This window comes from Anolis carolinensis, chromosome 4 (assembly GCF_035594765.1).
Source record: "Anolis carolinensis isolate JA03-04 chromosome 4, rAnoCar3.1.pri, whole genome shotgun sequence".
Lineage (NCBI taxonomy): Eukaryota > Metazoa > Chordata > Lepidosauria > Squamata > Dactyloidae > Anolis > Anolis carolinensis.
Genome location: NC_085844.1, coordinates 228,983,762 through 229,127,940, shown reverse-complemented (window position 1 = coordinate 229,127,940; position 144,179 = coordinate 228,983,762). Strand labels below are relative to the sequence as shown.

The 144,179-nt window shown below is 40.1% G+C and overlaps 1 protein-coding gene across 1 annotated transcript; it reads left to right on the top strand.

Moving 5' to 3' along the window:
- Positions 1 to 24,483: 24,483 nt before the first annotated feature.
- Positions 24,484 to 104,570, top strand: b4galt5 (beta-1,4-galactosyltransferase 5). Its single transcript, XM_003220649.3, has 9 exons — positions 24,484 to 24,835; positions 77,616 to 77,750; positions 88,749 to 88,862; positions 90,501 to 90,625; positions 91,561 to 91,677; positions 93,993 to 94,180; positions 94,372 to 94,494; positions 96,353 to 96,454; positions 101,511 to 104,570. The coding sequence occupies exons 1-9, from the start codon at positions 24,712 to 24,714 to the stop codon at positions 101,656 to 101,658; spliced, it is 1,176 nt and encodes a 391-aa protein (XP_003220697.1). The 5' UTR covers positions 24,484 to 24,711; the 3' UTR covers positions 101,659 to 104,570.
- The last annotated feature ends 39,609 nt before the right edge of the window (positions 104,571 to 144,179 follow it).

Genomic DNA, 144,179 nt, shown 5'->3' with positions numbered 1-144,179 from the left:
TTGCATAAAATGAACTTACAGTAACAACATTGTTGGAAGTTAAATGCGTAAAAAGTTCAGTCCTTGCTGCTTAGAGAAACAGTTGTGGATCCGGGCGGGAGGCAGACTGCGTTGGATAATCCAGAATGTTGGATAAGCAAAGGTTGGAGGAGCAAGACTCTACTGTATGTCTATAGAACCAACTTGATTTTACTATTGTTGCTCATGTTAAAAACTTAAAGAATCAGTCTGTTCATAAAACAAAGCTGTGTCTGTTCTTTTTCCTTCCCCTTCCACTCCATCCTTCTGGCCAGCTGTTGAGTATCATGGATGCATAAAATTTTGAAAAAAACGTTACATGAATAAGTAAACATTCTATCATATTACCAAACAATGTGAAATTGAATCATGGAGAGAAGGAAAGAGACCTTAATGCTCAAAACATCTGATTAACTGCACCATTCTTTTAATCCTGCTCAAACCAGATGAAGGAAATGAAACCAAAATGTGTAGAAGGAAAAGTGAATATGTAGAGCTGCCTCCTCCTCCCTCTCCAAGACTTCCCTATTCAGACAGACACTTTCCAGATCCAGCACACTAGTGTTCAAAGGTGGTAATTTTTACAGAAGGACTCATCTGCAAAACTTTCATTTGTGGTTGTCTGCTGTGTGGTTAATAAGCATCGGCTAGTAAATGTTTGCTTGACTCTTTCCTTTAATACACTCTGGTGTTTTCATTGTTGCTTAAAACTCCCCCTCCCCTTTGTGATGTGGCAGTAAATGTCTCTGTCTTTAGTCATAAGTGGTGAATGTTCTAGAGTAACCTAAAAACCTTTACATACCCTCCCACTGTTCTGAGTTGGCAAAGAGAAGCCTAATTAATCCTCCGTTGTTCCTTTTTTTTTTTTTTTTTTTTGGTTGCCTACAATATGTCCCAGTTTCTCTCTTTTCCTTCACTTTCCCCCTTTATGCTCGGTTTACTTCAGCTTCTGCAAACTGCGTTGCAAAAACAGTCTTGATTCAATTTGTGGCAAGAGGCCCATTGCCCTTCCCAGTAGTCTCAGGAAAAAGCAAAGTGCCCCTGTCTCCATTAGCCTGTCTGTTCTTGTTCATTAATAACTTGTCTATTTTGGCATTGCTTGGCCACAGATGTCCCCATTTACACCTGTGAAAAGATGAAGAGTATTTCTTTCTGCTTCATGACATATCTTTCTGAATGAATAGTGTGGTAGAATGCTCTAACAGTGAAAACTATGTAACACTGTAAGTCTATAACATGCTGTAGAGTTTATATCTTCAATCATCTAGCCTAGGCTTATCTGACCTGCAGCCCATGGACTGCATACAGTCCAGGGCGCCAATGAATGTGGCCCAATACAAAATCATAAATTTACTTAAAACAGTATGAGGCAGTTTTTTCTTCAATTGTGTGGTTCTCAAGTGTGAACCTTGTAGATGTCAACAGAATGGAATAGAATAATCATAGTACTGTATGTTATGTCTACATATATTGGAGTATTATTGGTAATTCACATTATAACTGTTCAGCAAGAAGACCTAATCAAAGATTTTAAAGGACTCTCTGAATGGGGCGGTGCATAATTAGGATTATTATGCAAGGACTGTTTTTGTTTGTAGTGATGAATATTACAAAAATTATGCAATTACCTTTTTTTTCTCCATCAAGTCATCATTGATGTAAGCTTGTTTAATGTGTGACCCAAGACAATTCTTCTTCCAATGTGGTCCAGGAAAGCCAAAAGGTTGGACATCCCTGAACTAGCCAAAGAGATGGTATTTAATTGGAAGTCAGCAAGGATACAAAACCACTGACACATGAGATTACAGTCAGCCTTCCACATTCATTAGGGTCAGTGGCATAGGGACCCCTGTGAAATGAAAAAATGAAAACAGAAAATTGCTATTTTTTCCATCCTGAGCTGTGTTCAGTTAATTCTGTTGGCAGTAAAGTCTTTAGTCACTGGGAGGAAATCAAAGTGGTGAAGTGGCTGTGTGCATATTCCCCCATACACTCAGTTGCTAAGGCGTGAAATGGCACAAGGAGGGAGGATGCATGTGTACATTCCCTTGCACATGCACTCATGCAGTTGGGAGAAAATATTATCTAACCTAAATTCTCTACAAGAAATGTTAAAGGTTTATCACTGGATCAGTGAGGCAAATGATCAGAGGGAAGCATTGGCCATCCTACCCTGGGAATCATATCTCTTAGGTGAGATTGTCATCCAGGAAGTAGACTAGCCTGCTGATGAAACTACTTTATAGCATACTTTAAGATTATGAACATAAGAGCATCTGAAAAGACTGTAAAGACAGTAGGCACCCTGTAAGAAACCATGAAAAAAAGAGAAGGGCAAATTGGATGTGCACGAGGGCTCTAATTTTAATGGGGTCAGCCCTCATTTAGATCCAAACAAAGTAAATTTAGCTTCACTAAGACACAGAACAGAGACCTCCTATCTTTCATCTGATTCACATACTGGGTGACTAAGAAGCAAAACAGAGAAGAAAGGACCAATTGATCTGAAAATACTGTCCTGGATGGCTTGGTGAATTAGTAGACGGGAGATTGATCAAATATCTACAACAGATTTACCTGTATATAATCTTCAACTATAAGAATCATGGATGGAGGATGTTTCAAGCCTGCATTTTTAGGGCTTTAGAATTCTTGCCTCTACTGTGGTGACTTAATAGTCATTGTCTCTGTGGAATTGGAGGGTGACTGTCGAATTCTGGATTCTCAGTCCCACAAAAGTATTTTAGTATTGCAGATAAAGTTTAATCGCCACACCACTTAGTCTGCATTAAAGGGTCTGCTTGATGCCCAGGTGATCTACTTCTAGTTGATAATATGGGGTAAACTGTGGTTAGACTTAATATTAGGCAGTTCCTGGTGTTTCTCCAATCTACCACAGTATATTTTAACTGCTTTATTCAAGGTACTGAAGCCAGGAACTGGCATGCAAGAAAAGACAATCTAACTTGGTGGTTCTTTACATTCCTTACACTGCACAAGTGTAGTTTTTCCTAATCTACACTATACATTTGCTATAATCTATAAAGCATAGGCTGATTTTAATTTGTAGATTTTTTTTGTTACAGCCCATTATCCAATCTGTGTATGTAATATGAATCCTACTTCCTCTTCCTTTCCTGAACACATCTTGGACATCTGGCTTTTCTCACTCCATATATAGTAAAAGTCTTTGTTGTAGAATTTTGAGCATGCCTTTGCTCCCATAGGAAATTAATACAGTCCCTGGTGTTCAAGCCCATAGTAGTGATGGTGGTAGTGGTGGGGGGGGGGGGGGGGTTCAAACCAACCCTGAAATTTTCCAGATTTTAAAAAACCTGGTTAACTCATGAATTTTAACAGGTTAACTAAGTCTATGAGAAGCAAATATTAAGAACAGCAAACACTATCTCAACCAAACTTCAACAATTTGTTCACACTGTCATTACCTATCATTCCAGCAATTTAGATTGCAATAGCAGCAATAGCTGATATAGTGGAAGCAACCAAGTTGGCCCACCTGCAACTGACAAGGAAAGCCTAAGGGGCGGGGGGGGGGGGGGAGATTTGAAGGCCCTCATGAATGAGACTAGACTTGGTGGGGCCAGTTGACAGGGGTGGAGCTGCAGGTTTTTAAAGGCCCTTCTGTGCTCTTTGCTTCAGCTTGAGGTAGGAGGCAGGTTCCTAATGGGCAATTTGGACTTTCCCTCCTTGTCTCCTTCCCTCTCCTTTTCCAGAGGATAATAGAGTTCCCATTGCTATGCCTTTGCCCCAGAGATTCACCTTACAATTTGACCAGTTTCTGCCCTTGGCATTTATTGGCATTGCATAAGGACTGAAGGTTTGGGTGGCTGCTCAAAGCAGAGTTCCCCTCCTCATCTGGCAGCATCCATTTGGTATCAAACTTCATGCCAGGCTCTACTGCCACATAATCCAGATTGTCAAATCAGATAATCCACTTTATTTATTTATTTATTTATTTATTTGCAGTATTTATATTCCGCCCTTCTCACCCCGAAGGGGACTCAGGGCGGATCACATTGCACATATAAGGCAAACATTTAATGCCATAACATAGACAGAGACAGAGACAGACGCAGGCACGGGCTGGCCTCGAACTCATGACCTCTTGGTCAGAGTGATTTGTTGCAGCTGGCTGCTAACCAGCCTGCGCCAGTTCATATTTGAACTAGATTATATGAGTCTAGACTGTTGCAGTGCCCCCTTTCTTTGGGATTTGAATGCATATATTGAGTGTTTCCAATCTGTGGGCCACTATTTTGTTTTCTCTATTTACTGAAAGATTTTAGCTAGAATTAGAGGAGGTTCTGTTTCTGTTGTTTGGAGCAGCTCTATTAGTATGCCATCTGTTCCCCACTATTTAATGCAGGCTCCACTTCACTTTCTATCTTTTAACATATAACTGATTTTGCTTTTAAAGTTGTGATAGAAAACCTTTGCATTCACTTCATAGGGTTACTTATGTTCCTTGTGCTTATTTAAACAAATTGCAGTATTTCAAGTATTACTTTACCACTGCTTTTTATGGTAATCAGAGTGTTTCCTGCTTCAGCTGGTTGGTGTTATTTTAATACAATGCATTCTGTGTTTTATCTCTGTGTGAAGTGATATCTGGAAGTACCCACACTTTGAAAGTTCCAGGGGCCCTGGAAAAAAGCATTACAAATAACTGAGATGTGTGTTTTAAAGCAGAAAATTATGCAACTTGGCATCAGATCTGGTGCTCAATCCTTTTGTATTTTAAACTGCACCCCTGGGTGCTTGTTTCCTCTTATTCCCAATGCAACTGCATATTTGAAATGCAAAAGAATCCTATGCAAAAACTCCCAAGTGTGATTGCCTATGCAAATGAACATGTGACTACATGTTGGAAAGATAAAAGCAGCCACGACTAGATTGAACATGCCTTGTGTATTCACTCAGTTACTTCAAATGGCACTCATTAACGTTTATTCAGGACTAAAAATGCCATATCTGTAGTGACTGCTCAGGCCAATTCAATTTTAAAGCAGCATGAGATAAGCTATTACACGTTGCATTTTGAAGATGCAAACATGCCATAGCCAACAACAAGCAGCATGGCCTCTAACAGAATGTTTACTCCAAACAACCATCATTTTTAAAAGAGAAAAAGCAGCCCAAAGTACAAACATAACTGCAGGGCAAGGTGCAGAGGTTTGGGGCAAGGTGAAGAAGCTCTGCTGATAAATTGTTCACTCGGTTTTGATAATGAGAAAAGAACCAATTACGAACTTTCTTCAAGCCCTTCTCTTTACCTATGCCTACTAGAATCCGTTTTTATGCAGTCACTCTGATGTCTGTGGACTGACATTTTCATGTGTTTTTAGTTGTTTTTTTTATTTGTGATCATTTTTGTATTTTCCTATGGGTAGGAATCTAAAATGTTGATGGTCATTATAAGCAAGAGATCATGTTGATGACTTTTGTTAAAGTGAGCTGTCAGAGTGATGTGGTGGTTTAAATGCTGAACTGTAGACACAAAAACTCATTGAGTGACCTTGGGCAAGGTACACTTCAGAGAAAGGCAAATTTTACCAAGAAAACCTTGTGATGATAGGGTTTCCATAAGTTAAAAATGACCTGAAGGCAGACAGCAGCAGCAATGAAAAGCAACCCACAATTTGGTTGCCCTTGGCAGGCCTGCCTACCTGGCACTAGAAGGAACCCGGAAAAAGGAAAAGAATTCTAAATAGCAGTATCTTTTTCCTCTCAATTCAAAAGTTCACTCACCTTTCTCCAAAGATGAGGTGGAAATTATTTCCCTTTGTGGGGCAAATTGTTAGTTAATGAGTTTGTGAGGGTTGATTGATGTTTCATTAATGAGAGCAGAGGGTTGAAAGGTAGTTGAGGGTGTGTGTGAGTGACTGAGTTCAACAAGAGCTGACAGTTCTAAAGAAAAAATGCACAGCCTGTGAGAGCGCTGAAAGCAGAAGGACCTTGAGCATGCTGGATTTCCTTCAGCAGATCTGATCTGAGATACTGGACGTGCCATTTTCTCACCGCTTGTGCTTGACCTCCAGTAACAGTTATAAACAACCCGCGATGCCTCAGTGCCCTCTTATCCAAAGAAAAACTAAAGCCCTGGCCTTGAACAGGCTCACTGCCTTAGAGCAGGGTTGGGGAATCTTTGGCCTACTAAATGTTTTAACCTACAACTGCCCCACCCAGCATGGCTACTGGTAAGTGACTGTAGTCCACAATATTTGAAAGATCAAAGATTCCCATCTGTAGCATAGAATTGTATTGCACAAATATGCTATTTCACAGCACCAATAGCAGATATATACCAGCATGAAAACCTTCCTTACTGCATCTCCCTCCAAATGTAGAATAGCGTCACTTTACTGATCCATGATCTTTGGCATACCTCCATAACCCTGCCTTCTCACACTTCTGCTGTTCTGTAGGATGATGATGATGCAGTTACACAGTTACAGCAATGGTTAATTATTTCAAGCAATCCAAATTGGATAGTGAGGGTGTGGGAGGACAGTGGGAGAGAAGGAGAATACTATGATGTCAGCATTGGTATGCTGGCATACAAGTGGAATGGGCCTATCACACCAAGTAGGTGACAAAACATGGCAGGATTATCAGCAATAGGGACTGTCACCAAACAAAGGTGATGGTCCTGCTTCAATACCAGTTTGCCTCCCTTAGAGAAAAGGGTTATCCCAGTATATTTAGTTGCTCAGGGTGAATGTCAAAACAGCAGTTACCCACCCACCCTCATTCAGAACCGCTACACAACATATGCACCTTTCCCATGTAACTGCTGCTTTGTTGGTTCTTGTTCAAGACTCCTGACATGTTCACCAGCACTAGATGGGCAAATATCATACAATTTCCTTCTCGTTAACTAGGTACATGACTCAGGTTATAACACTTCCATACAAGAACTGCTTTACATAATCTAGGATAGGAAGTGGTGATGAGAGGGGTGACAAGCCAGTTAGCCAAACTACTGTTAATCTTGTTACAGGTTTTCTTTAAAGTTTTGTGAGTAGAGCTGTTTGACAAATTTGAAGGTATGCTATATCAGTGAAATTTAAGAGAATATATAGCAGTTTGATACCATTTTTCATTGTTATGTCTTGAGCTTACACAATCTATGTGAGGCAGACACTTGAAGGTACCTTATGGAAACTATAGTTTGTGGGAATGGAGTAGATTCCTCTTTGTTGCAATGTGCCTTGAAGTCACCCCCAAGTTAAGATAATCCTATTTTATGGTTTTATCAGACGATTTATTCAGAGATCGTTTGCGTTTAAGGCTGAGAGAGTGTGATTTACCAAAGTACCCCTCCCAAGTGGGTTTCCATAGCCAAGTAGTCATTTGAACTGTGCTCCACCAGTGGTTTAGTACAGCACTAGTGTACCACACTGACTCTCCAGCACACTAAAACATATTAATCCCAGCCCCTCACTTCTCAGGGATCTTTCTGTAGGTCTCTTCTGCGGACTTCACTAAGCCACACATCTCAGGATCCCTAATAGTGGCACCATGTCAATTAAAGTGGAATTAAACTGTTATAACTGTGTAGTGCTAATAGACTTAGAGATAAAATCATAGGACTGGGCTAGAACAGCTCAAAGTATAGCATGCCCCAAACATAAATGTGACATAATGATAACTTTATGACCACTAGATCAGAGATCTATATCTCGGCCTGACATGACTGTTTGTCTTCATGCCTAGTTACCATTATGGTTGATAGATGGGAGGGAATTAGAAGAAATACACTATTTTTAGCTAAGGGGAATGGAATTTGGAGGGTGTTTTCATTTTTATATGTAAACCACTTATGTGGACAATTTTGGAATTTTAAATAAGAGATACTCAGCCTGTACTTCCTTGTATCTGCCCTGGAATCAACCACTGCAAACTTGATATACTTTCCATAAAATCTGGACATGGTTTCCAATGAAGGCGGAAGAATATTTATCCACATAATTGTTTTCTTTGCACAGCTGTATATTTTCATATATGCAGATCTAGACTATGATGTTTTATTGTTGGCTGATTTGTTTATTGTTTTTGTTTGATTTTGTGCTGTTGTGTCCGGGCTTGGCCCCATGTAAGCCACCCCAAGTCCCTTCGGGGAGATGGGGCGGGGTATAAGAATAAAGTTATTATAATATTATTATCTGTGGGACTCTGCAGTTAAAGGCCAAAGTGCCATTTTTTACTGTATCCTTGAGAAGCTGACAGTTTAGAATAGATTATGGACTTGCAGGACAAGTTTCCAGTGTATTTCCATGACTGCATATTGCAAGGCAAAGCTATTTGGTTGTTTCAAGGTAATGTACTTCATGGCCCTCAGCCTTCAAAGTAGCTCACAGCTATCTGGAAGTGCAAATTGGCCTTACGTAAGAACATAAAACTACAGTACAATGCTGCAAGCTGTGATTCCTTGTGTGGTGACATCTTATTCATAAGTCATGAACTATTTGCCCTTGAGGAAGGAGTTGGCTCTGAAATTCTTGAGAATTAATTTTACGCTTTTAACTTCAAGCAGTGATGTTGGACTTGGAGTCATGATTCCAATTTCAGAAATCACATGCATGAGCATGCCTGTATGTTTATGTGAGATGCCACTACATACCAATACACTCACAAGTTTTAAGGGGAGGGGGCCTTGTATCACAGCCACAGGACTATTGCACGAGCCAACTGTTCCACTGTGAAGTCATGCTGTCATTGATAGAAGATACATGCTGGATTGGGCACCTTCAAAATCATACCTTTCTTAATATGTGCTATTATTCTAATTCAACAAGTTGTGGTCTCACCATCATACTTCTGCTTACTCTCATAAATCCAACTTCCTGTACTTTAATTTTATATCAATTTTGCAATTTCAACAAAAAGGGGCAAGTATGACTGTAAAATATAAAATAAATGGAAAACAGACAACTTGGGAATAGCAAGGGGAAAAGGAGGAGGATCCCCCACCCAGCATCACTTTATAGAAAAAATAGAAGGGACTCGTTGCACCAAAGAAAGCAATGAGAACTTTGCAAGATTGCAAGCTAATTTGATGAGATTTGCCCATTGGCAGTCACGTACAGAAGAATCATGGGGACAAGGCAGACTGGCAGTGGGATGGACACAGCATTACACAATATGGATTGTCACCAAAAGTGACTGTCCAACTTCAATGCCAGTTTGCTTGCCTCATGTTATAAAGTTCACATGTTATGGTGAAAATCAGAACTTGAAAAATATTCAGGTTGTGGAAAACAATAGTTTTAATCCCTTATTCAACGCAATATTGACTACTGGATTACGAATATCGGACATCCACAAACTTCGATCTTACAAGCTCTGGGGAAAATTACCAAAATTATCTGAGTGACCATTTCACGGGAATATCTAGCTCACTTATCCTTCAGGGAACTAAAGTTGGCATAAATAATCCTCCTCTCCAGTTCTGTCCTCACACAAATCCTCTAAGGTCGTGGTACTGATACACAACATGTAGCCCTCTAGGCATTTGGGACTCCCAACTCCCAGAAGCCCTAGCCAGTTTGTCCAATGGTCAGGAGTTCTGGGAGCTAAAGTCCAAAACACCTGGGGGGGCACAGGTAGTGCACCACTGCTCTAAAGTCTTTGAAGCAAAAAGATAGCAAATGGCCCAAAGTCCTTCAGTAAGCTTAATCGCTGGCTATAATTTAAATCAAGGATTACATTTTAATGTGAATTCCAACTACAGTAAACCTACTGAGTCAATGGGAATCTGGTAATTCCATTTATACAATGGGTTTACTATATTTGGATTGGATTTATACCAGATTCTCCACTGTCCTAGTTCAACACCCTAAGCAGTAGAGCATGAAGAATTTCATCCTATCATGGATTACTTGTTCAGCGAATCAGCATGAGAAAGACAGTACAAGGAGCCACATTTTCAAGACTTCTGGTCAGTTGTAACCTAAATAATAGCAGTACCCCAAAATCAAAGGCACGCCACACTTGCTTTCCATAGAGAAGTAAAAACCATAAATACCAAGTGATGCAGCAAACATTGCTGTAGCTAGAGGGTGGGTTTCATCAGCTGAGCTTTTTTGATTTCATTGCATCTCAAGCTGTGCAATTTCTACATATTACTTTTTGGAAGCTTAATGAGAAGCCAGAGGCTTCACCAGAACAGTATTAATTTGCGTAAGTGTGTAGATCTTTGGCAAGAGAATAGCTTGTTTTATTGTCTCAAAAATGTATGCAAATAACTTTTCGAAAAAGTCATTGTCATTATCATCCACACTGGAAGCAATTAACTTTCTTCACAGTTAACATGTCCCTCCCTGCAAAGAGAGTTAAGCAACCTCTTGCCAAAATCCAGAGTGCAGCCAAAATAAATCATTTGGAGCAGGAGCTGCAACTCTTGAACTGTTCTTTTCTGGCTGAGGAATAAATCACTGGCAGCCAAAGCTGCAGCCACAAACAGCTGTGTTCAGAGACACGCAAAACTCTTGCTAACTTAATCATGGTTAGACAACTGCACTAGGTGTGGGACACCTTTAAGCCCCAAGATGTTAAAGAGGGGAGAGCTTCACAGACCAACAAAAATAAAATCAAACATCTGAAGCAGCTGCCTGTTCACTTCTGGTTCTTAAAAAAATTGTAATTTTGGGTTCATCTACATTGCAGAATTAATTAAATTTGCCATCACTTTACGTGTCATCGTTCAATGTTATGGAATCACAGGAGTTGCAGTTTGGTGACACATCAGCATTATTTGGCAGAGAAGGCTGAAGATCTTGTAAAACTAAAACTCCCAGGATTCCAAAGGATATAGCCCTGAAAGTTAACATTTTAAGTGATTTCAACTCCACTAAATCATGGGTTTGAAAGCCAGGAGTTCCTCAGCTACTCCAGAAGGCCAAATCAGGAAACTGATAGAAGGCAAAAGCAGAGGTCTTTAATTCTCAATGGCCATTAAGGATATCAACACAGCTAGTGCTCAAAATCCTGACATAAAGCATTGGAAAATACTAAACATATTGATTCCTTTTGACAACTATTCAGAATACCTGTGTCAGCCTCTGATTGGCTAAAAACTGTTACAGCTAGGGTCCGGTCTCCTGCTGGCTGGGGATTCTCTGATGTCTTTTAAAAAGAAAAAATCATATACAGTAGAGTCTCACTTATCCAAGCTAAACGGGCCGGCAGAAGCTTGGATAAGCGAATATCTTGGATAATAAGGAGATATTAAGAAAAAGCCTATTAAACATCAAATTAGGTTATGATTTTACAAATTAAACACCAAAACTTCATGTTATACAACAAATTTGACAGAAAAAGCAGTTCAATATGCAGTAATGCTACGTAGTAATTTCTGTATTTACGAATTTAGCACCAAAATATCACGATATATTGAAAACATTGACTACAAAAATGGCTTGGATTATCCAGAGGCTTGGATAAGCGAGGCTTGGATTAGTGAGACTCTACTGTATTTATTTCTGAGCCCTTGATGATTGGGTTGGGGGTGGTTACTGTGGCTCGATAACAATCCCAGAGAGAGGTGCAGTCCCTTGGAATGTATTGATATCAAATACAAATAAATTCATGATTGACTTAATGTCTAGTTCAGGTAAACACAAAGGGGTAATTTGGAAAACAAAAGGATGATTGGGGTCATTTAATGGTATAAAGGGCTGGTCTTGCATGCAGCAGGTACACTGATCAGTATCGAATGATATTCCCGATCTCATCATTGGAAGCCACGAAGTTTTCCAATGTATGTAAGAGGATTTATCAATGGGAAAGAGATTTGTCAATGGAAAGGAGCTTTGGTTCACAGAATTACAATAGATATCCCATCAATTAGACTCAGGCACTTTCAGGCTAGCATACATTAACTGGCAGGCATGTGGGGGGGGGGGCATGAGGGGCTTCACTACCACCACCCCCCGAAATGCTCAGGGTGGTCTGCGAGAAGGCCTTACTGTTACGTGGCACAGTGGTGTCCTTGTCCATGCCCGGGCCCTCAGCGCACTCTCTTTCCCTTTTTGGTGCCCCTGGTTTCAGCCTTTGGTGCCGGGAGAGGAAGGGGAGTGCGCCGACAGCCCAGGCGCCAAAGAGGATGCCACCGCACCACAGACCATTTGGAGGCCGCAATAGGCCTTTGCACTCAGCAGGCCTTCGCACCTGTGCATTGAAGTCTCACCACACTCGTGGCTGGGAGTGGAGTGCATCAAGCCTTCTGGGACACTCTGGATCCAGGTAAACAACAACTTCCATTTGAAAAAGGGCAATCATTCCCCAATCCCTGCCTCTATGCACAGTTGGGCACATTGGCTCTATGTGCCAAGTTTAGTCCAGATCCAGCGTTGGCTTGGTTCAATGCCCTCTGAATAAGGGCACACTGCAACTCCCAGAGTTGCGGTGTTCATACCATGTGTCAATTCATGCATACAGAACATTACTGAAAGGTTCATGTCAAATGAAGGCATTTTAACCAGTTTCCAGATTCTCCTGCCTGGGTTTTCAGGTCTAGACAAAGTTCGCCATATGGAACAACTGTCAGAATACTTTGAAAATGACGCAGCCCTAAATGGTTTGGGACCCACCTACCTTAGAGACCGCATCTCCCCCTACGAACCCGCACGTTCTCTTCGCTCGTCGGGGGAGGCCCTTCTCTCGCTCCTACCACCCTCGCAGTCGCGGTTGGTGGGGACGAGAGAGAGGGCCTTCTCTGTCGTGGCCCCCCGGCTTTTGAACTCTCTTCCTAGAGGGATCAGGCAGGCCCCTACCCTCCTCTCCTTCCGTAGGAGCTTAAAAACCTGGCTCTTTCAAAAGGCCTTTGATACTTAATCTGGTGTCGGACTGATCGATCTGCCCATTTTATAATAGCCCCATTCTTGAGGTGTTGACAATGCTATATTGCACTTTGTCCATTTTAACTGTGAAATTACCTTCCCCATTTCGGCCCATTTCGGCACATGTTGCATGTTGCCTGGGTTCTATGAATTAGTCTCCAGTGTTAATATTGTATGTTTTATGTTGATTTTAACGATTGTTTTTACTGTAATTGATGTTTTTATTGGATAACTGTTTTATTGCTGTGTTTTGATATTTGATTGTTTTATCGGGCAAGGCCCCATGTAAGCCGCCCCGAGTCCCTTCGGGGAGATGGGGCGGGGTATAAAAATAAAGTTATTATTATTATTATTATTATTATTATTATTATTATTATTATTATTACTTGCTTCCGTCAAGGCTGAGTACATAATGTGGTGTAATATTACACCATCAATTAAGAAAGATACTGAGGTACTTAAAGTGTTGGAACTGTGTGACAAAACCTACTATCGGTCAATAAATTTCCATTTGACTGTGTTAGCTACTCTACCAGTAACGACATGCAGTGTGGAAAGATCGTTTTCAACCATGAAGAGAGTGAAAAGTGTATCTAAAAGTTTAATGACAGACCAGAGACTCAGTGGACTAGCAATGATTTCCATCCACCGGGACATCATTATCAAACCAGAAAAGGTAATTGACAAAATGGCCGGGGAGAAGAAAAGAAGACTGTTGCTGTAAAGTAAAAAATAAGTCAAAAAGTATTCTAAACATTTTGTTAATGGAAGTAAATAAATAACATTTATTATTTAAACTGTTATGTTTATTCATATCATAATCTGATCACCATGCTTAGTATATCCCATATGCATGGGGGTATTGGGATAACAATGCAAAAGGTTTGCTAGAATAGATCCTCTCTCACTCAGACTCATCCCCCCCAAATCAAAATCCTGGCTACAGGCATGTTAGCTGGCTTTTGGTTTTAGTAACACTTTCAAAGTTGACTTCATAAACCAGGGAAGACATAGCTGGCTTGACTTTTTCAGAGTTGCAGAGAAGCAATCTTTCAACATTGAGAGAGGGGTCAATCTCTCAAAAACAAAAGTAGTGTCAATTTGCATTAATTGTATCGTGTAGATGCACCCTTTGTAATGTTAAAGAGTGCATCCTATTGAAAAGCTAAACTGTTAGTACCTAGAATGTTCCAAAAGCAGAATCTCTCTCTCCCTCCCTCCCTCTCTGCCATAGTGTTGAGGACCCCAAAAATATCCTCCAGAAACATCCACATGCAGAAACAGAGGCACACTTTACCCACGTATAGGCTAGAGTTATCTTTTGATCACTTCCCATTTAGTGCTCATTCATAATTCTTTACTCTGTACTATTAGAGCAAAAGATCAAGAGAAAGAGAAGCAAATCCAATAATTATGAAACATAAACAACAAAAATACCACAAACACCTCTTCCTGGCAATAAAAATACTATCAGAACTAGATAACTTACAAACCACCACATCATGAAATCTGGGATTGTTTTCAACTGTAGAATTGGAGGGGGGGGGTTAGCCTCAAAAGTCTCAAAAATCCCTCCTTACGAGAATCCTGAAAAACAAGCATATTCAAATTTACATATGTGGAAGAAACTCTACGGTAGTTCTTTGTGCTGCATCATGGAATCGTCTCACTGCTGAGAAAGCTGGAATGCCAATAAAAATCAATTACAAAGGAAGTTGGATGTCAGAATTAAGGGATTCGCATTGAAAAGTAAATATCTTATCACAGATAAATATTTTATTGATTTTGCTTCATCCTCCACCTCCAGCATCTGCCAAGGAAGATGTTTGAGGTTGAAAGATGGGGTGAGGGCCTAAGCCGTAAATAAACGTAAAGTATGAGAAACTACAGAAGTTGTTCTGACTGGCCACATTTTCTCTTTGTTTATGATTTAGCAGAAAAGGAATGGCAAAATCATACTTTCACCAGAACTTAGAAATGTAGAAGCCCTTGAGACTGCAGTGGCATATTTAAGTACAAAAAAGAAATGAACCAATAGAAAGGAACAAATAAAGTAGTGACGGAGAGTAGCCAGGCCTGTTGCAGGTGAGAAGTGAAGGATTAGAGAGCAAATAGAAGGATTTGCAGACATAAAACTGGTTAATTCATCTGACAAAGTGTGTCAAAAAGTAGAATGCAGACATTTGAAAAACTGATCATAGAAGTGGTTCAGAAACCACAAGACCAGAATGAATCATAGTGTTTGAAAAAGTAACAAAATCATTAAAAGAGAGTAAAAGGGGAAACGGTGATGGCATTAGAAGGGAATTAAAAGTAGAAAAAAATATGCTGCAGGTACCACATATTAGTATGACTCAATGATATATAATACTGCTGTTGGGTTGAATAAATAGCGCAAGAGGATGAAAGGTTGAATTTGTCATGAGTGTAGTCTTCCCACTCCCTAATCTTCCTCTATGGGGGATGCAACTGAATAAGTTGCAAAAATAGAGATACTGAAAAAAGGTGGTAATCCAGAACTGAGGTTTTACAGGGGGATCACCTTTATGTGCAATAAGATATATGTAATAAAAAATGTGAGGAGCTTGGTGGTGGTAGTGCTTCTGTGCCTTCAAGGCAACTAATGGTGTTTTATTCACAGGAAGTGTACCATTGCCTTTTTCTAAATGAGAAAGAGCAATTTGTATGATTATTTTACCAGTTTTGCTGAGAGATAAAATAATCCTGCTCCTTTCTCATGGATTAGAGAACAAATGTGTGACTAGGAAACTCCTTCCTTCCTTCCTGGACTTATCTTCAATATTCCCTTTTATCGGTTTCAATTCCTTGGTTTAAAACCCTGTGTGTATCACATATGCAAACTAGACCGGCTGTGGTTATCTGTCATTTGGTAAGGAGCCTTGTATTTGCTATCATATAATATGTGGAATGGATCTAGATCCAACAATTTATATAAACCAGATATGATCGGAGCTTAACTTGTGAAAACCACTGGAATAACTCAGCTCTAAACAAATGAAACAATACAAAAGTATCTCTGAACATGTGTAAAATGACTTTGCCATATTATACCCACAGACTATTCATATATATCTTGTACTTGTGAGAAAGATGTGAAAGGCTAAAGATGTGATTTTCATTTATTGAGCATCACTATTAGGTAATGTGAAATGATTACCTCCAGCAAGATATTAATGTGTTGTGAAATGGCAATAAGTAACAATTTAATTTAATTAATATTATATGTGCACTTCAGGGAAAGGGAAGAGCTGGCTAACATTTTCTGCCTTGGGTGCCAAACCCATTTGACTGGCTCAAGCACTATGCTCCTTGACTTCAGAAGCATCTGATGCTCTGCCATATGTTTGGACATACACAAGATTCCTATGATATAGAAAGAGTGGTATTTCTTGCATTTTATGCTTTATTTCTGGATTTTATAAAGCTCTGTTTTTGCACTATAACTCCCAGAATCCCCAGACTGACCATGCTGTTCATGGAACTTTGGTAACGATAGGGATAGATACAAAATTTGATCGAGCTGCTGTATGTTCAGTTGTGTTCTCTGTATGCTGTGTCAGTGGAAAAATTGCTCGAAACCTAGATAACAATGTTCCTCTGAATCTCTCTTTGACACAAGGGGCTCTTTTCTTTTATCAGGCTCAACAGCATCCTATTTAATTGTCTTATTTTACTATTTGGCCTATCCTTCAAGGGAGTGAATATAGCAATGCCACAGTGTAATAATAGCCAAGTAAAAATATTGAATGCACTCTGTTGCCTGGTTAAATAGACAGCTTTAACGGAAATCATTTATCAAGCAGGTGCCCAGCCTAAATCCTAAAACTGACAGACATAACTGATCAGTTGGGAGTTGACCACATTCACAGAACAGTAAGCAATGGTAAATGGTAATGGTAAATATAACTGCGTAAACAGAACTATGTTGTTGAAATTGGACATTCTTGAGTCATAGGTAAAGTTAAAGGTTTTCCCCTGACATTAGGTTCAATTGTGTCTGACTCTGGGGGTTGGTGCTCATCTCCATTTCTAAGCCAAAGAGCTGGCGTTGTCTGTAGACACCTCCAAGGTCATATGGCCAGCATGACTGCACGGAGCACTGTTACCTTATATATCTTGTGTCTTATGTAATAGGAAACAATGCAAAAGGAAAAAAAGGAATAATCCCCACCTTTCTCAAATTAAGGATTACTGTTATTTTCCTGTGTATACCTACCAGTATGTATTGACAGCTATTTTAAAAAGCACTGATTATTTAAAACTGACCAAAAACAAATATTACATAACAAAAATAAAATGTTCATGGCTTTAAGCACTAATAAATGAAGATAATTAGAAAACAATAAAATAGAAGCTGCAATCTGGGACGGAAATCCTATTTTTACTCCTTCAAGGCAAACCCATTATATCAATAGAATCTATATTGTGTTGACATACCAACTTTCCATTGGATCCTGGCCAGTATTATAACTTCAAAAGAAATGCTGTACATTTTATATCATAACACTGCCAAGGTGAGTTGTACACCTGCTTAGTCTGCTGCCCAGCTTTCAACTGATCCAGACTGACTTCGACACCTTCACTCTCCCTTCTGCATGTTTTAACCTGCTCATCAGTACAAAGAAAAGGGGACAGAATGTGCTTGTGATACCATCATTGCCACTCCCTGCTAGCCACTGAGCTCCATGTGAGCTCATGATCATTGCAGGCGTCCTGTGCTGACATCAGCAGAGAGGTCCACACAAATAGGAAGAAGTCATGCTCTCTGGCCACACTGATGCCAATATGGGGCTCCCCTGACAGCCAGGAGCTCACATTGAGCTCTGTGGCCGGCTGCAGGCAGCAAACAGCCAGATGGAGAAGTTGATGGTCCAGTGGGACAATGTCGACCACACTGCTTTCTGGAGAGTGTTTGGCCACCCTTTGGACCAGTCTGAAGCATTTCTGCTCTAAGCTGGACCCAAATGTACTAGCCAGTGTAGACATGGCCTCTGATTTATTATTTTAGGTAGGCCTTTGTCTGGTTTTTAATCATATGGCTGCATAACATCGAAACTGATGTACTGTGTATGTTTAAATTGTGATTTCAATATAATTTAAACTACTTTTAAACTATTTTAATAGTACTGTAACATAATTTTAATGTTTTCCAATGTAACATTTTAGCTAATTTTTATTTGAAATTATTGCAAGCAACCATGGGTCCCATGGTAAAAGAATGGTGGGGTATAAATCCAATTACTAAATAAATAAATACATTTCAAGGAATAGCAGCAGCCCTCAGTTCCACCCTGGATTTGGCTAAATAACTCTGGAAGTAATAGAATGGGAGAACTGAGGAGGAAACATTGATTGTTCACAAAATGCCTTAACAATGATGAGGATCCCCTTGTTCATCTCTTCCATTGAGCTTCTTGTAAACCATTTTCTCATCATTGCTCCACTTTCTTATGTCATGCTATTCAATCACTATGTTACGCTGATGGCGTAAAGCAAAAGATAAAGAATTATATTTTTTAGTAAACAGAAATTGCATTATTATTAATGATCACATAAAACTTAGACTTTAATAGGTTTGGTTGGCTGATCCTTTGAAAGATAATGCTGGACAGGCATAGCATGAATGCCATTTTTTAAAAAATACATGCATAGCCTCATAAAACTGATGTCTGTGCACAAAATTAGTGTTGTCTTTTCTTTGTGAGATATATGCATAGAAAGTATTTATTCCCAAACACAACAATTCATCCCATGCTACTTACTAATTTTATATTAATATTAAACAGTATCATTTCCCAGTGTTGTACATATTTGGAAAATGCACAAGGCAGAAATTCTCCATGGGACTTCCACCAAGAAAGAACCCTACAAAAAAAATGCAACTTGCAAGTTATTTTTTAAAGTTACCTTATTTAATGTACAAAAACGCAACAAGTTGGTATTTACACTTCTGCTAGTTCCCCATTCAAATGCTGTCTTGGCTTCTTTATAGTTTAACATGTGATAACTGCTAAACCTCAGCAAATGAGGTTTCTTCACTGTCAAACTGACATTGACAAAAGGCCAAAAAAAAAAAAAGGTCTTTGTTTCAAGGTTGGTTGGGTTGATCAATAATGCATGTCACTTTTCTTTTATCTTTTACTGTGGGGGTTCTCGTGACTTCCTCCTCAGGGAAATTTCAGGAAAGCCAAAGTTCTTGCCATCTGGTGCTTTCTGCAGTAACAATCAGTGAGTTCCTCTTCCTGAGGGTCGCATTTTCCGTCAGTCCATGAGATGCCATCATATAGGAAATGAACAGAACTGAAAGAGAGTGACTTCCGTAGAAGCTGAGGGAAGACCTGAAGTGCCTGTAATGTCATTTACCTTACCTTAGCAATTTAATTTACCTTTTAGCCGAAGTTGACTTCTAATGAGGAAATAAAGAAACTCTTTAAAAGCATTTTAATTTGAGACTCCAATTTGCTGGATTGACTGATTCAGAAAAGCCATTTTCAGAAAACGTTAAGTGCACCATTTTCAATTTATGAAATCAAGATGGTTTAAGACTGTAAACATGTATATGTGTGCACGTGCACCTTCAAGATGGCTATGGCAACCTCATGAATTACATAGGGTTTTCTTAGGCAAGAGTACTCAGAAGTGGTTTTGCCAATTCCTGCCTATGAAATATAGTCTACAGCACCTCATAATCCTTTGCAGTCTCTTATCTAACCAGAACTGATCTTGTTTAGATTCCAAAATTAGATGGGGTCTGGTACTTATTTCGATTGTAATCTTTTTAAAAACAGTTTCACTAGAAGATGATGGTGATTTCTACAATATTGTCACAGAATCTGACAATGTGTTGTATCAATGAAATGTACTTGTCTTCATTCCAGTTTGCATTAAGATACTTAAAATCCCCTAAAAGTTATTAAATCCTGTCTGATCTTAGAAGCCAAACAGTCCTGATTAGCACTTGGATGGGAGACTGCCAACAAATACCAGATGCTGTAAGCCATATTTCAGAGAAAGGATGTGGCAAAACCACTTCTGGATGTTCCTTGTCTCAGAAAACCTTATGAAATTCATGTGGTCATTAATTTCAACAGCATCTTGAAAGCACATACGTTCTGTGTTAAGGGACAGGCTGAGTGTAGAGTCATCTCTAGGTGTACTCCTGTTCTTCAAATCTGTGAATATAATTTGCATATTATTGCATAGGATTGTATAAACTGAGTACAAAAATTGTTACAATGTTCTTCTCCTGTGTTTCTATAGTAATTAAATACAGTGGAAGCTGTGAGACGATCCAAAATGTTTGAAACAAGCTCTTCGTAATGTAATTTATCTTTTCGTCCAAGATATGACTTTTAAGAGAGGTTCGAATAATCTCTCTAAAAACATTTTGAGACCTACATTTGAGGGACTGATTGGTTCAGAAAAGCCACTTTTTAGAAAACATTTAATGCACTGTAACTACAGGGACAGAATACAGTGCAGCCTTGATAATTTGCCTTGGTTAAAACCTAAAAATCCAGACTTGGTCACAGCATACTCGCTCAAACCTTTACTTCTCAAAAATAAGTCTCAGAACATCTCAGGTCAGGCAGCCCATTGGTTGATTCTGTGCTGTACTGTTTTTCTGAGCTTCTAAGTAATATAAACTCAAAGACATGAACAAAGCAACATTCATTTAAAATAATTATTATTTTTAACACTGGAATGACTAGGTATGTTGGGGGAGATGCACAAGGGCAGCTGGTATTATACTCATCCTGATACTGTATTTCTTTGTCTGTTGCAAGTGGAAAGTTTCCAAGAGTTTCAAGAGCACTGGCAAATACCAGCCTGTAGGAAGAGGAAATCATGCATCATACTAGTAATACATTATGTGTGGGTCCTATAACATAGGGCACAGTCAGGGCAGCACTTAAAATTTTCATGCAGTCACATGGTTGCTCTTCCATTGGACAGCCTTCTCCCATTCTGCATATACTGTATTGACTCACTTTTGTGGGTTTGGCTGTTTTAATCTGGATTCAACTGTGTAGAGAAAAATAATAATAACAGGAAATAAAATCACGGTGCACACATAGCAAGGGCTGCTTTGTGGCTTGAGGTCAGTGACATCATCAGAATTGGTGTCAGTCAACAGAGAAATTCATGCCATCATTCCAATTAACCTCTTCCCATTCCTGAGCATACCATAATATTGTAGCTAAAATTCCAAAACATTTGACAAAATCAGTAACTATAAAAAAACTGTGTGTACAAATGAAATTACATTATTTGATGTATTATGATTATTTGGCAATAATGACAGCTTTGATCAGAAGTATTAGAAGCTTCAAAAAGTACATTAACATAGTTTTAGCCTCAGTCTAAACTGTGTTTACAAAATGATTTTGTAGCCTAACTACAGGGATTTAAAAAATAAAACATAATACATTTTGTGCTGAAACTTGTGCACAAGATGTTTATAGACATCCCTTCTGATGGTGGTATCACTCAATGCAGTTTGGATCCCCACACCTTCTAGAGATGGTACTGCTTGACTTGCAGGGTCATCTCAACTTCTTTCAGGGGGCAAAACTGATACTCATAATGAATTTTGAGATCACCTGTTCTATGATCTATCACTAAGGTAAAGTGTTGATAGTCATACCTGCCTATCCCTCCACCAGTTTACCAGTAGAGGCATTTACAGCTATTAATTATCTGTATCAAATACAAATGTTGGTTCCTGCTGAATAACTGCAAACAAAGGTTTGAGATGAGGAACTGGGAGAGAAGGTAGGAACATATCTGGAAAGCAGGTGTTGTCTTGTATAATTGATGCAAGCCTGTTAATTCATTTATTTTCCCTAGTGGCTTAAAATATTTATATACCCTCTTCCCCAGATTTGGTTCTAGGGCAGTTTTTGAAATTTAAATAGAATACATATCAATAATAAAACCAAACAGATGTAATATGTTAGTTATATCAGATATCACATTGGTGTAAAGTGTCCTCCCACCATCCTTCATTTTGTGTTACAGTATTCAGATGAGGAGTTTGTGTCTGCTTCATCTCCCACTATTTTCCTGTATAAATCACCCCATCAAAGACAGACAGACATGCACACAAAGATAGAGCTTCTTTCCCCAAAAAAGGTACAAGGAAGTTTAGAAGAATCCTCTGGATAAGTGGGTTATACCTTTGTCTTATTTTAGCTTTCCAGCTTTGTCACATTTTACAGTAACTTTGCAGAGGGCATAAGAGACAGAACTGGCAGAAACAGGGCTTTGTTTTCCCTGTTTAAACTTCCTCCAACATGTATTCAGTACAACACTTTGGCGATTACCACACTACACTGTGAAAGAGTTGCTGTCCTATTTTAAGTGAGGCCCAGAACCTCTTTGGCTGAGAATTGTAAAGGTCCCTCCATAAACTGCAAATCCCAGGATTCCACAGGGGCAGCCATACGATTTAAAGCGGGATATCAACTCTTTAACATGGTAGTCCAGTAATCTCCTTCGTTGCAACAAATGAACCTTCTAAAACAGGCCTGCACATCTTGACAGATGTAAAGGGACAGGATTAAGATAGGCTAATAAACCAATTCAGCAGCTGCTCCTCCCTCCTCTGTACTCAGTCTTGACTGGCTGCAATCCTCAGTTCTCTCCCTTCCTCCTCCCACCTTTCACAGAATAAGGTCTGATCTTCATTATAGAACGAATGTTGGTTAACCCCATTTGACTGCCCTGACATAATATTATGGCATTTTGAGAGCTTTAGTTTTGCAAAGAGTAGTGGTTTCTAACCAAACTACAGCTCCCATGACTCCACAATATTGAGCCAGGACAATTAAAGTGATGTCAAACTGCATTAATTCGACTATGTTTATGCACCTTGGGAAAATTGACACTTTCACAAAGTTGTTTTTCCTTTTTAAAAAAGCAACTTGTTGCAAAATCTCACAGGATGCATGTACAAATAATGCAGTTTGACATCCCTTTAACTGATGTGACTCAATCCTATTATGCCTTTAAAACTTTGAGTGGCAAAAGGCAAAGGCCTAGGGCCCTTCCACACAGTCATATAACCCAGAATATCAAGGCAGAAAATCCCACAATATCTGCTTTGAACTGGATCTCCTTCCACACAGCTGTATAAAATCCCACATTTTCTGCTTTGAACTGGAATATATGGCAGTGTGCACCCAGATAACCCAGTTCAAAGAAGATATTGTGGGATCATCTCCCTTAGTATTCTAGGTTGCATGGCTGTGTGGAAGGCTCCTGGGTAACTGAGTCCACACTGCCACATATTCCAGTTCAAAGCAGATGTGGGATTTTTTTCAGATGTTTTGAATGGGCCCGGCCCCCCTTTATTATTTTCACTGTGGCACCACTTCTGGTCTTTTTGAAAGCCTGGGCAACAAAATGGCAGTGACAGCAGGCAGGGGTGCTTGGCCTCTCTGCAGAATGACCCTTGACTTATCCACAGGTCATTTAAAAATCCATAATTTGGGCACCAGAACCTGACCTCGACTTTTAGATCAGATTGATTTATACAGTGGAACTCTGCATTGGAGTGTGGTAGAAGTTCTTTCTTTGGAGGCTTTCAAACAGAGGCTGGATGCCCATCTGTCAGGGGTGCTTTGATTGTGCTTTTCTTGCATGGCAGGGGATTGGACTGGATGGCCCACGTGGTCTCTTCCAACTCTATGATTCTATGTTAGCTATGCTTGGTTTCATTGATTTCAGTGGGCCTACTGTAAGGATTGGTGATCCACTCCAATATATTTTCTAGAAGTCTGACTCCACACTGCCTTATACCCCAGTTCAAAGCAGAAATTGTGGCCCCTTCCACACAGCTGAATAATAACCCACAACATCTGTTTTGAGCTGGAATACCTGAGTCCACACTGCCATATACCCCTGTTCAAAGCAGATAATGTGGGATTTCATTCAGCTGTGTGGAAGGGGCCTGGGTTATCTGAGTCCACACTGCCATGTATCCCAGTTCAAAACAGATATTGTGGGATTGCCTGCCTTGGGATTCTGGGTTATATGGCTGTGTGGAAGGGCCCTGGACTATCTGAGTCCACACTGCCTTATATCCCAGTTCAAACCAGAAAATGTGGCCCCTTCCACACAGCTGAATAAAATCCCATAAGGCAGTGTGAACTCAAGATAACCCAGTTCAAAGCAGATATTGTGGGATTTGCTGCCTTGTTATTCTGGGTTATAGGGCTGTGTGGAAGGGCCCTTTATTTATGATAGCTTTGGCTTCCCTGAGGGCCTTTCCACACAGCCCTATATCCCAGAATATCAAGGCAGAAAATTCCACAATATCTGCTTTGAACTGGGTTATTTGAGTCCACACTCAGATAAAGTGGGATTTTCTGCCTTGATATTCTGGGATATAGGGATTTCTGGAAGGGCCCTGTGTTGCAAGAGTCTCTTCCCTTTGCATGCTGCCAGAGGGGAGGGGAGGGAGTTTGCGGAGGATCCCTAAACCGGGCTGCCAGGCGGGCGCAGAGTCCAGCGCGAGGGGGGGAGTTTGCAGAGAGTCCCTAAATCCTCCCTCCTTGAGGCCCCGCCCAGTCCTCTCAGGAGGGGAAGGAGGAGGGGGAGGGCGAGGGCGGCTCTCATTCGCTTCGCTCCTCTGCTCTTCTCCGGCAGCGCAGCGGCGTCCCCGCATTCATGCAGCCGAGGCGCCGGACGCGGGGCGGCGGGGGCACGCAAGAGAGGCCGGAGCGGAGGGCGTGAGGAGCGGGGCAGCCAGAGCTGAGGCAGGCAGGCAGGCCCGGAGTGGGTGGAAGCGCCGCCTGGACGGACCATGCGGTGGAAGCGGAGCCCCCGGAGGCCCTGGCGGCTTCCCCGGCGCTCGCTGGTGGCCGCCCTTTTCTTCTTCTCGCTCTCTTCGTCCTTCCTCTACTTCGTCTATGTGGCGCCCGGCATCGGTGAGGAGAAAGCGGGGAAGGGAAGGAGGGAGGGAGGGCTATTGGGTCGCCTCAGCAACACTGACTGGCGCAGCCTCCCTTCGAGGGAGAGAAGGAGGAACGCGATGCGGGAGCGAGCCAGCGAACGAAGGAAGGAAGGAAGGCTGAGCGGGAAATGCCTGCGCTTCACCTTCCCTCACGGCCTTCGAAGCGAGGGGGGAGGGGGGCGGAGTGGAAGAGAAGAGGGGGGGGGCTCGCGCCCTCTCTCTCGCGCGCCGCTCTGGATTCTGCGCCTGCGCGTGTTGATTATTTTGGGGAGGGGGAAGAGGGGGGGGGGTTCCCCCTAACGGTCGATTTGAGCGGGAGGGGGGAGGGAGGGATGTCTCTCCTCTCTCTCCCTGGATTTGTGATATCCTCTTCCACACAGAATATCAAGGCAGGTTAACCCACAAGGTCTGCTTTGAACTGGGTTATCTGGGTCCCCTTCGACACAGCCGAATAGAATCCCACATTATCTGCTTTGAAATGAGGGCCCTTCCACACAGCCCTGTAACCCAGAATATCAAGGCAAACAATCCACAGTATCTGTTTCGAACTGGGTTATCTGAGGGGCCTTCCACATAGCCGTATATCCCAGAATATCAAGGCAGAAAATCCCACATTATCTGAGTGTGGACTCTGATAACCCAGTTCAAAGCAGATATTATGGGATTTTCTGCCTTGATATTGTGGGATTTTCTGCCTTGATATTCTGGGATAATAGGGGCTGTGTGGAAGGGCCTTCAGATAACCCAGTTCAAAGCAGTTATTGTGGATTATCTGTCTTGAAATTTTGGGTTATATGGCTGTGTGGAAGAGGCCCTCAGGCCCCTTCCACACAGCTGAATGAAATTCCACATTATTTGCTTTGAACTGGAATATATGGCAGTGTGGACTTTTCTGCTTTGATAATCTCGGTGATATGGCTGTGTGGAAGGGCCCTGGGTCCACACCGTTATATATCCAAGTTCAGAGCAGATAATGTGGGATTTTATTCAGCTGTGTGGAAGGGACCAGGGATATATGGCGGTGTGGACTCAGGGCTCTTCCACACAACCATATCACCCAGAACATCAAGGCAGTAAATCCCACAATATCTGATTTGAGCTGGAATATCTGAGTCCACACTGCCATATATTCCAGTTCAAAGTAGAACATGTGGGGTTTTATTCAGCTGTGTGGAAGCGGCCACAGATAACCCAATTCAAAGCAGATATTGTGTGATTTTCTCCCTTGATATTCTGAGTTATATGGCTGTGTGGAAGGACCCTGGGTCCACACTGCCATATAACCCAGGGCCCTTCCACACAGCTGTATAACTCGAATATCAAGGCAGAAAAGCCCCCAATATCTGCTTTGAACTTGGTTATCTGAGTCCACATTGTCATATATTCCAGTTGAAAGCAGATAATGTGGCATTTTATACAGCTGTGTTTAAGGGGCCATAGAGAGCAGGGCTGGTTTTGGAAAGAAGCAGGCAAGCTTCCCTCCCTCCCTCCCTTTTCTTCCTTCTCCCCTCCCCCTCTCTCTTTCTCCCTCTTTCCCTCCCTCCCTTTTCTTCCCTCTCTGTCCCTCTCTCTCCCTCTCTCTATTCTTCTCTACCTCCTTCCCTTCCTTTCACTATCCCTCTCTCTCTCACTCGCTGGGCCCTTCCACACAGCTATATAACCCAGAACAACAAGGCAGAAAATCCCACAATATCTGCTTTGAACTGGGATATCAGAGTCCACACTGCCATATAACCCAGTTCAAAGCAGATAATGTGGGATTTTATTCAGCTGTGTGGAAGGGGCCTCTCTTTCCCTTCCTCTCTCTCTCTCTGTCTATTCTCTCTCTCCCTCTCCCTCCCTCAGTTGCCGCAGCCTTGGGCGGGCTTAGCACCTCTTTTCTCACACAGACTACACAACACAGCACCCTCCCCCACACAGCCTTTATGGTGGAAAAAAATTGCCACCAAGTCAAAAGGGGACTTGGGATGATGTTTTGCTACCATTCTTTTAATATAATAAATAATAATAATAATAATAATTTTTTCCAGCCTCTTTTCTCACACAGATGTACACAACACAGCTCCCTTTCTCACCAAAACACACACATAGCATTTAGATGGGAAAAAGAATCACCACCAAGCCGAAAGGGGACTTGGGATGTGTTTTGCCACCATGCCTCTAATATAATAATAATTTACTACCACCCTCTTCTCACACAGGCACAACCTATCTCTACCCCACAAAATCACGACTAAGCTGAAGATGAGGTGGTAGTTTGCTATCATGTCTTTGATGATGATGGCGATAATAATTTATTGCCTTCCTCTCCTTGTGTCCTTGTCTTTCTCGACCCACACCCCAGATTATTTATTTGCCAAGGTGCAGACTTCTAGAGAGAGAGAGAGTGAGTTCCCACCGAGGCACTGTCCCTCTTCCTTTTCCCGCCTTCTATGCTCTTCTCAGATCCATTCTAAGAACCTGAGCTGTTCCCCCCCCATTGGCTTCTCCTCCTTACTCCCAGCAAAGAAACAGCAGGCATTTAAATAATTATGTAGTAGTAGTAGTAGTAGTAATTATTACGTAATATGGTGTTTATGTTTGGCATCTCTATGTTGGCATACTTACAGCATTCCTCTTGAGAATGTAATAACTGCATATTTATAAATTTGAGCCCTTGGTAATATAATTTACTTTTCATCCCAATGTAACTTTTATGGGGATAAAAAAACCTCTTCTAAGCATTTCAATTTGAGGTCTTGGTTTGCTGAATTGACTGATTCAGATAAAGCTACTTTTCAGAAAACATAGTCTGACCTTGTGCCTTCAGGTCATGAAAGTGGTGTGACATCAAGATGATTTAAAACTACAATTTCTCTGCTTGTTAGGCAGGCATGTTGGATTTTGCATACATGCCTGTTTCTGTAGAAATAGATGCGATCTCTTCTTCAATCTTCTCATTTCTTTCTACCCCCTTCTTGCATCCCTAAATTTGACTCATTCACTCAAAATGTGCTCTCTAGTTCTGCCTACAGCACAGAGGAGGGAGGAGATTTAGGTTCATACATGACAGGTTGTGATGAATGCATTAAAGTGTTTACATTCCCACAGCCACTGCCTTTTAGTTGTCTCTGCATGCCCTATGGATTGAGTTGTTCTGCTTGGGGCAATCCTTTTAGCCCATACTGGTTGACAAATAAAATATAAAATCTATTCCAAGCAATTCTCAAATAAACATTTAAAAACACCCACCAAAACAGGTGCCTGTAGATTGATTTTGCACTAAAATGTTTCCATGTGGAGCAGAATGTATTCAGTGTTAAAATAATGGACTGTATCAGGTCAGTAATAGGCATTGCTACTTAAGCAGATGAATGTTCTAGTGAAAACAATTGTAGGATAAAAATGGCCTTATTCTGTTCGTATTCCAGTTTTTCTAAATGCTCCAAAGGCCTCATTCTAAGGCAGATCGCCAAGGAGCATGAGGCGTGCAGTAGACTATATTCACAGGGAGGCAATAAGAAACCACCTCTGAGCATTTGTTGCCTTAAAAAACTTGAGTCGAAAGATAACTTGAGGGCACATACTTTACTTTTGTTGATATGAGTCCCATAGGGCGTAGTTACATTGTTCCTTTTTGCTGTTCTGATACAGTAAGGCATATTTTTACTGATCAATAGTTTCTAACTCAAGATAATATGCCTTTTTTATGTTTCTTTTATATTTTGTAGAAATATAGAGGTATACGTTCCACTTAAAATGAATGCAAACTTGTATATGGAATTATTCCATGAAAAGTAATGTTTGATATTGTTACTAAATCCTACAATATTTCAGTACATTGCTTAGAGCAGTGGCTCCCAACTTTTGGTCCTCCAGGTGTTTTGGACTTTAGCTCCCACAATTCCAGACAGCTGGTAAGATGCTGGGATTTCTGGGAGTTGAAGTCCAAAAAACCCTTGAGAACCAAAGGTTGGGAACCTCTGTTTTAGAGCATGAAACCTATCTGCAACATGTAACATTTAACTCCTGTTGGTATGTTGCACAATAAGGCACCAGACCCATAAATAATCTATTAAATCTAGCTGTTTAACTTCAAAGTTTTTCATACTGTATCCTTATAGGTTAATGCCATACAAGATAGCCTAAACTTCAGTTAATATTAATAATTATTGTTTTATTCATTGGCTACTTTTAGCAACCATGTAGCATTACTGCAATTATAAAAACATAATTATGAATTTATTGCTCATTAAGAAGATACAGCAGGACTCCTGCACTTTGTACTTTGCAAGATATTTTAATCAAACCTTGTGGTAAGCAATGCAACTGAACATCCTCGAGGTGTTTGTTTTCCACTGTATAACATGCAACCTTGTAAATGTGTGACTTGTTATTAGCTTGCAACTATGAAGATTTTTAATCTGTTGATCACTGAAGTAACTATAAAATCTTAAAACAGATAAAAATGAAAACAAAAAATAATAAACAGTGCTTAATAATTGACAGATGAAAATCAGAGTGATCCTCCATACAGTTTGTAGGATCTGTTTGTATAGCTGGATTGAACTTCCAGTCAAAAGCTGTGTTTCAGAAGTGGGCAGTCATGACAAACACCAATTTTGCAGTTGATTAATAAGGATGTCCAAAATTAGTGGATCCATGGATATGCAACTATCTCAAAAGTTAATTCCTTTAATGCAGTGGTTCTCAACCTATGAGTCCCCAGGTGTTTTAGCCTGCAACTACCAGAAATCTCAGCCAGTTTACCAGCTGTTAGGATTTCTGGGAGTTGAAGGCCAAAACATCTGGGGACTCAGGTTGAGAATCACTACTTTAATGGATGATAATCCTTTGTATTCAGAGAAAAAAACCACTTTAACTGTGAAGAAAGTCTCATTTCTCTCACAAATGCTTCAGTGTTGAGAGAGATCCATTGTGTACTGTTTTGTTCATTTTACACTGAATCTTGCTTTCCCAAACTGCAGTCAATGGATGCTATAAAGCATACTGTAACAGCAGTATCTTTGGGAACATAAAAAGTAACTTAATTATGCAGGCGGGAACATGTGAGGAAAAAAACAGATAATGGTCCATAAATAAGGAGTTAGAGTTGTTAGAAGCCATGTGGATTACATCTCAGTTTATAACAGATTATCAGATTGCTCATCTCAATTTCACGAGCAGCTGGTAGATTAAAATCTTAGATAGCGTTGCTGTGTGTTGAAGTCATGTCAGATTTATGGTAACCCTAAGACAAGTCGGTCACAGGGTTTTCTTGGCAAAATTTGTTCAGAGGAGGTTTACCATTGCCTTCCTCTGAGTCCAAGAGAGTGTTGCTTTCTCAATAGCACCTGTGGGTTTATGTGGAAGATATTTGAATTCTGGTCTCCAGAGTAAGAGCCCAACACTCAAATCACTGTATTTCTGTGGACACAAACAAAATGTGATGATTTTCACTTAGAAGCTTGCTCTGATAAGTATAGAAAGCTGCAGTATTACAAAGTAAAGCTGAAGAGCCATGTCCCTTCTGTTCATCTTTCTGTTCCAAAGGATGAAATGTTGTAGTTAATGGAATGCAAATATTTTCTCTATCCATGATCTCGGTATATTGTATAACAGATAACGAAAAAATATGAAATGAACACAATAATATGTAAAACCATTTACATAGATTTGCAGTGATAATGTAGTGAAAATGAAAATATATTGAAAAAATACACGTATGACATGTCCTAGCTAAAGTAGTGTTGTGATGCCTCAAAGAGATAAAAGCTATAGTTGTGCCATTGTAAACATTTGGATTCTGAATTGGATAGACAGACTCAGCAGCACAGTTTAGCAGTGTCAGAAGCTCACACCGTATATCACAAAAGATGGTATTACCTCTGGAATAGGAGTTGAGAGGATTTACCTTGATTTGATATTTTATGTGTGTATGTAAAGCAGGGCTGAACAGTTTGTGACTATCAAGTAAATGCTTTCCAAACCCTTGTGTTGTGTTTTGATCTTCTCAGCAACCCTGTTGTTTCTGTAATCTCTCATAGTGAGGAAATAAGGGAGGTTTATGGTAGTTTTGATGGACACATTTTGGCTTTGTGGCCAAAAGCAGCCAAAAAGACCCTTGTCTTTGTTCTATGTTAAAAGGCATTGAATGTTTGCCTATATGTGTAGTGTGATCCGCCCTGAGTCCCCTTTGGGGTGAGAAGGGCGGAATATAAATGCTGTAATAAATAAATAAGGCTGGAATTACACTAAACATGTTATTATTTTGACTTACATACACATTCAACTACAGAAGTGGATTGTTGTGCAATTTCCAGGCTGTACGACCATGTTCCAGAAGCATTCTCTCCTGATGTTTCTCCCACATCTATGGCAGGCATCCGCAGAGGTTGTGAGGTATATTGGAAGGATAAGCAAGGGAGGTCTATATATCTGTAGAAGATCCAGGGTGGGAGAAAAAACTCTTGTCTGTTGGAGACCAGTGTGAATGTTGTAATTAATCACCTTGATTAGCATTAATGGCCTTGCCAGCTTCATGGCCTGGCTTCTTCCTCGTTGGGGGAATCCTTTGTTCGGAGGTGTTAGCTGTCCCTGATTGATTCATGTCTGGAATTCCTCAGATTGTTGTTCTTTATTTACTGTCCTGATTTTAGAGTTTTTTTTAATACTGGTAGCCAGATTTTGTTCACTTTCATGGTTTCTTCCTTTCTGTTGAAATTGTCCACATGCTTGTGGATTTCAGTGGCTTCTGTGTAGTCTGACATAATAGTTGTTAGAGTGGTCCAGCATTTCTGTGTTCTCAAGTAATATACTGTGTTCAGGTTGGTTCATCAAGTGCTTTGCTATGGCTGACTTCTCTGGTTGAGTTAGTCTGTAGTGCCTTTCATGTTCCTTGATTCATGTTTGGGCAATGCTGTGTTTGGTGGTCCCTATGTAGACTTGTCCACAGCTGCATGGTATCCGGTAGACTCCTGCAGAGGTGAGAGGATCCCTCCCACAAGAGGGATTCCGGCCATGAAAGCCTTTGACAATACATCAAATCTACAGAACTTAACATGTTCATAACTTGGGAACTGCCTGTATCTGAAAAGTGGCCTTATGTGCCATTTAAGCAGTGAAATTTCAGTTAAAGAATATCTTCTCCAGAGAGGATTAATACAGGTTCTTCTCAGCTTCTCAAAAGATCTTATTTCCACAGTGCAGATGAATGCTGTGGTTTCTTCAGTCTGTTTTTTTAAATGTTATGTTTCATTCTGTAGTTTTTGTGTGTGTCTGTGTTGTTTTCTATTCTATATTTAGTAATATTTTACTGTTACATCTGTTTTTAGGATGCATTACACTGCTCATTTTATGTTTTTAATGACTTGTAATTAAAGTTTTCCTAAAAACATTTTGCTACAAAACAGACAGGAAAGAATGAAATATATGCTTTCCATGTACCTTTCTATTCACCTGTTGCCAGACTGTGGCACATTGAGTTCTGGATATTTTAGCTTGATTGATATGAGGTAGATAGTCCTGATTCATAGCTGGTGTGTGACCTCTGTAGCTCCCTCCTTTCTCATTGATATACTTTTATATCACGTGTGTTTTATTTCATATTCATAACCTATCTTGATCTATGAAATGAAAGTGAACGCAGCATGCAAAGCAGTTTCTGTTGGTTAATCTTCTCTCTCTCTCTCTCTCTCTCTCTCTCTCTCTCTATATATATATATATATATATATATAAAGAGTGATGGCATCAGGGCAGCGGACAAAACAACAAAACTACAGGCCCCCCAACCTCGAAATTTGACAACACAACCCATCATCCACGGCTCTAGGTTGATACAACAAAAAATAAAAAAATAAGAAAAATAAAGTTTTAATTAGAGGGAGAGGAATAATTGTTTTTATCCAATTGCTGCCAGTTACAAGGCCAAGTTCCGCCCACTTGGTCTCCTAGCAACCTACTCAGCCCAGGGGACAGGCACAGTTAAGCCTCACTTAGGCCTCTTCCACAGATTATCTAATTTGCAATGGATTATATGGCAGTGTAGACTCAAGGCCCTTCCACACAGCTATATAACCCATTTATAATATATTATCTGCTTGGCACTGGATTATCTTGACTCCACACTGCCATATAATCCACTTCAGTGTGCATTTTATACAGCTGTGAAGAAGGGGCCTCATATAATCCAGTTCTAAGCAGATAATATAAGATTATAAATGTACAGTAGAGTCTCACTTATCCAACATAAACAGGCAGGCAGAACGTTGGATAAGTGAATATGTTGGATAACAAGGGATTCAGAAAAAGCCTATTAAATATCAAATTAGGTAATGATTATACAAATTAAGCACCAAACATCATGTTATACAACAAATTGGACAGAAAAAGTAGTTCCATGCGCAATAATGCTATGTATACTGTATTTACAAATTTTGCACCAAAATATCACAATGAATTTAAAACATTGACAACAAAAACATTGACTACTAAAAGGCAGACTGTGTTGGATAATCCAGAACACTGGATAAGCGAATGTTGGATAAGTGAGACTCTACTGTAATATGAAATAATTACTGTGGTAATCTAGTCCAACCCAATTCTGCCATGGAGGACACAATCCAAGCATGCCCAACAGATGGCCACCCAGCCTCTCAATAATAATAATATAATAATAATATCATACAATCATAAGGTTAGGAGACACCCCCAAGGATCATCCAGTTCAACTTCCTTCTACCATACAGGATGACACAAATCAAGCACTCCTGACAGATGGCCATCCAAGATCTGCACAATAATAATACAAATCAAATCATAGAATCAGACAGTTAGGTGAGACCCCTAAAGGCCGTCCAGTCCAACCCAACTTTGCCATTGGACGATACAATCCAAGCACTCCCAACAGATGGCCAGCCAGCCTCTCAATAATAATAATAATAATAATATCATATAATCCTAAGGTTAGCAGATACCCCTAAGGATCATCCAGTTCAACTTCCTTATATCATGCAGGAGGACACAATCCAATCACTCCTCACACATGGCCATCCAATATCTGCACAATAATAATACACATCGAATCATAGCATCAGACAGTTAGGAGACACCCCTAAAGGCCATCCAGTCCAACCCAATTCTGCCATGCAGGACACAAGCCAAGTACTCCCAACAGATGGCCACCCATCCTCTCAATACTAATACTAATAATAATATCATCATACAATCCTAAGGTTTGGAGTGACCCCTGAGGATCATCCAGATCAACTTCCTTCTACCATGCAGGAGGACACAATCCAAGCACTCCTAACAGATGGCCATCCAGCCTCTACATAATAATGATGATGAAGAAGATGATAATAATAATAGAAGCATAGAATCCAAGAGTTTGGAGAGACCCCTAAAGGCCATCCAGCTCAACCCTTTCTACTATGCAGCAGGACACAATCCAAGCATTCACAACACATGGACAGCGTATAAATACTATACAATACTACACAGGGACATACACCCCCTCTACCCTCACCACTTTCACAGTACACAAACAACCAAATGCAATACTAAACATAAAGACAACCATACAACAGACATTCAATACCACCGCTATCTCAACAATTTCTCACCAACACCACCAGACAACGCCACTGCAACGCGTGGCCGGGCACAGCTAGTGCTGTATATACGTGTTTGGGCACAAATTATTTTCCTAGTTTGTTATCAGGCATTGTATTTGTATTTGAAATAAGTATGAGAGATGGAATATGTGAACTCTGTATTCTATCACTTGCCCCATCACCCTCTGCATATAGAGAAGGGCAGTTGAAAATAAAAGCCTCCATTATCTATGGCTAGAGTTTTTCCATTGATCCCTGTCCCATTTTGTAAGTATTAAGCCAGGTTCGAAGATATATTACATATATGGATCCCATGATGATTGTTTATTTGATTTCAGAACTTTTTATTACTTTGTTTTGACCACCCTGAGAAGTATCACTGTGGGAGTAGATATGTAGTCATTTACCATCTTTCTTTTATAATAATTATAAAACTTTATTTGTATACTACCCTATTTCCCCAAGGGGACTCAGGGCAGTTTCCAACATATAAGGCAAAACATTTAATTACCTCAAAGGAAAACTGCAATATTCGTATGTGGCAATTGTATAACTGGGTTGTTGTATGTATTCTGGGCTGTATGGCCATGTTCCAGAAGTATTCTCTCCTGACTTTTTGCCCACATCTATGGCAGGCATCCTCAGAGGTTGTGAAGCCTTCGACAACAAATTGCATAACTATTTACCTGGACATAACTTGCATTAATTATCTCCAGGACTTACTTTTGAGTAAGCACATATAGAATGACACTGTTAAATATATATGTTAAATAGATTTTCCACTCCATTTTGGAGTATTTTCTGCAGCTGTAGAGGTTAAAATAGAAAGTTTTAAAGAAAAAAACAGAGGGAGTAGTCACAGGTTTCCAAGAAAAGTTGAGCAGCCAGCATAACACAAATTGACAACACATATTACTGGTATTCTACAGGTAAGAATAATTTTCCCCAGTCCCTGTATTTTTCTGGATATGAAAGCCAACAACTAATCCATATGCTTATTTTACATGTTTTCTTTAAAATTGCTTTGGTAGCTTAAGCATATTCAGAATATTTGGTAGGATCATAATTTATTGTAAAATTCCAAAACAATACAGTAGAGACAGACAAATGTAGAAGATAAAAGCTATCCATCACATAAAACAAATGACTGCCTAAGTGAAGTGCTATCAAATGAGTTTTTTCCATCTTAAACTGTCAGGTAGAGAATCTCACAGTTTTGGGTGCAACGATTCAGAAGGCCTCTTGTTCTTTGAAAGTATTGTTAATCTTGTCCCTCCACTGAAGTTGGTATGTGAGATGGATATCTCCAGCAGATTTGATATACAGGTGATCTTGGAAATGTCAGATGTTCTAGCTTAACATATTTCATAATATGAGGGAATTCTACATCTCTTTCTCCTGTATTTTTCATGCTGTTTTTATTTTCTGACAAGCAAGCTAATGTGACAATTCACCTCTAAACAGCTGGCTTTTCTCTGGAGTCTAGCAGTCTTTTAGGGTGTATATAGAATGTTTCAAATGATTCAGCCCTTTGAATGGTCTAGTCTGAAATTCATTATGAGATCTAAATGACTTTGATCCCCACTATAAAGGCTAATGTACATTTAAAAATACAGTAGAGATATATGTACTTGCAAAATGCAACAATAAACACAGTTGCAAACATGTCCTAATGTTGCATTTATGCAAATTGCACTTGTAGTTCACTAGAGATTCCAGTATACATCACTGTGGCTATAAATGCTGAAATGATTTATAAATTTGACATCTGTTGCAGTTATGCAGGCTTCTCCTTCACACAAAATTTCTGGACTGCTTTTCATTCCCATGATGAGAGTATGGCATTAAGTAAAAAATTCTTAAGCAGGGTTTCTACTTTTGGGTAAAAGTAAGATTAAAACAGGTATGTGAGACCATTGGGCCAGGCTTTACCGTACTTTATGATGTGTGTATAGAGATATGGAGGATTCTGGAAAACATTGATTGTATTTTTGGTAAATGTATAGACTATGGAGAAGAAGATGACTATTTTATCACTATTTTAAGATAGCTTAAAAGGAAGAGGTAATATGAAGATTATCCACTAGGCTCTATCTTTTAGGGAAACCTTTCATCCTACTTGGTGTGTTCTGACTGTAGATTGAAGTTATATTTTCAGTGGTAAGCTGAAATGAGTTACAATAGTGATTTCAAAATCACAGAAATACAGCTGTCTAATTTTTATGGCTACTTCATGTAGGTTGCAAAATTCAAAACCCATAATACAGACAGCTCAATTATCTTTAATATTAAATATAGTTGCTTTTAGAGTAAAACTTATGATCCTTAATCATGTTAAGGATGGCTTGGTTTTCTCCATCCTAGGGTATCCCACCACAATGTCTTTTCATAGTATTTTAGAATGCCATTCTCCTTTAAATGTCTCTCATTCCAAAAGCATTCTTTGAAATTTCAAGTATAGTATATGCAGAAACATTTGATTGGCCATATTTGATTAAGAGGAAATAATATTTCAAAGTTGCTCAGTTTTCTGTTCCTATGCTTCAAATGTGTGAGAGTGGTCTTGCCCGTATATTATTGCTGACATGATCTACCTTGTTCAGCTGTTGAATAATGCAAATCATAGTGCTATCCTTAAACATAATATTAGTTTATTCTGTAACTCCTCATTTTAATGGGTTTATAACACAACAGAGCAATGATAACAAGCAATTCTGATCAGCTTTTCCTTCCAAACTAATCTCTAAACAAAAGGAGTAGTTCACTGACATTCATGAAACAATAGAAGTAGCTTGTTTGGTGTGAGGCCAAGCTTTTATAGAAAATCATTTAATCTTGTAGCTTGCTTTCATTACAGTAACATTTAACAAGCAATATACTATAAAGGCATCCCTTTCTAAATATGAGCCTGTGTTAATGCGATTGGAACATTTTGTGCATGACAAGCACAGTTGTACTTTTAATAAAAAAGAAGTTGGCGAGCTCTTTAAAAAAATCAATGGGTGCTATTTGCTTGTCTTGTATGTTTCAGAGAGGTCTCTCTTTCACTTATCCTGTTTTTTCTTGAGATCCTTGTTAAAATATCTACATGCTTTTGAACTGGTTAACATTTCATTCAGTTAAATTAAAGAAATCCAAAGTTTGCTTTTTCACGTTTTTCTCTGTATGACTTACGGTAAATATTCTCTCCCACTATTTACTGTTACCTCATAATGATAGTTCCTTATGGTTACTTTAATTGTGGTCTTAATAGGCCCTTTCACACTACTGCCATAATAGCATTTAAAGTGGAATAATAGCACTATAATTCTGTTGTGTGAAGGGATGCTCTTAAGATTTTAAGAAATTTTAGTAATTCATTTATTTTCTTGGGGGAGAAATTCCCACAGCTTTCTGTCCAACATTTTGTCTGGTGTAGTGAGAAGGCAAGAATAATGTACTGTGCTAGGTGGAATTGTGTAAATGTTGGATTTGGTATGATTAACAGTTTTATCCTGATTCAGGATTCCAGTTGAATTTCAAGGAACTGGGACCTACATTTTGTACATGGCAAAATGCTATATGATTATACAATCACAGTGAAGTAGTTCATGATCTGTTACATTGGTATGTGGTAGACTAAATAGCCTTAGAACATGCAAAATAAATTCATGTCATATTACTGAAAGACAAAATAATTTTTTCATCTTTACACACATAAGACACCAGTGCTATGATATTTCCCTCATGTTAATGCTACATTGTGTGCATGTGCCTCCATTTTGCCTGTCGAGTTATGGCAGCCCCATCCATCTCATAGGATTTTCTTAGGCAAGGAATACTCAGAGGTGGTTTTCTTATTTCTTCTAAGGCCCCTTCTACACTGCCATATAAAATCCAGATTATCTGCTTTGAACTGGATATATGGCAGTGTAGACACAGATAATCCAGTACAAAGTAGATAGATAATGTGGATTATCTGATTTGATAATCTGGATTATATGGCAATGTAGAATGGGCCCAAGATGTCCAGTAGCACTATTCACTGACAATCTCCCATCTGAATACTAACCAAAGATGACCCTGCTTAACTTAAAAGATCAGAAGGGATCTGGTACATTTAAGGCACTGAGTAAAGTTACTGGTAGTTTACTTTGAAATATGAAGTATGATTACAAAAAGATTTCATTGCAATATTAGCAGTGCTAATGGGTAAAGCAGGAAGGAGTTCAACAGAAGAATAAAGGCAATTGAAGCATTGAAAGGAGTATATTACCCTGAGGAGAACACATACTTGTTTAGATATGATTGATAAATATTATATCAACAAGTTTGTGTATAAAAGTGATTCCCAAAATCCACACAACAGAGACAACTTTGTAAATGAAACATGTGGTATATCATGTAGATACTAAGTGGTATTTTTTCTTGTAAATATTTGGAAATAATTGTGTTAATTTAAACTGATTGGAATTTCATTAAAGCTTTTGGGATTTACAGGCTAAAACACAAGTGATTATTGTAGGAAGTTGCTTTAAAAAGAAGAAGAGGTACTGTCAAGCCTACCTACCCTCTGGTTCTACATCCACTGATTCAACCATCCACAGCTTGAAAATATTTTTAAAATTCCCCAAAAACAAACCTTGATTTTGCTATTTTAGATAAAGGGCACCATTTTATTATGCCATTATGTCTAATAAGACTTGGGCATCTACACATTTTGCCACCCACAGTAGATCCTGGAACCAAATCCTAGTGGATACCAAGGGCTTACTATAGTTACAGGAAAGTGCATAATTTAGTCAAATGTCTGAAAACAAATAGGTAAAGGTTTCTTTCCCCTGACATTAAGTCCAGTTGTGTCCGATTCTGGGGGTTGATGCTCATCTCCATTTCTAAGCCGAAGAGCCGGTGTTGTCCGTAGACACCTCCAAGGTCATGTGGCCGGCATGACTGCATGGAACGCCGTTACCTTCCCGCTGGAGCGTTACCTATTAATCTACTCACATTTGCAGATTTTCAAACATGTGCTCACTCTGCTTCCCGGATTTGAACCTGGGACCTTTCGGTCTGCATGTTCAGCAGCTCAGTGCTTTAACACACTGAGCCACCAGAGGCTCCAAATAGATGTCCTTAAAAAGTAATATATAGTGTAATCAAATTGTCTCAGCTCTATGTTCCTTACTTCAACTTCGTCTGTTTATCTTGATTATTAGCTTCCACCTACAAAGTAAATTGTAATGCAATCATCAGCTTAAGTAGACTGCCTTAGGCCAACTAATATGTTGTCTGTAGTCCTGACCCTCTCCATAGGTATGAGTGGATACATGGAAGGCTGTGAACAAAACTACGGGTGGCTGCATTCATACACAGCATTCTGCCCTTATAGCCCTTTCACATGTGATATAGGACAGCTGCAAGTGAATGCAAAGACAGCTACACTCACAGGAGTTCTCAGCACAGTTTGTGCGTCATTGAATTAGTTAGGCTACTCCCAAAGGCAAACACTTGTTTGAGCCTTATTTTCCATTGATAAATGAATTTTAAAAATCTATACAGTAAAGACTTTTTTTATTTGGATTTTGCTTTATATTGGATATGCTTATATCAGATATTTCCATGTGACTCTATGGAATTTATGCTATACAGTAACTTACAAAGCTTTCTTTATATTCCAGACATGATTACAGAACTGTTGCTAGATTCAATGAGACAGTTTAACATGGTTTGTGCCATTTTCTGATGTTTTTTCCATATGTTTTAATTAGTATTTGTTTTGTATGTACTTACTCAGTTGTGAATAATTAGGTTTTTACTCACATTGACACTAATGGGTCCATACATATATCCAGGCCATTCAAAATATAGCATTTGCAAGCCTTGCTTCAGTTCCTTGGCTTAGGGACTGATGCAGTGACATTAGATCTTTTGTGGATTTGGGGTTTTGTTTCATTTCGGCTAACATGACTACCCCTGAATAAAGTGCCTAGATTTAAGGAAACTGAAATTGGTCACAGTAGAAGAATTCTATACAAAAAGAAGCGAAGGCTAGGACTTCACACTTTGAGGTTCCTATCTTTTTTCAACAAAGAAAAATGTTCTTCTTTTGGACTGTAATTGGCTGACTTGTATCTATACAGCACCTAAACCTTTCTCCAAATATAACAGTATAATAGCTTCATGAGAAATTCAGTGTTCTTGGCCTAAGAAAGGGGCTTATGGCTTCACAAAGTGCAGACTCCCTGTATCCTAAGATGAGTTACTTTATTGTAGCTGATGTTCCTGCTTCCTCATGGTTGCCAATAAAATAGTGGATCACAATAAAATTTGAAATCTTTGCAGAAGGTTCAATTCTGAACTTCATTATGATAGTGCATTTTCCATTTCCCCTTTTTAGATTCTTTACCCTCTTAATATTTTGAACAGCTAAAGTAGTAATTTTCTCTATTGTACAGAATAAATATTGCATAAAATTACTATAAATATCTGACTTTTTATTGTGTGCCTTTGAGACATTTGTAATTTATGACAATCTGAAAATGAACCCATCATAGCATTTTCTTCACAAGAAACTGGTAAATATCACCTCTGATTATTCCTGGCAAACATCACCTCTGATTATTCTTTGTATACGAAAACCCTATAAAACACATGGGGTGTCTATTAATCAACAGGTAATGTGAAGATAACACACACAATTAACCAAGCCAAAAATAATGTAGACCCTTGAAAATATGTGCAGTAAGGTTTTGTGGAAATAATTAGGGCTGAGAACATTTTCTTGATTTATCTTCCCCCCTTAAAGCAAGGTGGAAACAGGATGTAGAAATATGGCATGCACTGCAACTGTATTTAGAGCACTGCAATTCATTTTTGTCAAAGTTTTTTGTCTCAAAGGAACATAAAATTAGGCTGCTGAATGAATACTTACCCTGTCAGATGTCTCTTAATCCTAAATATATTCTAAAGACAATAGTGTTAAATTATCTTACAGTACAATGCACCTAGGTAGTGTAGTTAGACAGTATGTCAGTAAACAAATCCTCAAAAGCAGTCATATGTGTACTATTGATTTTTTATGTCTGTGTTAATCTGATTAAAGTCCACCTTTGTTTCTCGCCTTGATAATGATAAATGTAGTTTAAACTACCTCTCAGTAACTGTCTGCCAGGAACTTTAGTGCTAAGAGAGAAATAGTAAGACTAGGTTATGTGACAGTAACAGGTGATATACCATATTTTATTGATTGTTCAACATATTGATTGTAAAGCCCAATTTTTGAGGTCCAATGTTGGGGAAAAATGTATTTTCAGTTTTAGGAGGTACCCCTTTTATTTCAGCCTCTGTTTTTGTTTTAAAAGATAGTTCTTACTCCAACTTGGTTGTCTCATTGCCTAGCTGCCCGGCAACACCCTTGAAAGCCTCCCCACCCATGCTACCACTGCCTCCCCGGCCTCCACATTTTTTGTGCTGCTGCAGCTTGGGTTGCCTCTTCTGTTTTTGTTTTTTTTTTTGGGGGGGGGGGAGGGAAAGAGAGAGAGAGATAGCCTGGAATTAAAATTTGGCTTTGCTATTTCTCTCTCTCTCTCAAAGCAGGAGACACAAGAAGCCCTTTTGCCAGGAACAATGGAGATCCACTGCCGCATGCTTCTGGTTTCCTCTTGCCCCCTTCCTGCTGCCGCCTCCAAAGAGAGAGAAACCACACAGTTCCCTCTCTTTCCACTGTCACTGCCCCCAATCCTCACCCTTTTTAAGACAAACACAGTAACATTAGAGAGACAGCAGTGATCAGGCCAACAGCAGCAGCAGTCAGGAGCAGAGAAGCCCTGGGGACTGGGAGGCAGTGGCAGCATAGGGCACATGTCAGGGAGTTTTTCCAGGGTTTGCCCAAGACAGCTGGTTTTCCTCCATCTCTTAGTCACTGCTCCTGATCCTCTTTAAAACAATAACAAAAAAGCACAGTGATTCTAGAACACCATTGATTCTAAGATGCACCTTTCTTTTAAGCTCAATTTTTTCAAAAAAGAGTTCATCTTAGAATTGGTGAAATATGGTGATTCCTTCATATCCTGCTACAATAACTTCAAAGTTGCTCTAAGAAAAGTTCAGGTATTTTCTCTCAATTGGTAAAAGGGGAATAATAGTAATGCAAATATATTACTGAGAAAGTGGGAGAAGCACTTAGCTTTTTAGAAGTTTGAGTTCTACTGATTTAAAAATTTAAACAACCCCAATTCCCAACCCCCTGAAAATATAAAGCACACACAGACCGGCCACTGGTCCACTTGAGGAATTACTCTCTGGCAAGAACAAAGGAGGTGGGGTAGAGTAGACACTATTAAATTTGTATGTTATCTTACCAGTATGATGGTCTAACAATGTGCTTGATATCTCACCTCATTTATTGCCTTCAGCAATCCTTTGGGACAAATTGCAGCAATATTCACTCTACAAACAGCATTGAATGACCTGGTCAGACTGCATTTGAATGAAAGTGACACGAGAAATATTTTTCTTTCCCCAGTTACTGGTTTGCTCCACATTACTACCATAGGTGCATAGGCAGGCAAGTAATTATATTCTGTTACTATGCTTTTTCATAGATTATCTGCAATTTACTGGATGGAACACTTCAAAATGAAGATGAAAATGAAGGCCTTGAATTTATATTTTTAGAGTTAGTTTTTGACCATAATGGCATGGTCTAGGCCTATATTTACTGATAAGACTAGGCAGAAGATGGACAGTATCATCTAGCCATTCATTAACTAATGAAAGGGTAGATGATACTATACACCTTCTCTTTGAGGTCATCTAAGTAGAATATATGAGCTATCCGGCTTGCTTAATATGCTTGGAAAAGTTCACTATTTTACATTGCCTCGTTGATGGTCTCATGTACGTGTATTGCAATCTGGAATTTAAAAGGATTTGGAATGGTTATCACTTGTTGTTTACAAGTTATTCAACACTATGAAGATACTTTGTGTGGCAAAAAACCAACAGTGCTCATTGACGTCAGGACCCCATCCCCAGATTGGCACATGATGGAAGCAAATAGTGAGGATTCCTTTCCCCAGTAAGGACATAGAAATTTCTTAGGATCAAGTACAGGGCAAATGGAGCCAAAGAAGAAAATGTTATACACTCTGGACACATAGTCAAGGTAACAGCGAAGTGGTTTTAAAAACAAGAATCTAATGTTTTAGACTAACTCAGTGTAGGTCCAAATCTCAGCTTAATTGAGATTTTGTGACAAGAAATGAAAATTGCTCTTCACCAGTGATCCTGATCCAATAGATCAGAACTGGAACAATTTTGCTAAGAAAAATGGACAAAAACAATTGCTGGCAAACGGATTTCCAGCAAGTACCACTCAGGTGGACTACTATATGTAACCAAAAATGCCAGGGCCATTTTAGTTTATGTTTTGTTCCACCTTAAAAACGCTTCCCATCTTCAGTGTTGAATTATCTTGGGGATATAAAATAGCTATGTTGTCCATCCCTTGGGCAAAATCCTAGTTGCTGGAGGAGTGATTCATACAAAATTAAACTGCATAATTTATCCATGCAGTAAATGAAGGCACAAGTCATGGTATTATATTCCCACCCAGCAGCATGAAGAACTCACAATAAGAAATAGAATGTACACATGCAAAGTCCTATATAAGTAGGTCTCAGCTGTTACTGAACATACGGAAGGGAAGGGTACTTGCTTCTGCATTCAACTACATGGATAATGTATGCTCTTGGATAAGTCTTTGACCCAGCCCAGAGAAAATAAACCATTTCAAGAGTCTATCCACAGCCGATGTAGATTAGAACAATTATGTAATACTACAACTGCGCACCTGTAAAGCTGTTAAAACCATTTTGTGTAACTGGCAGGCACTTAAGAGACAATATAAATACCAAATATAGATGTAGCTTATATCTTGTGCATTAATGTTGGAGTTGATTCTGGGCTTCAGCATGGTTTTTAAGCCTTTCTTCCAGTAGAAATATAAGATTTGTCAAGAGGGTGGAGAAGGGAGTGAGGGCCAGTAGAATGCAATTGATTAGGTAGACTATTGTGAAAGAAAATTGCTGTCGTCTTCACTCCCTTGCTACAGTTGAAGAGTCCATATCATAAAATGAAATGTGAAGATAATGTGTGCATGAAGAATAAAAGTCACACACACATTGTTTGACTCCCGCAGACAATGGATCCAGACAAAACCTGGTACACAGAGCCCCCATGTCCAAGAGAAAATACTGGAGAGGTGGGGAATTGACCCTGAATGATCAGAATTGCAGTTCACTGCACATCCAGGGAGAATTTCTAGAACGCACTGTGAACCCCACTGATGGTGGATCTGAACTAAACTTGGCAGACACACACACCATGACCTACTTTAAATACTTTGGAGTTTGGGGGGATTGACTTGGGATGATGGGACTTTCAGTTCACCCATATCTAGAGACCACTGCAGCCCCCACTGATGGTGGATCTGGACCAAATGGGCCACACATATCCCTCATGATCAACTTTAAGTACTGGTGGGGTTGGAGGGGGTGGACCTTCAACGACTGGATTTTCAGTTCACCCACATCCTGAGACCACAGTGACCCCCAGGAACGATGGTTCTGGGCCAAACATGGCACACATGCCCACCATGACCAACTTTCACTACTGGTGCAGTTTAGGGATAATGACAGATAATAATGGGAGTTGTAATTTACCCACACCTTATTCATTTTCAAATGAGACTATTCATAAAAACCAAAACCAAACAATGATTATTTCTAATATTATTACAAAATACCCAACCTGGGCATTGCCGGGTACCTAATCTAGTATTAAATATTAGTAAGTGAACCATGACTGATTGTGTGCTTCACCAGCTCAACTGTATGCTTGAGGAAAACTGGTTTCAGTCTGCAGAGTAAAAGTGCTGTTTATGTGCTGTTTGCAACACAGTGTGTAAAGCTGCAAAAACTGAGATCTTTCTCTACCTCATCTTACTACTTCACCTTTGGTCAGTGCTTTAGACTAAAATACCAAGTGAAGTCTTTATCCAAATGGGTAATGTGAGCATAAGAGTAAGAAATGCTTAACTAGGCAAAAGCAGGTCTATCTCTGTGTCCACAGTCCTGTTTTCCTCAGTGTTTTTCCAACTCAAGGCTCACTGCCAGAGTCCACATTAATAATGTATGTCTTTTTTATGGTGCTGACTTCCCGGCATCCCCTTCTGCTGCTGAGTCAGAGAAGATTGTTATAGTAACAACCTCCAGAGCAGCAGATAGCAGTGAAATCCCCCTGCCGTTCTACGGTGGTTATCTATTATGCATATTCGCTCTGCAGGAAAGTCTTCACTAGAGATACATTGGCTTGTAAAGCCAATAGAAGTAGTTTAACCAGCTAGTGATTAAATAAGTTTTCATATGCCTAAGGTCATTCCTTAATCTTTCCATCTATTGAACAGAGAAAAGGCTCAGCATATCTGCAAGCTATCTGGACAAACATGCATATTTTATTTTCAATGTCTGGTGTATTTAGGGTAATTGAGATTGCAGAAAGTGGCTAAATAGATCGAAATGTTTAAGGCAGATAAAATATGTCTGGTTGATAGCAGCTCTTGGTGGGTGTAATTGTGATGGGAAGCAGAAGAACCTCATAAATCTTAAATTTATTTCTTATACATGTTTCCTTTGAAGGAGCTAGCCTTTTACAATTAAAACAACAGAGTTTTTCACACTTAAAAAACTATTTTATTGGTTGGGGTTATATCTAAGCAACCAAAAATGGTTTTTGCTAGAATCTATCCTTCAATGGAAGCATGTGTGCTTAATGATGCTCCATGCTCCACTTCACTGGCATTTGGAGCATCTGAGGACAGGGGCAAGCTCATCTGTCTTCATACAGCTCCACTTTGGGAAAACGAGGTAAGGTACACTGCCTTTTTCTGCTGTTTGGTAGTGGTTAATGTTCTGATTATCAGGTACAGAAGCAAGTATGGAAGTTCAGAACAGACTAGGAAAAATTATTTAGTACCATTTAAAATCTGTATAAAACTGGCAAATTAATCAACTAATCCAGTCATGTTTTGGGCTTACCTTATTACTTCTGGTAGAAACTGTATTTTTCAAGCTGCGTATTTTCTGTCACTTTTATAGAGCAAACAGTGATATTCCTTTTTGTGCACTAGTAGTTGTTAACCAGGTTTCACTCTGCTATGCCTGTAAGAATTCTGTGGTGGAGATAATTTTTATTTTATTTTGGCTGACAGAAATGCATATCAAGATAGAAAATAAGCTTTTGTTTTACATGTTATGACTATTTGAAAGAGGGAGAAATCCTGAATTTGGCCTATCTAGTGAAGAAAGCTAGAATTGAGAGGGAACTGCTGAATGACAAATACATTTATGACACATTGACAAGTAATTTATAGAGAACAAATTATGAGTATGTTTATGCAGCAGATATTGTTGAATTTCATCTACATTACATTTGAATACTAACTAGTTTGGTTGAAGCTGTCAGAAATGTATGGTTGTGGATTCCTACCACTTGATAATATATTTCAGCCCAATATATATCTTCTTGTTGTATCTCTGTACATGACCTGCTCAGAATAGTTAGGTAGTCCTGTCCCAATCTAATGTTTCTTTCTATTTTGCTGGTGTTCATTGTAATGGTTCTGAGTAATAATAGTATAATTCTGGATTTTAACTCATTTTCCTTGCTCTCAGTAGCTGAAAGAATTAATGGCATCATTCCTGGGAACAGTTTTGGAGATGCTATGGTGCAGGCAGATTAAATCAAATGTTGGCTCTGCTCTAGTAGGACGAGTATTTGGAGTTAGCTGAACAGGTTTCAATAATTTAGAATAAGTAGTTTCAAGTGAACTTTTTTTCGGGATCTTTAAAAAAAATCCTAGCTACAAGTATGAGCTCAATCTTCTTTGAGCCCCTTTTAACTATGCACGTAGCTTTTGCAGTATAACTAAAAAAACATCTTGTATTTGGTATATTGTAAGTGAAATTTATTACATATTCTTGGCGCAACGTCTTGATTCAATGGTTACTTTCATTAAAGGAAGAAGACAGATTTTTTTTCTCTCTTCTGTAATACTTTGTGATCTTGTCTACACTGTTTTCGGGGCCTTTCAACCCTGTGGAACATATATTTATTGTGCACTAGAAAGAAGTGTGAATATGTAAAAGTAGCTCTCTTTCTCTTCTATTAGTACAGTGTAATGTAATGTAAACTTTTATTACGGTCAATGACCAGCTCATATCAAGGGCACCCAGTCCCGTACATCCATATGAAATCTGAGAGGTTATATACTTCAAAATTAATAAAACTCCTATAAAACTAAATCATTGACAAAATTTAAAATCTAGGCTAAAAACTTCAACATTAATAAAAACCATTATAAAATTGAATCATTGACAAAATTTAAAATCTAGGCTAAAAACTTCAACATTAATAAAAACCATTATAAAATTGAATCATTGACAAAATTTAAAATCTAGGCTGAAGATCATATACCAGTACCATTAAGACCAAACTCAACGCGCGGGATCATCTGGGGGGAGTCTAAAGGGAGGCAGTGGGGATGGCACCGGGGGGGGGGGGGGAGAGGAAATACCCATAACTGTAAATAACAACCTATTACTATAAATAGTGGTCTATATCTGCTTTCCCAACTCTATTCTATAGATGATACTTAGTTCTTTTGGCTCTCAATCATCATCTGCCAGATTTTAATAGCAGCCGTGCAAAACTTGGCAACATTATACATCACAGCTGAGATGGTATCTGAGAGCAATAAGGTTATGTAAAATTGTCCAGAACGTCCTGGGTATTTAGTTGTCCATGGCATGATGCGACGTGTTCGAATGTCTCTATAAAACAGGCACTGCAGAAGTACATGCTCCGTTGTTTCTCTCTGACCTGAGTCACATGGACATAGCCTCTCAGAGTATGGAATCTTCTGGTAACGACCTTCCAGTACTGCGGATGGGAGCACAATAAGTGAAAATCCACGAAGTAGGGACACTATATTTATTTTAATGTTTATACATTATGTTAGTAGTTATACACTATTTTAAGCCTTTATCAACCAATCGTGTGTTGATAAATCGCCTCCTTCTCTTCCTGTTGCCACTTGGCCTCCTTTTCTCTCCCTTTGGCTTCTCCTTCCTCCCTTCCTTAAGATGTAAATTGTATTTTTTATGATTTATAATAGTCTTTTAGAGTTTATTGAAAAACCACAAAACAGCGAATCCGCGAAAAGTGAACCGCGAAGTAGTAAGGGAACACTGTACAGAAATAGCTGGCTACTCTAAGTGAATGCATGTCTCCAGAATCAGATGAACTAGAGTCAAGGGTATTTAAAAAACTGGCAGAAGTAATCTCAGAAACACTGGTCATATTTTTTGATAATTCATGGAGAACCTGAGAAGCCCCTGCAAGACAAGAGGAGAAAAGGATGTTGCACCCATTTTCAAAAGGGTTATTGCCCAGTCAGCTTGATATCAATACCAAGAATGACTCTCAAGCAGATCACTAGGAAGCCAGTAAGTACTTAGTAAGGAATGCCATGATCACAAAAATCCATATAGGTTTCTCAAAAACAAGTTGTGCTAAACAAATCTCTCTCTCTCTCTCTCTCTCTCTCTCTCTCTCTCTCTCTCTCTCTCTCTCTCTCTCTCTCTCTCTCTCACACACACACACACACACACACACACACACACACACACACACACATACCCACACACACACACACAAAGTTACATCCACAGCACCCCCTTTATCTACCAATCTTGTAACATGCCTTGATTTCATTAAGGCCTTCAGTAAGGTCTCCCATAATATTATTTCAAACAAACTAGTAATATGTGGATTAGACAATGGTAATGTTAGGTAGATTAGTAATTGGTTAACTGGCTGAACCCAAAGGATGCTTACCAATGGCTTCTCATTCTGGAAATAATTCATGCAGTAGCACAGAATCCTGTCCTGGTGTCATAGATAAAGATTCACCGTCTTTATCACTTTGGATAATGGATTAGAGAGGCATGCTTATCAAATTTGCAGATGACACAGAACAAAGAAGGGTAGCCAATATCTCAGAGGACAGGATAAAAATGAAAAATGACCCTTAAAAAATCAGATGGGTGACAACGTAACAAAATGAATTTCCACAGAGAAATTTAAGATAACAATACAGTAGAGTTCCAGTTAACTGAGTTCTAGTTAACTGACACTCCGTATTATTCGAGGGGCCACCGGGGGCGCCCCCTGTCGTCCTCTTTCTCTCGAGTTCCTTCCAGCCCGAGGAAGGGAGCGAAGGGAGCTCGAGAGAGGGAGAGGGAGGAGGAAGCGCCCTGTGAGCATCGCTAGATAGCAGCGCTCGTGTGGTGCTTCCCAAGGGGCGAGGGCTCGCCGAGGGACAGGGCTTGTCCGTCGGCAAGCCCTCAGCCCAGGGAAGCACCCCGCGATCGCTGCTGCCTAGCAATGCTCGTGGGGTGCTTTCCAAGGGGCAAGGGCTCGCCGAGGGATGGAACTCGTTCCTTGGCAAGCCCTCGCCCCTTGGGAAGCACCCTGCGAGCGTTGATAGGCAGCAGCAATCATGGGGTGCTTCCCTAAACCAGATTTCCGAGAGGGATAATAGGGCCTCCCTATTATCCATGCAGTGCCGGTTATTCGACATTTGGCCCGCCCGTTTATGTCAAATAACCGGAACTCTACTAAGGCAGAAAAAAGAATGAAATGCACATAGGATGGATGGCACATAGTTGACAACATGTGCAGGGAGGATCAAGGGCAGATTTGGGGGCCACAGTTATGGCTTTTGATATGATCTATGGATAAGTCAAGAGTCCTTGGGGGTGGAAAGTGACAGTTCAGTCTGGAGGCCAGCTATCCCCAGCTGTGACAGCTATTTCCCTTCCCAGGCATTCAAAAGTGGCATCAAGGTGCAGAGAGTAGAGGGTTTGATACTTCTTACAGGTTTTCCCTGGGTAGACTAAATTCTTACCTTTTGCTACTTTAATCAGAGAAGGGGATGGTTTCTTTAAAAAAAAAAGGATTATGGTAATTACATTGAGTCATGGATAAATCAATTCAGCTTTGTGGGGGGTTGGTTTTTTGACTAAAAGTTTTAGATTTATACATGAGTACAGTATATAGGATAGATCTACCTCCTCATCTTATTTGTACTATGTTCAGAGTGTTGGGGACTTTGTCTTGGTTTGTCTTTGCTATGCTTCTTCTAAATACGTGTTTACCTATTACAAGCAGCAAGTTACACATCTTTGGTGGCAGATCCATTGTGTTGGTACACCTATTTACAGTTACAGGCTGCATGGGATAAACCATTGAATCAGCTACATTAATTTGTTTCCCATTGAACTATGTGTTTATTCGTTCAGTAGTTTCCGACTTTTCGTGACCTCATATGCCAGAGCTTCCTGTTGGCCATCTCCACCCCCAGCTCCTTCAAGTTCGAGTGAGTCACTTCAAGGATAATGTCCCTCCATCTTGCCCTTGGTCGGCCCCTCTTCCTTTTTCTTTCTGTTTTCCCCAGCATAATTATCTTCTCCGAGGTATCCTGTCTTCTCATTATATGGCCAAAGTACTTCGTCTTTGCCTTTAATTTCCTTCCCTCCAGTGAAAGTCAGGCTCTATTTTCTAGAGTATGGACTGGTTTGATCTTGTGGTCCAAGGCACTCTCAGAATTTTCCTCCAACACCAGAGTTAAAAAATACCTTATTTTCCTTTGCTCAGCCTTCCTTATGGTCCATCTCTCACATCCATAAGTTACTATAGGGAATACTACTGCATCAACTATGCGGACCTTCATTGCCAGTGCGATGTCTCTACTCTTAACTGCTTTATCGATATTGGTCATTGTTCTCCACCCAAGAAGAAAATGTCTTCTGATTTCCTGGCTGCAGTTCGTGTCTGCAGTAATCTTTGTGCCTAGAAATACCAAGTTGAACTATGGTGGACACTTTATGTCATTTGAAACAAATCTTGTTTCTCAGCACTTTCTCCATTATACTGTTAAAATATTCTCAGCTACAGTTTCAGCCATGGAAACTAACTAAGTGCAAGCTGGTATAGTTATACATCTATAGCTAGAAAGTAAAGGGCCTTAGCTTTCAGCTAACAAGATTTAAGTGGATTATGCTCTGTACTTAATCAAAGGATAAGCTCTCTGTCTTATTTGAAATGAACCAACCATTCTCTGTTCAAAAATAGCAGTTATCAAGTACTTATCATGTGATGATATGATTACATTGTAACTAAGAGGGAGGGGCGGAAGACATTGATTTGAGGAAATATGTCTTTTCAGACAAACATGTTAGAAGTGGGCCTATACTACGTGGCATCAGTGCTCATTTAGCTGCATAGAGATTAAGTGTCTTGTAACGATAAATGCATGAGAACATGTTCTGTGTCCTTTTTCCATTGTTTTTTGATAGGGGATTGTCTCTTCCCTACTACAGTGATTTGACCTAATTCAGGTTTCCTATTCTGTAGTCCAAATATTTCCCAATAATTCGCACACAATCTGACAGATTTCTTCTAACAATTGAAATGTACTAGTCTGTGACAAAGTCTTTTGATTGCCTAGGACGACCAACACATTTACAACTTTTCGGCTAGCTTCATCTTTTAGAATTAATATATATTGTATCACTATGACTATTGTGTTTCTGTATTTGACAATTATTTATCAGCATTCTCTGAATGATACAGATATTTTGGGAAGCAACAGCAAACATGGCAATGATGATCATAATTCATGTCTTTCTCCTATCCCAGTTTGCACTTGCAGCCTCCCTCCTATTTCTTCTTATTAATATTATGGGCTTAATTTATCTAAAGGCATATTAAGTTAATTATTATCTTTATTTTCTTGAGCTTTATTGCTGAACAGGTTTTCCTTGATTTTTTTGAAAAGATTATATAGGTTCAAATCAAATTATTTATTAAATGCTTTTAAACATTTCTATTAATATACTGTTAGCTATACTTTGTTTAAATTTATTGTAATCCACCTTGAATCCTATGTCAGGAAAACATGAATAAATTAAATAATTAAATGCCATTATTTACAGACAGCAATATTACTACTACTTGTTTTTCTCTCAACCATTTAACTCCTCCTTCAAGCTTTCTAATTTACAAATAGTATGTGCTGGGGTGCAAATTTATCAAAGCGGCTTTTTTTAAGCAAAATTGTATTTTTAAAAAGAATAAATTCAAGTTTTCTCAGCAAGGATTAGAATAGAATAAAATATTTAAGAAGCAGGTTTTAGTACATTCTCATTTAGTGCAGCAGTCCCTTCTATCTGGCTACTTGTTTGCTTGCAGTATATAGCAGGTTCTTACACAGGAATCACTTCTTCTACAGCACTCACTAGCTTAAACTAGTATTTGAATTGTAAAGCCAGAATCTAAAGACCTTTGGAGACATAGGAGACTTGTTTATTGAACAGCATCCTTCTCTTATGCCCTATTTTGAAACTAAGGTCATTCTTAGAAGTAGTTTGTGATACTGAAGGTATGTCACTCAAAGTAAGAACTTAAAAAACAACAATAGTTTGGGTGCATCTGAGCTTACTACCAATGCAGGCATTAAGTTGTATTTTATCCCTCTTTCCTGAAACATATTGCAATTGATACTAAGAACACTGATAAAAAGTTGATTGCTGATACTTTCTCATATTGGAATGGAACACTTTCTAAGGTTAGATACAGATATTTTGATAACAATATTTTATTAGGACTTTGGTTCCAGTTGGAACTTCTGGAAGACGCTTCTTGTTTGGTTCCTACACGATCTGTGCCATTTATAAGAGGCTTCCCCTGAATCAGATGCCAGTTTGGGGGTAGTATGGTCTGGTGCTCTGTCTGCTGGTATACTGTTCTTCTGGCAATCCAGTTGTGTTTGTTTTTAAACAAAGTTCTATGTTTTCTGGAATTGTGATGACTCTCATGTCTTTGACCTGTATTGGTCTGTCTTGGTTATTTCATTCTGGAGATATAAATAATTATTTATTTCATTACACCATCAAAGAATGAAGGATTACAAAAGTTTTATCCCACACTGAAATAATTTAGGATCATTTTTGTAATTTTAAAAATTCTTTTATGTATATTTAAAACTTCTTGCAAAATGATTGTGGGCATCAAAAACACTCTTTTCCATATAAAATGTTGCTTTGCATGGATTTAGCTTTTCCCCCAAACTATGCGTGCACACACATACTATAGACACACACACACATATATTAGCTATTTGGTCTATACTGTGTCTTGATAAAGCTGAGAACAATTGTAAATTTTCTTTTTTCTTCGTGTACTCTGTGAATGCACACTAATGGAGAGGCTGCGCCTGCGCAGGTCCCAACGGAAACTCTTCCCAAGCTGAAGTTTAAATTTTGGCGGTAGCCACGCCCCTCCGTTCCCGGAGGGCATATAAGGCAGCCCTCGGCGTCTCCTCCCCAGTTCCTTTTTTTCCGCCGCAAGGTTCACTTCGGATTCTCATGTCTACGACTCGCTTCAAGCGCTGCACTCAGTGTGCCGCTAAAATTCCTGATTCCGACGGCCACGCCAAGTGCCTCTACTGCCTCGGAGAGGCACATGTCGTCGGTACCTGCCGCTTCTGCCTGGCCCTAACGGCTCAGGCTAGAAAGAATAGAGCCGCGAGGCTTAGAGCGGCGCTCTACGAAAGATCGCTTGCCCCTGAACCCGCTCCGTCGACTTCGGGCACGAAGCCGCCGCTTAATCCGGGTTCGATGTCGGCTTCAACAGCTAAAGCCCCTTCGGTCTCGTCTAAGGCGTCCAGACCCTCCAGATCGTCTAAGGCCGCTAAACCACCGTGCACACTCACCACGGCTACGGTGTCAACGCGTTCTGGCCGGGTCGGCCCTTCCTCGACATCGAGCTCGGTGGCTTCCGTATCTTCGGCCCGATCCCATCTTGGGGCTCCTCCGTCGACCTCTGCGATGAAGATCGCCCTTAAAAGGGCTCACGAGGAAGCTCGTCGGACCCAATCCGACTCAGCAATGGTCCCTCCCACGCCGGGAAAATCCCTGAGGGTTCCATCAAAACAACCACTCGCTAAGAAGAGGGCAACCCAACGCTCTTCCTCTTCTGCTTCCTCCAAGATGGACGTCCTTTCTTCGGCGACTTCTTCTAGAAGGTCCTCTCCGATCGCTCCTGCTCAGCGACCTCGCCAAACTTCTCCTCAGCAACTTTCTGATGGCGAGTTGCAGGACTCACCCCACCACTCCACTCAGACAGTGGTCAGGGTGCCATCTCCTCGACCTGCTGTCTCCCATCGTCAGTCTCGCCAGCAGCTTTTTCCCCCGACCTCGACACCGGAACGGGGTAGACAGACCACTCGCCTGGCTCGAGCGGCCCAGGCCTCGGCCTCCAAGGATACTCGGCTACAGATGGCTTCTGCTCTTGAGGCTTTGCCGCCACCAGAAACTGTGTTGTCATCTCCCCCCCAGTCCCCTCAAGGGGCTGGGGACGATGAGATCGATATAGATCGCCCTGATTCCGCTCTCTCGGCCTCGGTAGTATCCTTAGGCCTTGATCTCTCTCCTCCTCATGACGCCTATGAGGTGGACCCTCCTTCGCCTACCGACAACATTCGGGCTTTCTCCGAACAAATGATTAGAATGGCCGACGCCCTGGGTCTAGAAATCAAACAGACTTCCAAGGCAGTTACTGATCCAGTCTTCAAACGGGTCCAAGCCCAGGCCCCTCCAGCCACGCTGTTGCCATTTTTGCCTTATCTCCTAGATGTCATCCAATCTTCGTGGAAGACTCCTTCCTCGATCCCTCCTACCTCGAAGAGAATCGAGTCTTGGTATCGTACAGATGACGACACTTTAGAATGGCTTAAACACCATCCCGACCCGAACTCCATGGTCGTTAAAGCTTCTCAGTCTTCTGGCCGTGAATCCACTACCCCTGCAGACAGAGAGGGCAAGAGGTTCGACGCGGTCGGTCGAAAGCTCTATTCCGGAGCTCTTCTACTCTGTAGAATGGCGAACTATGGGGCCTGTATGGGGGCATACCAGCAGATCCTTTGGGAGAAAGCTCAGCCCTTCTTCTCTAAATTGTCGGATGAAGACCGGTCCGTCATGTCCACCCTCCAGCAAGAGGCCGATTCGTTAGCGCATCATCAAATCCAGATGGCTAAGCATACGGGCGACACGGCCGGCAAGATGATTGCCCACGCCATTGCTATTCGTCGCCACGCCTGGCTGAGATCTTCCGGTCTGTCTTCCTCCTCGAGGCAGGTCATCGAAGACCTCCCCTTCGACGCCATGGGCCTCTTTAACTCTGGCACCGACGACAAGCTAAAAACCAACCACGATTTTAAAGTTCTGGCCACTAAATGCGGCGATCAACCCCAGGTTCACCGCACCAAGTGGTTTCCTCAACGCTTTCGACGCTTCCCGCCTCCTTCTTACCGCCATCAATCCTTCCGGCGTCCCTCGGTATCAAACAACCAAAATCGCCAGCAACCCCGTCGGGCCGCTCAGCCACAAAGACAACGCGGCCGAGCCACCCCCACTGCTGCTCAACCTCTCCGGCGTTCCTGACGCCATCTCTCTTTCCAAAGACTCTTTCTACGGTACCGATGCAGATCTCATGCCTCCACACCCCTCCCTCTCACCAAATCAACCTCATGGTCTCTTTCTAGACCGCCTGGCTCCCTTCTTTCACCGGTGGAAATCTATTACTTCAGATGCCTGGGTTCTCAAAATTGTCCAAGAAGGCTATGCCTTAGAATTCGAAGAACTCCCGCCCACGGGCCAAGTCCTTCTCTCCAACCCTTCTCAAGAAATTCTCGCAGAGGTCGACGCCCTTCTCGCCAAGGGGGCTATTCGGCCTTCTCCATCGGTACAGGACCCTCAAGGCTTCTTCTCCAGATACTTTACGGTCCCGAAGAGGGGTGGGGGCCTCCGCCCAATTCTGGACTTACGCATGCTCAATGTCTTCATACGTCCAACCAAGTTCAGGATGGTCTCCATCGCCTCCATCCTCCCGATGCTTCAGCGCGGAGACTACTTCGTGTCTATAGACCTTCGAGACGCCTATTTCCACGTGGCGATTCGAGAAAACCACAGGCGCTTCCTTTCTTTCAAAGTTCTCGACCAGACCTACCAGTTCACCGTTTTACCCTTTGGCCTCGCTACAGCCCCAAGGGTCTTTACCAAAGTCGTCGCTGTCGTGGCTGCCCACCTCCGGCTCCAAGGGATCACAGTCTTTCCATATCTAGACGATTGGCTTCTGGTCGAATCCGACCCTGCCCTTCTCCGACGTCACGTCGACTACACCCTCTGTCTTCTAGAATCTCTCGGTCTTCAATTAAACCACGACAAATCTCACCTCACCCCGTCGAACAAAATCTGCTTCATCGGTGCCCTGTTCGACTCAATTGCTCAAACTGTCTCCCTTCCGTTCGACAGGTTTCTAGCTCTTCGCCAACAAATCATTTTCTGCGAGACCCACCGGAGGGTTCGGGCTCGATCCATCCAGGTACTGCTCGGCCATATGGCCTCCACAGTCTTCACGACCCCGTTCGCCAGGCTTCATCTCCGGCCTCTCCAAAGGTGGTTCATAGACGCTTTCAAGCCATTCCGCCACCCCAACTCGAGGTTTCTCTCGGTCCCGCCTCACGCTCGTCGGTCGCTTCTCTGGTGGAAGTCCCTCTCCAACGTTTGCAGGGGTCTTCCGTTCCACCCAATTCCTCCCTCCACCACCATAACCACGGACTCATCCAACTTCAGCTGGGGAGCCCACATGAAGGGTCTCACTGTTCGGGGCCTTTGGTCTCCCTCCGAGAAGGCAAATCACATAAACTTTCTCGAACTCCTTGCTATCTTCAAGGCTCTGAGAGCCTTCTCACGCCTGATCTCCCGGACATCTGTACTCATTCAGTCAGACAACACGGTAGCAGTCTTTTACATCAACAAGCAGGGTGGCACGGGTTCAAGGAAGCTGATGCTCCTCTCCTCCCAGCTGTGGCATTGGTGCATAGCCCGCAACATCCAAATCTCGGCGATTCACCTTCCCGGGATCCAGAACAACTTGGCAGACGCCCTCAGCAGGATGACGACTTCCTCCCACGAGTGGATGCTCGACCCCGAGACTCTTCTCTCTCTTTTTCTCAAATGGGGCTTCCCCACTCTAGACCTTTTCGCTTCTCCCGAGAACGCTCAGCTGCCCCGATACGGGGCAAGACTCCCCCCGTCCTCCTCTCCAGGCTGCCTGGGAGACGCCTTTCTTCTGGACTGGTCGGCGGAACCGATCTATCTCTTTCCGCCCTTTCCTCTGATACCGAAGGTCCTGCAGAAACTCCGGTCGGTACCTACGTCGGCGATCCTGATAGCTCCAGCCTGGCCTCGTCAATCTTGGTTCCCGGCCCTTCTTCATCTCTCCAAGGCGACCTTCTTCACTCTACCTCTTCTGCCACACCTCTTATCCAGGGAGAACGGCCAGATCCTCCACCCGGATCTCCCCTCTCTACATCTCACTGCTTGGAGGATTCTCGCCTGACCTCCCTCCCGCAAAACCTACAGGAGGTCCTTCGCGCAGCTCACAAACCGGCTACAACCAGGGCCTACACTTATAAAGTCTCTCGCTTTCGCTCCTTTCTTCGCTCCCGAGGAATTACTGTTTTTCCAACCTCGGTACCGATTGTGCTGGACTTCCTTATGTCTCTGGCAGACCAAAAACTTTCTCTTGCTTCTATGAAATCTTACCTGGCCGCTCTATCCTGGTGTTTTCAACAACATGGTAGACCATCTCTATTCTCCGACCACCTTGTCAAGACCTTCTTGAAAGGATACAACAACATCTGCCCACCGACTCAACCTCCTACTCCAGGGTGGAACCTCGAGCTTGTACTTTCTCAGCTTACTGCCTCTCCCTTTGAACCGCTGGCTTCGACCGACCTACGTCTCCTTTCTTGGAAAGTTGCCTTCTTGGTGGCCATAACCTCAGCGCGCAGACCCTCGGAGCTGGCGGCCCTTCGGGTCGATGAACCCTACCTCCGCTTTCATCACGACCGCGCCGTTCTCCGTCCGGACATCACCTTCCTTCCCAAGGTGGTCTCTGCTTTTCACCTTAACCAGGACATTGTCCTTCCCGCTTTCTTCCCAGACCCCTCGTCTCCCCTTGAGCGGAGACTGCACCTCCTTGATGTGCGTAGAGCACTTCTGTTCTACCGGGACCGTACTAAGGACATTCGAAAGACCCCAAAACTTTTTGTGGCCCATGCCCCAGATAAACTGGGCAATCCTATTTCTTCTCAAAGACTCTCACACTGGATTGCTCAGGCCATTGAACTGGCCTATGAACTAGCCAAAAGACCTCCTCCCCCGTCGGTTTGCCCGCGTTCGACGAGAGGTCTCTCCACGTCGACTGCCTTCCTAAGGGGCATTTCCCTGGACTCCATCTGCAAGGCAGCGATCTGGTCTAACCCCCTTACATTTGTGTCTCACTACAGGTTAGACCAAAAAACTTTGAAAGATGCCGCCTTTGCTAGGGCGGTTTTATCCTCATGCTTGTCCTAACCTTCTGCATTTATGACTTCTATGTGGGTGCTTTTTTCTCATGCGACCCTCTTGTTGTTTTTTCCTGTTTGGTACATGTTTGCACTACTCTCCTGATGATCCGTGCCTTATTGCTACTGCCTTCCCCCTTAGGGGAATGATGTTTTCCTGTTTTTTTCACATGTGCTCTTAAAGGGTTATGTCATGCCTTACCGAACTGCTCTCGGTGTTTGGCGTGTGTTTGATGCAATACCTTAATGGGTCCTTGGACCAGGGTTTTTGATGTTTTCATGTTTAATAAACATATGTTTGGACAGTTTTCTCGTTGTCAGGGTTTGCTTAGCCCGCCTCCGAGACCTAAGCTTGCTAGTCTCCATTAGTGTGCATTCACAGAGTACACGAAGAAAAAGGACAGGTTGCTTACCTGTAACCATGTTTCTTCGAGTGTACTCTGTGAATTCACACAAGCCCGCCCTTCCTTCCCCTCTGGCAAACCCTCTTCCTTTCTCGTTGCCTTTGCGGCGTAGGAACTGGGGAGGAGACGCCGAGGGCTGCCTTATATGCCCTCCGGGAACGGAGGGGCGTGGCTACCGCCAAAATTTAAACTTCAGCTTGGGAAGAGTTTCCGTTGGGACCTGCGCAGGCGCAGCCTCTCCATTAGTGTGAATTCACAGAGTACACTCGAAGAAACATGGTTACAGGTAAGCAACCTGTCCTTACAATGGCTTTGTATAAATTCACCTAAAGCTCCTAGCATTGCATTCTATGTGATGTCACACACAAATACACCTGGCTGTTAGCAGGTGGCTGTACATAAATAACCATCCCTTGGGAAAGAAAAGAAGTAGCTAAAGTAGCCCCAAGTGAATAAAATTACACAGAGCCTTGCTAACAAATTTACTCAATTAAAACATGATCTTCATGAGGCCAACCCCCCCCCCCCCCCACACACACACACACACATACACAAATCAGCTGGACAGTGAAGGCAATTTTGGAAAGCAGAGCAGTCTGTTGAATGCATTCTAGAAGCCTCGTTTTTCCGGTGCCATCAGGTGCAACAGTAAATCTACGTACCTCCCCCCCCCCCCCCATATTATATTAAGGCTACATCAGATTTTGGTTCAGGCATCAATTAAACCTCATTTGCAGATTGGATCAGTATTCAGAGAAACACAGACACGCTAGTTTCAGAACCTTAATGCTGATTAGGTCCTTGTGTTCTTTCTTTAAAACCTTGCAAAATTGTCACATTGGGAATACCATATTAGAACACTTGTTGAGTTTACGTACACTTTTTAATTTAACATGTGCTCTTGTCTGGTACTAGTTTCTTTGGGATCATGGCAGTTCTCTAGAAAATAGGCCTTGTGCGATCAAGGAAAAATGTTGTGGGGGGAGCAAATAGTTTCTAAAGTGTTTCTAAAATACCATTAGGGGTTCGTATCGTAACTGTAAAGACATGACTACATTTTTGTTACTTTTTCATTAAGTAATTGCATAGGGGGAAGGCTTGCGGCGCTCCGTTCTCCCTCATTTTTAGAGCAATCAGGATGGAGCTTGCTACAGTGGTTTCACTCATCCACTCTTTTGGAATTTAAAAAAGTGTTAATTAACAACGTTTTTAAAAAAACAACAAAAGCTATCACCTTGATTTTATTTTCAATGATACAAAATAATGAGGGCATTCTTTTGCACATCTCCTGATTTTTAGGGAATTTTAACCGACATAAACTTAATAGTACTATTTCACTGGAAGAACCCAGGGCCATCCAATCCAGCCCCCATCTGCCAGGCAAGAAAAGCACAGGGAAACCACCCCCAACAGATGCCCATCCAGCTTTTAAAATAATTACAATAACAACAATAGGAAACCTACCAGGTAAACTTTGAAGTTACTACTTCTCAACATTGCCTACCTCACAGGGTTGATTCAACTCCCAAAAATTCTGTTTTATGTCAAAATCCCTTTAGAGAATGAACACGGGTTTCCCCACACCAAAATTTTCAGGCAGGAGGAGGCAGCACAATGCGGTAAGCAGAATTCTGGGAAATGTAGTTTGGAAAGGTAGAGAATTGAAAAGGCCCCACCCTAGACTACATTTCCCAGAATTCTGTTCACTTCCCACATTAATGCCTCAATAATAATAATAAAATTATATCAATGTGAGTGCTCTCTGGGTCGGCCATGTGCCGGAGGCGCTTCTTTGTCTGGCCATCCAGCCAGGCATCCATCCCACCATCTTGTCCACCCTGGATCCCCTTGACCACCTCCTTTGGGGAAAGAGCAGGCCTTCTCCTTCCACTGTGATCTCACCATCCTCCTCAGGGCCCTTTGGGGGAACCAAACCCAGCCTTTTGGGAGGGAGGGGAGCGGTGCCTGTGACAGAGATTTGGAGCCATTTACAAGACTTAAATAACTCTTCCGAAAGTCATAGGTCAGTGTTTTGAATCTTTTAAGTGTTTTGTGTGGTCACCTCTCCCATTTCTTAATATCACTTCATATGTATGAATCTTACGAATGATAGGACAAACGAATTACAAATGAAGTTTTGCACAGCCCTACTATAACCAGTCCCGAGTATGGTGTTTTTCATTCATTTGCTTCTACTGTTCACTTACCATAATTTTTTGACCATACTGTGTTTGTAGACTTGGGGGGAGGGGGGGAACAAGATCCTGCATCACAGTGTATTTGAAGTTGACATAGACAGCTTCCTCTGCCTGGCTACTTTCCATAGTGTGTATCAGTAGCCAGGGTGCTTCCAGGCACAGCTCAATTTCTCCAGCTGCTAAAGTCCTGCAAGCATGTACCTGGGTTATTCAGACTGCTTTTGAGCAATGAGAGGAAAACTACAATCTATAAAGCAGAGGCTGGTTTTCTTCTGAAATTCTTGATGCACCCAGTATCCAGCATATTTGCAATATGCATTCTTGATGCCTCTTCTTCTGAAGCCAGCTTGGACACTTGCAGTTTCTGGATCCATTTGTGGTAAACATCTTTGTTGTAGAATTTTCATTATTATTTTGCTTTCTCTGAGGCTTACTGCAGTAATCTTATGGTTAGCGCAATCCCTGGCATCCTCTTTTGTGGGAATTGGAATGTATATTGAACACAATTCATATCCTCCTTGACTGCAGCATCAAATCTTGCTGTTTTTTCCTCTTCTGCTTCTGTAGTTGAGAGTATAATATACCATATCTTTAAATGTGGTATAAAGAGGGATTATGGAGAGATGTCACAGTATCACAATCCTAACAAATTAAAATTATAAAAATACTAATGAATTTATGGGCTACGGTAGGTATACTCCTAGTTTAGAAATGCGAATCTGTTATAGGGTGTGCCTTCCTCATGGAAACTGTGGTGTATTTCATTCATTCTAGTTAATGACGACATATGCGAAAAGCATCTTTCATTCTTCCCCCTCCATAGTAACAGTTATCATTGTTTATAACTGGAATTTCTCACACAGCAATATTATTTGCCATAGTTTCAACAGTTAACTCCCAAATATTCACAAATGTACAGAATGCATTCAGAAGAAATTAAATAACTTTTATATGTAAAATGAAACCCAAAGATGTAGATACTTGATTTTCCCTAATCCTGCATTCAATATAAATTAAATAATTTTATGTAAAAACTATACCCAAAGATGTAGCCTAATCAGTGTTTTGTACATTTTAGGGGCTACATGCTTACTCCTTTTAATGTAAAAGCTGAGTTATTCAAGAATTATCAGAGATCATGTGTAGCATAAGAACTGCCCTAGGTTCCAATGCTTCCCATTTGATGTTATTAGTGACAAAATGAATTGTTGTGTCTTCTCAGAATGTTCATTAATATGTTGCAAGTAACCTGTTCCTGAGGTATCATAAAGTAATTTTATATTATCTAGGTCAATGATGGGCAAGCTTTTGCGCTTGGTGTGTCAAAATTCACCAAAAAACCTAGCATGACTTGGGTGGTATGTCACTTCAAGAGAAAAAAACCATAATTTTGCAATATGTATAGTTTAAATAACAAAAATGTATAATTGTTATATATAACATTTAATAAATCAAAAACTATTTACTACCCTTATTTCCATGTACAACGATCTATGTTACCTCTTGTAGTTTCCACGCTGATTTCTCTCTGTTCTACCGTGTTTCCCCGAAAATAAGACAGTGTCTTATATTAATTTTTACTCCCAAAGATGTGCTAGGTCTTATTTTCAGGGGATGTCTTATTTTTCTATGAAGAAGAATTCACATTTATTGTTGAACAAAAAATGAACATTTATTATATACTGTATTGTAGTTGTCATCACAAACCAACATAACCAGACAAACTGTGAATCCTATCAATAATTTCTTGTTACCACCATTATTTCCATGTACAACTGGTATGTACATTTACCGATCCTGCGTGCTCTGTTGTTTTGTTGGCAGGCGCTAGGCATGCTTCCAAACAAAAACTTTGCTAGGTCTTACCTTCAGGGGAGGCCTTATATTTAGCAATTCAGCAAAACTTCTACTAGGTCTTATTTTCTGGGGATGTCTTATTTTAGGGGAAACAGGGTAGTTTCAATGTAGTCATGAATAATGAATAATATAATAGTAATAATATGATAATATACTACAATAATAATAGAATAATAATAGAATGAATATATATAAGTAATGTGCATAATTCCCATTGAGTAAACAACAAAACCAATGGACCAAATCACACCAGATTTGGCCACAAAAGACATAGTCATCCAAACAATCTGCAGGCAGCAGTGTGTCAGCAAAAATGGCTAGGCGTGTCAGTGCTGACACGCGTGTCACAGGTTAGCCATCACTGATCTAGGTTAATCCTAACACAAACGTACACACACGATGTACTATTGTCCACATCCTATTTAGTACAAGTTTCACTTGGGCAGGTTGAGAGAAATAAAAGGATCAATTGCAATCTTTGGCATTTAAGGCTAGAAACAGAAACTTGTGTCATGTTCTTCAAGAGGTTTCTGGAATATATGTTGCAAAACTCTTTAAGTAGCTCCTAATCTGTATTTTGAGAAGTAGGGAAGTTGTGTTTTTTTAACCTTGAATACTAGCCACAATTAATATATTAACTATAGGCAGTCCTCAAATTACGACCTAGATAGGTTCTGTAGCTTTGTTTTTAAGTTAAATTTATTTGTAAGTCAGAATAGTTGCATTTTAAGTGTAATTCCAGCCAAATATAAATATAAGCTTTGGATAGCATAGGGAAGTGTTAACACCCTGTAGTGTTTGTTTTTCTGCCTGTGCCCCTGTTCAGAAGATTTCACCTCATTTTCGTCCCTGTGATAATTGCATTTTGAAAAATTTGGCTTGTTGTGCAAACAACAAAAAAGCTTCAGTTGAGACACCTTTTCCCCATGATAACTCTTTCAGAAGTGAATTTCCCTTCCTAGGGGTAGATTTCTCTCATTTTCTGTTGTCTTATTCTTAACTATAAGTGATTTGTAAGTCAGATGTTCGTAACTCGGAGACTATCTATATTGGATGGGTATCTCATGCTTTCCTGGCCTTTTACCAAACATAAAAAAGCCAAACTGCACTGCTTCTCGCATCTGTCATTTTCATGTGTGTGAAAAAGCCTTTTTGATCAATCATTTCTTTTTGATACTACACAAAGCAGGTGCATTTTTTGTCAACTCCCTCCACAGTTTTATTTTTTATGTTGACTCATGTGACCTTGAGACATTTGGAACCACCATATTTTTTCCTTGGGTCAGTATCAGGTGCTTACTCTTACTAATAGTGTAAGACTACTGCAACACACTCTACGTAGGGCTGCCTTTGAAGACTGTTCGGAAGCTTCAATAAGTCCAACGGGCGGCTGGCAGGTTAATAACTGGAGCGGCATACAGGGTGCATACCACTCCTCTGTTATGCCTATGGAACGCCCTCCCCATTGAAGTCAGGCAGGCTCCCTCCCTCCTATCTTTCCATAGGAAAGTCAACACTTGGTTGTGGGGCCAGACTTTCGAATAACAATTAGCAGCACTAATTATTATTATGTATGCTAGAACTCAATTGACAAGCCCAGTCTTTTAGACTCAGAACATGTCCATCTGTATTTTATAAGTGTTTTTATGAATGTCTGATGTAATTTAATAACTTTTTAATTGATTCACAATGTATTGTACAATTTTATAAATGTGTTTTATTGTAAGCCGCCCTGAGTCCCCTATTGGGTGAGTAGGGCAGGATATAAATATTGTAATAAATAAATACATAAATAAATAGTATGATCTGTCCCCCTCCTCCCAGTCTGTGTTCTTGTACCCAGGCAATAGCAACCTTGCACAACATTGGAAGCTAGATAAGGTCTTCCACTTTATAGTATCTATTTGAAGCTTCCTACTTTTTTGTCTAATGCCATTGGTGTACACTGCATTTATCTCTTCAAAGCTGCCCATAAATGAGATAAATTGTTTTATCTTATTGCTTGGTATGACTGTGAATTTCTATTAACTATCGTATATATTCGAGTATAGGCCGACCCTAATATAAGCCGAGGCACCTAATTTTACCACAAAAAATTGGGGAAACTTATTGACCCGAGTAAAAGCCGATGGTGGAAAATGCAGCAGCTACTGGTAAATTTCAAAATGAAAATAGATCCCAATGAAATGATATTGAGGCATCAGTAGGTTAAAGGTTTTTCAATATTTACCGTATTTCAAAGAAAAACGGTAAACTTGCTCTGTAAGTGGAAACGTAGGGTCAACCAAAACAATATGGTATTAACAATAACTTAACAACAACAACAACAACAACTTTCATTTGTACCCTGCCCTATCTCCCCATGGGGACTCGGACCAGTTTCCAACATAGTAACAGGCAAACATTCAATGCCTACATAAACAGTGTAGAGCTAGATATAGATCTATAGTTATATATATTAATTTCACATATGCATTTCCCCTGAAACATTTGCAAATCCTCTTTATATATGTGCATTTTCCTCCTGCAATATTTGCAAGCCCTATATACTTATGTTTATATCTATCTAGAAATCTCTGTGTCTGTGCATTTCCCCTGCAATATTTGCAAGTCCTATATTCATATCTATCTATCTAGACATCTCTCTCTATATAGATAATTAAATCTGTATAGGATTTGCAAAGACTTGCAAACATGTGAGGTGAAAATTCATATACAAAAATGTATACATATAGATACAGATATACAGGTACATGGAAATCTCTAGATATCTATATGTATATAGAATTTGTAAAGACTTGCAAACATATGAGGGGGAAATTCATATATAAAATTAATGTAGATAGATAGATAGATAGATAGATAGATACAAATATAAAGGAACATAGGGATTGCAAAGGCTTGCAGGGAGAAATGCCTATATATCTGTAGCAGAGATTAACAAATATTTCAGGGGAAAATGCTTTTATAAGATTAATGTTTTCTTCTTCCTGACTTGCAAGGGCTTCTTTCCCTTTTCAAAACATTCCCTTGGTTAAGAGCGAGGGAGACTTTGGAAAAGTAAACACTGATAAGGGAGGATAAAGTGAGAGATAAATATGTCATATATTGCAAGCAATGGCCTCCAGGTTCCGCTGCCGGCTTGATCTTGACCCAGTTATAAGCCAGGGAGGCTTTTTCAGCTCATAAAAAGGGCTGAAAAACTTGGCTCATCTTCGAGTATATACAGTAGTTTATTTGAAGTTTTTGAAATGTCATCCAAATGATGCCTAAGTTTCAAAGAAGCAAAATAGGATGTAATAGTCAACAAATTTCTAATCACAAAGAATTCAGATTCTATCTTTTATGGTTTGATTAATTTTTGTAATTGGTTACTGTGGGTTGTGTATGTAATTTTAAATATTTGTTTTATTATGTATTCTATGATTTTATATTGCTGTGAGCCGCTCCGAGTCCCTGTGGTAAGAGGGAGCGGGATATAAAGTTGTTGTTGTTGTTGTTGTTGTTGTTATTTATTTAGTCTGGAATCTATTGTCACTAAGCATGCTACTCTGTCAGTACTATTGTTCTAGCAGTCTCTACATCACTATTTGGTTTGAGAGATGACAATATTTCTACACAACTCTTGTGGCTGACCTGTTGTTGCATGCATAACTGAGGAATCTGGGACCATCCAAGTATTTTAAGTGCATTAACAGTACACACATGTGCCAGGATTGTTTTTACAAGGTAGTACATAAAGATTGAATTTCTGGAGTAATAAAATTTACATTGCAAGATATACTTTTGTTTACTTATAATTGAAGGGGTTTTCTTACTTGACAATATAAGATTGCTGTTAGTAGCTCTGCCATTAAAAGGTGTCTGTTCAGTCCCTGTAATAAACTGCATAGACATTGATTTTACATTACAGTAGAGTCTCACTTATCCAACATAAACGGGCCGGCAGAATGTTGGATAAGCGAATATGTTGGATAATGAGGAGGCATTAAGGAAAAGCCTATTAAACATCAAATTAGGTTATGATTTTACAAATGAAGCACCAAAACATCATGTTAGACAACAAATTTGGCAGAAAAAGTAGTTCAATATGCAGTAATGCTATGTAGTAATTACTGTATTTATGAATTTAGCACCAGAATATCACGATATATTGAAAACATTTACTACAAAAATACGTTGGATAATCCAGAACGTTGGATAAGCGAGTGTTGGATAAGTGAGACTCTACTGTACTTGTGCTTGCTGGCCTGCTGGCTGAAAGATCGGTGGTTCGAATCCGGAGAGCAGGCTGAATTCCCATCTGTCAGTTCCAGCTTCCCATGTGGGGGCATGGGACAAGCCTCCCACAGAATGGTAAAACATCCAGGCATCCACTGGGCAACATCCTTGCGGATGGCCAGTTCTCTCACACCAGAAGCGACTTGACGTTTTTTAAGTCACTCCTGACACAGAAAAAAAATGTTTAGACAGAGAACAGGAATTCTGAAAAAGTTTCTGTACTGCTATATCTAAGGAAAGAAAAGGTTCTGTATATATACAACTCAGGCAATGATAGTCCAAAAGGAAGCTTTTCTTTGTTGGAAGTAAAAACCTCAAAAGAGTTAAGTCCCAGTCCTTATTTCTCTCTTGTTTAGAATCCCCCTGTTGTGGCTGAAATTGACATTTTCAAATCCAGAAGGAAAAATATTCAAGGGTTAGAACTTGTCCGTACACTAAAATTGGATTAGATCATATGTCTTTCCTTGATTTAATCCTCCAAGCTTGATAAATCCATTAACTTGTATAAAAATAATTAATAATCTCTTATGGCTGTAGATAATCTCATTAATTTGGACGGCTATCAGATTTAATCCCAATATATTACTTTTGTTCAATTTGGATGTTATCCCTGCAAATTGTTTGACTGGATGATTTAGAAGTAAATGTTGCATATCCTACATTCGAATGCATAAATGCAAGATAAGATGTAACAGTTTACTTAAAATTTCCATCTACAGTAGAGTATCACTTATCCAAGCAAAACGGGCCAGCAGAACTTTGGATAAGCGAATATCTTGGATAATAAGGGGGGGGGGGGTTAAGGAAAAGCTTATTAAACATCAAATTAGGTTATGATTTTACAAATTAAGCACCAAAACATCATGTTATACAACAAATTTGACAGAAAAAGTAGTTCAATACACAGTAATGTTATGTTGTAATTACTGTATTTATGAATTTAGCACCAAAATATCACGATATATTGAAAACATTGACTACAAAAATGCATTGGATAAGCAAGTCTTGGATAAGTGAGACTCTACTGTAGATATATAAAAATGCAATGTGCACAATTGGGTCCGAGTTAACAACAAAACCACTGGACCAAATCACACCAAATTTGGCCACAATACACCAACACATCCAAGATATGTCCTTCACCCAACCCCCCAGCCCCCAAAAAACAGATTGGCCTATATCTATTTTTCACTTCCCCTCCCCTCCATTTTCGGCCAAAATTGTATGCTCCCCTCTTTTCCCTTCACTCTGTGCACTTGCCCTGAGGCGAGTGACTGTGTTTACAACTGACAGGGGAGCCTGGCACATGGAGAAGAACAGGTACAGAGAGAGCCAACTGCTACGGCTGTTCTTTTTGGAGTGGCTTCCCTCCCTCCTTGCACATACAGGAACACATAAAAATCCAATTAGAAAGCAGGGGGGATAAGGAAGAGCCATTCTCCCCTTGGCTGCCAGTCAGAAGGATAGCCTTGCTGCCTTTAGGCCCCGCCCCCTTTGTGTCATAGCTATCCCCTAGCCACAATGGCGCCCAGGGCCCAGGCAGGGTTCACTTAGGCCTCTTCCACATAGCCTATAAAGTACAGATTATCTGATTTGAACTGGATTATATGGCAGGGTAGACTCAAGGCCCTTCCACACAGTTATATATAACTTAGAATGCTAAGGCAGATAATCCACAGTATCTGCTTTGAACTGGATTATCTTGAGTCCACACTGCCAGATAATCCAGTTCAGTGTAGATTTTATACAGCTGTGTAGAAGGGGTCTCATATAATCCAGTTCTAAGCAGATAATATAAGATTATAAATATAATATATAATAATTACTGTGGTATAATACAGAATAATATAATCTCTAAAATCAGAACAATAAATAAAGAGCAACATTCCAGAAAGGGAAATTCCAGAAAGGAAACAACCCCAGAGCCAGCTAACACCTCCCAACAAAGGATTCCCCAGGGAAAAAGCAGCCAGGCTTTGAAGCTGCAAGGCCATTAAATGCTAATCAAGGTGACTAATTGCAGCATTCATATTAGCCACATCAAGATTATTCATTGCTATTCAGCCTGGCCAACCAAGGATTCCATAAGGTAGCAAGCGTCCAGGCTTGCAGGCAGGAAGGCTATTCATGCTATTCAACCTGGCCAACCAAGATTTCCCCTAGGTAGAAAGCAGTCAGGCTATTAAGTGCAAGACTATTCAGCGATTCAAGCTGGCCAAACGATTCCCCTACAAAGGAAGTAGCCAGGCTTCAAAGCAGCTCTTTGACTGAGGGTGCTACTCCACCTTGCTAAACAAGGATTCCCCTAGGTATAACACAACCAGACATTGAAGTTTCAAGGCTATTCAGTTCAATTCAACCTTAGTTAGAAGGGGGCCAGGCTTTGAAGCAGTGATACTACTCTACTATTGAAGCTGACTAACCAAAGATTCACCTAAGTAGCAAGCAGCCAGGCTTTGAAGTAGCGAGTCTATTCATTGCAATTCTAGCAGCCCAAAAACCATTCCCCTAGAACACAAGTACCCAGCCTTCCAAGCAGCAAGCCTATTCCATTGCATTCCAGCTCACCAAACAAGTATTCCCATAAGAATAAAACAGCCAGGCTTTGAGGTTGCAAGGCTATTCACTTCTATTCCACCTGGGTAACGAAGTATTCTCAAAAGCCACAGCAATCCGTGGCCGGGCACAGCTTGTGTAATATTATAATTCCTGCAGTAAACTGTATATGTAGTAAATAGTATTATGCAGTTTTGCATTGCATCTGGGTGTCTATGGACTTATTTGAAATAAATAAATGTAGACTCAGAATTAAGCTATACATGTAAATGGCCTTTCATAGCTTGACTCCAAGAATGAATCACAGAATACTGATTCTTGCTGGCATTCAAAGAGACACAGATACAGTGGGGCCCCTTTTGATTCTGTTCAAAAGTTCCCAGAACCCTCTCTTTGGGTTCTGGGAACTTCTGGAGGCATATGCCAGTGAGTGCAGTTTGTAGGGACATCATCAGTTCAGCTGTGAGCAGATTTGGAAATGCTTTCCAATCACACTTGAGTTTAATACTTTTCCTCTCCCACTACATTCTTGTAATAGGATTGTATTTGCTTGAAAATCCTTGTGTATTTTCTTTTACCAAGGAGCAACTATTAGGGCTAGTATGCCTAAATGAATGCAGTAATTTATTCGATTTTCCTGTTGCTGTAGTATTTATCATAGAAGTCATATCTTGATTTGCATGGTATTGAAAGTCTCTTTAGCAAGGTCTGAAAGATTTGAATTGTACATATGATTTTATTAAATTTCCCTCTCATCCATTTGCAAGGCTGACAGGGACAATTGAAATATTCAAGAGATTTGCAGTAGCTTGATAACTTAAATAAGTTCAGATAGCCTCACAAAATGTCTGTAACAACAGGGTTGTTAAATTCAGTTACAATTGGCCATCACTGCTTTCAGAAGCAGTCCTTTAATTTACATTTGACAGTCTTTTACTGACAAGCCTTTTTAAATGATGTTTTAAAACAACATAGAGCTTTGTTTGTAAATAACAGCTTGTTATTCCTTTAACTTGTTTTGGCTCCTGTTCACTTTCTACTTCTGTGCAGCAACTGGCTTTCTGCTTTTTCATCATGCGCTATTTTTTTCTGTGGGTATTATCTATGCCTTTTACTGATTATACCCAGAATAATTAAGGAATATTTTCAAGCCATGGATGAGAAACTTCTTGCTCTTCAAAAATTTATCTTATCAAGGAAAATATTGTGCTAGAACCCTTCCAGACATAGATGTAGATTTTAGTTGGAGTGTTCAGTCATGTTCATTCATATCACAGGCAGTTTAAAACAATACAAAACACAGGAACATATTTTGTTATTTTTGAGATCTGAAGATTTGTATAAAGTCCATGGAAATAATCCTCCTGAAAAACACTTGTGACAAGTCAACAGGAAATCAAACACCTCTCAGTTTTATCCAAATTAATGGGATTTGGTAAATAAAAGCTGCAATATTCCCAATCTCAAACTTGCCCCTCTGTTACATCACCTGTTGGGGTATTTTTTTCAAACAAGAATAATTTTCCCCAAAAAGTTTTTTTTGTCTAACTTGGATACAAACATGTTCAGTACTGCATGTGAAGTAATTGGTTTTGTTGAGTTATGACTGAGGTGAAGTCCTATAGCACTGCAGGGCTTATTGGATTCAGATTCCCATCAACCCTGCCTGATATGTACAATCTGCAAGAATGATGGGGAAATGTAAACCAACAGTATCTGGAAGATGTCAGGTTTCTTCCAATGTCTGAATGAAGTGTGGAAATAACCTAGTGTAAGGACTAGAAAAATACAAATTGTCTGATCGTTTGACCTTCATGTAATTGGCAGTTGACATCAGAAATTTTGAAATGCTTTTTTTTAATGCATTCAGGCTGAGATACATAACTACATAATACCTTTTAGGAGGGGCATTTATTTCTCATCAGGAGACTTTGTTATTTTTATTATTCTATTTCAAAATTGTACATTCTGCTAGAATGGAGTTTCTTTTTACTTACTAATAAAATATACGTTACTGAACAGAGTGAACAAACTTTGTGCTTGAGCACATGTGAAAAATTTCCAGTACATATTACCTCCTCCATAGCCTGTGGCAAAGCCGCTTGTCTATTTTTCACAGTTCACCAGATAATATGATTATAAACTATGTCCAGTTTCTGTTTTTTAGTGTCCTATAGAGCAAGCAGAATTTTTTTTATTGATCCTTCTTAGTAGCAGACACAGATAAGAAAGTAAGTGTTGAAATGCCACTCTGTTAAATCAATACTTTAAAACAGTGGTTCTCAACCTTCCTAGTGCTGCGACCCCTTAATACAGTTCCTCATGTTGTGGTGACCCCCAACCATAAAATTATTTTCATTGCTACTTCCTAACTGTAATTTTGCTACTGTTATGAATTGTAATGTAAATATCTGATATGTAGGATGCATTTTCATTCACTGAACCACATTTGGCACAAATACTCAATACGCCCAAATTTGAATATTGTTGGGGTAGGGAGGATTGATTTTGTCATTTAGGAGTTATAGTTGCTGGAGTTTATAGTTCACTTACAACCAAAGAGCATTCTGAACTCCACCAACAATGAAATTGAACCAAACTTGTCACACAGAACTCCCACGACTAACAGAAAATACTGGAAGGGTTTGGTAGGCATTGACTTTGAGTTTTGGAGTTGTAGTTCACCTATATCCAGACAGCACTGTGGACTCAAACAATGATAGATCAGAGCCAAACTTGTCCCCAATACTCAATATGGCCAAATGTGAACACTAGTGAAGTTGCTGGGATTTATAGTTCATCTATAGTCAAAGAGTCCCCCACCAATGATAGAATTGGTCCAAACGTCCCACACAGAACCCCCACGACCAACAGGAAATACTGGAGGGATTTGGGAGGAATTGACAGTGATTAATGGGAGATGTAGTTCACCTACATCCATAGAGCACTGTGAACCTAAACAACGATGGATTTGGACCAAATCTGGCACATATACCTGATATGCCGAAATTTGAATACTGGTGGGGTGGGGGTGGGGGTGGGGGGCTGACTTGGTGGGATGATTTGCCATCTGTTTCCAAAAAGGAAGAGAAGGACAGGCGGAGAGAACTTCAGCCTTCTCTGCAAAGGGGTTCGTAAGACCATCAGAAATATGTGTTTTCTGATGGTTTTTGGTGACCCCTCTGACGCTCCCTTGTGACCCCCCTCCAGGGGTCCCGACCCCCAGGTTGAGAAACACTGCTTTAAATGGTTATGAAAAATTCAAAATAATTACATTTATTAGGGAGATAGAACATTTAATACCTCTAGGTTAGTTCTAATTTGATATTTAAATGTACATTATATTAATACTAAAAACCTCTCCAGAATGAAGATGAAAATCCTATCCATAATTGTACTTCATCCCTCATCTCATGTCCCTGCTGTGAGCCTGGAAGAGAATGAACTGCATGAATTTAGAAAACTCAATTTCATGCTTGTCCAGTCTCTGAAAGTAGAAATAAATTTACATAAATTACATCAATATACACACAGTAAAATCCAACGGTAAGCTGCAAAAATTTCTTAGGTAGCAGTATGAACCTTCACCTTCATTCAAGTCATTTGTGAATTACGGCGATCTTAACTTTATGTTGTTGATATTGTTGTGTGCACCTTCCAAGTTATTGTGAATTATGATAATCCTATCTCAGAGTGTTTACGGCACAATTTATTCTGAAGGTGTTTGCTAATATCTTCCTTTGAGAGGGTGTGACTTGCGCAAGGTTACCAACAGGTTTCAATTGGTGAGTAGGGCTTTATACCTAATACAGCATCAATACAATATTTCAATAACCCATAATTGGTGTGTATGCCTGCAAGCCGATATTATGGGGTGACCAAGTGAGCAGCAAAACTGAAGTATGGCAAGCAGGAAGAAAGCAACACAGTTAACCCCTCTACACTATACCACACTGTCCAAAATGGGGCAAGAAAGGCCTAAAAATTCCAGGGAGGGTGCGAAAGATGGGACATAGTTCCTTCTTTTTGTGTTCTTGCCTTATCTGCCCACTTCCCATATATGTCGAGCTGCTTTTTTCCCTCTCTCATATTCTCGTTGCTTCTATGCTTTATTCACACAAAAACTCCAGCAAGGATTGCAGAGGAAGTATATGAAGGTTGTATGTGGCCAATATAGCAAACAAAACATTCCTCCTCATATATTTTTTAGGATCGTGCTTTCAAAATAATTTGGAGTGGGTGGGGTGGTGAATTTACTACATTCAGATTTTATCCTTCTGGAGAGATAAGCGGAATTGAATACTAAAGCATTGTTTCTGATGTCTGGCAATAACCCCCAATCAACTCTTTGCCTGACATATTCTTAATTAGCTTTCTTCATTTATCAAGTCTTTTTGACCCTGGAGCATATTTGACACAATCACAGCTTAAGTTTCAATATATTTCTATCAACAATACATTACGTTCTCTAGTGAATATAGCTCATGCGTAGTTTAATACAAACACTGTTCCAAAGACTCCCTACTTCCAGTGAGATGCCATTGAAATACTTGATGCAGGACCCTTCAACTTGTGCTATTCAGCAGTATTGCAACATGTAACCATAACAATAATCTAGATGCAAATGCAGCATAGAAATTCCTCCACAAATAATTTACCCCCTTGTTCCCTCTATTTTATTCAAGTTGAAAAAGGCCTACTCCTCAGCCCTGTAAATTAATACAGTCTCTTACTTAGGGTCATTTCAGTAATTCATTAGGAGCACTTGGAGCATAGGTGTGGGCATGTTCTTTTCTCTCTCAAAACACACACAGATACATGTACATGTGGGATGTGGGATGGCTCTTGAAATGGCATCTGAAGCGAGCTGTGTAGCCTGGAAATCAGTATCTGAAATTTTGCTCTCTTGTTCACAAATATAAAGGTGTGAGCTCTCTTCATATTAATTTTGAAACAATTCTTTACACACACACAAATCTATGATTTTACTATTCAGTGCAAGCACTTTACCTAAAGGAGACCTTTAGGCAACGTATTAAACTCTACATTGCTTTTCATAAGTGACTGTTCCGATGTTCCTCCTAGGGGAAAATGGGATGAGAGCTGGAAATCTAAATGTATTAAATTCAGATTAAAAGATTATTGTTGCTGTTATTTATGTCCTGCTCTTATCTCTTAATTGAGACACAAAATAGCTCACAGCATTAAAATACAATATAATTGAACATCCATACAATTCAAATATTAAAATAGAATTAAGTATACAAGTCAGTTAAAATAATTTAAAACATTTTAAAACAAAAAGATCTGGAAATGATAATCTTTTGTCCTGAGTTTACAGTGTTCTCTCACTACTTCGTGGTTCGCTTTTTGCGAACTCGCTGTTTCGCAGTCCTCCCCCCCCCTCAAAGGGTAACCTATGTATGTGTGTGCCTCTCCCTCTCGTTCTGCCGTTCTCCCTCTCCTTCACACAGAAATGGTGGAAGCAGAGGCTCTGTTGAGACCACCCAAGCCCCCCCCCTCCTCCTTCCTCGAAGCAGATGGCAAGGAGGGGCTGCAAAGAAGGAAGGAAGGAAGGAATCCCCTCCTCTTCCCACAAGCCTCTTCTTCTTCTCCAAAGGGCGGGAGGGACGTCACTGCAGGCCCCACCCCCTCCATGTTGTGAGGCAGCCAGGCAGCAAATAATAGTGCATAACTACTAAAATAAGGTATAAATATTAAAATAAATATAGCGTCCCTACTTTGCGGATTTTCCCTTTTCGCAGGTGGTGCTGGAATGTAACCCCCGTGATAAGTGAGGGAACGCTGTAATCCCGTGGTATTAGCTTTAAAGAGAACTTAAATACACCTTGAATTTTCACCTGAACAGCAGAACACTTTCTCGACTTGGGGTGTTATTTGGGACACACTTAATAACAATTCATGGGTGGTGAAAGTGTGGGTAGAACTTGTTGCAAAGCATTGTGTTTAGGTGTTACTCTTTGATAAATAAAGGGTAAGTTTACAGCTTGTTGCCAAGCATGTGAAGTTTTACAAATTGAGTTCTCGATTTTTAATTATTATAATTTTAATTCATGTTTTGTAACATTTGGAAGTGAACTCTGTAGAGGAATGTGAGGGCAATAGCCTCCAGTAGCCTGTCTAACCTTTGTTCTTTCTGTCTAAATAGGAGTATGCATGGTAAAGTTTAAAGCTTCCTGATACCAGCATGTACCAGTCTTTATTCTTAAGAATAACAGGCTCTTAACCCATTTTATACAGTGTATTGATTCACTCAAGAGCTGAGATCTTTTCGCTGTTTTCTTTTACATATAAAATTTGTTCTTATCTAGCTTTTTACCATTTTGCTAACTACTTGAGTGATAAATATATTCATTTTTCAAAATGGTTCATTATATTTTCTGAGTTTGTCCTCATGGGACATTCATTTTAATGAATTCCCTTTTTCACCTCAAGAGTAAATGTAAACTCCCATTATTTGTGGGTGTCTCTTAAGCTTTATAATAGATACTCCTTACATGAAATGTATGATGTGGTAACTGCACTACATTAAAGAAATGAAAATATCGAGAAAATAGGAGTTTAGAGATGCAAACCCCAACAGTGACAATGCACATTATGTATACTAGATGTTTATTTATTTCAATTATTTCTATCCCGCCCTTCTCACCCGGAGGGAAAACAGCTTTTGAGAAGGACAGAGGATAGATATTACAATTTATTAATGTTGGATTTAGTATTCAAACCATGGGGAAAAATAGGTCTGTTGAGACTTGCAGTCCCAAGAACATTTAAAAGGCTACATTTGATCTATCAGTTTTTTTAAAAAGGAAGAAAAAGTGTGCACTTCTGTCCAGTGCAGAATTGCCTAAAAAGCTGTTTTTAAAAAATCTGTACCATTGTGTTCCAGAGATGTATGTAAAACATTTTCATTTTATGTGTTGTGTACTGCTTGTTTGAGCTGAGAGGAGGAACAAATATGCGAAGCACCAAATTCATTATAAAGTTCAAGTTTAATCGCACAACCTTAAGACCTATACATTCTTTCCAAGATACGAAAGATCTGTGTATAGGCTCGTAAACTCCTGCCTGGCCAATGTGGAAGTATATATTTTGGATTATTCAGTGATTTGCTTGCTTTAGAGCTATATTGACTTCCTATTCCCCCCCCCCCCCCCCCCCCGGATTTCTTTCTGGTGATGAAGCAGAAGCAATTAGTAAAAGACTTCAGAAAATAGTTTCTTGTTGTGCAGAAAGACTGTGACTAATCTAACCTTTCTTTTATTTCAGTGAACACCTACCTCTTCATGATGCAAGCTCAAGGCATCATGATACGTGAAAACATGAGAACAATAGGAGCTCAGGTTTATGAACAGGTGGTCCGCAGTGCCTATGCCAAGAGGAACAGCAGTGGGAATGACTCAGGTATATTATTATGAATCTTGATACCTTTGGGATATATGGATATGGGAGTGGGAGAGGAACCTAGCCAATGTGTGAAACACTAGGAGACATTTTTCATAATATGGAAAGCACAGAACTGCTTTCTACTACTTCAGAATGCCATGAATGGTATAGCAAGCTTCAGTATCTGGATTTCAAAAGGATACAGCGGCTGGAGAATGCCACTTGGAAAGATACTGACATCTCTTGTAAATTTCCTTTGAATTCAAAGATCTTCAGTGTAGAACCCTGTTTTTTAAATGTCATCTCCCTTCAGATAGTGCTTCCCCCACCTACTTGATATTGAAATAATTTACACTGATACTTGCTAATGGTAGCATGTGATATTAAATTATATTAAAATGAATTGCCCTACCTCCAAAGAGACCCATCATGGTGCAATGGTTTGTGTGCTGGGTTAGGATTCTAGGAAACCAATATTCAAATTCCCATTTAGCCATGAAGAAGGCAGTGGAAAATGCTCAAACAAATCTTGCCAAGAAATTCTTGTGATAGTTGTGTGCCTTTAATTGTTGGAAACAACATTGTAAACCAGGCCCTTTGCAGACAACTTTTATTTGCAAAAGATACATTCGATTTTTCAGCCAAGTGTTTTATGAAAATGAAATTGCTGAGATTCAGTAGAAGTATCTCACTAGAAAATTAAATGCATACGAAAGGCATATGGAAATGTTCCTGTTCTCCACATGCGTTGCCTTCTCAACTTATGTGTATGTAACTTTGTAGCTCTGCTAGCAGGCTATTGCACAGTTCCTTTTGTTTGCTGACAACAGAATTAACCATCTTTGATCTTAAATAGCTGTCCACTTGATAATGACAATTCTGTGATCTAGTTTCTTTATTACTAGTGGTGCATCTGAAAGTAGGAATGGAAGAATCACTGCTGACTCAGCAGTGCTGAGTGTTTCTTGCCTATGAAAACCCTGTTAAATTAATAGGGTCATCATAAGACACAGGCATGCAAATACACTGAGAATAGGGAATGTTGTGTTTTAAATATTGGTAATTAGTGTTGAGGAAATGGCCTTCTGAGGAGGAAACATGCTACTTGCCACTCATGTGGCTTCAGCACTCATACTTTAAAGAGAATATTACTGTCATGTAAACGCTTAATTGAAAATGTAGTTTTAAAAATGCAAATGTAACCTTGTGATATGTGGGCTACTGAAAAAGAGGAGCAGGATTCCTGAGATTAATTCCCAGATAATGTAAGCCTTCAGTCCATCAGTTGGCAGAATCCCGCAGGGTCATTTTTATATCCCCAAGGATCTTTAGGACTTTCCGCAATTACTTTTTAAAAAAATGAAAAACTGTATTGTAATTTACCTGCCAGGTTGTTTTTTAAAAAAATAATCCTTCAGAAGTAAATTACTGGTAATTCAGGTATGGAAAAATTGTCCTCTGGAAGGCACACAGGCATTTTAGGGATTTTTTAAAATTAAAAAATTAAAAAGAACGGGAAAAGGCAGACTAAAAGTTTTGAGTTTCTACAGAAGGTTATGTAGCCTCTATGACTTGGTAACTGCTCACCTTAATCTAATTACTTAAGATAGAGCAGTGTTGAAAATTTCTTTTTCATTTCCATTTCTGGAATGCTTGAAAGATGGGCTCTAAAGGAAATTTAGAATCAGTGGGAAGAACAGAGCCTTAAACATCATGCTGACTATTGACATGATCACTCCCACTTCTCCAGTACCGGGCTCTGTTTATGTGCTCAGAAGAATGTCTAATCATTTAAATAAGCACATCTCAATTTGAATGGAATGCTTATTGCTTGTTTAGTTTCTGTAGTAAAGCATACACTTTTTGGAGATCTATCAGCTGTGCTGAAGTCTGGATAAATCTGTCTAGGATAATGGGCAGCTGTGGGTAAAATCATATTCATTGTATCTGCCCTACATCCAAGAGAAGATACACAATCAGTTGTTGTATTAATATTGGTACGTTGTGTGATTACTGTGAGCTGCCTGAGTATAGTGAACCTTGTACTTGATAAGCATGCTATCATAGAAACTATCTTTTCTCAGTCTTGGGACACAACTCTTGAGTCACCACTGATTGCACAATCCACTTGCTCTCAGTTGCTCAGTGTTGTTAAAAAACAATGTTGCTTGATTTTCTTTTAACTAGTACATCCAGGAAGAAGAAATTCTATTAGATTCTGAGTCTGAGACTCAAATTTCAATATGTACATGATGGGGGGGGGGGGGGGGGAGGCTGTTGTGGCATTTACTGCAATTTGACCTTGGAAAAGGGGTGTCTTAGAAGCTGTATAATTTTTAGTTTTACAAATAACCTCAGTGGCTGGAGGTTATTGATACTTTTAATTGGTACTTGTAAGTTTTAACTGTTTCATATGATGTGTTAAATTAGGTTATTTTTATACAGTAGAGTCTCACTTATCCAACATAAACGGGCTGGCAGAACGTTGCAAAAGTTGGATAATAAGCCTATTAAACATCAAATCATTTTATTTATTTATTTTATTACAACATTTCTACCCCACCCCTTCTCACCCCTCAGGGGACTCAGGGTGGCTTACAACATGAACATATATATCACAACAATTTATATCATGTTTAAAAATCCATTTAAATTAAAAACTTACATTAAAATTGAGAGCTTACATTAAAAAACCTATATAGTTATACATATAAATATACATTCAGGCACGTTTCAATTCCAAGTGGGGCAATCAGTGAGTCGTATAATTACATTATGATTTTACAAATTAAGCACCAAAACATCATGTTTTACAACAAATCTACAGAAAAAGCAGTTCAATACACTGTAACGTTACGTAGTAATAGCTGTATTTACGAATTTAGCACCAAAACTTCTCAATGTATTGAAAAATTGACTACAAAAACACTGACTACTAAAAGGCAAACTGTTGGATAATACAGAACATTGGATAATGAAGGTTGGATAAGTGAGACTCTACTGTATTTGTATATGATGTTTAGTTGATTATGTATTGTGTTCCGATGTATTTATATTGGTTTTAAACTTTGTACACCGCTTTGAGTCCCATCCATGGGAGAAAAGCGGGATAGAAATGAAATAATAATAATAACAACAACAACAACAACAACATGAACATGAACACGTGAAGACTGTGGTCAGCAAAGAATACACACAAAGGGTCAGAAAAATTCTCAAAAGCAATCTCAATGGAGGCAACACCATCAAGGCCATAAACACCTGGGCCATACCTGTCATAAGATATACTGCTGGCATTATAAATTGGACACAGGCGGAATTGGACAATTTGGACAGAAAAACAAGAAAACTCATGACCATTCATCATTCACTGCACCCTTGCAATATTGTTGACCGGCTATATCTGCCTAGAAGATCAGGTGGCAGAGGACTCTTACAAGTAAAACAAGCAGTCAAAGAAGAAGAACATGCCCTGGCAGAATATGTAAAGCAAAGTGAAGAACCCGCTTTGATTGAAGTCAAAAATCAGAAAATCTTCAAAGCACAGCAGACAAAAAACAGTACAAGAAAACCGCACTACAAACTAGAGCTGACAGCTGGCACAACAAAACATTGCATGGAAAGTTCCTTGAAAAAATTGAAGGAAAAGCTGATAAGGAGAAGACCTGGCTATGGCTCACGAATGGGACCCTGAAGAAGGAGACAGAAGGCCTGATCCTTGCAGCCCAGGAGCAAGCCATCAGAACAAATGCAATTAAGGCCAAGATCGAAAAATCAGCTGATGACCCAAAATGCAGACTGTGCAAGGAAGCCGATGAAACCATTGATCATATCCTCAGCTGCTGTAAGAAAATCGCACAGACTGACTACAAACAGAGGCACAACTATGTGGCCCAAATGATTCATTGGAACTTATACAAAGAAAGGATTCCCTGAAATGCACAGGCAAGAGGCTACTATAGCTAGAAATGTAATCCAATAATATGAACTATAAAACAGTAATTAAACCAAAATATAATCCATGTGTTACCAACACACATACATTCATAGAAAGTAAAACTCTATATTCAGAGTTTGTGAGTCCAATGCCCACCAGAGTTCATGTTCCACATGGAGGACTGTATAAGTCACTAATTGTGAGTCCAAATTTAAACGTCCAAGTGAGTGAATCCTTTTATGAAATCCAATGCTTTAAACAAGTCCAAGGTTAGTCACCATCCACGACCCGTTTCGACTGTGTAGTCTTCCTCAGGTGGTGGTTATGCAGGTATTGGAACTTATGCCTCAAGTACTACCTCCCAGCAAAAGTATTGGAAAATGAGCACGCAAAGATACTGTGGGACATCACAGGTGTGGAAAGGAAAAAGGTTTGGATCATTGATGTTGCCATCCCAGGTGACAGACGAAAAACAACAGAAAAAACTCAGCCGCTATCAGGACTTCAAGATTGAACTTCAAAGACGCTGGCAGAAACCAGTGCAGGTGGTCCCGGTGGTGATTGGCACATTGGGTGCCGTGCCAAAAGATCTCAGCCGGCATTTGGAAACAGTAGGCATTGACAAAATCACGATCTGCCAACTGCAAAAGGCCACCCTACTGGGATTTGTACGCATCATCCGAAAATACATCACATAGTCCTAGACACTTGGGAAGTGTTTGATTTGTGATTTTGTGATACGAAATCCAGCATATCTATTTTGTTTGCTGTGTCATATAATAATAATAATATTTAAATCTCTCATACCGGTAGGTTTTTTTTTTCAGATTACACAACTAATCCATATCTGTGGAAATTCCAATTGTCTATCTTTTCCTAATGTTATCTTTAGATTGTTTGAGATGAGGTTATGAAATATGACATGCAGTGTAACAGAAGCATAAACTGTTGTTAGAGGAGGGTTTTGTTTGTGTGCTTCTGTTTTTTTTTTCCCTTTTTGCTGAGAATATACCAAATATGTTATATTTGGGGTGGATTACTTGCTTCATTTGAGCCACATTGCCTGCACTGCTTTCTCTTCACATAAAAGTACAAATGAGAAAAAAAAACCTGTGTTAGAATCTTAATGTTTATTTTAAAAGGACATGCATATAGAAGTTTATGGTAAGGATATGGAACTCACAACTCTCAGCAGCTCTATCTAGCATAATTCCTTTTGAGAAAGGATTTGAATTGTAGTTCACCAGCATTTTGGAAAACCACCTTTTCTCTATTCCTGCTTTCTTATAAACATCAAAAGAACTTTATAATAACAACACTCCATCTATAGCTGCATTTTCTGATACTACTGCTGTTGATCACTTCTATCATTTTTCAATATGGGAAGATCTGAACACTTTATAACTCTGTTATAATGATCAGCATAACAAATAGGACAGCTGCAAGTAAAGTTGTGAATAGCGACTGAAAGCAGCTCATTTTCATATCTGCAGTAGCAATAATTTTAACAAGATGGTTTATGAATTAAAGTGTATGTATTGAACTTTTCAAAATAATTTTACATAAAAAGGGCAAGTTGGGAATATCTTCCCCTCTTTCTTCAGATCCTTTGTGTGCTCTTTCTTTCTTGTTCTGTCTTCTTTAGTTCAAGCATTTGTGTATTCTTCAAAGAGTTACCAGTCTTTTTGTTTTATTTGTTCTCCTGTAATTTTCATCATAAAGAAAATTAGCCTATCCATGTCCTTTATTTCTATCATTTTTTTCTATCCAATGTGCCGTGGATGGCATCTCTCCTTGTTTCCAATTTTTTGCATAGAACATCATTGCCACGGTTGTTAGGTAGGTGAATAAAATGTCTTTGTTTGAATCAAAATCGACTTCTGAGTCTGTCATTCCTAGTAGGTAATATTCTGGTTTCTTTTATTTGGTAGCTTCCATACAAGACCACCACATGTGGTAGAAGCTCCCTTTGTGTTGGTGGCATTTCCAGCACTTGTTCTGAGTGTTTTATACATTATTCTCATCATCTTTAGCCAGTTTTCTTTGAGGTCAATCGCGTAAGTGTACCGTAGTTTTTTGTTCCAGATTTCTTCACATTCGTTTAATTTTATCGCTTTTCCTATAATTATAGCTCATTTAGTCAGATAGTTTTTTATTCCCTCACCCTCTGTAGACCATTCTAAAAGTTTATTGTAAATTTTTGTTATGGTTTTCTTCTTCGATTGTATCCGTTTCTCCCAGAATTCTTCTTTTTCACTAAATCCATTACTCTTGTCCTGATTGTAGTATTTTCATTTGTAAATACAGTATTGAAACCATGAAAGGTTTTTGTATTTGTTAGCTCATTCTTCTTGTGTTTTCAATTGAAGGGATTTGTTTCTCCTGACCAGTATTTCCTTATAAGTTGGCCACCTTGTCCAGCCCAATAATCTTCTTTGATGAGCTTCTAATGATGAGACCCACAATGAGGTTTTTGAATAAATGTGCCTCTTACGTCTCCCCCATACAGATCTAATAAAGTGGTTACCATTTTTTTTTTCTATTTTGGTTCTTCTGTACCAGAGGTAAGAGTACCACCCTACTCTCAGGTCGAAACCTTCTAATGTTAGTGTTTTTTCTTTCTTTAGGGCTATCCAATCCTTTACCCATGCCAGGGAACACGTGTCAAAAATGGTTTTTTAAAGTCTTATCCCACTCTGCAAATAGTATGTAATAAGAACTGGAACGAAACAACAACAAATTGCAGCATGTTCTCTTTTTCCTGATGTGAAGAGGAGTTTATTTAATCCTTGCTATTACAATAACAAGAATGCATGATTAACTGGCTCTTCCAGATGCTAATAGCCTTTAATCTATTTGCAATTCAATATTGGCCTCCCTCGCAACAGAGTATAATGCACTACACTTAATACAATTTATGACTGCTCAACTCACTTAATGAAATAAGATGGAGTGGAAGAAGAAGACTTTTAAAAAGAAATACTGGATGTAGCCTTAATATGCTAGCTTGATGTTATCAAATTGAGCAGTGCAAATAAAACAGCACACATTTGTCACACGCAATATATTTAAAATTGGAGTATATATACATATATGTAACTGTCCAGAATAATGGTTCACATTGTCAACATGTTTGGAGAGCATGAAGAAAACAATGGGCTAGTAAAGATTTGACAGGAAGAACAATGTGGTTATATGTGTGTGGGGGGTGTCTTTACGTTGCCTGCCAATTTATGCTGACATCATGAATTTTCTAAGGTTTTCTAAGGCAAGGAAGGCTCTGAAATAGTTGACAGTTCCACAGAAGACTTTTCGATTTCAAATTTTGAAATTAGATTTGATGGCGCATTAGACTCAAGTAAATATGGTAAATTTACACTGCCCAAATATGTCAACTGAAGTGCAATTATCTTTTGGATTGCATGTCTTTTTAATTTTCAGACACAATTCTGCAGTTCAAAATGCATGCAAACATTTGCACGTTAGGAGAAATACGCACACAATGCATGTGCTAATGAAAATAATATGTAGAAGTGTTTTATATTAGGGAAATTGATTGCAGAAATGTGTATGGGAGACAATATTACACGCAAAAAACTTGTATACGAAGATATGCACATGAAAGGGAAATGCATTAAAAAGAAATACTTGAATATGAGGTAGAAATATGAGGTGGAAATAGAATGGATTGGATTTAGGGTTAGGATAGTGAAAAACCTGAAGAAACAAGAGCTGATATAATCTCTACTCATGACCTCCTAGACAGCTTTAGACTAAGTTTATCTTAAAACAAGAATATCATAATGACAACATGATGACAACACCATCATTCCACTGTTTAAGAGTGGACTGAAGTTTCCTGTATGGTTAAATGACCTGTGTGTTTGGTCCAGCTGTGGTTTAAGTGAGACAGACAGGTCCAAATAATAAGCAGGTCCAAGGAAATAAAGGCTTGCTCAGTATATATATCAGCCAGAATCTTCCTAAAATATTTTCACTTGGTTTACATTAACTCATGACTGACACTTCATTACAATTAAAAACCTACAAAATAAGAGGCACTGACACAGGTTCTCCAAAGGAAGCAATAGAGCCTTCATCTCACAGATATTCCCATCATGGAGTCTAAAATTTGTCATAATAAATATATATATATATATATATATATATATATATATATATATATATATATAATTTTATACAACATCAGTGCCATAAGGAAAACTTTTTATTAATAAGCTTTATTGGAGTTGTGATGAAGGTCACTAATAAACATCTTGCTCAAAGCAGTAATAGGATATCTATCTATCTATCTATCTATATAAAAGAGTGATGGCATCCGGGCAGCGGACAAAATTACAGCCCCCCCCCCCCCCCCAACCTCAAAATTTGACAACACAAAACATCATCCACGGCTCTAGGTTGATACAACAAAAAGAAAAGAAAAATAAAGTCCTAATTAGAGGGAGAGGAATAATTGTTTTTATCCAGTTGCTGCCAGTTACAAGGCTAAGTTCCACCCACTTGGTCTCCTAGCAACCCACTCAGCCCAGGGGACAGGCACAAGAGTTTGGAGAGACTCCTAAGGGCCATCCAGCCCAACCCTTTCTACTATGCAGCAGGACACAATCCAAGCATTCACAACACATGGACAACGTATAAATACTATACAATACTACACAGGGACATAGACCCCCTCTACCCTCACCACTTTCACAGTACACAAACAACCAAATGCATACTAAACATAAGGACAACCATACAACAGACATTCAATACCACCACTACCTCAACAAGTTCTCACCAACACCACCAGACAATGCCACAGCAACATGTGGCCGGGCATAGCTAGTCTTATTATAAAATGTCAGATAATATAGCCTCCTAGGAACTGAAGAAAAAATTCAGGACTAAATTCAGTTTCTTAGTTCAAACTACTGTAGTCCATTTATTTATTTATTTATTTCATTTTTACCCTGCCTTTCTCAACCCCGGAAGGAGCTCAAGGCGGCTTACAGATCCAGCAAAAATTCAGTGCCACACAGGTAAACAATAACACACATCTCATCAAAATATACGCAATCTCAATATATAAGCAATTAAAACATATATAAATCATTTAACAGATTAAACACCATATAAAATGCCGAGTCATGATCTCATGTTCAAATCGTTTACCAAAATCCATAGTCCATTATTCAAGCTGTTTAATTCTCATTCCATGTTTTCCTATTCACCAACGTCTGCATAAAAAGCCAGGTTTTAAGTTTTTTCCTAAGAACCCGGAGAGATGGGGCCTGCCTGATGTCACTGTGGAGGGAGTTCTACAGCCGAGGAGCCACCACTGAGAAGGCCCTGTCACTTTTGTAGTTTATTTAGAAAATAGACAAAAGATAGTTCATAAAAGGTAAAAGTTCAGTTCCAAAAGATAGGTACAAAACAAGGCTGTAAGCAATAAATCCATAGAAACATAGAGCATGAAACAAGGTCCTTTTCATAGAAGCCAAAAGTCCCAGCAACCAAAATATATCCACATGAGAATCTAGGAAAGCAAACTGTGTACAGGAAAGCAGACTTGCTTCTTGATCAAGCGATGAAGTTGCATTGACAGAGATCTCCCTTTCAGCAGACTGTTTTAAAAGCATGACATAAAGGTATACCTTTGCCCCTTGACCTCCCGTTTATTAGCTATTCAAAGACTTCTACGCAACCCTCTAAATTCCAGTCTCGAAGCGCCTCAGAGTCAAGGCCACTGAGCTCGTTAGTGTTATCAGGCGGAGGCAAAGAACTACCCTCCCTTTCTGCTTCTTGAACCTGAAATCCGTCATCAGAAATAACATCATCATTTCTTCCCATGGGAACAACTCCCTGCTCTTCATTTCCCACAGCAGGAACACTCTGCACCTGGATCCTATAATTCCCAGCATCAGAGTCATCTTCAAATTCATCCTGAATCTGTTGAATCCCATCATTATGCACATATAATGAGTCCCCTGATGGGTGAGAAGGGCGGGGTAGAAGTGATGTAATAAATAAAATAAAAAATATAACCCAGAATCCTCATCAGAATCACACAACAGCACACCAGAGTCACCCAAAGGCAAAGGCTGAGTCACAACACCAATCATGTTTGCGAAGAGATTGGGACAGAGAGCAGGGCCTCCCCAGCCAATCTTAAAGCTCTTGTAGACTCATAGAGGGAGATGCGTTCAAACAGGTAAGTTGGACCAGAACCATATAGGGCTTTATAGGCCAAGACGAGCACTTTGAATTAGGCTCTGTAGCAGACTGGCAGCCAGTGGAGCTGACATAACAGAGTAGTATGCTCCCTATATGCCGCCCCAGTTAGAAGTCTGGCTGCCGAAGTCTGGACTAATTGAAGCTTCTGGGCCGTCTTCAAAGGCAGGCGCATATAGAGCACATTGCAGTAGTCTATACGAGATTTAACAAGAACATGGGTCACTGTGCCAAGTCTGACTTTCCATGGTATGGGCTTTGTTAATTCACCCATTATGTCAGCTTTATTTATTCAATAGGCCTACTTCACGGATTGCTAAAGTTGTATTTAGTCAATTTATTTCTTTGGGTATTTTGCTGAGAGTTCTCTAGAATTCTTTTAGACTTCAAGTCTTTACTGAGAAATGCTTAGGAATTAATGTCTTCTACTCTTCTGTTGTTTTGGTAGCAAAGTCCTCCTTTCTAATATCTAGTCATACTAGTGCTTTCTTAAGAATTCACAGTTTTTCATGTGTTGTTTAAAAATGAATAATTGAAAACTACCTTTTTCCCATACTGATTAGTATCTAGTAAATGACTGAAATTGAATTTATTTCTGATGTATCTTTTGGCGCAATTAGTTACTGATATGATGCATACGTAACATTCAGCAAAGATCAAATTCATAATGGATTTTCTTAATTCTATAAACTGGATTCTTAGTAAGATTCAAAATGGTATGAAAATACTTGTTTGTGCTGTATAGCACTATAGTTATAAAGTGTCCTCCATGTACTGGTTGGCCAAACTGCAAAATCAATAGCTTAAGATGCACTCTTCATTTTTCTTTCTCCATCTACTAGATTATCCTCTTGATTTGAACCACAATGAAACATTTCTGCAAACAACAACTTTTCTTCCTGAAGATTTTACCTATTTTCCAAACCATACCTGCCCTGAAAGACTCCCTTCTATGAGTGAGTACTGATATGACATATATGACATTCTACTTCACTTTCTTATAAGACAGTGAGTGTGTACATTTGCATATACACACTCTTGAATTTCTGGACATGGGGAACCTGGAGAAACATGATTAAAAATATGAGGCATACGTTGGTCACTGTATTAATAATTTTAATACTACATAACAGTTTCCAGCTGACTTAAATGCCATTTGAATTTAAAGTGTTTTACTTTGTGTTCTTAATGTGACTAGTAACCTGACAGTAATATCATTGTGACATCTTTTTTTAAAAATCAGATGCTGAAAGCATTTTTTACTTACTTTATCTGTAAAAAAATCATGAGGAAATGGGGAAAAATCTTGCATACTACTTAAATTCAAGAGCCTTCAAAGTGGTTTGTGGTCAGCAGGAAAACTTCAGTATTTGTCTTTGACATATGGATGCTGCTCTCACCTTACTGTAGATCATGATGGGATGTGAAAAAGAACAGATGTTTGTATATGAATATGTAGAATTGCACACATAGTTCACAGCCAGTGTAATTATTAGAGTTTTAGTTGTATGCTCCTGCCAAACCACTCCTGTAGAGCAATGGTTCTCAGAATGTGGGTCCCCAGATGTTTTGGCCTTCTCCAGAAATCCTAACAGCTGGTAAACTGGCTAGGATTTCTGGGAATTGTAGGCCAAAACACCTGGCGACCCACAGGTCAAGAACCACTCCTGTAGAGGGAAACCAGCTGGTTTCTTCATACACTGAAGCCTTGAGACCTCAAAATACTTCTAAAATTATTTGGTTGCCTTATTGAGCTCATTGTATAATCAATCACATTATGATTCTTCACATTTTCTAGTCCCTTTGTCAGTGATTAATAGCAGTTGACCCTTGAAAGAAAAATAAACTATAGTTACATTTCAGTCACATCTGTACTTTTTCTACTTTACAGTAGCTGTTGTTCTATCTAGTGGACTGAGTAAGAAAAATCTGCCATATGTTTTTGAACAAGGGATCCTTTACCACTCCCTTGGAGAATACCTAGAATTCCAACCATGAAGAAAGTCTGATGTTTAGACCTGGGATATCACAAACTCTTGTGCAAAGAGAAGTGGGGATCCAGTTCATCAAGCATTATGGCTCTTGGAGCCATATCATAATTTATATACATGAACTCATTGTTTTTCCACTATGGCTCTAAAGTGACAGGAAAAGTAGAATTACTGGAAATTAGTAGGAAATTGGGGGTTGTTGTGTGTTTTCCAGGCTGTATGGCCATGTTCCAGAAGTATTCTCTCCTGACGTTTCGCCCACATCTTTGGCAGGCATCCTCAGAGGTTGTGAGGTATACCACACAATCTCTGAGGATGCTTGCCATAGAGGTGGGTGAAACTTCAGGAGAGAATATTTCTGGAACATGGCCATACAGCCCGGAAAACACACAACAAACCTGTGATTCCGGCCATGAAAGCCTTCGACAACACATAGTAGGAAATTACTGGAAATTGGGAAATTGGTAATCTCTCAATTTATATGGAAATGAAAGAATACAAATAAGCTGCAATATAATGTGACAATGTAGTTAAATAATTTGTAAAAGAAATAGTCTTAGACTTGTGCTTCCAGCTTCTCATTTTCTTTGATTGGTTATACAGAGGGTCCTATTGATGTAAATATGAGTGAAATCAGTATGGAAGAGATTCACCAGTTCTTCTCTCAAGACCCTACAATCAAACTCGGAGGCCACTGGAAACCCAATGACTGTCTGCCTCGTTGGAAGGTAGCCTGAAATGAAAGAGCTGTATGAAAGTTATCTGCTTGGGAAGCAGTTTGGTGCTGATGAGAAATAAATGTCTCGTTAGTAAAGCCAAACCAAATGTTGTAAATAATTCTGTGAGTATTTTGGTGGACTCTTCAGGGATTGTTACAGTTTGTGTGTAGTGTAGTCTGAATGTTTCCACCATCATACTTTCAGTGAACGTTTTCCTCTTGGGGCCCTCCTTCCAATATACTGATTATGTCCCAGTGAATTAATAAGTCATCTTTGAGAAAACAAATAGAGACTTATGGCAGCAGTAGTGCAAAACTCTTTAGGTTGTGGTGGAGAAACTCAGATATGAATATTTCATGCCAGAAACATCTGAGAAGCTGATGGAGATCCTGGTAAATCTGATTGTGGAAATCTATAGGCCTCGCCTCATCAGCCTTCCCTTTTGACATATTTGTGCACTGAAAGCCTAAGGAATTGCCCATATCAAGCTATTCTGCAGGTTATGTGAATTGCATAGACTCACTTCCAAACTGTAGGTAGTTTTGGGCTGTGTCTTTATTAGATGTCTTGGGTCCCACTCAGGCAGAAAAGCAAGATTTTTTTAAGTGCCAAAATTGAATATATTTAATCCATTCTGGTCCTGGGAATTTAAAATATCTGTTCATGTCCAGAGGTCTAAAATCCTTCCTTACATGCTCTTTTTATAACTCAACTTTGAATTGCTGCAAATTTTTAAATGCCAGAAATAATTTTATGAAATCCTGGTTTGCTTTCTTAAAAAATGAAACAGAAGATGTTGGCAATTCTTATAGATCTTAATCTAGAATATCATATCCATTGGTGTTTCATATCGTTGGAAGTATTGCATTGGATGCTTGTGTATTCTTGAATTTCAGGTTGCTTTCGAGTTATAAGAAGAGCTAATCAGAATTCTGTTTTTCTAGGTGGCAATCCTTGTTCCATTCCGTAATCGTTATGAGCATCTGCCAGTCCTCTTTAGACATCTTATTCCAATGTTACAGCACCAACGTTTACAATTTGCATTTTATATTATTGAACAAGTAAGTGAGTTTGTGTGTATCACTTTTCCCCCCACAGAATAGGTTCTTAACAATGGAATTAACCATCAGAAAGACTTGTAATGCTATTCTTTTCCAGAGATGTTTTGTAAGGGAGATTGTCAACTGCATTCTGCAGAAGTCATTGAACAGTATTATTAAATTCTCAGAATATGCTCAGCATGTGACCACAGTTAATACTTGCCAAATCGCATACCAACCGAGACTTCTAAAGCGGACCCCTAGATAGTGTCCTCTTATGGTAACTGGCATGTGGCACTCCAAATCATGTAGGAGAGGATAGTTAATATTTCAATACATCTAAGAAGTTCTCCTTTAATCAATGCAGTAAATTTTCCTGAAACTGAAGATCAAAGGTTTGTATTTTGAAATCAGCACCATGGAATCTCTATAAAAATTTACCACTGAAATGTGGATTGGTTTCAGATGTTACATTTCTACATAGATAAAACTGTTTTAATAAACAATAGGTTTCTGCTGAAATTTCCCATTGTTCATAGCTGCTTGTGTAAGAATACTGTTGAAGTGGGTTCTTCATATTTAATAGGTATGTATTAGGGAAATACTGAATGACTGTAACTCCTCAGATAGCTATCTTAGTCCAGTGACGAGAGCCACGACATCCAACTGATTTCTCTCTGTTCTACTGCTGTTAAAGGCACACTTGCATTCTTTAGGGCTACGCATAGGCACAGAAAGTGCAGTGAAACTTTCTTGTTTTTCTGTAGCAAGCAGAATTTATTAGAGAATAGTAAAATGGACAAAAGCTTGTTCAGAGGTATATGTGAAGAGCCAAAAGTGGCAGACCAACTGGAATAATTCTGCATAGTTCACACACTTAAGGGCATCCACTAAAATCATGGGGTGAACACAGGTTCAGAAAGTCCCCCTTCAATATCTGTTTGTGCTTCCATAATATCATAATTGTGCAAGACCTCTAATGCTTATAGCCTCCAGGCTGCAAAAAGTAACCAGGCTACAAACCCAAACTGGTTGGCCTATATAGTGTTGGGCAGATGGGATCTTGGAGAGGCCCAACCTGTTCAAGCAGTGTTTCAAGTAAAACACAATTACTTCAAATTTAGAGAGCCCTCCATCCTCTGTCTACTTTTGTGACAAACTTTTGGTTGAGAAAGAATTTTTCTTCAAGCTTTTCCCCTGAAATTCTAAGCACTTATTTGGAGAAACATAACAGCACTTTACATGTCCCTAGTTACATAATTCTTTCTTTAAACAATGTATATTTTCTTTGAAGATTTTGAGATCTCTTTTTACCTGATGTTTTCAGTCCTCTTAAAACAGACTATACTAGGCAAGATGGACTGATGATGTGACTGAGGGTACATCTGCCCTGTAGAAGTAATGCAGTTTGACACCACTTTAATTGCTATGGTCCAGTGCTGTGGAATCTTAGGATTTGTGGTTTAGTGAGGCAGAAGCACTCTGGCAGAGAATGCTAAAGACCTTGTAAAACTACAGCTCCTATGATACCACAGCATAGAGTTACGGCAATTAAAGTGGTGCCAAACTGCATTAATTCTACAGTGTAGATGTACCCTAAGAAAGGATTGTATGTCTAGTCTGGAAGTGAAAAACATAAGTTTGGATGGGGTACATCTTTCTACATGGTGGAAAACTGCATTTCTCAATTGTGGTCTACTTGCAACAAATCTTCTTGGATCACCTTATTTTATTTTGCTACACTGAAAGGGCCAGTACCTTATAACCATATAATCAGTAATTATTTGTAAAAGTATTAGTAACAACTAGGTTAATTCTCACATTTCTGTAGCGTTTTATTATTAGTGGTTAGGTTTTAAGGTTATTCTAGAAGCCATCACAGTACTGATATGTTTGGTCTGCTGAAAAAGAGATAAAAATTCCAATATGTGTATATGCTTCCATGTTGCCTATTAAATTATGATAGCCTCATAAATTCCATTGGGTTTTCGTAGACACAGAATACTCAGATGGTTTTGTCAGTTTCTTCCTCCAAAAAATATCCTACAGCACTGAGAATTTGTTGGCAATCTCCCATCCATGAACTTAGCAGAACTGACCCCCACTTAGCTTCCTAGATCAGATGGGGTCTGATGTTTTAGGGTATTTAATCTGTTAAAAAGAGAAATGTAATTTGGGAAAAGTTTTTTAAACTTTGAAAAAGCAACTGTAATATAAAGTGAAGGCAGCATATGCATGCTCATCCATTCCAAATATCTAAAGCCAACATGAAATGCCTTAAGATAGATTACTTTATAAATAATTTTGAATGTAAGTTTTATATAATTTCCTTGCAGGCTGGTAACCAACCTTTTAACCGTGCCATGCTCTTCAATGTTGGCTTTCGGGAAGCAATGAAAGACCTGGACTGGGATTGTCTGATTTTTCATGATGTGGACCATATACCTGAAAATGACCGTAACTATTATGGATGTGGGCTGATGCCAAGACATTTTGCAGCAAAGCTGGATAAATATATGTATCTGTAAGTAACTGCACTCCTCTATTCATGACATTAAGACATCTTTTTTAAAAGTACATAGAGAAATAGAGGCAGTGTTGTACATAAAGGTTGGAAAACTACTATTTTTAACAGGTGATGCCAACAAATATGCACTTGGCCTATGTTCAACACAAACTTACATACATCTCTATCTACCTATCTATCTATTATAGGCTTCCTTACAATGAGTTCTTTGGAGGAGTAAGTGGCTTAACGGTGGAACAATTCAAAAAAATCAATGGTTTTCCAAATGCCTTCTGGGGCTGGGGCGGAGAGGATGATGACCTTTGGAACAGGTAACGTTTATACAGGGATATTGGCAGATGGATTACATTCAAGTAACAACTTGTATGACTTCTTCATACGTTTCTCAAATTACTGTAAAAGCAGATGAACAGTTGTTGTGATCTGATGTTAAATTGTAGCAGGATGCTTTAGTTGACTTTTCAATTGACTATTTGCAGGCTAGGGACATATTTTACTTCGGCACACCTTACACACCCATTTTGGCAAGTGCAGCTACTGGAATGCTCTTTGTGGTTCCTTTTTGTATTATTTGGCTGTGTGCCTATATCTGCCAACATTGCACAATAACACTGAGAACATAAAGAAAAGCCTTAAAGGCTTATCTAGACCATTGCTTTATTTCTGCAGTCACCAACCAGAAGCCTGTTGGAAGCCCACTGGTAGAATAGAAAATTTGTATAAGCACAAAACTACATTTCTACCCTATGAGGAGCGGCTTAAAGAGCTGTGTCCGTTTATCCTGCAGAAGAGAAGATTGAAAGGAGACATGATCGCCATGTTTAAATATTTGAAAGGCTGTTATAAGGCTTGTTTTCTCCTGCCCTGGAGACTGGAACTTGAAGCAATGGGTTCAAATTACAGGAAAGGAGATTCCACCTGAACATTAGGAAGAACTTCCTGACCATACAAGCTGTTCAACAGTGGAACTCTCTGCCTCGGAGTGTGGTGGAAGTTCTTTCTTTGGAAGCTTTTAAACAGAAGCTGAATGCCCATTGGTTGGGAGTCCTTTACTTGTGCTTTTTTTTACATGGCAGTGGGGTTCGATTAGATGGTCCATGTGGTCTCTTCCAATTCTATTCTATGATTTATGTTTTTAACAAATTTGAGAGAATACCTCCGCTGAGACTGGAAATAGTATGTATTGCCATCATGACTAATTGGCATTTTCAGCTTTGTCTTTTATATATTTCTCAGTACCTCTTTAAAACAGTCACTGATGGTAACCATCAATACAGCTTGTGGTTGCAAATTTCACAGAATTAACTATATGTTGTGTTTGTTTTGAACCCTCCAGCATTCAGCTTCAGTGGATTCTGAAAATAGATTATTGTATTCTTAAAGGGAAATAAAAAGTTTCCTCAGTCATTCCTCTCCACACCATCCAAATTTTATGCACCCGTAAGCATGAACCAGCATGGTGTGGAGATTGGATTGCTATATTAAGCATTTTCGCAGACCAAGATTCAAATTTCTGCTCAGCTGTGAAAACCCACTGAGTGACCTTAGGCAAATCGCACTTTCTTAACCGTAGAGGAAGCCTCCTCAGAAAAATCTTGCCAAGAAAAATAGAGTGTTTCCATAAGTGAGAGTAAGCTTGAAGACACATGTCCGCAAATCATGTTTGATTACCATTATTTGCCTTTCTTCTATGCTAAACAGCCCCAGACTTTGTAATACTTGCTCACTTAGGAGCTTCTCTGATTCTTGATTCCTTTGTGCTGCCCTTTCTGCCCCTTTTCCAGTTCATACAATATCCTTTTTTGAACACTTAGCTCCACGTGGCCTCTAAGGAAGAATTTCCATAACCTGTGACACAGTCCTAACCTGCTTCCTCTCTGTATTCTCTCAACCATCTTGATTGACATTAGAAGAGAGTTTGTTTCCTAAGGAGAGGTTTGGTTTTTCTTCAAAGTATGTTGTTCTGGAAGTACCAAGTTAAAGAACAATCACATTCATTGTAGCCCTAGACAAGGTTGAGAAATTATGTGCCCCAGGTCTTAATGATTTTTTTAGACATTCAGTTTCCTTATTGAAGAAAATGTGATCTGTAGGAAGTTACATATTCTGCTTAAAACTGAAAATAATTTAAATCCAGCAATATTGTTACCTTTCTCCTTTCTTCTTTAGGGTGCACTATGCAGGTTACTTGGTGACTCGGCCAGAAGGAGATACTGGGAAATACAAGTCAATTCCTCATCACCATAGAGGTGAAGTGCAGTTCTTAGGAAGGCAAGTGAACTTTTAAAACATAAATAGCTTGAAAATGCAGACTTCACACATAGGCATTAGTTGCTAGCAGCTCTGATCCATAAAAGTCTTCCCACCTGAAAAAATCAGGATGGAATTAAATGAATTCTGAAAAACTTCCTTTGTAGTGTCTTTAACCATCCTTACAATGGGAGTTCAGATATATCAGGTAGGAAATTGTGTTAATGCTTCAAACTCAACTAGTTCTCCTTCTCAGGAGGTTTTTAAGCAGAGTGGATGGCCATCTGGTGGGAGTGCTTTAATTGTATTTTCCTATATGGTGGGGGTTGGATTGGATGGCCCTTGTGATCTCTTCCAACTTTATGATTTTAATTCAAAGAGACGAATGGATGGGCTACCATCTCACCACCCATTCATACACAGCTTTCTTATTGCTCCAGCCCTCCTTGTCTCCTGACTAATCCTTGCCCAGACCTTCAGACTTTGCTAAATCTTTAGGTGTTTCAACTGATTAAATGCCAATTGGCAAAACTATTCTAGACTAGAGTAACAAATTCCATGTTCTTATTCAAAATCCTGCACGTTTGTTAAAACTCCACCCATTTTCAGCAAATTGTGTGTCCATGAACACAATTCCCAAAGGTACTGTTCAAAAGGATGCTGCAGTGCTATGTAATTTCTGGGCAGCGAGAATTTGCATGCATTTTACCTTCCAGGGCTTGTTGAAAAATATCTGTTCCGTTATGTTGAACCACAAATGCATCATATGGAGCTGGAGAAAAAGATAACCATAGATTATGCTTAGAGTAAATGGCATTATTTTCTCTCCCCTTCAAGATCTCTCATCCATTTCAAAGGCAATTGTGCTTACCTTGCAAAATGGAATGTAATAGGATCCCTCAGTACTGAGTATTAAAAGTGACCTCTGTTCTTGTTAGATAATGCTTACAGTTGTAAAAGTATATGACTGTCTACAAGCAGTGGAATGTAGTGAAATCTGCAGAATATTCTTTGTGTCAAGACAATTTGTGGTCAATACTGCTTAGTTTATTGAGGTTATTTTGTGTATTTTTTATTGCTGAATGGGAGGTTTTAATCATCTTCAATTTTTTCACTGTTGAAAACTATGTAACAGGGTGTGGTGAAGAAATAAATACACTTCACATGAAACCACAATAAAAACATAAAACAAATCTAAGCTTTGCTGTCATTGTCACAGTCTTAAACTTGGGAAGTCTGAAAATATGTCACTAATACTATTTTTCTTAGATTTTGGAAATTCCCCTCGGATTTCAATTTCAGAACTGTCCAGTCAATTATACTCCAGATATCTTCAATGTTTCTGTAGTTGCAAGTGACCAAAGCCTTTAGTTTTTAACTCAATGGAAAAGTAAAATAATATGCATCTTCCTTAAATCTTGTGATTGAAAACTTATTGGCAGCAGTTTGTATGTTTGCCTTAGTGTTGTTTTGGTGTATTTCCATTGTTTTTTATTTGAGTTTCTTCTCTTGCACGAAGCATAGAACCAGAGGCATGCCAGAAAACATACCATTTATTTTATTTGAGGAAGTTTGGTTTAGTTTTATTGCCTTAAAATGCTATCATATATCTATTTGTCTAATTGAAAGCCATGGAACTAATACATTTTTAACCATGAGACTAGGACATTTTTAAAACGTTAACTTAATTGCTTGAGGGTTTTATTTTGTAGGAAATTTTTTTTTTTACCAATCACTGTCACCTGGCTGTTTTGCATCTAACCTTTGGATGTCTTATCAAGTTTTTGGCAACTGTTGTAATTACAATATAATTGCAATTGCTGTTAAACATAAATGATTTAAAAGAGGTTACTGTGATATTTTTATAGGTATATTTTTATGCAGATGTAGCAGATCAGGTTTGTGGGATTGGTGCAAAGGCAGGCATAGAATAAAAATTAAAGGATGAGGTTGCCTCTTAACATATTCTTAGCATAGTAATAGGTGATCAGTACCAGAATTGATTCCATAGGTGCTTACGTCATGCATGATTATCTGTACATGTATGTAATAACATATAGATATAAACATCTTGATTTCTCTGAATATTCTTCTTCCTGGTGTCTATGAAACACACAATTGGTTAATCTGTGGAGTGCAGAGCACTGTTCAGAACTTTCTAAAATCACTAGGCAGAAAGGGCTATATAAGGGCCAGTTGCTGCCGAAACCCCTCAGTTCCTTTCATCTATGCTGTAGTTTGTTCAGGAACATTCACTATTCAAACTTGTTAGTTCTTCAGACTTTGCCTTTTCTTCTATTAATTGAACTGCTTTAGTCTCTAATGTGGACTTTTTTCTTTCCAACCTTGTGCTGTGAAGGCTCCCACGTTTGAGTCATCTTTCTCCATGAGTACAGTTCTTGCAGCCTAGTCCAATATAGCCTTTCAATTTGGGGAAACCCGTTCCTCCTTCAATGTCTTTAGTGAAGGCTGCCATGAAACGTTAGGCAAGAGTAATCAAATGCTTCTCATTCAAAGAAGATTAAATCCAAGGAGCCCACTTCTTCTCCAGAGAGAGAGGAAAAGGGCATCCTTTTTAGGAGAAGAAAACAGACTTACAGTAGAGTTCTGCTTATCCGTCCTCCGCTTATCCGACACTCCGTATTATCTGACGCGCTGCCAGGGGCTTGGCGGTCCGTCATGTGCCCTCCCCCCCCCCCCCCCGCAGCCACAGCGCTCATGGCTGCCTCTGCCACTGCCTCTGCCTCCCACTCCTCCGCGTCTCCTCCTTTGCCTCCTCCTAGGGCAGCCCGAGGAAGGGAGCACTGCTGAGCCGGAGGGAGTTCGAGAGAGGGAGGAGGACTTTTATCTCCCTCTTCCTTGGGCTGCCCCAGGAGGATGCGAAGGAGGGGGCAGTGGAGGAAGGGAGGCAGACGTAGCAGCAGAGACAACCATGGAAGGTAAAGTAAGAGTTTCCTCCCTTCGGTAAAGGCGCTTGACTTTGGGAAAAAGTGGAGCACGTTGTTGTTTAGCAGCGCGCTCTGCGTTTGCCCAAAGTCTCAGTCAGGCCTTTACCAAAGGGAGTCAAGCGCCTTTACCTCTTTCCCTTCGGTAAAGGCCTGACTGAGACTTTGGGGAAACACTCAGCGCATTGCTAAACAGCAGTGTGCTCCATGTTTCCCCAAAGTCAAGCGCCTTTACCGGAGGGAAGAGTTTTCTCCCTTCTGTAAAGGCCTGATTGAGACTTTGGGGAAACACAGAGTACGTTGCTAAACAGCAACGTGCCCGGGTTTCCCTAGGCCGAGCCTCCTTATTATCCAACAGATCCGGTTATCCGACACGCGGTCTGTTGAAAGGAATGGGAAGGAATAAATCTGATACTGTGTTGTAAAACTGTTCTGTTATGGGTTCATCAGTGGTTCCATGAAGCTGTGAATGTTATATTTCTGTTTCATACCTGTGATGTGTCCCATTTTGCCTACTCTGCTGGTGGCCCTTTTCTTGACCCAACATCTATGTTAGTGAGATTTGCAGGGGCATATTAGAGCAGTTATATCCAATTGGCAGAGCTCTATTTCGTCCAGAGAGATGACATAACCCCTAGGGTAGGAATAAATCTTAAATTGATTAGATAGAATCAGAGAAGAATCATAGAATTGGACAAGACGACAAGGGCCACTCAGTCCAGCATTCTCGACAGATGGGCATACGGTCTTGCATAAAATCTCCAAAGAAGAATATGCCACCACACTTCAAAGCAGTGCAATTTACTGATGACATTGACTATAATAGTTTCTTTAGACATTAAATGGTAACAGATTGTAAAACAAGTGATTTGAATAGGGGGGAAAGAAAAAGATCTGTGAAAAATATCAAATCCAGTGACTTGCTATCTCAATCTCCTGTTGTGGAGAAGTATTATTTGCTGAATAGAATACAGGCCGAGCATCCCCAACCAGAAATCCAACACTCCAAACTCCTAAATTGTCTACGATGCCCGAGATACTGATACTTTTGCTTTCTGATACATTTTGTTTCATTCAAAAAAGCTATTAAGATAGCGTGTAGAAATTAGCATCAGGTTATGTGTCTAAGGTGTGTAAGAAACATCTGTGAATTTCATGTTAAGACTTGAGTCCCATCTCCAAGATGTATATGCAAAGAACAGATATTCCAAAATCTGCAAATGAAATCTGAAGCACATATATACACAAGGATGTCAGATAAAGGATATTCAACCTGTATGTCTTTATTTCAAGTCAGGTGATGGAGCTGTGGTGGCATAATGGGTTAAACCACCATGTACAGTAGAGTCTCACTTATCCAACATAAACGGGCCGACAGAACGTTGGATAAGCAAATATGTTGGATAATAAGGAGAGATTAAGGAGAAGCCTATTAAACATCAAATTAGGTTATGATTTTACAAATTAAGCACCAAAACATCATGTTATACAACAAATTTGACAGAAAAAGTAGCTCAATAGGCAGTAATGCTACATAGTAATTACTGTATTTATGAATTTAGCACCAAACTATCACAATGTATTGAAAACATTGACTACAAAAATGCGTTGGATAAGCGAGACTCTACTGTACTATTGTCTACATCAGTGGTTCTCAACCTGGGGTCCCCCGATGTTTTTGGCCTACAACTCCCAGAAATCCCAGCCAGTTTACCAGCTGTTAGGATTTCTAGGAGTTGAAAGCCAAAAACATCTGGGAATCCCAGGTTGAGAACCACTGGGTTAAATCTTTGTTCCAGCTGGACTGCTGACCTGAGGGTTGTGTTGCTGACCTGAAGGTTGCTGGGTCGAATCTGCGAGATGGGGTGAGCTCCCATCTTTCAGCTCTAGCTTGCGGGGACATGAAAGCAGGATGGTAACACATCTGGACATCCCCTGGGGAACGTCCAATTCTCTCACACCAGAAGCAACTTGCAGTATGTTCTCAAATCGCTTCTGACATGATAAAAAAGGCAGCTGATATTCCCAATTAAAAAAACGATTATACTCAGGATGTATATTTCTATTAACACAGGTATGTCCTTGAAGTGCCACCTTTAATGCCTTCAACTTTCCTTTTTCCCTCCAAATAGGTATGCACTGCTGAGAAAGTCCAAAGAGAGGCAAGAACTGGATGGCCTCAATAACTTAAACTACTTTCCAAATATTACATATGACGCCTTGTATAAAAACATTACTGTCAACCTGACACCAGAGCTGGCTCTGGTAAATGAATACTAAGAATATGAGAAGAGGAAAACAGGTTCAAAGATTGTTTTGTAAATGTCTGCTGGACAAGAAAAATCTTGTGTCTAATGAAGGATCACAGTATTTTGAAGAATAATACTCAAAAGCACGCACACAGTTCGCCGGACTATAGAGCCATTCAGACTGTGCAGCGAGCTCAGACTTCACTTGCTCGTTGATTTCTTTTTTAAAAGAAGGATGGTGTGACCTGCTGCTTCTGTCCCAGCATTTCATCTCCCTAAACAACACCGAACTGTGATCAAATGTGCTGTTTTGCTCATAAAACCAGTTTGGTTGAAAAGGACCGTTTGGGCTTCTTGATGCTGGAAGTGTCCTGTAGACAATGGCCCGAATGGGAGATGAACTGCTATCTAACAATGATATCATTCTCTACATTTGTGTTTATATTGGTTTTTTAATTGACCTGCTTGAAGAAGAATATATATATATACACACAGACAACAAAAATCGCTTCTTAAAGAAGTGTAGGTGTAAATAAGCTGTATAAATTGCTTTCCTTTCTTTTTTAAAAAACTTCTTTTACAATTCAAAACCGAAGTTGAAGGTTTACAATTTAAGATAACTCAAGCAAGCCTCCCACAGTACAAGCACTTCAGTCTATCATGATGACACTCATGTCAGTAATTCTCTTCAGGGCTACTTGCCTGATTGTTACCAGAATTGGGACTCTGTCAGGTTGTAAAATGTAACAAATGGAAGCCATAGCAGTGCATTTGGGAGAAGTGGGGAACTCCCCCCTTAGGGAGTAGGAATTCCATTCACAAAAGAAATGACACTAATTTTGGTCACTTGGAAATCCATATAGCTTTTTTATATCTTTCCCCATCACATTCTGCCAGATATCCCATAATGGTAATTAAAAATCTAAGAGAATGTCTTCAACTGAGCTTTATATTCATAAAGGACAGATTCTCTAAAAATATTATCCAAAAAGTATCTGCTCAATCTTTTATTTTTCATGCTGTCTGTTTGGTCTTAAGTTCGCAAATTATTCAGCTTGTCTTTGGAAAAAAGGCTACAGTGATTCCTGTAGCTTGGCTGTTGAAATAGGGAAGGTTATAAATAGTATTTTGATATATTTATTGTGTAAATGAAAACCTGCATTCAACTAATATAGGTTAAAATTATAGGTTGGAGCTCTTGGTTATGATTGTTAGCCAGAGAAAAGTTGCACAAGTTAGAGATACTGGGACAAATATATCAGACTCCAAATCATAATTAAAAGAATGAAGGGCATTGAGATTTGTTAAAGGGAAAAAAAACTAAGTATAGGACAGAAGTGCTTGTTCCATATCCTCCATCCAGTTTCAGAGATCCAGCTCTTGTTTGAAACTGTCATCTTAGATGTGTGCCTTTTTTGTTCTATTTTGTTTGTTTTTCCTGGTTTTAAACCAACCTGTTTATATAGTATGTACAAACTTTTTTTTTTTTGCTAGAGCCTGTAACTCTGGTCAATGTCTGTTTGGATTGCTCTTTAAGATATATATATATATATTTATAGACACAGATTGTGAGTACTTAATGTGAGGAGTACTTCAATTTCTTTTGCATTGTTGCCTTCAAATTCTGTAATTTGCATAGTTTACACGTAGTTTTCTGGGTTCTATGGATGTATGACCCCCCATATACATCTGTCATGGGTGCGACTAGCCAGACCTATTTTCTTGTTTGTCAAATGAGTAATAGAAGTGTGTGTGTGTATTGGTGTGTGTGCGTGCGTATCTTATCAGCCCATATGAAAGAGCAGAAGATCTGCTCTTGAGAATGCTGGTAAGTATGCTTTAAAATACTTCATAAGGGAACCTTTCATGGCTGCTGCAGAGGTAAGGATTTATGTCTTTTTTTGTTTCTTAATGGCACATATAGCAATAAAGACTTTGATTTTTTTGTTCTTTTTTCATACATGGATAACACATGCTTTCTCATTCCTTAACCCCAGAAAGCTGTTGCAAACCAATGTTTTTTTTATTTTATTTAATGGTGCTTCAGATGAGGAATGTATTTCAAATTGTCTGAATTCACCATCTCATGCACATATATCCAGGCAGACATTGGGCTGTATGGCAGTTCAGATTCTCAGGCTTTCACAATAGGTGGCTATTCTTCTACTAGGCTTTGTCTTCTTGAATGAGAAAAGGAATTACCTCTGCTCAGGAATGCACTTGTTAAAAGATTGACATGAAAGGGTCCATTTCACTTCTTAATCAATGGCTTTTGGTTTATTTTGCTTTTTAACCAATCACGTTCCTTCCCCCCCCCCCTCTTGAAAAATAAGGAATATCTTTAAAATGTGCACTGTTAACTCTTATCAGCTAAGTCAAATAATGTATAGCAAATGTAACTGTTGAAAACATAATTGTCAAGCGCATGTGATGTTATGACGTTTTTTAAAAAATCATTAAAAAACTGTATATTGGCAGCTGAAATTTCAACAAGGCCACTGCTCCCCATCTCCATCAGCACTGTCAGCTATCACTGCTAAGGGGCAGAACACTATGATAAAATGCGTATGTTTTTGTATGAGCCATGTGGGTCTTTATTTGCTAAAACAATTGTTTCAAATCGACTACTTTTTGTAAAAGCTCCTTCAGTGAGTTTACCAACTGAGCAACCGCCGTGCATTTCCAAATGCCTACTGTCAAAGATACCATTAAATTATATGTAACTTTTATTCTGTTGTTTTGAGCTTGCTCTTATGGTTTTCTATGAGGTGCCAGGAGTACATTTTTGCACTGAAATCTAGTGTTTTAAAACACACACAATTTTCAGCGAAGCAATCCTTTGTGTCATTACATTTATTTACCTATGTGTTTGTACATTTTTGTATTTGTTAATTTATGAATGATTTTTTTTCAGTAAAAGGAATACATATTCAAGAACCAGGAGACTGTGGTAATGTTTCTTAATTTATTGGTGGAATATGTAATGTCCTTTAAACCAGACCGGCGGGCAAACCTTAAGTGTACAATTGGATTAAATGTACAGCTCGGTGAACAACAGCTGCTTTTAAAACATTAATGGCCCTTTTCTATTTCACTCTCCCCTCAAGTTATATAAGGTAATGTTTGAACTTCAGATTTCAACTTTAGAAACAACTGCTACCTCCCCCTTGTATTAATGTGTGCATTACATACATAATAAGAGATGTCACTTGGATAATGTTCATTACATTAGTGAATCATACACTGTTCTTTCACTTTTAAGGGAGAGGTTTAGATTCTTTGAGAAAACCATTTTATATATTTTAATGAATGTCCCATATTATAAAACCACCATCTTCCATATCAAGTTAAAATCCAAATGCCTGTTAAATAAAAAGACATTTGCCTTCTTATGGAAAGATAACAAGGAGGACGCTTCCATGTCCTCATTATACTTGTGATGCTAGCAGGACAGAGAAAGCTCGCCCTTGGGAATCCTAAAAGCTTGGGCTGGCATGTATAGGGATATATGGTATTTCAGACAATCTGGACTCAAGCTGTATGGAGTTTTAAAGATACAGAGTCTCACTTATCTAAGCCTCACTTATCCAAGTTTCTGGATTATCCAAGCCATTTTTGTAGTCAATGTTTTCAATATATCGTGATATTTTGGTGCTAAATTCATAAATACAGTCATTACTAAATAACATTACTGTGTATTGAACTGCTTTTTCTGTCAAATTTGTTGTAAAACATGTTTTGGTGATTAATTTGTAAAATCGTAACCTAATTTGATGTTTAATAGGCTTTTCCTTAATCCCTCCTTATTAGCTAAGATATTGGCTTATCTAAGCTTCTGCCAGCCCGTTTAGCTTGGATAAGTGAGACTCTACTGTAATTGAATTCTGTCCAGAAATGTATCGGCAGCCAAGTGGAATTGTTTCAGTAAGGGAGTATCTGTTCTATATAGCATTTTGGACCTTCTGAAGTTTCCAAACAGTTTACAGAGGCAGCCCATGTAGAGAGAGTTACAATGAATAAACTGAATTGGATGTAATCAAATCATGGGTCACTGTAGCCAGATTTGACATCCCAACAAACGAGGAGCTAACATACCCGTTTTAGCTGTGCAAATGTACTCCTGAACATTCCTGGATCTGAGCATTCATGTCTGAGACCAGAAGCATCTGTTTTGACTGGACTAAGCTTCTTTGTCTGCCCTCATTCAGTCTGACAACAAACACTCTTCACACCCACCTTCAAAATCTAAATAATCACTCCTAGCAGTTTCATATAGATGGAGAAGAAAATCAAGGTACGTATGAGGGATGCCACAAGTCAGAAGCCATGAGGACTAATGAATGCCTCAGTATTACCTCCTGTATTCACTTCTCCAGGAAGTACTGAAATGCACTGGAGGGCAGTACCCCTTAAGCATCTTTCCAGAGACATGGCTCAAGAATACCGTGGCCAATAGTACTGAAAGCTGATGAAACGTCCAGCAGAACCAACAGAGATCCCACTTCCAATCCACTTCACTGCTAGGTCATCCACCAAGGTCTAATGGTCAGGTCTGAAGCCACATTGAAACAGATCTAGATAATCTATTTCATTGAAGAACCTCCAACTGGGGCCCTTTCCACACAGCTATATAAGATCCACATTGAACTGGATTATATGGCAGCATGGACTCAATCCAGTTCAAAGCAGATATTGTGGATTATCTGCTTTGATATTCTGGTTACATGGCGGTGGGGAAGGGCCCTAGGAGGCATCATGTTCCAGAATCCTGCCTCAAAACAAGGATATTGGAGACTAGCTGGTAGTTATCCAGTATAGATGGGTATTCATTGGCAATCTCCCATCAAAGTAATAACTAGAGCTGAGTAATCTTCCAAGATCAGATGAAATCTGGTGCCTTTAGAGTATTTAGGCTTGCTAAAGAATATGTTGTCCAAGCTTCAACCCAGTAATTCCCAAACTCTGGTCCCCCAGGTGTTTGGAGAATGTGGCCATTTGGCCATGGTGGCTAAGGCTGCTGAAGTCCAAAACACCTGAACCAAGATGATGATACTCGAAGATAAGCCGGGTTTTTCAGTCCTTTTTTTTAGCTGAAAAAGCCTCCCTCAGCTTATAATGGGGTCAAGGTCAAGCTGGCATTGGAGCCTGGAGACCATGGCTTGCAATAGATGATCTATTTTTCTCCTCCGTGTGCTTACTTTTCCAAAGCCTCCCTCGCTCTTAACCAAGGGAATGCTTTGAAAAGGGAAAGGAGGGAGAGAGAGGCCTTGCAAGTCAGGAAGAAGAAAATACATTTTTTCTTCGTGTATTCTGTGAATGCACACTAATGGATAAGGCTTCGCCTGCGCAGGCTCCAATGGAAAACACTTCCAAGCTAAAGTTTGAATTTTGGTGGTAGCCATGCCCCTCTCCCTGCAGGGCATATAAGGCAGCCCTGGGCCTCCACTCTCCAGTTCCTTTTTTTCTGCCACAAGGCTCACTTCAGACTCTTCGTTCACACTTCAGACAACACGCTTCAAGTATTGCACTCAGTGTGCTGCTAAGATTCCCGACTCAGACGGCCATGCCAAGTGCCTTCTCTGCCTTGGCGAGGCCCATGTTGTCGGTACTTGCGTGCCTTCTCTGCCTTGGCGGGGCCCATGTTGTCGGTACTTGCCACTTTTGCCTAGCTCTCACGGCACAAGCGAGAAAAAACAGGGCGGCCAGGCTTACGGCAGCGCTCTACAGGAGGTCACTCGCGCCAGACTCGACTCCTACTTCAAGGGCGATGTCGGCACTGGCTGCCAAGGCTTCTTCAGTCTCCTCCAGGGCTTCAAGGTCCTCTTAAGGCAGCTAAGCCTTCTAAACCGCTGTGCACAGTGACTACGGCTACGGTGTCAACTCGGTCGGGTAAGTGGGACCCTCCTCGACCTCGAGCTCCTTGGCTTCAGCGGCTTCAATTCGCTCCCATGTGGGGTCTCCACCCTCGACCTCGGCTATGAAGATTGCCTTTAAGAGGACCCAAGAGGAATCTTGACGTGCCCAGTCCGACTCGGCAGCCGTTCCTCCGACACCAGGCAAATCTATGAGGGCGCCCTCTAAACAGTCACCAGCTAAGAGGCGGATGACCCAACGCTCTTCCTCCTCGGCCTCCTCGCGTAGAGATGTTCCTTCTTCCTTGGCGATTTCGTCAAGGAGATCTTCGCCGATTGAACCGGCCCAGCAGCCTCGAGATGTCTCTCAGTCCTCCCCTCAGCAGTTGTCTGAAGGTGAAATATAGGACTCACCCAACCACTCTACTCAGACAGTGGTCAGGGTACCGATGCCTGAACCCTCCTTAGGGCATCGACAATCTCAGCAGCAACTTTTTCCCCTGACCTCTACTCAGGAACGGGGAAGACAAACGGCCCGCTTAGCCTGAGCGGTTCAAGCCTTGACCTCCAAAGACTCTCGGCCACCCGCTGCTCCTCTTGAGGTTATGCTTCCTCCAGAGACTGTGCTTTCATCTCCTCCTCCGTCCCCTCAAGGGGCCGAGGACGATGAGATCAATGTCGATCACCCAGAATCCATCCTTTCGGCTTCCGTCGTCTCTTTGGGTCTCGACCTCTCACCTCTTCATGATGTCTACGAAGTCGACCCTCCTTCTCCGACAGATAATGTCCATGCTTTTTCTGATCAGATGGTCAGAATGGCTGATGCCCTAGGGGTGGAAATCAAGCAGACCTCTAAGGCTGTGACTGACCCTGTCTTCAAAAGGGTCCAAGCCCAAGCTCCTCCGGCTACTCTCCCACCGTTTTTGCCATATTTGCTGGACGTTATCCAAGCTTCTTGGAAAACACCTTCCTCGTTACCGCCCACCTCGAAGAGGATCGAGGCCTGGTACCATATCGACAACGATACTATGGAATGGCTCAAACACCACCCCGACCCTAACTCTATGGTCGTCAAGGCTTCTCAGTCTTCCAGTCGTCAGTTCAACACTCCAGCTGATAGAGAGGGCAAAAGATTCAATGCCGTAGGTCGAAAGCTTTATTCTGGAGCCCTCCTACTCTGTAGGATGGCTAACTATGGGGCTTGTATGGGCCTACCAACAAATCCTCTGAGAAAAGGCCCAGCCTTTCTTTGCAAAGCTCTCTGCCGAAGATCGGTCGGTCCTTACCACGCTTCAGCAAGAAGCTGACTCCTTAGCCCATCATCAGATCCAGATGGCTAAGCATACTGGTGACACTGCCGGCAAGACGATTGCCCATGCGGTCATCATCCATCGTTATTCCTGGCTGAGGTCATTGGGTCTCTCCTCATCCTCTAGACAGGTCATTGAGGACTTACCTTTTGATGCATTGGGACTTTTCAATGCTGGCACTGACGACAAACTCAAATCCAACCATGACTTTAAAATTCTGGCTTCAAAGTGTGGAGTTGAACAACCTCACACCCAGCACACTCGATGGTTCCCTCATCGTTTCCGCCATTTCCCGCCTCAACCCTTTCGGCACCAAGCTTTCAAGCGGTCTTGGGGTTCAAGCCACCAAAGCCAACACCAGCCTCGCCACCTGGCTCAGGCTCAGAAGCAACGGGGTCAAGCCACCTCTGCCCCCGCTCAGGCCCATCGTCGTACCTGACGCTGTACCTGCGTGCCCAGTCTCCACATTCGGTACCATTGCAGCCGCCATGTCACCTCTACAACCCTCTGTCTCGCCGCCTCTACACACTTGCCTCTTCACAGACCATCTGGCCCCCTTCTATCACCAGTGGGAGTCTATCACTTTGGATACCTGGGTTCTCTGCATTGTCCAAGAGGGTTATGCCTTAGAGTTCGAAGAACTCCCTCCTACAGGCCATGTCTCCTTCACCAACCCCTCTCCAGAGATTTACACCGAAATCGATTATCTCCTTGCCAAGGGAGCTATTCAACTTTCTCCATCCGAACAGGACCCTCGAAGCTTCTTTTCCAGGTACTTCACAATCCCAAAGAGAAAAGGGGGGTCTTCGCCCCATCCTGGACTTGCGTGCGCTGAACTTGTTCATTCGTCCAACAAAATTCCGGATGGTATCCATCGCATCCATTCTCCCAATGCTCCAGCAAGGAGATTACTTCGTGTCTATAGACTTATGCGATGCGTATTTCCACATTGCGATACGAAAGGCCCACAGATGTTTTATCTGTTTCAAGGTCCTCGACCAGACCTACCAGCTTACCATCTTACCCTTCGGCCTCGTCACGGCACCGAGAGTCTTCACCAAGGTAGTGGCCGTGGTTGCGGCACACCTCAGACAGCAAGGCATCACGGTCTTTCTGTATCTGGACGACTGGCTTCTTGTCGGACCTGACCCGGTCGTGTTGCAGCACCACATCAGATTCTCCAACTGTTGGACTTGCTTGGCCTCCAGCTCAGTGCTGAGAAGTCTCACCTCGTTCCATCAAGGAAGATCTGCTTCATCGGCGCGCTCTTCAACTCCATCGCCCAAACTGCCTCTCTTCCATCCGACAGGTTTCTCGCCGTCCGTCATCACCTCATTGTCTGCGAGCACAACCGAAGGGTTCGGGCCTGATCCATCCAAGTCCTTCTAGGTCATATGGCGTCTACTGTTCTGGTCACCCCCTTCTCCATACTATGCCTCAGGCCTCTGCAAAGGTGGTTCATAGACAATTTCAAATCATCTCAACATCCCAGCTCAAAGTTCCTCTCGGTACCGTCTCACGTCCACTGGTCCCTTCTTTGGTGGAAGTCTCGAGCCAATGTGTGCAAAGGTCTACCATTCCACCCCGCTCTCCCGTTGGTCACCATAACCACCAACTCCTCCAACTATGCCTGGGGAGCTCACATGGATGGCCTCACCATCCAAGACCTCTGGTCCCCTCGAGAGGAACAATCATATAAACTTCTTAGAACTCCTTGCCATCTTCAAGGCCCTGAAGGCCTTTGCCCGCCTAATCCTCCACAAGACTGTTCTCATTCAAACGGACAACACAGTGGCGGTGTTCTACATCAACAAACAGGGTGGCATGGGTTCGAGAAAGCTGATGTTTCTCTCCACCCGCATCTGTCAATGGTGCATAGCCCACAAGGTCTACATACTGGCACTCCATCTCCCGGGCCTCCAGAATGGCCTAGCCGATGCCCTAAGCAGGACGATGAGTTCCTCCCCACGAGTGGCAGCTCAATCCCGACACTCTCCATGATCTCTTTCGCAACTGGGGATGTCCTACCCTAGACTTTTTCGCCTCTCCTCAGAACGCGCAGCTATCTCAATACGGAGGGAGACTTCCTCCAGCCTCGTTTCCTGGATGCCTCAGGGAAGCCTTTCTTCTGGACTGGTCGACAAGACCACTCTACCTGTTTCTTCCCTTTCCTCTGATACTGAGGGTGTTGGGGAGACTTCGCCTTGGCTTGGCTACGGCGATTCTGATAGCCCCAGCATGGCTGCGATAGCCATGGTATCCGGCTCTTCTTCACCTCTCCAGAGGGACCTTTCACTCTCTTCTGCCTCTGCCCCACTTTCTGTCCAGGCAGGACGGTCAAATTCTCCATCCGGACATCCCATCTCTACATCTCACTGCATGGAGGATTCTCGCCTAAGCTCCCTCCAGACCTCCAAAAGGTTCTCCGCGCAGCACACAAGCCGGCTATGACCAGGTCTTATGCCTATAAGATCTCTAGGTTTCATGCCTTCCTTCGGTCCCAAAACATTGACGCCTTTCCAACCTCAGTACTGGTGGTCCTGGATTTCCTGCTTACCCTCGCGGAGCAAAAGCTGTCCCTCACCTCTATGAAAGCCTATTTAGCAGCCTTGTCTTGGTGCTTCCAATGCCACGGTCAGCTGTCCCTGTTTGGCGATCATCTCATAAAGACCTTTCTGAGGGGCTACAACAATCTCTGCCCTTTGGTGCAGCCACCAACGCCTGGTTGGAGCCTTGAACTCGTGCTTTCCCAGCTCATATCCTCCCTGTTCGAGCCGCTGGCGTCAACAGACCTTCACTTACTCTCATGGAGGGTAGCCTTCTTAGTTGCTGTCACTTCGGCCCGTAGGCCTTCGGAGCTGGCGGCTCTTAGAGTGGATGAACCTTACTTTCGCTTCCACCACGACCGCGCCGTTCTGCGTCTGGATATCACCTCTCTTCCTAAGGTGGTCTCTGCTTTTCATCTGAACCAAGACATTGTGCTCCCGGCCTTTTTCCCTAATCCTTCATCTCCGCTTGAATGGAGACTTCACCTTTTGGATGTTAGAAGAGGTCTCCTCTTCTATAGAGACTGAACTAGGACAATATACAAGACACCGAGACTTTTTGTTGCTTATGCCCTGGACAAGTTGGGTAGCCCAATCTCCTCCTGGAGACTCTCCCACTGGATTGTGCAAGGCATTGAACTTGCTTACGAACTGGCTAAACGCCCCCCCCCCCCCTCCATCGATCCGCCCGAGATCAACGAGGGGCCTTTCTTCCTCGACTGCTTTTCTCAGGGGCATCCCTCTTGACCCTATTTGCAAAGCAGCAATTTGGTCAAACCCTTTGACGTTCGTCTCCCACTGTAGAATGGACTCTAAGGTCCAGAAGGACCCTGCTTTTGCCAGATCAGTTTTGTCCTCCTGTTTATCATAGGAGGCGCTGTTTTTCCCTACAGAACACTTACCTGTAAAAAAAAAGAAGAAGGATGAGAGAGGAGACACAGAGAGCGGGAAGGGGAGGAAGGCAATTAATGTCACACCAAGTGTTACTGTTTACATAACAACCTTTATTTCCTCTCTTCTTTCACAATGTTTATGTGACTGCCCTAGGGCAACGCTACTCACATTGCTCTTCTTTCCCCTACAACGGTGTACACTGTTAGAGGTCTATTTGCCTCTCGGTCCTATTCTAAGGACAATGTACACCTTGTTTTTCTACATTTGGGGGATACTGTTGTTCTATTTGCACTTTTCCCTGGGCCTTTTTGATGCCCACTTAACGGGGATACACCTCGACATGGTTATATCTCATGTTTATGCACTTGGTCGATATTCTGACCTCGTTTCACATTGTGCCTTATTTCTCTTTGATGTGCCCTAATAAAAATTGGGTTTGGACATTCAACTCATTGTCGGGTTTGCTCTGTCCCACCGTCCTGGACCTCAGCTTGCTAGTCTCCATTAGTGTGCATTCACAGAGTACATGAAGAAAAAGGTCAGGTGCTTACCTGTAACCATGTTTCTTCGAGTGTACTCTGTGAATTCACACAAACCCGCCCTTCCATCCCCGCTGGCAAACCTCTACCTTTCTCGTTGCCTTTGTGGCGCAGGAACTGGAGAGAAGGAGAGGAAGGGCCGCCTCCTCTCCTTCCCTGGCAGCGAAAGAGAGCGCCTTCGCTGCCCGGGAAAGAGAGGAAGGCCGCCTCCTCTCCTTCCCGGACGGCGAAGGAGGCCACCGCCGCCACCTGGGAAGGAGAAGAAGGGCTTTTACGGGTGGGAAAAGATGCCATCACCATTGGGGAAAGCGAAGGAGGGCTCCTCCTTTGCCTTCCCATCGCCGCTAGGGAAGGCGCGCCTTCCCTTCTTCTTCTGCTCCCTCTTCCTAGGTCTTACTTTCGGGGGGTGTCTTATATTAGACAATCCCCCCAAATTTCTACTAGGTCTTATTTTATGGGGATGTCTTATTTTCGGGGAAACACGGTATATGTGTGTGTGTGTGTGTGTGTGTGTGTGTGTGTGTGTGTGTGTGTATATATATATATATATATATATATATATATATATATATATGTATCCAGATATGAATATAGATTTATGGAGCTTGCAAATATTTCAGGGGAAGTGCACAAACACACACATTTAGAGAGAGAGATGTCTAGAGAGATATAAACATAGATGGGGCTTGCAAATATTACAGGAGGGAAATGCACATATATAGAGACGATTTGCAAATGTTTCAGGGGGAAATACATATATGAAATTAGTATATATAATGATAGATTTCTAGCTCTGCATTGTTGATATAGTCATTGAATGTTTGCCTGTTACTGTTGGAAGCCAAACCGAGTCCCCATGGGGAGATAGAGAGGGCAGGATACAAATTAAGTTTATTATTATTATTATTAATAATAATAATAATAATAATAATAATAATAATAATAATAATAATAAGTTATTGCTGATACCATATTGTTTTTGTTGACCCTGCTTTTCCACTTCCAGACCTAGTTTACTGTTTTTCTTTGAAATATGATAAATATTCAAAAACATTTAACCTACTCAATATAATTTTATTGGCATCTATTTTTATTTTGAAATTGACCAGTAGCTTCTGCATTTCCCACCCTCGGCTTATACTCGAGTCAATAAGTTTTCCCAGTTTTCTGTGGTAAAATTAGATGCCTCGGGTTATATTCGGGTCAGCTTATACTCGAGTATATACGGTAAATAAAAACATTTCAGAACAGATTAGGATATGCTTTTCCAAACAGGCTAAAACTCAGGCAAAAACAACTAGAACAGCCTTCCCAGTTTTAAGAACTGATAAAAATGTAAAACAGTTGTTCTTTGGAAACTTGGAAGAATCACTCTGATCTCCTTTGTGAGGAAGTTCCACAGTCAAGGCTGTTGCAGAGAAAGCTCCGCTTTGTGTATACACCAGCCTAGTCTTATAGTGTGTTGGGATATACAACAGGACTGCTGAGGATTTTAGATTTCAGACTTGCAGACTACCTCATATAAGAGGAGGCAATCATCAAATACTCACTTCCAAGTGGTTTACCTTAGGAATTTTACTTAATTCAGATTGTCTAGCAGCAGAAGTGTAATTATAAAAAGATGTCGTAGCTTGTTGAATGTTTCCATTTTTATAACTTTCTTCAGCAGGTTATCTTCTGATATTTAGGAACAGCTTTCTTCCTTGGAAAATTATAACCTCCTCAGATATGATAAGTAATTTTTGAAGCAGAGGAGGATGCATTCTGGCTTCAGTACATGCACACTACTAAAGAAATTCTGGGAAGTCAATTTGACAACTTTAAATATAATTTTGTTAAATTGATGAGCCTGCTCCAACAATCTAGGGTGTTGGATCCTTTCTGAGTAGGCGAGCTAATGGCAAACACCTACACTCTTTAATATTGGAGTGGGAATTGTGCAGCTCTATAGATATGGTTCAGCTGTATCTCCCACCATCAGCTATGCTTGCTAGACCAGCAGCTATAGTTCAGCAACAAATGCAGGGTGGTATGAATCCTAACTCTGTGTTAATGGCTTTTTCAAAGCTCTTGGAGCTGTCCGAGAACCAGGAAAAACAATTGGTATGGGTTAATACTTTGGCAAAGAAGTAACTCCCCTTGCCATTCCACCCAAAAAACTAGGTTGGAACCATTATAAGCGTTACTATTTTTTCTTCGTGTACTCTGTGAATGCACACTAGTGGAGATAACTGTACCTGTGCAGGCTCCAACGGAAAACCTTCCAAGCTGAATCTTTTAAATTTTGGTGGTAACCCCGCCCCTCTCCCCAGAGGGCATAAAAGCCAGCCCTGGGCATACACTCCCCAGTTCCTTTTTTTCTGCCGCAAGGTTCACATTGGAATTTTCCCATGTCGACTACATGCTTCAAGAGGTGCACTGAATGTGCGGCCAAAATTCCTGACTCCGACGGCCACGCAAAGTGCCTTCTCTGCTTGGGTGAAGGCCACATCGTCGGATGCAACAGGGTTAACTCCTGCATCCAGCCATTCCCTCCCTGCATCTCTCAGCATGGAACATCAAGATGTAGCTGGATTTGATCCTACACTACAAACAATCCTCAAAGTAGCTCACAAGCCATCCATGACCAAGGTTTACACTTATAAACCCAGTTCCAGATCTTCCTTCGATCTTGAGATGTCTCCTCCTTCCCTCCGTCGGTATCAATGGTCCTCGAATTTCTATTTACTTGACCAATCAAAACCTCTCGCTTTCATCGATAAAATCCTACCTGGCAGCCCTCTCCTGAGCTTTTCAACAACACAACCATCTATCCCTTTTTTCATAGCCTGGTCAAAAAGTTCCTCAAGGGATACGCTAATCTCCATCCACCAGTCCAATCCCCGACACCTGGATGGAGTCTCAAGCTTGTCCTGGCCCAGATCTCTGGCCCACCATTTGAACCTTTAACATCTGCAGAACTTTGCTTCCTTTCTTGGAAGGTAGCCTTCCTCGTGGCCATCACCTCAACTCGACGCCCATCTGAACTGGCCACCCTTCGAATTGATGAACCCTATATTCGATTCCATCACAATCAGGGGGTCCTCAGGACGGACATCACCTTCCTCCCTAAGGTGGTCTCTTCCTTCCATATTAATGAGGACATTGTCCTCCCTTCCTTTTTCCAAAACCTAACATCCCCACTTGAAAAAGGCTACACCTCCTTGATGTTAGGAGGGCCTTATTGTATTACAGAGACAGGACACAACTACCAGACTTTTTGTGTCCTATGACCCTGACAAATTGGGTAACTCACTTTCTTCCCAAAGACTCTCTCACTGGATTGCTTCAACCATCGAACTTTCATACCAACTGGCCCACCGCCCCCCTCCCCTCTCGGTCAAGCTGAGGTCCACCAGAGCCCTAGCAGCATCAACGGCCTTCCTTAAGGGAATTCCCCTGGACTCTTATCTGTAAGGCAGCCAAATGGGCTAAACCCCTTACATTCATTTCTCACTACAGGATAGCCTCCAGGACTCACAGAGATTATTCTTTTGGCAGATCAATCCTCTCTGCCTGCCTCCCATGAATATATTTCTTCTATGAACCATTTAATAACTCAAGGACTCAAGGTTACATTCATAAACAAAGTTTATTGTTGTTTCTGATATATATCTCTGTTGGTTGTTCCTTGTTAAAGACCGCCAGGCCCATGACTCCTGCAGGGATTCCAGTCACTCAATTAAAACAAAAAACAAAAAGAGAGAGAGAGAGATAAGAGAAACAACAAGGTTAAAAATGAGACAACAAAATCTGCATTTCCACAGGTAAACTATTGGTCTTTCTCTGAGTTGAACAAGCTTATCAATGTTTTCATTATACCTCATTGCTATAACTACACTGTAGGAGGTTCACACTGAATTCCTCTTTCCAGTCGATTATTGTGGGGACATTGTTGATATACCTCTTACAAATTATGATGCATACCATGTTTCATCATATTTACCTCTACACCTACCTCACTCTGCAGTTCTTACCTCCAGGTACCCCTTTTCAGTTGCCTCTGATAAAAAAAGAGGAAGACGTGCCTACCTCAGGTAGTCAGTGACTATGGCCTCTGCCACCTTGTTATATGTTTGCACTTGTTTTATATGCATTTTAATTGTACCCAGACCTTTACTACCTCCACTTCAGTGGACTTATATCTTTCAGGTCACTTGGGTCTTCTATTACGATCCCCAGTTATTTCCACTATTGCTGTCCTATATGTGCCTTAATAAAACGTATGTTTGGTCACTTTACTTTTTGTCGATTTGCTATGTCCCACCAGCCTCAGCTTCAGCTTACTAGCCTCCACTAGTGTGCATTCACAGAGTACATGAAGAAAAAGGACAGGTTGCTTACATGTAACCATGTTTCTTCGAGTGTTACTCTGTGAATTACATACAATCCCGCCCTTCCTCCCCTCTGGCAAACCTCTCCCTTTCTTGTTGCCTTTTGCGGCTTAGGAACTGGGGAGCGTACGCCCAGGGCCAGCTTTTATGCCCTCCGGGGAGAGGGGCAGGGTTACCGGTAAAATTTAAAAGATTCAGCTTGGAAGATTTTCCGTTAGAGCTTGCGCAGGTGTAGTTATCTCCACTAGTGTGAATTCACAGAGTAACACTTGAAGAAACATGGTTACAGGTAAGCAACCAGTCCTTATATGCTTTACTTTCACACATATCATAAAATTGTACATGTTTGCTGCTAGAGTAGCTGCCTGACTTCTTGAAGCACAGTTCATCAGCTTGGAGGATTATGAATGGGATCATTAGTAAGAACAATTTCTTCATAAATGGATCTTGCTCTTCCTAGCTGCCCTCAGTATTCATGACACAGAATCGTTGCTAATGAGTCAGCTTTCATTTCACATTCTTACACTTCCATGACGACACACCTTGTGATCTGTTATAAAAAGCATGTCTCTGCCTTGACTTTTGAACTTATTTTATCTGGTGCCGAATTCTCTATGACTGATGTAATAATTGGACTTGCTTTTCTTTCCATCACTTATCCTCTCTGTAAATCACATTTCTACATTGCCCAGAAAAAACTAAAGCAGGTGAGAGTGGTATCTTTGTAAACATCTAATCAAGTTGCAGCCAAAGCTTTTATTGAAACAGAGGACTAGGCAAAGTCAAGTTAGTCAGAATGACTCATAGGTGAGTGGAAAAGAGTTAGCTGCCTTTCACTCTACATCCTGGAAACTGGAAAATACCAGTGTGGTGTAGTGGTGAGTATGAGCTGGGAAATCCCCAGTACAAATCTGGTACCAACTGTGAATTTAATGCATTGCTTTAAAACAGAAGTTGGAATAATGCAGCCTTCCGCACGTTCTTGGACTTCAGTTCCATTGACTATACTGGCTGTGGTTTCTGAGATTGTAGCCAACATCTGGAGGGCTATATAATACCATCTCTTCTTTTCATTTGCACATCATTGTTCAGCTTCAGAATATTTGTATGGCCCAACAAGTACAGTACTATCTACACTTTATTGGTGACTAGCAGCTCTCTCCTCATTTTGCATACAAAGCATGTACTTATGGTGAACTAGTTTATTAATCCATCACTAATTTTAAAAAGCAAGGAAGGTTAGAATAGTTTCATGGCAAACTGGCTACTGATCAGAACTGATTAAAATGAGGAAAAGTTTGTTAGGATTTACCTTGGCTCTGATGGAAAGGAGAGGGTTGTAGTTCGAAAATGTCTGGGAAAGAGAGAAGTACAGTAGGGTCCCACTTATCCAAGCTAAACGGGCCGGCAGAAGCTTGGATAAGCAAATATCTTGGATAATAAGGAGGGATTAAGGAAAAGCCTATTAAACATCAAATTAGGTTATGATTTTACAAATTAAGCACCAAAACTTCATGTCATACAACAAATTTGACAGAAAACGTAGTTCAATACACAGTAATATTATGTTGTAATTACTGTATTTACGAATTTAGCACCAAAATATCACGATATATTGAAAACATTGACTACAAAAATGGTTTGGATAATCCAGAAACTTGGATAAGCAAGGCTTGGATAAGTGAGACTCTACTGTAATCCTAAAGACCCAAGTCAATATTTACCCAATATTGATGACTCAGGTCAATGATGATGATAATAGTAATCCTCATCATCATAATTTATATCCCGCCCCTCTCCCCGAAGGGACTTGGCATATTAGCAGTCATGGATCTTAACCATGAATGTGTATAAAAGTAGCAGAATGTGAGAAAATACCTATTTATTTTCCTTGCTGCAATATTTGGATTGCTTATGCTGCATTATCATGAAATAGAAATAGCTATAAATTATAATCTATCCATGCATGAGAAATATGAGATATGCATGTGCACATGCACACAATAAAACCCTTCTCTTTTGATAGCTATATTTCATTTAATTATTTAAGAAATTCTGAATGCTATTGTGTGTTTACAACCTTGTTTCTCTCCAATTGCCAGAGTTAGTGACAGGTCCAAGGTTGTCTAGCAAAAATACAGATTTGCACTTAGGCATTGCTCATAAATATCAACACTAGCTATCAAATCACATTACTAGGTTGCTTGTGATACTAGGAGCAGCTGCTCACCAGTACCATTAACTAATTCAGATATCTTTTGAATTCTTCTTAAATGTCTAGTTTGATACTGAATAACCCTTTCCCTATGATATCACTGTTTCATACTGAACAATCACTTCTTCATTCAGTATCATCATTTGTTGCATTTATGACAGTAAGCCACACTCTTTGTCTCATCTCTCCCAAGTATGAACCCCCATAGACAATTGCTTGCACAGTTATTCTTCCCATTTTCTAAATTCTGTAAGATACATCAAGGTTAGATATAGGGGCATGGTATAAACAAGAATGGGCAAAACTTTTATTCTGTTCAGTTTTGCTGGAAACTTAGCACAATTCCCACAATTTTTTTCTGACATGTGAAGAACTTAAGAACATTGTAATGTGGAAAAATCTGAAACTGATATGGGCATGTTTAGTTTGGGGGTAGAGTTCAGCATCTTTGCATCTGGATTACAGCCGAAGCAACTACATCCGCTCATTGACATGAAAGCCACCAACCACCAATGGATGTTGGTGCTCTTCAAATGAACCCATAAAGGAGAAGTGTTTACACTTGCATCTTTAGACCATTCTAATCCTGGCTACGCTTAGGACTGCCGAACTACAGCATATTTATTCAATCCTGTGCCTTATATTCATAATTTCCATCTTCATCTCTTGTAAATCCTTCTCCAACACAATCAACCCATATCCCCAACCTAGCTGGCTCGTTTAGTCCTGTGACTGAGGCAGTGCTTTCCAATGGAACAAGGAATGACATGTCTTGCGGCATGGGATCACATGCAAAGTCATGAGGTCCTTTCTCAAGTCCCAAGTTCTCTGTTTTACCAATTACAAGGGCTAGGAAGCATTCCATTGAACAGATGCAGTATTCAGAGCATGTGATATTCCCCACATCTTCTTGAACAATCCATGTCTTTTTGCTTTCTCATGGCATGTGATGCCCTTTCCTATATCCTTTTCAAAGGTCTTTAGAGGATTATTAAGTGACAGGAGATCCTGACTTTGCTTCAAGCACATGAGCAGCTTTTCTCCTTAAAGGACTCAGGATGGATTTGTTTTGACCTTTCTGAATTTCAGAGTCATTTTTCCTCACAATAATCTTCTGTATTATTTGGTGTGTGCTTTTAATTAAACAGTGTATGTACAGATTTGTGAACCCAACACACAATGCGGCAAATGCTTTATGTATTATAACACAGACTGCCAATACAGACTAAATCTTTCTTAATTGGACTTTGTTTAAATCTGGGATAATGTATCCATTTTAATAATATTCTAGTATCTTATGCATCTCGTCATAACTACCTTTGGACTGAAAGTTTCTTATTGTTCCCTGAAAATTATTCTATTAATATTCTGGTAGTTACAACAAAAGTCAGTACAAGAACTGCCCTTTGTCTCGAAGCAAGACTGGTAATGATCTACAATAACAAAATAAAAGAGAATACGAGGATGAAATATTATTATTATTATTTTATTATGACACAGCAAACAAGATAGATATGCTGGATTTCATATCACAAAATCACAAGTCGAACACTTCCCAAGTGTCTAGGACTATATGATGTATTTTTGGATGATGCGTGCAGATCCCAGTAGGGTGGCCTTTTGCAGTTGGCAGATCGTAATTTTGTCAATGTCTATTGTTTCCAAATGCCGGCTGAGATCTTTTGGCACGGCACCCAGTGTGCCCATCACCACCGGGACCACCTGCACTGGTTTCTGCCAGAGTCTTTGAAGTTCAATCTTGAGGTCCTGATAGCGGCTGAGTTTTTCCTGTTGTTTTTCGTCAATGCGACTGTCACCTGGGATGGCGACATCAATGATCCAAACCTTTTTCTTTTCCACAACTGTGATGTCTGGTGTGTTGTGTTCCAGAACTTTGTCAGTCTGGATTCAGAAGTCCCACAGTATCTTTGCGTGCTCATTTTCCAATACTTTTGCAGGTTTGTGATCCCACCAGTTCTTTGCTGCTGGGAGCTGGTACTTGAGGCATAAGTTCCAATGGATCATTTGGGCCACATAGTTGTGCCTCTGTTTGTAGTCTGTTTGTGCAATTTTCTTACAGCAGCTGAGGATATGATCAATGGTTTCGTCAGGTTCCTTGCACAGTCTTCTTCTTATCAGCTTTTCCTTCAATTTTGTCAAGGAACTTTCCATGCAATGTTTTGTTGTGCCAGCTGTCAGCTCTAGATTGTAGTGTGGTTTTCTTGTACTGATTCTTTGTCTGCTGTGCTTTGAGGAGTTTCTGATTTTTGACTTCAATCAAAGTAGGTTCTTCACTTTGCTTTACATATTCTGCCAGGGCATGTTCTTCTTCTTTGACTGCTTGTTTTACTTGTAAGAGTCCTCTGCCACCTGATCTTCTAGGCAGATATAGCCGGTCAACAATATTGCAAGGGTGCAGTGAATGATGAATGGTCATGAGTTTTCTTGTTTTTCTGTCCAAATTGTCCAATTCCGCCTGTGTCCAATTTATAATGCCAGCAGTATATCTTATGACAGGTATGGCCCAGGTGTTTATGGCCTTGATGGTGTTGCCTCCATTGAGCTTGCTTTTGAGAATTTTTCTGACCCTTTGTGTGTATTCTTTGCTGACCACAGTCTTCACATGTTCATGCTTGATGTTGTCCAGCTGTAATATGCCCAGATATTTATAGGCCTCTGGCTGGTGACACTTTATCGTTTGGCCATTAGGCATATTTATGCCCTCACTTTCAAAGATTTTTCCCTTCTTCAATGCCACTGTTGAACATTTGTCCAAGCCAAACTCCATGCTGATATCAGTGCTAAATATTCGGACAGTGTTAGTCAGAGACTGGATTTCAGTTTCCGTTTTCCCATACAGCTTATTATTATTATTATTATTATTATTATTATTATTATTATTATTATTTCTTACCCACTGCTTCCTGTGGTTTACAACATTGCTAAAAATACATAATCATCTAAACAAATCTATAAAATACACATATTAAAACATATTTCTACAAAATGCATATTAAAATACACAGAACAAAGATTAAACACAAAACACACATTTAAAATAAGGGTATTCCAATAGATGGAGCTCTCGGTGGCACAGTGGGTTAACTAGCTGAGCTGCTGAACTTGACTGAAAGGTCAGATGTTCAGATCCGGGGAGCGGGGTGAGATCCTGCTGTTAGCCCAGCTTCTGCCAACCTAGAGGTCTGAAAACATGCAAATGTGAGTAGATCAATAGGTTGGGAAGGTAACGGCATTCCATGCAGTCATGCTGGCTACATGACCTTGGAAGTGTCTACGGACAACGCTGGCTCTTCAGCTTAGAAATGGAGATGAGCACCAAACCCCAGAGTCGGACACGAGTGGACTTAATGTCAGGGGAAAATCTTTACCTTTACCTATTCCAGTAGACATTAAATAGTGTAAACTACTCTCTCTGCAGGTGGAAGCATAGGTCTGCATTTGAATTACAGACCATATTATGGCAGCAGAATGTTCTGTGTGTAAGAATATTTGATATTTGATACCTTTATTGGCCAGTGTACAATGGACTAGTTATTTACATTTGCAATCTTACATTTTAACTCTTGGATTCACATTTACGTACTATGTAACCCACTCTGTGAGAAAGCTGATAACATGTTGGACGTTAAAAGGTTTTATAATTACAATAAAACTCAGGGAGAGTAGGTGAGAGCTTTGTTTGTTCTTGGCATTGTAAAGAGTTCAATTAAGCACATTTTTGGTGATGTGTAGGCCGCATTCCTTTGGAACATGGATTGGTTCCAATGTACTTTAGCTAATGGTACTCCTTTATGGGAACGCTAGGTAGCCAAAGTCACAAAACACTCTGATGTGCAAATGAAAACCAAGAAGAGTTGACGCATGTGGGAGTTATATTATGCTCTTCCCCTATTTACAAGCTTGTAGCCAGATTTTGGGGGGTGGGGGGTGGAAGGTTAAACAAATTTTCTTTTCTTTTTTAGCAAATCATGAAGAGTAGGTCCATAACACAAAATAATTTAAATTCTATGACTCATTCTATATTTTATATGGGTTTAATTAAATCAAATTTCTATTTTAGCTACAAAGTTTCAAGTCTTAAAAAACTCTGAAAAGTACTCTTAATTGGTAATTTAGTGGTTACAAAAGAATACCACAAGGCCTGTTGGAAATACTTGAAAACTGTGTCAATACACTTTGACTGAAATCAGGCTCCTTCGATAAACTTCAGTGGACACTCAAGAGTGCAAGTCCAGTCAGTCTTTCTTGCCCCATTGTGCTGCTTATGTATGTTTTCAAACAATTAAGAGTTTTAAACAACCTTTCATTTGTAGCTGTTGACCCTGGCAATGTTGCAGAAATCTGAAGATGTTTTTTCACATTCAGAAAAAAAAGCTGTCAATATTTTTCCATTTTCTACACCACAGGTCAAACTCTTCCATCAGTGTGTCAGTATCTCGAAGGCATTCATTATAAAGTCCTGTGTACTTGTTCAAGTTGGATTTTAAATGGCCACAATTAATAGGGAGGAACACTTGCAATTCCTGAACAACTTCCCTGTCCCTTGCAAACCTTTCTTGAATCTGACTGCAGAAAATGTTCAGAAATGGGATGTACACGTTTAGCCTATAATATTCCATTGGTGTTTGTGAAGTTGCCTGCATGTTGCTTTTAGAAGTCTGCCTTGAACAAATGCAAGGAATCCTAACTTCTCCACCCATAGATTCCACTACTGATCTTGCTATGTCAAAGATCTCCTGAAATTCTTCCACAGATTCTATGCATCTCCCTGGCATTTTCTAAGAGACTGTCGTCATGTTACAGAAAATGTCTATATCTACTTTTTGTAATGTTTTTCTAAGTTGAAGAGATGATAAGAGAAGCTTTCTTAAGATGTATATGGTTAAAAGAAATTATCAAAATTTGGTTGAGATAGTGCTTGCACTTCTGAGGGAACTCTATTTTTTGCTTCTCATAGACTTAGCATGAGAATTCAGTTAACTAGTTAAAATTCATGAGTAAACCAGTTTTTTAAACCCAAAAAATAGGTGGGGGTTGAATTTGTAAAGACACCCCCCCCCCACCTTGACTATGCTACAGGCTTGCCTACTTAATTTGTATTCTTCCCAGATTGCTTAAAATATTATAATGAGCCCTCCACATTCACTGATGTCAGATAGATGCAGATTCCCTGCAAAAATGGTGGGCCGGGGGGGGAATAAATAAAAATGCTATTTTTTTTATCAGACGGAACATTAATTTTTTTTAAAAAATCCCATTTTTAAAAATGAGAGAAAATTTCTATAGAAATATCTAGGTTCCCCAGAAAAAAAAACTCTTTTGTCTGCTGGAAATCTGCAAATAATAAAATTGGCAGATAATCTAATCTGTAAAAATTAAATACCCAAATGTGGAGGGCTGATGATACTTTCAAGAACAGATTTGAGTTGTGCAATACAGTAATATTAGTGCTGTGCCAGAGCACAAAGGGAAGCTGCTTCAGGAGCACATGGAGCTACTATTCGAGGTATTTCATTTCTAACTTAATGGCCATGGCTCAATGCTATGCAATCCTGGGATTTATAGTTTGGTGAGGCATCAGCATTCTTTGGCAGAGAAGGAGTGTGAAACTACAGCCCCTAGGACCCCATAGCATTGAGCCAGGGCAGTTAAAGTGGATTCATTCTACAGCATAGATGCATCCCGTGATTTTCTTTTCCGTTGCTGAAATCTTTGCTGTTCTAAATTACAAAGAGTGCACTTTTTGCTGCTGTGCATTACGTTGGGCAGCAAATTAGACTCGAGTAAATATGTACTTCCTTATCTCCACAAGACACATTTTTTGCCACATTTTGGTCCTTTGGGCTGTTTGGCTGTTTAACCTTGTTACAAAAAATGAAATAAAAAAACAAACAATAAATGAATGAAAGCCATCATTAGATATTTACTTCTTAGTTTTAAAAGATGAGTTTAAGACCAAAATGGATGTGGGAAAGAGCAGAAAACAAGGGAAAGTTGGCTGTATATGGTACTTTTATTCTGCAATAGAGTGGTTGTACTGGGAAGGATTTAGGTCCAAGGGCTGCAGTTTTTCCACTGTGCATTGTCAACTTCGACTGTCTCATACCTTTAAACACACACACACACACACATATATATATGTTCTGACCATTTCTGCTTTAAGGTAAACAGCAAAACTAAACACCCAAAACCCACGAAACTTGACCACAAAAGACATGGTCATCCCGGCTGTGTTTAGACATGAAAAAAAAACACAATTCAAATTGGAAGTCACTCAAAACCCCCAAAAAACCGAATACTGCACTGTGCGCATGCGTGGCAGAGCCCCCACCCTTGAAATACCTACGTCAATGACAGGCAGCAGCATGCGAGCATCCCAACCGAACGTAGAAAACCATTACTGTGTAGGACATTAGGCCTACACAATCACATCCGGCAAGTCCTCCAAAGTGTGCAGGTGAGCGAGGCAGAGGAGAAAAGGATGAAGGAAAGTTTTCCCCTTTTCCAGCTTTTAAATACTTATTTTCTTAGTATTCTGTCAGGGATGCTGTGAAAAGGATATAGCGCGAACGCTGGTGGGAGGAGGGAGGGCGAAAGAGCAGGGAGGGAAAAAGCAACACTGCCATTACTTCAGAAACGCCTCAGTTTGATACCAGACGCCATTGGCGTTTGCACTATGTCCTTTTCGCAAAGTCCCTGACAGAATTCAAAGAAATAAGTTTTTAAAAGCTGGAAAAGGGGAAAGCAACGCTGCCAGGAGGAGGGAGGGAGAGCAAAAGAGCCGGGAGGGAAAAACCAATGCCGCCATTACTTCAGAAACGCCTCAGTTTGCTTACCAGACGCAGCCTCCGAAGGGCTGTGAGGCCGTTTCTTTAAGCACAATCAAGCACTTCTTTGACAAAATGGGCCCCCATTAGGACTACAACTCCCACAATCCCAAACCGACTATTTGGGATTATGGGAGTTGAAGTACAAAACACCAGGACAGTCCAAAAAGATTGCTCAAGCCCCTACCATCTTATAAAAAACAAAGACAATACATACAAAACAGGTAAACTACTTCTAACATTCATAAAACGTGGAAATTCCAAACAAGAAACACACAGGGTCAGCTAACACCTTCCAACACAGAAATCCACGACCCAGGAAGCTGCCAGCCTATCATGCTAAAAGCCTATTAAATAATAATCAAGGTGACAATTGCACCATGCATGTCTGGTTCCTAGCAGGCGAAATCCAATAAAAAAACAACAACAACACGCTCCAAATATTGCAACAGTCTACAATCAGGACAGTGAAAACACACCAACACTATGAACACAGGGAAAACAGGGACAGGTAACACCATCCAACAAACAATGTCAAATTAACAAAACCAAGGGCCTAGTATTAAAAACCAATAAAACCAGGACATTAAATAAACAACAACACTATGAACACAGGGAAATTCCACACAGGAAACAATCAGGAAAAATAATACAAAGCAATATAATGTATACAATCAGGAGAACAAATAAAAGGGGAACCATAAGAATCATAAGAAAACAAGAAATCAAGAAAGAAAACAATCAGGGCCAGCTAACACCTCCAAAGGATTCCCCCAGGGAGGAAGCAAACAGGCTTGGAAGCTGCAAGGCCATTACATGCTAATCAAGGTGACTAATAACAGCATGTATATTTGCCTCACCAAGACTATTCAGTGTATTCCAGCTCACCAAACTAGGATTCCCTTTGGAAGAAAACGGCCAGGCTTTGCAGCTGCAAGGCTATTCACTGCTATTCCACCTGGCCAACAAATGAATCCAAAAAGCCACAGTAACGCGCGGCCGGGCACAGCTAGTTTCATAATAAAAATCACAACATGTGGCCAAGCAACAGCAGATTATGGCAAAACTATTAATGAGTAAGAGGAAGTTGCAACAATTTTATTTTGTCAGATTCTACAGGAAAGATCAAGATTCCACCCCTGCCCCCTTCACCACCCCAATAACTCAAACACAAAACAAACAAAAAAGATTCAGTAGTTCAGCTTCCATTGTTCCCCTCTGTGATGACTCATGGGCCTTGTAGTCCTGTTCCTAGTACTATTGTGGCAGACGAGGAGGAAAACATGGGATTTCCGCCGGTTCAACCAGAGCCGGAGCCTCTCCACCTGGAGGATGTTTGCCCTCAAGAATTCAGCCAAACAGGCCTTGGGCAGAACTCCCCCCCGTTTCCTCGGAGGGACAATTATAATCGAGATAGAGGAGTCAGAGAGGCTAATCGCCGGAGCCTGAGAATCGCTGCCAAACAACTAGCTGATTAGGTCTGCTTCCCTTGGGAAATTCTAAGGAGTCATGCATCTGGACAGAGTTGGGTTTCGCTTCTCGTTCTCCAGGGAAAGTGTTCTGTTGGCGGGAAAACGAGACCCAATATAGGTGCTTGTCGCAAGGGGAACCTTGCGGAGTCAATTGATCAGCTTGAGGAGTGAGATCGTGTGTGGACTTCGTAACCCCAGTTCCTTGCTTCCCGGATCAAGTTCCAAGCCTGCCTTGTTTCACGTTTGCCACGGACCTTGTTCATGCTTCATGTTTGCCTCGTTTCAAGTCTTTGATCTAGCCAAGAATCAAGTTTATTTTCCAGCCTTGTTGTCAAGCTACATTGGACTTTAAAGACTCTGACATTTCCCCACACTTTTGCTTGGCAAGGTGTGTGTTTCGGTCAAGTGGATTAAAACTTTGAACTCTAATATCTTATATTGGACAATACATTTCTGGACTATATTTGACCTCATCTGGAAGGTCTGCTTCTGAACTATATTCTTCACTTGTTTTTATTGACTTTATATATTTCTTTAATAAAGATATTACATAGATTCTGGCCTCTGTGTAAGGTTATTGGTGCTCTGCAGCCTGGGTCCTGACACCCTCCAACATTTCACTTGTTGCTCAGTGAAGTAAGGAGTGAGTAACTACAGCTTTGTTTGTGCCATATCCAAATCTTAATAAAGTCTAATTGCTTCCCACACCGGCCAAACAAATGGGAAAAAATGTCTACTATCTTAATTAGATCTTGATAAAATGTAATTAGGAAAACCCACCTGAGAAATGTAACACTGTTAACCTACCCATTCTTCACTTCTATGCACAATGGGAACAAACTACTCTTAACAAGAAACGGAGCCTGTGCTATTCATTTACCTCTGTTGACTTTACGGAAATGCCACTGTCAATAAACTTTACTGTTGTACCTACTACCACCCACCTTTCTGTTTTCTTATGGAATAAATCATTTCCTCGATGCTTTTTCATAGGGTTGGTTTTGTGTGCAGAAGTATCTCTGGCAAACAGGCATATCTGGTATGCCTCAGAGAGGCCAAGGACAAAATGAAATGCTATTGAGAAAGGTTAGAAAACAATGAGAGCAGTGAGTGTGTGTGTGAGAAAGACATGTACATTCTCAGCACAGGTTCAGCGGAGCAAAAAGGCCCAGCACAGTTTGTCTCTCAGCCGGATGACCTTAAATGACAGCCCAGGAAAACAGGGCATATGGCTGAGAACATTCTGCCTTTCACAAGAAAGAGATTTTGATTTCTGGGGGAAATGCTGCAATATGTGTAGATGTGTCTAGGTGTACCACCTGCTCAGAGTAGCAGCAAAAGTAGGAAAGTTGTAGAAAGGGAAAGTTTTAAAAGAGAAATGTCTACATTTTTAAAATTAATTTTAAAATGTTTGCTCTGCACAACTCCTTGGATTCCTCACTAAGACTGGCCAGTAGTCCAAAAGTCATATTTTCCCAGCTCTTCAGCAGAAGATGACAATCTTGGAATATGTACAGTCTAAAGTTAAATCTCCTGCTAATCTCCAGATAACAGATTTCAGAAAGACTGGGAAAGACCAAAATCAAATGCCTAGGGAAAAGCTACTAGCATTCAGTATTAAACCATACAGACAAGGAATATATACAGTCGGAGTACATATCCTCCAACTGTCCCAATTTAGTAAGGACAATCTTTGGGTTCTTTCATCTACAAGTTCGATCAAAGCCGTCAATCCCAATTAGGGATGAAGAGTACATGCAAATATTTCGGGGGGGGGGGGGGGCTCAGATTAGAGAAGGTAACAGATGTCCAAATTGATCAGGAAACTTGGGCACATGCTATGCTATAGTAAAGACAAAGATCCATGCAGAGGAAAAGTGTTTTTACCATACATCAAGGGAACCACTGACTGCATAGGTAAGCTGATGAAGAAACACTTCCTACAAACTATCTACAAACTCACTAAGAAAATCTAACAAATGCAACATTCAGCAAAGGACAAGAGGGATCCTCTCACCTCTGCAGGAGTCTACCATATACCATGCAGCTGTGGACAAGTCTACATAGGGACCACCAAATGCAGCATTGTCTACACACGAATCAAGGAACATGAAAGGCACTGCAGACTAATTCAACTAGAGAAGTCAGCCGGAGCAGAGCCCTTGATGAACCAACCTGGACACAGTATATTATTTGAGAACACAGAAATGCTCAACCACTCTGAAAGCCATCATGTCAGACTACACAGAGAAGCCATTGAAATCCACAAGCATGTGGACAATTTGAACAGAAAAAAGGAAACTATGGAAATGAACAAGATCTGGCTACCGGTATTAAACATCTCTAAAATTAGGACAGTAAATAAAGAATAACACTCCAAAACAGGGAAATTCCAGACAAGAAACAATCAGGGCCAGCTAATCACATCCCAACAAATGATTACCCCAGGCAGGAAGCAGCCAAGCTTTGAAGCTGCAAGGCTATTCAATGCTAATCAATTTATTTTATTTACAACACTTCAACCCCCGCCTTTCTCACCCAAGGGGACTCAAGGTGATCAATTGCAACATTCATACTTGCCTCAACAAACAAGAGTTCTTTCTCCCACCCTGAACATTCCACAGATATATAAACCCCACTTGGCTAGTTTCCAACAAAACTCACAACCTCTGAGTATGCCTGCCATAGATGTGGGTGAAACGTCAGGAGAGAATGCTTCTGGAACATGGCTATACAGCCTGGAAAACTCACAATAATCTTATGCTATAGTGTTTTAGCATAAGCTACCTTAGCGTAAGTTATGCTAAAACATAACTGACTCTAAGTGTGGGTAGGTAGAAAGGACTAAGGAGTACTATATAACCGAGTACAGGCGCTTTGGAGTTAAGGTTCAATTCATTTAATAGTGTAGCTAATTTATTTTTAAAACTCCTTTTATTATCAGGTTGTCATTGTAACTTCTAATAAGTTTGTTTAATTTAAAGTGCCATTTTGGAGGAAAGGAAAAGAATCAAATAAATAAGTACGTCGGATTAGATGGAACAGAGGTCAGATCCAGTGTAAGACTGCTGCCTAGGACAGAGCTGGCCTAATACATTTTGCAGCCTGAGCTGAATGACAAGTGTGTGACTTTTTCTCATTTGGTGTCCACAAACCAGCTGATAGTTGTAAGCCACCCTGAGTCCCCTTATTGGGTGAGAAGGGCAGGGTAGAAATACTGTAATAAATAAATAAATAAATAAATAAATAAATAAATAAATAAAAGTTGAATTTTTCTTCAATTTTGGTGGTGGGACAAAATCTGCCTTGGGAATTGTCTCATGTGGCAGTCACAGCTGAGAACACATCTACACTGCAAAATTAATGCTGTTTGACACCTTTTTTGACTGCCATTTTTCAATGCTAGCAATCCTGGGATTTGTAGTTTGGTGAGGCACCAGTACTTTTTGGCAGAAAATGCTAAAGACTTTGGAAAACTACAATTCCATGATTGCATAGCAATGAGCCATGGTAGTTAAAATGGACCCCTGCTCTAGGCAATTCAAATTGCATCCTTAGCCTGGAAATTAAGGCTATGGATGCATTTCTTTTCTCAAGAGAAATGGTATTTCCTCTCCTCCAATACACATTTGAGAAAGTAAATCCATGGTACCTTTTTAACACAGCCACGAGTATTTAATACCTGTGGCTGATACGCTGTGGGATTTGGAGTGTCTCTCTGGTAGGTTAATCTGCTCTGCTCTAGCCCTCTCGCTTTGATTGAATTAAGCATGTAATCCTGTTATCCATGAGATCACTGCAAGAGGTATCATTCTTTAGCTCAAGCATGTAAATCTTTCTCAGTACCAACGTCTCAAGGGCTGTAATCGCTCTTTGATTAGCCACCATTTATCTCCAGTAGGCTCTTTACTTTCATCCAGTCACGGCGCTAACTGACACTGCTAACTACGCGACAGTCAATCCGGTATTGCCAAATAGTGCTTGACATCCAAGCGGCAACAGCATCATCATACAATGAGAAAGCACAAGAGATTATGGGTGCATTTTCACTGTAGAATTAATGCAGTTTGGTGCCACTTTAACTGCCATGGCTCAATGCTATGAAATTAGGGGAGCTATAATTTAACAAGGTCTCTAACCTTCTGTGCCAAAGAGTGTTGGTTCCTCACCAAAATACCACTTCACACCTTTGAGCCATGGCTGTTAAAGTGGTGCCAAATTGCATTAATTCTACAATGTAGGTGCACCCTGAGTCTTGTAAAAGAGTTCCATTCTCAGGAGTCTGGCTGTTTTTTGTTTGTTTTTTTCAAAAATGATGACTCAGTGTTGTTTTTATTAAATGGACTCAGTTTTTATTAAATCATATTAGTCTCTTTTAAAATGATCTGAGAGTGCACCGATACTGTAGAGTTAACCCCACTTTAACCAACATGGCCTAATGCTACATAACAATGGAAGTTCTAGGTTTACATGGTCCTTAGCCTTCCCTGGCAGATAGTGTCATTACTTCACCAAAATAAAACTGGAGTGTATTGTGAAAGCATTTCTAACATACTAGGGAACAGTTACATTAGTCAGGATACACAGAATTTGGTGTCCCATGAATTTCAAGGCAAGTGAAGAATTTCTGTGTGTATTCTGTGTATTGTAGAGCTTGGCAAATAAATATTCTTATGGAATTACCAAAACCTCAAGCAGCTCAAAACCTCTGCTCTTTCGAAGCAGACCCTACAGGCAGGTGACCAATTTAAGTCTTTTATTCAGAAATCAGGCCCACGTTGATACATTCCTGACATAGGAGAGTCCATGCAGGCTGGATATATGATATCATGAGTCAGATTACCACTGATATCACATATGCTTAAACAGCTTGCTAACCGGCACAAAGCAATGACTTCAAATGATTAGTACACAATGTCATATTATTTCAGGTGGTTAAAACGAAAAGAGATAGCGACATATTCTAAAAGACTTGTTCCATATTGGAGAGACAAGCATAAAAATGACAAATACAGTCCAGCTTAATCAAGCTAAGCCAGGGATGATTCACAGACAGACAAAGCAAACTTAATGTTATGCATATATACATACCCAAATTGCAGAGGAAAAGGATCTTTGGACTGAACTGGATAGATGACTGAAGAAATTGAACCAGTTTGAAACTGCTATGAAAATGTAAGTTTACGACTTTTGAAGACTATTTTCCACTTAAAAAGGGGATGATTGAGGATTGAAGATAACAGACATATATGCTCAGAAGCCTGCCAGCCTGTTCCCCACAGACTATAGCAAGAGCTTTGGCTGTGAAGATCAAGAACAGTAGAGTACTCTAAAAGAAATGAGTGTGGTCCAACATTTGATTGTTTTGATGTATAACCTATACTTAGGACAAGAGGCTGCTGCCGGGACAGAATAAAGAATAGAATGGTTTCCATTTGGCAAGTGTGCCAGACAACAAGGCTGTGCTTTATCACCCACTCTGTTTAATAAACTAAAAGGACAGCTCCCAAAGAGTTTACAAACTGCATTTCAACAAGATGAAAACACACGTGTGGGGCCTGATTTTGACACAGAATGAAACAAACTTTAAAACAATGAATACAAATAAATCTCAGCGCTTAAACTTTATTTCCGCAAGGTCCGCTTTCCCAACCTAGCACCATCCAGCTGTATTGGACTACAACTCTGAGCATCCCTGTCTATACTGGGATAATGGAAATTGTAATCTAGCATATCTGAATGGTGTTGGGTTGTAGAAACGAAGGAAAAAAGTTTCACATGAGTTTGCTGTAAGGGTTATTAAATTTGTGGTAGTAGTGGTAGCATGTGGTGGTGCTAATGATGAAGCTGACGATGATGATTCCACCTGGAATATTTATTTATTTATTTATTTATTTATTTATTTACTGCATTTATATACCGCTTTTCTCACCCCTGGGGGGGGACTCAAAGTGGTTTACAACATAATGGCAAAATGCCAACCATACATTAGAAAACATAACATACTGATCAAATTATAAAAAATAAAATGAACAACATCAGGTATACTTATCAAACAACTCAAAAATAACAAAAATAGAAATTTAAATATATAAATCAAACATTTAGGGCATCTTTACTTATATATCTAATATTAGTAAACAGTTAAAACATTACACGTAAAAAGGCAAATTGCAACAAGCCAACAGGGCAGATGTAGTGTCAGTGTTTAAAGTGCTGTCTAAATTAGAATTATTATATTGCACAATTCCACAAGTTAAAAAGGGCCAAGTTAAGAAGGTTTGGCTACCATTCCCCTCCCCCACTTGCCTCCTGAATTCCCTCCCCCATAATGTCTAGCCCCAGTCTTTCTGTCCCCCCAAAGATTCCCAGATCATCACAAATAAGGACTCCTCTGGATACTGTTCCCCCCCCCCCCCCCGATCTCATATCACGTTTACCATCCCCCAAGAAGGCCCAGAACATTTTTATCCTCCCCATTCTGGACTCAATCTGTACCCAAAACACTTTGTGTCTGGTGGAATGGGGGACGAGGGAGAGTATAAAAAGAAGAGTTGAAACTCTATGGAGAGTGAGATGGGGGGTGGGGGTGGGAAGAGAAGGGGCCTACGTTAATTGCTACAATAACATGTTTCATGCTTATGTCTATGTTTGATGTTTTTATAGTTTTAATGTATTAATCTACAGTTATATGTTTTTGATTTAGATATGTGATATATATATGTGAGGCATTGAATTTTACCATTTATTATGTTGCAAATCGCTTTGATTCCCCCCAGGGGTGAGAAAAGTGGTATAGAAATGCAGTTACTACTACTACTACTATTACTACTACTACTACTACTACTAATAATAATAATAATAATAATAATAATAATAAATTGAAGGAAAAATTGATAAGGAGACTATGGCTCACTAATGGAACACTGAAGGAAACAGAAGGGCTGATTCTTGCAGCCCAGGAGCAAGCCATCAGAACAAATGCAATTAAGGCTAAAATTGAAAAATCAGCTAATGACCCAAAATGCAGACTGTGCAAGGAAGCTAATGAAACCATTGATCATATCCTCAGCTGCTGTAAGAAAATTGCACAGACGGACTACAAAACGAGGCACAACTTTGTGGGCCAAATTATTCATTGGAATTTATGCCACAAGTACCATCTGCCAGTATATATATAAAAAAAACTGGTGGGATCACAGACCTGCAAAGGTAGTGGAAAATGAACACGCAAAAATACTGTGGGACTTTAGAATCTAGACTGACAAAGTTTTGGAACACAATACGCAGAACCTCACGGTTGTGGATTATTGATGTCGCCATACCAGGTGATAGCTGATTTGACGAAAAACAACAAGAAAAATTCAACTGTTATCAGGACCTCAAAATTGAACTGCAAAGGTTTTGGCTTAAACCAGCACAGGTGGTCCCAGTGGTAATTGGTGCACTGGGTGCTATGCCAAAAGATCTCAGCCAGTATTTGAAAACAATAAACATTGAATAAACATTCCTCTGAAATAAAATTTACAACACATGATATTTGTTGACAGGCTCCCATCCAAGTACTAACCAGATCTGACCTTGTTTAGCTGCCAAGATCAGATAGGATTTAGTGCCTTATGGTATTTAGGCTTATCATTATCTGAATGCTTAAAACTGTTGATGGCTTTTGTCCCAGTTTTTATGTTGCTGAATCTAATCCTTCTTTCAATGCAATGGGTTCTGCAATATGCATATTCATTATGGTGAGATGGGTTCTGAATGCTACCTCTATGTAGTTTATTCATTATTTTAGAACCAGATTTTACAGACATTATTTGCAAAGAAGAAAAAATTCTATACAGAGGTGGTTCTAATTCTCCACCTACTGTTATGATTGAGCTATGAAATTCCACTCAAAAGTTTGAGAGTGGATGTCTCAGAGTGAATCTAAATTGTAAAATTAATGCAGTTTGACACCGCTTTGACTGCCACGGCTCAATGCTTTGGAATCCTGGGATTTGCTGTTTAATGAAGTACCAGCACTCCTTGGCAGATTAAGACTTTGTGCAACTTCATGATCCCATAGATTGAGCCATGGCCACTAAAGTGGCATCAAACTGCATTATTTCTACAATGTAGTTACACCCTTAATTACTTTCAATTCCAGTACAGTTAATTAACTATGCACAGCTCCTTAAACATAACCAAGCTTCAGATTCCCCCTTCCTCTTTTGTTCTGAGATACTCTATTGAAGGCTAGTGTTAATAGTCTTTCCAGGAAACTGTATAGAACCTTATTTATAAACCAGGTAAGATACCATAGCATAAGTTCAACCAATAAGCCTCAAAGTCTGTCCCTCCTTAATTTGCTCAAGATTGGAATACATTGTTTTGGTGGGTAGTGGATTTTCCATCTCTGGAGGTCTTTGAACAAAGGCCAGGTAGCCCTCTTTCAAGAATGTTTTAGTCATATATTTCTGCATGATAGAGGTTTTGGAGCAGATGGTCCTTGTAGTCCCTTCCAACTTTATGATTATAGGATTTGAGCCAAATAGATCTGACATGGTTTTGGCACTGCTTATATTTGCAAAAGCTATAAAGAGAAAGAGCATGTCATTTGGTTAGAAAACACAGGAATCAAATGGGGAAATGCTTCACAAGACTAGTCCTACCATGTAGTAGGTCGAGGAGGGGATTATGGAAAGTAACAACAAGAAACTAAAAGACAGAGCTGTGCATGCCACATGACTTGCAACCCTAAGGTAGTCTTCTGCTTTAATGTGTCCCATCCAGTACTGAATTAAGATTCAAAAAGCAGACCAGCTGGGATCTGAGGAAGTGAAGGAGCATCTTGTCCTTTCCTCCAGGCAGCAAAATGCGCTTTGCTTGAGCTATAAAAACAGTTTTTCATATGGAGCACACTCATTCATTTGCCATTACTCTCCAACATGACCCAAGGGTTATACCACTGTCCCATGTTCTGTATCCTAAGAAACTGAAAACAAAACAAAACAAACAAACAAACAAACAAACAAAAACAGAAGGCATCTACGTAAGACACAGCATTGTTAAGTTACTAAGGGGATCTTCTATTGAAAGAGCAAAGCTTGGCTGTCTTCCAAGCAGTGAGAGGTTTCAAACATTGCAGCACTTCCTTAGGGAGGAATATTCTTAAAAGGTCATTGGAGACTTACAGAGCTTCTGTGACATAGAATGTATTTATAGCTGTTTACATGTATTTATTTATATTGATGGGATTTCATACAAAAAATACTCTAAAAGATTTGGAGTCCCCATCAGAACCAAGGAAGGCACAGTCCTGAGTCTGCAGGATCAGAGAAGAACTGTTGATGGTTCTTGGAAGGTCACCATAGGTTAAAAGCTAATACAACACAAATAAAAGCAGCTGACTCTTTTCCTGTATTCTTCCTGCATTACCTGATTTCTTGTTACACAAAAGTGTCATTCTCTCATTTCTAACTGGGACACACACCATCTCTGCCCAGCTCCTAGGTCTTCATAGTCCACGTTAAGTGAAAGACATCACCACAACATTACTGTTGTTGTGTACTTGTAATGCATTTCTGATTTATGGAGATGCTATCATGGGTCTTCTTAACAAGATTTGTTCAGAGACAGGTTTGGTTTGCCTTGCCTTCCTCTGAGGATGAGAGAATGTGACAGGCTTAAGGTCACCTAGTTGGATTTCCTCCGTTCCTGTTCTCCAGTGTCAATGCTCAAACCACTACATCATGCTGAATTATTTATTTGGTGCTTTCATTGTTTAGACTAATTCATAATGACTAGGAAAATATGGCGAAAATTGTGCAGGATTGGTAAAAACTTTGCATTTTACTATTGTGTTTCATTTTGTTTTCAAGGAAGCCAATGAGGTATAAAACGTATATGCTCTTTTTATCTTGCTGGCTACCACTGCCATCTTCTGGGAGGAAATGATAGATGAAAGATCTCTCTCCCTTTCTCTCTCCAAGAGATACAAGATGCTTCCAGACGGAATTAAAGAAGTATGGCTTTCAAGATGTAGTTTTTGGATTTTGCTGGGTGTCTTTTTTTTTGGGGGGGGGGGGACTTGCCCCCTCCACATCCACTTGTTTCATTCCTTTTGAGAAGCGGTTTGCAGATTTCTTGGATCAGCCCTTTGACTCTCCAGAATTAAAAAAAATCTGGACGTGATCAGATGTACTTCCATACAGGAAACCCCTGCTTTTCCGATGGGTTAGCGATCGAAGCAATGTCAGAAAGTAGAATTAGTGGGAAAGCGCCATCCAGGTTATTTTAGCTTGCGTGTGCATTTTGACTGCTGAAAACTTTAGAATGAGTAAAAGCAAAAAGTGTTTTTGAATCCATTTAAAAATGAGTCAAAAAGAGGTACACTCTTTCATTGGGTGAGCCTTCGGATTGTGCAAGAACTGTTTGTTTGCTAGTAAAACGGAATTATTGTGTCATGAAATGATGCCTGTCTAAAACGTGTGTCACCAACATGAAATGTTTGAAAAGCTCTGCATTTTTATTTATTACAGTAGAGTCTCACTTATCCAACAGAAAACCGCCGGCAGAACGTTGGATAAGTGAATATGTTGGATAATAAGGAGAGGTTAAGGAGAAGCCTATTAAACATCAAATTAGGTTATGATTTTACAAATTAAGCGCCAAAACATGTTATACAACAAATCTGGAAGAAAAAGTAGTTCAATACGCAGTAATGCTATGTAGTAATTACTGAATTTACGAATTTCGCACCAAAATATCATGATATATTGAAAACATTGACTACAAAAATGCGTTGGATAATCCAGAACGTTGGATAAGCGAGTGTTGGGTAAGTGAGACTCTACTGGATATAAAATATTAAAGCAGCCTGAGGAAGAAAACTATTTTAAGCAAGCATTGTCTTAAAATGTTGTTTTGTGTTGCATTTTAATACTCCTATATACCATACATAAAATCAGTACATGAGAAACTTATTCAAATCTGTACTCTCATTGGTTGTTTCTTTTGATGACACTACTTTCCCCCTTTAAAACAAGGCAAACACTTCCTACTTGCCTTGTTTACAAGGAGAGCGACACTTCTGTAACAGCACAATTCACTTGAAAACAAAGTATCAATTGAAAGCAACTGTTTTTGGCAGTGGCTGGGGGAGTACAGATCTAGATGATTGCTAGGCACCATTGTGTAGTCCCAATGAATCAAATGAAATAAAAAAGTGTTAATTTACTATTAGCAGTCTCCTTGATGTAGCTAGCAGCCATAAAAGTGTGATGAATCAAGACTTCACCCAGCTATGAAATTAGCTACAAAGACTATTAAAAAGAAAGAAAGAAAAGCATTCAACCTGACAGAGATTGCTTTAACCTGTCCTACCATTAGGCAAAGTGCAGAGGCTGCCTCAGGCAACAGATGCTTGAGCAGATGTATTGAAAGACACAACTATGTGTGCCAAGTGCCTAGCTCTCTGCTCCTAACTTTGCCTACTACTCTTAGGTGGTATGGAGTATTGTGTCCCATCCTCACTGCAAATGCTGAAATAAGAGTCAACTGGCTGTCTATTTGGCTGGGATGTGATGCTGTTAGACAGCACCATTTCTTGGAGCTAACCATTTAGAGTAGGAAAGATGCTAAGATGTCCTCAGGGTTGGCTATGAAGAAGAATGTTTATGTCACTTGCGGACATTAAAGAAAATGATATTTGTTAGATCCCCCTCTTCTTCATAGCAGTTAAAGGTCCAGGAACCCATCCTTATTTGAAGTTTAGAACAGGGACATATATTTTGAGTATAGTTCATGGTCCTTAGTCATAACATATTTCTAGACTGAAATTCCAAAAGTATTCCTATTTCTAAAAACAGAAAACATGATGGAAAAGAATTAGGAGCTGGTCCACACACACACCACTAGATAGAGCCAAAAGACCAAAATTGATGTCAGGAACCCTGGAGCATGTTTATCTGAAAAAGAATGCTGTAGAAGGAACAGAATCCAAATTGTTTTACTATAGAGATGAGACCTTTTGTTTCTATCATCATCATCATCATCATCATCATCATCATCATCATCATCATCATCATCATTTAATTACTTATTAATCGCCCTCCATCCAAGATGCTTTAGGCGATTTACAAGATAAAATTGTAAAGGATAAAAATACATACATACAAATATTGATAAAATTAACATAGATTAAAAGCTCTAGTAAAGAGCCAATTTATCATAATAAATTATTATGAGTACAATAAGCTCATTAGAATTCAGGAAATTACATTATGAAACAAAGAGATTATTTATACATCTATTATATTTCATTTCAGGCCCTCAACCAAAATTCTTGCTTATTTTCCTGAAAATTCTTTTCAGATGAGTGGTAACTTATAGACTGGCACTTTTCAGTGCGGTGCCCTGGCACATAATGTTAGCATAGATTGCCAGGTTAACAGCATCTCTGCCCAAGACAGACAGATTTAGAGGAAGGCAACAGTTGGGAGAATGAGAACAGGCCTGCTTCTTGGACAGTTGATTCTGAGAAGAATCCAGGTAAATGGATCCAGAATCGACGTGAAACCTGACTAACTAGGCACTGGGGAGGGGGGAGCATCACTGCAGTCCAATAGATGACACTTATAGAAAGTTAACTGCCAGACCAAAGAGCGATTCTTTTTGTTTATCACACCTTTAATTTCTGTGATGCTGCTGAAGCTTGTCCAACAGGAACATTTATGGGTTGTAATGTTGTTGTTGTTGACTCAATGCTTGCTTTGCTTAAAACGACATGATTGGTCCAAGTGCTCTCTCTCTTTCTCTCCCCCACCCTCCCTCCCTCCCTCCCAATCCCGTTTCCTTACTCCTAGTTTTTGGGTGTGACAACATTGTGCAAGGATAAAACACACCATGGCACTTTTCACGAAGAACGAAGTGAGCACTTGTGCTATCTGCACAAAGATTGGTGCTCAATTTTTAATGCCACCTTGCAAACCAACAGACTTTCACCATCTCCAGTGCTGCTTGCCTTGTGATTTGTCTCACTGTCTGGAGACCCAATTAGGCCTGGAGACCCAATGAAGCATAACAATCCATGAAATTGTACATCAGGGCATTAAACATTATTTTAAAGTAATAGCAAGTGATTACTTTCTTAAACAAACTCCCTCCATTCTGTATACAGAAGCCAAATGGATTGGACCTTGAAGCTTCCTTTGTTGTTGAACATAAGATGAGTCCACCACCACTTCTGATAGCAGTCAACAAGTTTAGGTGACAAACTTGATTTTGCCTGCCAGGAGAGAAAAATGAGCAGAAAAATCTGAATAAAGGGCCTCCTCTCCAGTGTCTGCTATTTGAGACAGGTGCTTCAATCTGCCTCGTGTTAGGACTAGACCTGCCCTAAGTGGCTCCCCTATTCACTTCATTAAAGGGGGAATATCACTTTGTGCACACACAGCTAATACCTCCTTCTGTTATCTTGACAGTATTCCATAAAGAGCCAATAATAATAATAATAATAATAATAATAATAATAATAATAATAATAATAATAATGGGATCTGCACGCATTATTCGCCGATACATCACACAGTACTAGACACTTGGGAAGTGTCCATGTGTGATCCAATACAACAGCCAGCAGAGTGTCTGATGTGAACTCATCTTGCTGTGTCATACAACGTTGTTGTGTCAATAATAATTTTATTTCTTACCCTCCTCTCCTTGTGGCTCAGGGTGGGTTACAACACAATTCAAAAATGAACATTGCAAACATTCAACAAATATACATATTTCTATTGATGATTGTAACGGATCTTGCCTGCCTTACAGGGTTGGTGAGTGGCCCACCTTGAAGGGCTGGTGTGCAACCATTTTGTAAGCAGGGATGGTGCATCAGCCAATCAGACTGCACTGACAGCAATGGCTGCCTGATTGCTCCTCCCCTATTTTGCAGGCCTTACTTGCAAAAGCTCAGCAAAGCAGGGGGGAGGAGCAATCAGGCAGCCATTGCCGTCAGTGCAGTCTGATTGGCTGACGCAAATGAGAAGTCGCTTAGCATCTGGAGATGGGTGGAGCCAAAGTGACAGTTTGATCTAGGCAGCCAGAGAATTCTTTTTCAGTTGGAGTTTTATTATTTATTATTTATTACATCACTTCTACCCCGCCCTTCTCACCCATCAGGGGACTCAGGGCGGCTTACAATATAAACATACACATTAAAAACAGTTGTCGTCAAATTTAAAACTCCATCAAGATTAAAAATTACAATAAAATTAAGAATATCCATTAAAATATACATAATTATGCATTTAAATATACATTTAAGGCGCTTTCCATGTTCATGTGGGGTCTGTCAGTAGGTCATATATTCTTATCTCATTTTTGCTGCTACTCATGCTCAAATGCCTGGTCCCATAACCACGTTCTTGTCCTCTTTCGGAAAGACAGGAGGGAGGGAGCCTGCCTGATTTCAACGGGGAGGGCGTTCCATAGGTGGGGAGCCACCACTGAAAAGGCCCTGTCTCTCGTCCCCGCCAGCCACACCTGTGAGGCTGACGGGACCGCGAGCAGGGCCTCATCTGACGATCTTAAGCTTCGAGGTGGGTCGTAGCGGGAGACATGTTCGGACAGATAAGCTGGGCCGGAACCGTTTAGAGCTTTATAGGCTAAAGCCAGCACCTTGAATTGTGCTCAGTAGCTAATTGGCAGCCAGTGGAGCTGGCATAACAGAGGAGTAGTACGCTCCCTGAACGCCGCTCCAGTTATTAACCTGGCAGCCTCCCGTTGGACTAATTGAAGCTTCCGAACAGTCTTCAAAGGCAGCCCCACGTAGAGTGCGTTGCAGTAGTCTAAACGGGATGTAACAAGAGCGTGAGTTTGGAATTCAGTCAGTTGGGGGTTGGAATCTGAGGTGTTGTGATGCCTCATGGGTCTTGTAGTCCCGCTCCTAGTGTCCCTGTGGCAGATGAGGATGAAAACATGGGGTTTTCTCCGGATCAACAACAGCCGGAATCCTTCCAGATGCCTGATGTTGATGTTCTTGCCCAAAAACCAATTAACACAGACCTTGAGCAGCTTTCACCTCCCTTCGCTAGGAGACAGTCCTTTGCTGCAGACAGGGGAGTGAAAGAGCGGGTTCGCAGGAGCTTAAGAATTGCAGCCAAACAAGACACTGATTAGCCATGTTTCCCCTGGGAAAGTCCTGGGAGTCTCGCATCTGGACAGTTGGGTTTCGTTTCTTGTTCTCTAGGGAAAGAGAACGCTGGACATCTGTTTGGCGGGAGAACGAGACCCAGTTAAAGGTGCCTGGCACGGTTGATTCCGTGCGGAGACAACAGAGCAGCTTCAGGAGTGAAATAGTGTTCCAGCCGCACATCCAGTTTCCTTGCCTTGCTTATTCAAGTATTTCAAGAATTGCCTTGCCTTGTTCTTAGTCACGGACCTTGTTCCTAGAATCAAGTTTTTGTTCCAGCCTTGTTGTGGATTTTACCTTGGACCTTGAAAGACCCTGGACAATTCCCCACACTATTGCTTGGCAATAGTGTGTGTTTCGGTTATTTGGATTTTATCTTTGGACTCTAATATCATTTATTGGACAAACTATTTCTGGACTATATTTGACCTTATTTGAAAGGTCTGCTTCTGGACTATATTTTTTTACTTGCTTTTATCATTCTTATATATTTCCTTAATAAAGATATTAGATAGTTTATTGGCCTCCGTGTATGGTTCTTGGTGCTCTGCTGCCTTGAGTGTGACAGGTGTGAAGATAGAGAAATAGTTTTGAGAACTGTGTTTTGAAAAGGAAGCCTCTTTGAGGAATATAGTTAAAGCCTTTAATAAAAAGAAGGGCTGAGAACTATATTGTGGCTCTATACTCTAGAGTGTTGGTGTTAAATCCCAAGAGAAATGGATTTAAAAGTTTAAATTGTCCTATTTGTGTTCCTTGTGAAGGAACATATTTCCACAAAAACCAAGTCATACTCGTAAAACCATCCATTGAAGAGAAAAGCCTAAGCCATTAATGAAACCGCTAAGCATCTTTACTGTTCAATGTTAATGAAACCATTACGCATATTTATTGTTAAAATACAAATAAACAACTTCTTGTTTTTCCATCACATAAAGTGTCTCATGTGTCTCTCTCAATATCCTAACACAGAAAAGGCTCCTGAATAAAACATTGGTGGCAGCATTAGTAGAGGTAGCGAGTTCAAATCTTCTGTATTTTGGTGGCAGCAGAAGCAAAAGCCTTAGCAACTTTGGCAATTTGAAAAATCATCTCTATTATATACCCCACAATCCTCTATAAAGATCCACATTAAAACTACATTTCTATAAAATACATATTGAAATACACAAAACAGATATCAAACAAAGGATATGAGTGTAAGATTCATAGTTAAAAGTGTCTGTTTAGCCCTTGTCAGAAGAGATCTGCCTTTAGATGATTTTTAAATTCCGACAGCTAACTTAGCTGTCGGAATTCTACCGGCAGGTCATGCCAGAGTCTTCGGGCAG

Bases quoted from the DNA above. Each gene is read 5' to 3' on its own strand.
- b4galt5 (XM_003220649.3), top strand. From the start codon at position 24,712: ATGCGGTGGAAGCGGAGCCCCCGGAGGCCCTGGCGGCTTCCCCGGCGC. The intron at 88,863-90,500 runs GTGAGTACTGAT...TTGGTTATACAG, and splicing joins TGAAAGACTCCCTTCTATGA to AGGGTCCTATTGATGTAAAT. The intron at 90,626-91,560 runs GTAGCCTGAAAT...CTGTTTTTCTAG, and splicing joins ACTGTCTGCCTCGTTGGAAG to GTGGCAATCCTTGTTCCATT.